Source organism: Gobio gobio (assembly GCF_949357685.1).
Source record: "Gobio gobio genome assembly, chromosome: 25".
Taxonomy (NCBI): Eukaryota; Metazoa; Chordata; class Actinopteri; order Cypriniformes; family Gobionidae; genus Gobio; species Gobio gobio.
Window position 1 is genome coordinate 20,218,168 of NC_137121.1, and position 144,179 is coordinate 20,362,346.

The 144,179-nt window shown below is 37.5% G+C and overlaps 9 protein-coding genes across 11 annotated transcripts in view; 4 read left to right on the forward strand and 5 right to left on the reverse strand.

Moving 5' to 3' along the window:
* The first annotated feature begins 239 nt into the window (after positions 1–239).
* Positions 240–14,415, forward strand: chrm2b (cholinergic receptor, muscarinic 2b). The gene is made up of 3 exons (XM_079809432.1): positions 240–353; positions 9,623–10,477; positions 13,112–14,415. The coding sequence occupies exons 2-3, from the start codon at positions 9,655–9,657 to the stop codon at positions 13,684–13,686; spliced, it is 1,398 nt and encodes a 465-aa protein (XP_079665558.1). The 5' UTR covers positions 240–353; positions 9,623–9,654; the 3' UTR covers positions 13,687–14,415.
* Positions 14,416–16,286: 1,871 nt separating this feature from the next.
* fbxl14a (F-box and leucine-rich repeat protein 14a) lies at positions 16,287–19,173 on the reverse strand. The gene has a single exon (XM_079809433.1). The coding sequence runs from the start codon at positions 18,069–18,071 to the stop codon at positions 16,836–16,838; it is 1,236 nt and encodes a 411-aa protein (XP_079665559.1). The 5' UTR covers positions 18,072–19,173; the 3' UTR covers positions 16,287–16,835.
* A 249-nt stretch (positions 19,174–19,422) lies between these two features.
* Positions 19,423–31,407, reverse strand: prr5a (proline rich 5a (renal)). The gene is made up of 10 exons (XM_079809375.1): positions 30,811–31,407; positions 28,254–28,434; positions 25,451–25,561; positions 25,286–25,366; positions 23,830–23,878; positions 23,682–23,739; positions 23,476–23,567; positions 23,251–23,391; positions 22,852–22,990; positions 19,423–21,350 (listed from the first exon to the last, which is right to left on the reverse strand). The coding sequence occupies exons 2-10, from the start codon at positions 28,412–28,414 to the stop codon at positions 20,812–20,814; spliced, it is 1,371 nt and encodes a 456-aa protein (XP_079665501.1). The 5' UTR covers positions 28,415–28,434; positions 30,811–31,407; the 3' UTR covers positions 19,423–20,811.
* Positions 31,408–39,826: 8,419 nt separating this feature from the next.
* On the forward strand, positions 39,827–44,764 carry rad52 (RAD52 homolog, DNA repair protein). 2 transcript variants are annotated; one of them, XM_079809373.1, is made up of 11 exons: positions 39,827–40,251; positions 40,398–40,499; positions 40,616–40,709; positions 40,807–40,874; positions 40,957–41,075; positions 42,239–42,314; positions 42,401–42,678; positions 42,764–42,942; positions 43,058–43,135; positions 43,978–44,205; positions 44,468–44,764. In XM_079809373.1, exons 1-11 carry the CDS (start codon positions 40,186–40,188, stop codon positions 44,527–44,529), a joined length of 1,350 nt encoding a protein of 449 aa, XP_079665499.1. In that variant the 5' UTR covers positions 39,827–40,185; the 3' UTR covers positions 44,530–44,764. The 2 variants fall into 2 exon arrangements, with proteins under 2 accessions (XP_079665499.1, XP_079665500.1); XM_079809374.1 differs by lacking the exon at positions 43,058–43,135 and having other exon boundaries at positions 44,468–44,665.
* On the reverse strand, positions 44,602–75,223 carry wnk1a (WNK lysine deficient protein kinase 1a). 2 transcript variants are annotated; one of them, XM_079809367.1, is made up of 24 exons: positions 74,476–75,223; positions 72,202–73,348; positions 61,421–61,593; positions 61,096–61,316; positions 59,543–59,700; positions 57,401–57,489; positions 54,715–54,934; positions 54,130–54,421; positions 53,782–53,912; positions 53,601–53,669; positions 53,377–53,481; positions 52,239–52,318; positions 52,006–52,150; positions 51,732–51,848; positions 51,202–51,315; positions 51,053–51,107; positions 50,827–50,967; positions 49,998–50,740; positions 49,616–49,717; positions 49,084–49,517; positions 48,610–48,809; positions 48,408–48,512; positions 48,160–48,314; positions 44,602–46,650 (listed from the first exon to the last, which is right to left on the reverse strand). In XM_079809367.1, the coding sequence occupies exons 2-24, from the start codon at positions 72,910–72,912 to the stop codon at positions 46,369–46,371; spliced, it is 4,842 nt and encodes a 1,613-aa protein (XP_079665493.1). In that variant the 5' UTR covers positions 72,913–73,348; positions 74,476–75,223; the 3' UTR covers positions 44,602–46,368. The 2 variants fall into 2 exon arrangements, with proteins under 2 accessions (XP_079665493.1, XP_079665494.1); XM_079809368.1 differs by having other exon boundaries at positions 53,377–53,457; positions 74,476–75,208.
* Positions 75,224–78,778: 3,555 nt separating this feature from the next.
* erc1a (ELKS/RAB6-interacting/CAST family member 1a) lies at positions 78,779–114,937 on the forward strand (the record flags this gene model as incomplete). Its single annotated transcript, XM_079809376.1, has 17 exons — positions 78,779–79,465; positions 82,906–83,283; positions 84,302–84,376; positions 85,765–85,920; positions 85,999–86,166; positions 86,246–86,413; positions 87,477–87,614; positions 87,807–87,947; positions 88,864–89,004; positions 90,399–90,592; positions 92,445–92,532; positions 92,664–92,795; positions 95,051–95,211; positions 99,138–99,285; positions 99,556–99,651; positions 112,692–112,858; positions 114,027–114,937. 16 exons carry the CDS (start codon positions 78,779–78,781, stop codon positions 112,743–112,745), a joined length of 2,925 nt encoding a protein of 974 aa, XP_079665502.1. The 3' UTR covers positions 112,746–112,858; positions 114,027–114,937.
* A 5,239-nt stretch (positions 114,938–120,176) lies between these two features.
* Positions 120,177–125,646, forward strand: fgl2b (fibrinogen-like 2b). The gene is made up of 2 exons (XM_079808698.1): positions 120,177–123,469; positions 124,455–125,646. The coding sequence occupies exons 1-2, from the start codon at positions 120,289–120,291 to the stop codon at positions 125,156–125,158; spliced, it is 3,885 nt and encodes a 1,294-aa protein (XP_079664824.1). The 5' UTR covers positions 120,177–120,288; the 3' UTR covers positions 125,159–125,646.
* A 233-nt stretch (positions 125,647–125,879) lies between these two features.
* tmem60 (transmembrane protein 60) lies at positions 125,880–128,076 on the reverse strand. Its single transcript, XM_079809377.1, has 2 exons — positions 127,972–128,076; positions 125,880–127,280 (listed from the first exon to the last, which is right to left on the reverse strand). Exon 2 carries the CDS (start codon positions 127,241–127,243, stop codon positions 126,839–126,841), a length of 405 nt encoding a protein of 134 aa, XP_079665503.1. The 5' UTR covers positions 127,244–127,280; positions 127,972–128,076; the 3' UTR covers positions 125,880–126,838.
* Positions 128,077–134,547: 6,471 nt separating this feature from the next.
* The window catches only part of immp2l (inner mitochondrial membrane peptidase subunit 2), a 112,252-nt gene continuing 102,620 nt past the window's right edge, over positions 134,548–144,179 (reverse strand). Inside the window, exons 4-6 of the mRNA XM_079809891.1 lie at positions 141,819–141,884; positions 141,005–141,107; positions 134,548–135,302 (exon numbers count right to left, since the gene is read on the reverse strand). Coding sequence (XP_079666017.1) covers positions 135,159–135,302; positions 141,005–141,107; positions 141,819–141,884 — 313 coding nt within the window. The 3' untranslated portion in view covers positions 134,548–135,158. The remainder of the gene's footprint in view (positions 135,303–141,004; positions 141,108–141,818; positions 141,885–144,179) is intronic.

The following is a 144,179-nucleotide window of genomic DNA, read 5'->3' on the forward strand; positions in this document are numbered from 1 at the left end:
ACACATATTCTAATTTGTAACCGTTTATATAAGTTTAAGTTCGGTTACATTTATGTTACATTAAGTTATGTAACATTTTCAGCTTTGATATTGTATTTTTATTGTATATTGTATTTTGAATTGAATCGACTGACACAGACAGACAGATAGCTCTACCAAGTTCCTTGTAGTTCTCTGGCTTCTCATGTAGGTGTGTTTAGAGCCTGCCCTCATTTAGTCAGTCACTGTCACAGTCAGTCACTGGCACAGAGAACAACAGACACACAGCTCACTCAGATGATCCTCACAGAAGACAGATGCTGCTGATAGGAGTTATGACTGGATGATGAAGGACATTTGACTGCAGAAATAAGGTATTAGATATTTTATTTTTTATAACTTACACAGGTTGGCTATGTTTAAGGAATTAATTTGTTCTCAAAAGTCACACAGTCATGTGTTTTAAATGTTATATTATTTACACAATTTATGAATGACAATACGTGTTGGTTTAATATTTTTGTTACCTTTTACATTTTTTGTATTTCATAATTGTTTATCTGTTTAAAAATGAAGTAAAAGTCTTTAATAGGCTGATTATATACTGTGTATATAATTTAGCATGCTGTTGGGGCATGTTGTCACAAAACAACATGTTGTTTTATTTGGAGAATAACTGAGAAAAGGCTGATATTTCACGAATTGTTGTGCATTTCATACTTGTTTTACTGTGTGACTTCCAATGTGACAAATTACCCCTATTTAAATTCACTATTGCGGAATGTCACAAAATGTGAGTTATGTGTTAAATGAACTGTAGTTTTTGCCTGAGCAATAATGGTGGAAATATTTGCATTTTTGTAGTCAAGACTTTCAGAAACAAACCCACCCTGAGTAAAATTCACTGGAGTAACAAGTGTGATAACTAGCCCCACACTATAAAACAAATATGTAAAGAATTTCAGAAGCAAAACACATATAAACTTACACACAATAACCGATCCGAGGAACAAATTTTATCACCGGTGCTAAGATTGCTGTTCTTTGTCATAGCGCTGAGATATTTCCCACATGGCTGTGCTGTATGGCCCTGGCTTTCTAACAAGAACTTGTGGCACAAGCTAGAAAGGTGAGAATGGGTGACTGAAGTCAGTACGATCGTAAGATAAATAAAGAATAAATATTTATGTTTTCACAGTTTAATACCTTCCATCTTGATAGTTTGCTCTGTCCTCTCTGTTTTTGTCAGCAACACCATATCACAGTGAGAAGTGAGCAAATGTCACAGCACATCAGTACTATTATTAGTCTCACTTAAAACAGCAGACAAATACCAAGTGCTTTGTTAATATGCTGATCCAAATTCACATTATTCATATTAGATTAGGTCATAATCTGATTTGTCCTTCAAAGAGGATATGGAACACACACCACCACACATCCCCAGCTTTACTCTTCATCCTAAGAGTGATGACCACCAGACCCCACAATATCTACTCTTAACAAACAGGATAATCGACCGAAGGCCATTCACTTTTGAGCACAGTAGTAAAAACAAAACCTCAGTCATTCAAAATCTATTCAAACTTAAAGCAGCACTAGGTCGTTTTTGCTCTCGGGGTCCCCCTACAATTGGGAAACAGTATTGTCCTCTACTACTGTCGTAAACTCTTGTCATCTTACATCAGTGGATGCATCGCACATGCATTTGTTGACATGACAACTATGATAGCCCTGAACACTGCATGAGGAGTTCACATGCAGGTGTTCTGCTTGCGTCGCGTGTGAAATGTCTTCATCCCAGGTACAGTGGCATATGTTTCAGCATGTCATATGAATATAATTTCATGGGTTTTATTTTTTTCAAACGCCAAATGATCGCGATGCTCACGTTTACAAGCCAGCGTCATTATAGTAGCCTAGTCTATTTGTTACCGTTTTACGGAATCTATGATAGGCTACTTCAATTCAATGTTTGAGTGGTAGGTAATAACCATACATCGTCAATATTATAATATCAAGCTACCATAGATGAATCTGCAAATTTGAAAAATCGTTTGCATTATAGCTTGAGGCAAGACAAATAAACAAATATCACAGACATGTTAGGTATCCTAAAATATGATTTTGTAAGTCTTATGTATTTACTTTTTTTTTTTTTATGTATTTGCCCCTCCTCCTTCAGCTCACGCCAACGAGCAAACGCTGGCCCAATGTTGATCCTCGTCCTGCCTTTAATCCGATCACTTTCTCGTTTCCTTTTTTTGCTTTCCTCCGACAAAACCTTTGCTTTCTTATTTTTCTGTGCTGCTTCGGCCACGACTATAACATCCGGCAAACAAACGATAGTTGGGCTCGGGCTCGCACGTCCGAATTTAAGGAAGTGGGGGTGGTGGTGGAAGTGACGTATATCCCGTAAAGCAGTCGAATTTTGTAGTTCTTTTTGTTCTCGGGTTACTACCCGAAACCCGAAGTTTAAAAGTACGATTAAAAACGATACAGACCCCGTCAGGCTATGGCAGACGTGTCATTCAACCTATTGTAAGTCGATGTATCATCACAAGAGTCTTGAAAATATATTATGACGGTTGAAAAGTTACCTAGTGCTGCTTTAATTAACAGAGTACATATTTGCCCAGTAGCTCACCTATATGAACCACATATACCATCTGTTTGCATTATATTAAATGACATAGCTCCGCCCAAGATGATTTCACAAAGAGTCACTTAATTAGCAGCAATTGGTAAGGCATGCAGATTTTAGCAACCTCATAAAAACACAATGACAACCAATCAGAACACCTAAGCAACTACCTATAGCGACCACCCAGAACAGCCACGAAACTGCATTGTAACAGACTAACCACCCAAAACACCTTAGCAACCACCTAGCAATGCCCTAGCCAGCAATCATCATGAACACTGGATGCACAACTGCACAGTAACACACTAGTGACCCAGAACACACTAGCAGCCAACTAGCAATGCCCTGACTATTTAGAACACCCAGGCAAAATCTTAGAATCCCCGTAGTGGCACTTCAGTAACCATAGTCACATGCTAAAAACTACCCAGAACACTAAAAGCACCAAAACAATTTAGACTACCCAGCAACTGTATTATAACATAACTCAGAACAACTTAGCAACCACATAGCAACACCCAAGCAACCTCATAGTGACATGCCAAAAACTAGGGTTGGGCATTGACCCAAATTTTACGATTTGATTCGAATTTAATTGGGACCTATCAGGTACATGGCACATTTCCTCATGGAAAAAAATATCTCTCAATGTTGTAAACTATCACATTTGGTACAGCACTATAATATTAAAGGTTAAAATTGACTGATTTGTAGGCAAATTGGATTTAAAATACACTTGAGGAACTTTTTATAATAATAACATAATGATGATTTTAATAACATAATTATGCTTCTCGTTTTTTAAATATAACATTTAAATGGCAGCTGTCACAAAACATGAAGGATTTATTCAAACACATTAAATATTGAACAGGGTAAGTAAAAATACAATGAATATGCAATATAGTACAGGGGTTTTCAAACTGGGGTCCGGGGACCTCCAGGGGTCCTCCAGAAAGTTCTAAGGGGTCCCCAGAAAATTTCAGAGAATAAAAAGACGAAACAAGCATTGATAAAGTCTACTAAATATTCTAACTGTTTAATTTCCGTTTCATGTTTCTCTCCTTTCTTGCAGTATATATTGCAGAATTGTATATGTTTGCTTTGTATCTTAAGTGAGTTTTTCTCACTATTGTCCACTTGATCTCGCTCACTGGGGCTGTAAGGCAGTACGTGAGCTGCTTACATACATTTATTGTGAAAGTTGCTTAAACAAATAATTTTTAATTGAAAATGTTCTTCTTCAGGTTTATATATCCAACATCAATAGCCACTTTAAGTTGGGAAACAATATGTTGTATTTATAATGTCACACTTACTATTTATCTGACAGTTTAAATGTTTTTTCGTACATAAAAATAGATGGATTTTAGGAAGGGGGTCCCTCATAAAGGTTCATCATATTTGGGGGTCCTTGGTATCATAAAGTTTGAAAAACCCTGATATAGTACATACTACAAAATCCTCCTCATGGACTACATTTTTTCTAGCTGTCAAATGGCTTTTCTGAGGTAAATTATGTGACATTGTTTAAAAGGTGTTTTATTGACCTCTTACCGCGGTTGAAACACTGATTGAGCAATTACATGAGACATTACACATTTCGGTAAGTTTACTGTATCTTTCAACATCTGCTCATTCATGTTCATCGTGTGCTGTAACCTAGTAAAGAGTAAGAGATCGGTCCACATGCCGCTTCGCTCTTGATCCGAGGTGGCAACAGCGATCGCCAAAGCGTCAAAACCGTATGAAATTGTTTGAATCTAGCAATAGAATTGAAAGAATTCGAAAGCTAAGATTTTGTTTCATATCAGATCACGAAATCACATTGAGATTTATTAGATGGGAGATGCAATAGGCCTAAGCTTTGTTAATTCAGCTGAAAACAGCATTGGTCGATTCTCGGGATTTAAGAATCGATATATCGGTTCTTCAAAATGGGAATGGATTAAAATCGAGAAATCTATATTTTTTACCCAGCCCTACCAAAAAACACCCAAAACACTCAGCAACCACGTAGTAACATGCTAAAACCACATAGAACGCACTAGCAACCCTCTAAAACACTTAAGCAACTACAAATGTTTTAATAGGGTGATTCTTCAATTGGGGGCTATTTTGCCATCTTACATTTTGATGAATGAAATTTGGTTGAATTTTGTTAGAATTATGTCAAGACAATGTTTACATGCTTTGATGTAAAGATATAATAATGGCCACGACTGAGCTTAAATATAATTTGAGTATTTTATATCTATTTGCCAACTGGCACTGCAAAACGTCATTACCATCACAACATCAAAAAGTATCATAATGTAAAGAATGTATCAAGGAGATAATTTAAACTCATTTATCTTGCAAACATTGTTAATCTTCAACAATACGTATAAAAAACTAAATGTTTCCATTCAGCGAATTACATATATTTTCTTGTTCTTACCATCAAAATGTGTTTTTCTGTGTTCATCAAAGCACACTTTTGTTTAATTTCGGGAAAATTATTTTTAGTTGTTTTTTCTTTGAATAGGTGGATGAGTATTTCATTAGGCTTTTCATGTAGCACCTGAAGATTGAACATAAAACAGTTTTAAATATATGTTTTCTGTAAATTAAGCAACGTGGCGGTAATGACATACTGTTCTGGTAATGACATAGTGTTTTGGTAATGACATAAATGAAAAGTGCACTGATACATAAAGCAAATTTAAAGGCTTAAATAATGACTTCTGTTGAGTGTTGTTGAAAGAAATGGACAGATGTGAGGAGATATATATATAAATATGACACAACCATCAACTTGAACATGTTTATTTCAATCATGAAGAAACCATACAATATGTTTTAGAGAATCAATTGTTACAATGGGATAAAACAGCATAAACATCCTTCATAAACTATGACTATTACCATTAGGTGAAATATTATATGTTTGGGTTGCATTGGGTTAAAACTAACAATGCATAATGAAACGTGTTTGCTTTCAAACACACTCAAAAAATTATTTTATGATGCTGTTCACTTTATTTAAGCAATTCATCTTGATTTAACACAATTATATCAGGTTTCTGGTTCAAATGTAATTGATTCATGTTAAACTGACTTAAAACCGTTACTCTTTGACATAACTTGATGTTTTCATTTTGAAATAACACGTTTCAATTAAGTAACCCAATCAAACAAGACTTTCACTTCCCATCATGCTTTGCAAAGGGGCTGAATTCGGAGAGTAAATGTTTAAATAAAGTGCTATTTGATGCCTTTTTAACAAGATGAGAAAATGGGGAGACTTTTTAATGCTTAATGTTTTGTTATGTTGGTATTTAAAATTTTTTGTTATGTTAGTGTTTTTGGAGGTTACCATTGTGGTGAAGTAGAGCATGTGCTTGGGATGAGGACCTGCTAATAACAATTAAAGCTATTTTAATAATAAAAACAACTACTTTGGGCATGCCATGGATGTAACAAAACCATCTTCTGGCTAGCCAATAAGACCTTGTAAAAGGTTTTGTAAATGTTGTAAAAAATAGTATTTGACTAAATAAAAAAAATCAATTAAACTGTATTACTTGATTTGGTTTGTTTTTAATATTCATTTTAGAATAATTAAATTGAGTAGTTTTGGACAAAATTAATAATGTTAAACTGATTTAACTAAATGGCATTGAATTAACCTTACGTAAAAAACTTACGTTTACTGAAATATACAATTTTAATTAAATTCAACATAACCCAATTACGTGGAACCTGTTGACATAAAAAAAATTAAGTAAAACCCACGTATCTTTTTTGAGTGCATGTATTTGAACATTCAAAATGTGAATTAGAGATGATAAAGGGAGATGGATGGGATGTGGAGAGAAAGAGATACTGGGCCCTAGTTTAAATGACAGGCATAGTGTAGTCACTCAATGAGCAAAGTGTCCTGAAGATCAACTCCAGCCTTTTTTCTATAATCTCTAGAGTCTAGACCTTTCAGTTGATTTCTTGGGAGCCATTCTGGTTAAAAAATAAGAAAAATTTGTTTTAGGAAGTAAGGCATCTCACTTAAGTTTCATTGTAAAATCACACTATTATGCTTCTTTAACTTAATTTATAAACACATCATATGATATAGATAGTGACACAGAATATGTCATTACCACCATCACTTGTCATTACCATCACAACAAGTTGTGTGTTGGTAATGACGTGATGCGGTAATGACATTTTTTTATTTTTTTCAGGAAAAAAGATGCTAGGTCATGGATTTGTTAACATCATTCAACAGCTAGTACAAAAAGAACTTTAAATACACATAAATCATGTGAATATAAATATATATTTATCAAAATATTGCTGCTACAGCATTTATGGTAATGACGCTGAATAAGTCTACTCCATGATCAGAAGGAATTCATGATTAAATTACTTACTTTTTCAGACATCAAATATCACTGTTCTTCCATGGCTGACATGTGCTCCCCTGCTAGTCTTCATTTCCATGGTTGCATCATAAACAAGTCTTACCCTCAAAAAAATCCTTGTTGTAATCATAGACTGTCGCGGTAATGACAGTATTGTTATGGACAATTCTAAATTGTTAAAAATATTCACAAATTGCACAGATATGAACCAGAATTATTCATCAAGTGCCTTTTTAAGTTACTGTTTAAACATATATTGTGATTTTTTAATGAACTGATAACATTTTATCACATTTTCAGAGCAGATAAGTTTTAAAGTCTGGGTTGGGGACAAGGCCTTAGTAGCCAAATATTAGTGATGAAAACATTTTTAAAAATGGAAATCAAACTGATTTTAGTGTATAACATTTTTTGGTGGTGCAATGAACATTATTTGAAATAACTAAACTATTTATTTTAAAATATAGTAATTTTAACATGAATGTATAACCTGGGGACATAAAAGTTCCCCTAATTGAAGAATCACCCAATAACACAATAGCTCCATTTTCTTCTAAAAAAAATTTTATCAGTTGTTCAAAATGCAGTTTTTGGTACTGATCCAACTGAAGCATTAAATAGCCTACAGTACATGCTGTCCTGCTAAAGGCAATAAGCTTATTGCTCCTAAGAGGGCTTCCTACAGTAAATAAGACCTGTGCTATCAGAGTCCTTCCTTCCATCTAGCTACATTAAGATATCTGAGATAATATCATGGTTAGTCATGTTGTCCCTGTAGTATTATCAAGCCCATCAATGTGATGCTGTTCTCCTTTGCCTTAATGGAAATCTGGCAGCATAAACAATACAAATGAACTCTCTGTTTGAGAATGATGTTTGGCAAACAGACTCCATCCACAAAGATACACACTAGTTATTTCTCCACATGCTACTAGATGGGATATCATGAACAATAAAGATAGGAGTGGTCTTTTGCATAAGGGTTTTGTGCATTTTAAAGAAATCATTGATATTCACTTAAAGGGTTAGTTTGCCCAAAAATAAAAACGATTCCATGATTTACTCAGCATCATCAAGCCATAGGTGTATGACTTTCTTCTTTCAGCCGAACACATTCAGAGTTATTATTAAAAAATATCCTGGCTCTTACTAGCTTTTTAATGGGAGTGAATAGTAAGCCCAAAAAAATGTATCCATCCATCATAAAAGCAATCCATACTTGTAATCCATACTTAATCCAACACATGGTGTTAATAAATGCCTTCTAAAGCGAAGTGATGCGTTTTTGTTAGAAAAATATCCATATTTATAACTTTATATGCTATAATCCCTGGCTTCCAGTAACGGCCGTCTGCGAGTTGAGTTCCAGTGGAAGAGTGACCTCTGACCTGACACATGACGTACTGACGAACGCGGAAGGGCAGAGAATAGAGCAAAACACTTGAACACTTTTCAAGAGAAATGTGGGAGGATCTTGAGATTTTTGCTCAACCTTATTTGTTTGAACCGCGAGAGACATCTTCTCTCACCTAAGCTTATGCTGCTCCTACATCATGCGTCAGGTCAGAGGTCACTCTTCCGCCGAAGCTAGACTTGTGTACGGCCATTAACAGAAGCTAGTGATTACTTTATAAAGTCATAAATATGGATATTTTTCTTTTAAAAAATGCTTTGCTTCACTTCAGAAGGCCTTTATTAACCCCCTGCTGTTACAAGTGGCTCAGGCAGGAAGGCGAGGACAGGAAAATACTTTACTCAAACGAAGTTTACTGGTGAAGATTTCTCAAAACAAGCAATACACAATGGAACAAACGCACTATACATAACTGTGACCAGACAAAGAGTGAGAGAACAAGAGGAACTTAAATACAAACACAGATGACTGATGACAGAGGACAGGTGATACAGGTAATGATTAACTAAACACAGCTGAACAGAACTAGACTAATAAGGGTAACCAATGAAACACAGGAGTGGCGGGAAAAAGAACAAAGAAACATGTGGCAAATGCAAAAACACAACAGAGACTAGACATGTGACATTACTCCCCACCTGGAGTCCTGGATGACCGTGGCAGGTATCTGGGCCCTGACTGGCTGGGAAGTCTCCAGGGTGGCCATGGGGGGTCAGGAGTCTCGGGTGGTCATGGCGGATCAGGAGTCTCGGTGGTGGGAAGGGCCTGTGGAATGGGGCGAGTTTGTGGGCTGGAGCAGCCTTGTGGAGACTTGGAGTGGGCTCGTGGAGACTTGGAGTGGGCTCGTGGAGACTTGGAGTGGGCTCGTGGAGACTTGGAGTGGGCTCGTGGAGACTTGGAGCGGGCTCGTGGAGACTTGGAGTGGGCTCGTGGAGACTTGGAGTGGCTCGTGGAGACTTGGAGCGGGCTTGTGGAACCTTGGAGCGGCAGGATCGCTCCAAAAGTCGATTAGCCACTCCTGATTGGAGCACCTGAATTCAATGATTTGGAGGGGTGTCCCAATACTTTTGGCAATATAGTGTATTTGCTTTCTGGCCCACTTAAAAACATTCAGAAAAGTGAAAGCACTTCAGTAAATATATGTAATGATATTCTTTTTTTTACCCTTTTTTCTACCCTTAGGTTCTGATGTGTATGTCCTGTGACAAGGAAAGATGGAGACTTCCAACTTAACTCTTTCTCCAAGCCCCAGCCATGCTAACAAGACAGACTTTTTCCAAGCCAGTCCATTCACAGCTGTCGAGATTGTTCTCATCATTCTCGGCCTGAGCACTTTAAGTCTGATCACAATTATTGGCAATGTGCTGGTCATGCTCTCTATCAAGGTCAACAGGAACCTCCAGACGGTCAACAACTACTTCCTGTTCAGTCTAGCATGTGCCGACCTGTTCATCGGTGTTTTCTCCATGAACCTCTACACCGTGTACATTGTGACTGGCCACTGGCCTTTAGGAGCTATGGTCTGTGACCTCTGGTTGGCTCTGGACTATGTGGTGAGTAACGCCTCTGTTATGAACCTCCTCATCATCAGCTTCGACCGATATTTCTGCGTCACCAAACCTCTCAGTTATCCGGTCAAACGGACCCACAAGATGGCAGGCATGATGATCGCCGGAGCTTGGATCCTGTCGTTCATTCTCTGGGCTCCAGCCATCCTGTTCTGGCAGTTCATCACGGGCAGCCGGACGGTTCCTGAAGGCGAGTGCTACATCCAGTTTTTCTCCAATGCTGTGGTCACCTTCGGCACCGCCATCGCTGCCTTCTACCTGCCTGTCATCACTATGACAGTGCTGTACTGGCAGATCTCCAAAGCCAGCCGCAGTCGTGTGCGAAGGAGAGACAATCGGAGAGCATCCAGAGTCAGTAATGATGGAGGCCAGACTGGACCCACAACTGAGAGTGATAAGGAGAGGAAGTCAATCCAAGGAGGAGAAGAAATGGTTCCACGTAGGCAGAGTGCCTCAGATGCCACTACAGGTTCGTATTACTTTTTTTCTTACATTGAACACAATGGGAGTTTTTTTTTTTTGGAAGAATGTTCAAACTGCTCTTTATACAAAGATGTACATATAGAGAACAGGGGCTCCAAAAAAGACAAAAGAGAAGAATAAAAATCTATACGAGGAGTTTCCAAACTTTTTGATGAAGTGTTATTATTGTTAAAGGGTAAGTTCACCCAAAACTAATCCATATTAATTGAACGGTTTAGTCCGAATTTTCTGAAGAGACACAATCGCTTTATATGATGAGCAGATTGAATTTAGGCTTATTAGGAAGTCAACATGTTTTTCCAAATAAATTAAACAGTTTTTTAAAATAACATTAACTTGAGTTAAAAAAAGAAAATGTCTACTTATTTTGAAAGTGTTTTAGATATATACACCTAAAAAAAACTGTATATATATACACTCACCTAAAGGATTATTAGGAACACCATACTAATACTGTGTTTGACCCCCTTTCACCTTCAGAACTGCCTTAATTCTACGTGGCATTGATTCAACAAGGTGCTGAAAGCATTCTTTAGAAATGTTGGCCCATATTGATAGGATAGCATCTTGCAGTTGATGGAGATTTGTGGGATGCACATCCAGGGCACGAAGCTCCCGTCCACCACATCCCAAAGATGCTCTATTGGGTTGAGATCTGGTGACTGTGGGGGCCATTTTAGTACAGTGAACTCATTGTCATGTTCAAGGTGACATGGTGCATTATCGTGCTGGAAGTAGCCATCAGAGGATGGGTACATGGTGGTCATAAAGGGATGGACATGGTCAGAAACAATGCTCAGGTAGGCCGTGGCATTTAAACGATTCCCAATTGGCACTAAGGGGCCTAAAGTGTGCCAAGAAAACATCCCCCACACCATTACACCACCACCACCAGCCTGCACAGTGGTAACAAGGCATGATGGATCCATGTTATCTTCTGTTTTACGCCAAATTCTAACTCTACCATCTGAATGTCTCAACAGAAATCGAGACTCATCAGACCAGGCAACATTTTTCCAGTCTTCAACTGTCCAATTTTGGTGAGCTTGTGCAAATTGTAGCCTCTTTTTCCTATTTGTAGTGGAGATGAGTGGTACCCGGTGGGGTCTTCTGCTGTTGTAGCCCATCCGCCTCAAGGTTGTGCGTGTTGTGGCTTCACAAATGCTTTGCTGCATACCTCGGTTGTAACAAGTGGTTATTTCAATCAAAATTGCTCTTCTATCAGCTTGAATCAGTTGGCCCATTCTCCTCTGACCTCTAGCATCAACAAGGCATTTTCGCCCACATGACTGCCGCATACTGGATGTTTTTCCCTTTTCACACCATTCTTTGTAAACCCTAGAAATGGTTGTGCGTGAAAATCCCATTGTGAAATACTCAGACAGGCCCGTCTGGCACCAACAACCATGTCACGCTCAAAATTGCTTAAATCACCTTTCTTTCCCATTCTGACATTCAGTTTGGAGTTCAGGAGATTGTCTTGACCAGGACCACACCCCTAAATGCATTGAAGCAACTGCCATCTGATTGGTTGATTAGATAATTGCATTAATGAGAAATTGAACAGGTGTTCCTAATAATCCTTTAGGTGAGTGTGTATATATATATATATATATATCACATACAGTACCTGTCAAAAGTTTGGAAACATTAATATTTTGTATGTTTTTGAAAGAAGTCTCATCTGCTCGCCGAGGCTGAATTTATTTAATCAAAAAAACAGTAATATTACAAAATATTATTACAAATTGAAATAACTATTTTACTATTTGAATATATTAAAAAATAGAATTTATTCCTGTGATGCAAAACTGAATTTTCAGCATCATTACTCCCGTCTTCAGTCACATGATCCTTCAGAAATCATTATAATATGATGATTTGCTGCTAAAGAAACATTTCTTAGAATTATCAATGTTGAAATCAGTTGTAATACTTAGTATTTTTGTAGAAATGGTGATTTTTCAGGATTCTTTAATGAATTGAAAGTTCAATGAACAGCATTTATTAAATAGAAATCTTTTGTAACATTATACATTTATTATGCATGCATGAATCAATACATACAACGATGTATAAATAAATATAATACATCCTTGATGAATAAAAGTATTAATTTCTCTCTTTTTTAATCTTACCACAAATGTTTGAACGTTATCGTTTCCACAAAAATGTTAAGCAGCTAAATCTATAATATAACAGTACTATTATATTGCAAATATTGTGTGTATAAGTATAATTGTGTGTGTGTATTTATGTTTTAACATTTGTATTGAGTATTCTCTAATATCTTGTGATATCTGACAGTAATAGTAAATGTGTTAAAAAATCAATTAATATCTAAACATTAACTTATTTCCTATTCTACCATTCTTCTGTTCACTCAAATGTTCAACATATATAAGTGCACTATTGTAAACCATAGCTTTGTGTGAGAAAGAGATTTCAATTGAATCTGCTGAGACATATTAACTACATTTATGGACTTTTTTGGATCTTGGCAGCAGACCATATTCAGTCGAACACAAGTATTGTCCCCCCCCCAGTTATCTGAACCATATATAGTTAAATCTTGTCATCATCAAAGATCTCACTGAAAATATATTGTACCCACCTGCAGGAGAAGAACGGGAGAGTGAGAATGACTCTATATCTGGAAGTGTGCTCGCTTCAAACCAGCGGGATGAGGAGGCCGTACCTATAAGCACAAACGGTGACATCAGAAGCCGTCAGACCCAATCAGCTCCGCTGGCCACAGGAAGTTGGGTCAGATTTACTTGCTTCAGAACAGCATCCCAAAAGGACCTGCAAAACACCTATAAACCCAACAGCGGAGGTCAGGACATGACCAACGGGAAGGAAAGGCTGAGTCTGGTGTCGCAGAAGATTCTCATGCCACGGTATCAGAAGAGGAAGAGTTTATCCTTGCGGGAGAAGAAGGTGACAAGGACCATTATGGCCATTCTGGTGGCGTTTGCAGCCACATGGACTCCCTACAATGTCATGGTACTCATCAACACTTTTTGCTCGGTCTGTATTCCAAACACAATGTGGATCTTTGGCTACTGGCTCTGCTACATAAACAGTACGGTTAACCCCGCTTGCTATGCCCTGTGCAATGTCACCTTCAAGAACACCTTCAAACGGCTGCTGACATGCAATTACAGGAATATTCATGCCAACAGAGAACAATAAGACAGTGGGCAAAGTTATATGCACTTATAAACAGTTTCACAGAGAATATCCAGAAGTCTGGTGATTTGGATCTATAGACCTCATTCACAGCAGCACCATCATTCATTTTGAACAGGAATGAAAGCGAGGCTGTGAGGGATAGACATTCATCTCTTCAGTGGGTTGTACTGTGTTTTTGTGCTAAAAATTTCAGTAGACAAAAAACTCCAGACAACACAATCTGTGGAAAATGATAAGTGATCTAGGAGCTTTGTACAGCTTTTTACAGCGGATGCCACTGAAAACATGGTGAATTTATTCCTCACAGCCTCGCTTTCATACCTGTCATGACGCTGCTCTGAATAAGGTCTATTCCTGGTTTTGAAGATACCAGGCCAGGCCAAGCTGTTGAAACATTCAAATGTTATTTCAGCAGCCAAATTATTAGAATAATACGGAAAAGAAGCGGTGAACAGTTTGTTTTATTTCTTGCGTTATCACGTTTTGCTCTTAAGTTTAAGTGATAAATTCAACTTTTGTAACATATAGCCTATATATAATAAGATATTTTACTTAAAAAAAAATATATATATATATATATAATCCTAAAGACAAAAAAAATGCTGCATTCATTAAAACAAACCGTTCAAAAGTTTATGAACCATTGATTCTTAATACTGTGTGTCGTTCCCTGGATGATCCACGGCTGTTTTTTTGTTTTGTGATGGTTGTTCTTGGGTCGCTTGTTTGTTCGGAGCAGTTAAACTGCACAATGTTCTTGAGAAAAATCCTCCAGGTCCTGCACATTCTTCAGTTTTCCAGCATCTTTGGCATATTTGAACCTTGTCCAGCAGAGACTGTATGATTTTGAGATCCATCTTTTCACACTGAGGACGATTGAGGGACTCAAACACAACTATTAAAAAAAGGTTGAAACATTCACTGATGCTCCAGAAGGAAACACAATGCATTAAGAGCTGGGGGTGAAAACTTTTGAACAGGAGGATGATGTCCAAATTTTCTTATTTTGTTTAAATATATATATTTTTCATTTAGCACTGCCCAACGGAAGCAACAGAAGATACTTGCATGTTTTCCGGTAGACAAATTAAGTACAATTGACTTTAATCTTCAAATTCAATAAGTTTTCACCCCCAGCTCTTAATGCATGATGTTTCCTTCCAGAGCATCAGTGAATGTTTCAACCTTTTTTAATAGTTGTGTTTGAGTCCCTCAATCGTCCTCAGTGTGAAAAGATGGATCTCGAAATCATTCAGTCTCTGCTGGACAAGGTTCAAATATGCAAAAGATGCTGGAAAACTGAAGAATGTGCAGGACCTGGAGGATTTTTCTGAAGAACGCTGGGCAGTTGAACTGCTCCGGACAAACAAGACTCAAGAACAACCATCACAAAACAAAAAAACAGCCGTGGATCATCCAGGGAACGACACACAGTATTAAAAATCAAGGGTCCATAAACTTTTGTACAGGTCATTTGAATAGATTCAGCTATTGTTTTGTCTTGTGGACTATATGTAAAAATCTCTATGTAAAATATCTTATTCAAGACAGAGCTAGATAAAAAAATAACATGCCTTTTGTATGATCTCTCTTATTTAGTTAAAATTATTCACATTTTCAGATTCTGCAAGGGGTTCACAAACTTTTTCTTGCAACTGCATGTGTATATATATGTAAATGATCACGAAAGAAATGTATCACGGTTTCCACAACAATATTATCAAAGCTGTTTTCAACATTGATAATAATAAATGTTTTTGAGCAGTAAATCACCATATTAGAATGATTTCTGAAGGATCATGTGACTGAAGACTGGAGTCATGATTTTTTTTTAAATATATTAAAAGACTTGCTTTAAATTGTATTAATATTTCATAATATTATGTTTTTTGTTTTAACCAGAGAACTCCATTGCAACGCACATGTTTGGTAAATCACGTGTAATTCTCTACATAATTATTTAGATTTCCCTGTCATTTAGCAGTTATGCTAATAATGGTGTTTCATCATTATATATAATGGTGTAACTTATGATTCACACATCTTTTGACTAGTAAATCTAACTTTTACAGCTATTTGTTATTACATAAAAAAAATGCTTTAAAAAAACATTTCATTTAAACTGCAATATATAGCTGATGCAATTCTAGATTTGTAACACTTTATTTTAAGGTGACGTAGTTGCACGTTACTTTACGTACTTAGTGATAACAATAAATTCTGCATAATTACAAGTAACTAACCCTAAGGTACGTACATATAATTAATAATATTACTCAGTACTTAAAATAAAGTGTAACAAGTTTTTTTTTCCTGATTGTGATCATTCTGTGCTTGCCATGTAGCCTATGTGATTATGTAAATATATTTATACAAGCATTTTTATTTGCAATTACATGTACATAAACACAGTCAATGATGTTATTTTATGTGTATACACATAGGCACGTTTTAGGTCTTCATTAATCAACGTGTGGTGGGAAAAAAGAAAAAAAAATAGTGGAATTATGGAAAGAAATAGAATGCAAAAAGAAAGTAATGATTTGGAGACCATAAGTACCGGTATATAAAAATTAATAACAGGAACACAATTTAGTTAAAAACTATTTTAGCTTTAATCATTTATCATAGGAAAATAAACAGACATCTTGTAGGTCTTTAACAAGCAAACTGGCCTTTTTCTTTTTTAAACAAAGTTTAAATTGCATATGTTCCATTTTACCAGGGAGGAATCACAAAACGAACAAGCAAGATTTCCGCCATTGTCCACAAACGGTCAACTTTTTTTTTTCTTCTCTCCCTCTCCAATTTACAGTATAATGCTGGTATTTCAGGATAAATACTTAAAGGCAGTGACAAAATGAGTTTGTCAGTGGAAATGAGAATAAAAGACATTTTTACCTCAATATGAAGCTCTAAAACAAAGTACAGAAAAACAAAGGCATTCAAGGGACCCATCATAATTCGGACTATACCATTAGGAAGGCTGTTCAGTGTTTTATTGCTGATTCAATTTGAACTACATCAAGCCCCTTTTCCAAACAGGCTTCGTAACAAAGTACATGATGGTGCGACTGTGCGTCTTAATAATATAATACACGTCTCTAGAAAAACAAGACATCACTGGCGACACTGAGGTAGCGTAAACGTTACGAGGCGTAGCAGGGCAGGATCTCAGAGGCGTCTCCTAAACCCTTGACCTCGGTCATTTGCCAAAGTCCCAAGTTCAGCACCTTAAGGCAGGGCAGCTGCGTGATTCTCTCGAGTCCCCTTTTGGTTATTTTGGTGCAGCCGTACAGGTCGATCCCGGTCAGCTGCGTCAGATGATCCGCGATGAGCTCGAGGCCCTTGTCCGTGATCCGGACGCACTGGCCGATGTTCAGAGTCTTGAGCTCGTGCATCTGCCGGACCATCCGGTTGATCCCGTCGTCGCTGATGTGGCACGAGCAGAGCGACAGAGATTTGAGCTGGTACAGGCCCTGCGCGATGTAAGCCAGGCTCTGGTCGCCCACTTTGTCGCAAAACGACACGTCCAGCCCGTACAGCCTCAGCGCGCCCATGGAGAGATGCATGATCCCCGTGTCGCTGATGTTATCGCACGAGCGCAGGTTAAGCGTCCAGAGTTGGGTCATGTGTGACAGGTGGATCATGCCGGCGTCGGATATCCCGCCGCAGAAGCTCAAGTTCAGGACTTTCAGCTTGTTCAGGCCCTTGGAAATGTGCTTGAGCGACAGATCGGTGAGTTTCTGACAGTCCTGCAGGGTGAGGTGCTCCAAACTCAGGCAGCCCTCCGCGGCGCTGCGCGTCATGCCGGCCAGGTGCCCGATGCCCACGTCCGAGACGTGCCGGCAGCTTCTCAAGTTCAGGCTTTTGAGGTTATGGAGGCCCCAAGCGATGAGCAACAAGCCCGTGTTGGTGATATTGCTACACCCGCCGAGATCCAACAGTTCGAGGTTCTTCAGATACTGCGCAATCCTGCCCAAACTGGAATCGGTGATCTGTTTGCAAAGGCTGAGGTTGAGGATCCTCAGTGACGGGATGTCCTGCACGAATGCATGACCGAGGCCGTTGTCCGTTAGGTTGTAGCATCCACTCAAGTTAAGGCTCTCGATGTTGGGCATGCCCTGAATAACATAGCTAAGGCTGCGCCTCAGGCTGAGGATCTGGACTTTCTTGATCCCTCTGGTTTGGAGGCTGGGGAAGAGCGATGGGTTTGCTCTTCTCAGATGGAGTTTGGCTTCCACTCCCCTCCAGACGGATTTGTGGTACGAGGCGTCTCTCCACGCCGTGCACACTTGCGCGACTCTGCCTTTACCTTTAACGTCCAGGTAGTTGAAAATCATCGCTAGGATCTCCGGGAAAAGGCTCGAGACGTGGATCTCCATTTCTAAGAGCAGCTCGTTAGCTTAGCGAAGTTAGTAACGTTAGTCTGGGATTCTGCCGGTGAGGACCGCATGTAAAAATCAAAAAGCCGGGAGAAATGTCCGAACGAAGTAAACGTACAACAAAAATAAAACACGAACGCGCTTAGTTGCATTTAAAACTTGGTGTGAGATTCATTCGCTTGGAATAACCAGCTTACGTCGGAGTAGACGCTGTATTTGCACCGCCAGGTCTTTGTAACGGCCGTTTCCAGATCGCGACGCATGTTTAGTAAACATAAATGTGAATCCATGAAAAAGCTCGCCGAGAAGACTTTGGAAAACGAAACGTTAATGGTTGGAGAAAACAAACGATTTCGCGTGAATACAAATCAGCCATTTGACGAAAACTATGGAGTCCGGTTTCCGGTAGCCTTTGTCTTCATCCTTTCAAAACGGGGAGGGTGACTGTTCGCCGGGCTATTTGTATGGTATGCAAAACGCCATATGTTTATGTTTAAAGTGTGCGAAATGTATAGCAAACGTAGTTACTTTTCTTTAAAAACATACGAAGCACTGCATTTGCTCAAATTAATTCAAATTGTGTTCATTTACAACAACAACAAACCCCCCTAATCGTGATGGAATGTCCGACTCGTTACCTCGAATCGGTTCCTTTGATCAGATTCAAAGAATCGGTTAGCAAAACTGATAGAAGCTTTACGTCAAGGCGCAAATACTAAAATGCACAAATTGTTGTCGACGTTTTACATTCATAAACATAAAAATTACATTTACATTTTTTATGTCGTAAAAGCAGACATAAATAAATTAGCTAATAAAAAACGATACAAAATAATTACGTCTTATAAAGGAAAAGGTTGTGGGATGTTTAGATAATAACATTTGAATAAATAAAATGTACAAACCAAATCTGTTTTGTGTGTTGATAAAACACAAAATTAGGTCCTCATATATCTGATATGTGGGCACTAAAGTGAGTCTAATCCTCGTTTTAGGCTACTCCAAATGCGTATAGCTCACTTTTTGGTTTTCTGCTTATTAGGATTTTAACGGGTCTTGGTTCAGTGAATTGTCGAGTTGTTGTTTCCGGAAATCGAATTCGTGATCTACTCGTTCAGATCGGTTTCATGAAGAATTTTAACTTATTTATTCAAAAGATTCGGTTCAAACGAATGATTCACTCATGAATCAAACCTGGCTTCCGGCTCAACGTCACCGGACGTAAACAAATATAAGCTCCAGTTATCTAGATTTTACGCTTATTTCCAATGCAAACCTGTTCATCAACATGAGCCTGACCAGTGTAAAACCCAGCTATACTCTTGTACTTTGAAACAGTAATAATAAACATGAAGTTTTAAAAGTATTTTACTACAAATTCAGTCATGTTGAGGTTGTCCACAGCAGCACACATGAAAGCTGATAACAAATTCAGTATGAAACAAAGCACAGACTTCAGAAATGACAGTGCAAGGTATTAAAGTACCACTGTAAACCTTTTAAATGTCTAAAAACGTTCCTCGTGTAAAAATCTATGCAAGATATGCTCAATTTCCTTCTATAAAACTACAGAGAAATTGATCAATTTATAACCTAAGTCAAAAAGCTTCCATAAATAAAAATAAGAGAAACAAAAATCACAACAAAAAACTCTTTACCTTATCACCATGCAATGGGGTTTTATGCATCCTTTCTGTTTTATATTCTGCAATATACATTTATATCCAATTATGCTTATTTAAACCATTCAATTAACTCTTAAATTCTAAAGAAATCAGACAATAGTCTTTTTAAATTAAGCAAATGCTTTATAAAATGACCTTTTAAAATAGCATATTATAGCCATTATAAATGCTCTATTTCAGTTTCATCTAACACCATATTATCAACTAGCTAGAAGGGAGTTTTTGTTAACACATTCAATTAGCAATCCCTGCTTGCTCTCTGGCAGCTCATTATCATCACATAAAAAAGCAACAAGCTTGAAAACGTACAATGTTCTGCACTGTATTGTCATTAGCAATAGTTATTCTCACAAATTAAGAGACTAATTTCATTTTATACCATTAAGAGTGCAAGTTAGATTGGCAATGATTTATAAGCACTAAATGTAGTTCTTTAAAGCCCTATGACAATAAATAGTGCATGAGATCAAGAGTGACAATAATGGAAGAGATTTCTACATTTAGTGATACTGTCGCCTCATAACACAATACGTTAAGTGAAGCTCACTTAAGGTGCAGTCACATTTTGCGAACTAAAAAGCTAAATTGCCTAATGTATGAAGCACAGCTCACACAGAAGTCACTTTCAAACCAAGCAGCTTTCTGTTGGTCAAATTTGTGAAATTCCCGTGAAAATCATGTGGATTCCGATTGAAACGACTGGATTTCGCTCACGAAAACTCGCCAAACAACAGTAAACGTGACTGTGCCTTTAAACATAAAATGCGTGTTAATTAAAATAGACACATTCCATGTCTATTGCCAATGAAAAACTATGTAGAAAAATTCAAAAAAATCATCCACAGGTTTAGAACATTATGAAAACAATTGCTTTAAATTGAGTCCTCTCCCATTTTTCCACAAAGCAGCCTTGGCTTTTGCACAAAGCTGGAATGAAACTGGAAATTCCAGTTTTAGAAATACATAACGTACGGAGCTACTTCACAAGTTCACAGAAAATAGTAGTAGTTTATAATCAATCGTTTGAAATGGATTCTTCACAGCAATTCATTCCATCAGCTGGTTTTCCTGCTTGTTCCGAAAGAATCGGAGCGGCAGTGGGAGAAGTCGATGAAGATTCCGTCAGGATCCGATTCCAGTGAGTCCAGCCCCTGCATTACAATTGTCTCCGGACTGGAGGAGCAGCTGGGGGGTGACGAAAGGCCTTTGTCCACCTCGGATGACGCCACCTGGGCGTCCGGGGCGTGCAGACACCCAGCGGAGGTGTGGATGAAGACAGGTGGAGAAATTAGAGCGGGCTGTCCTGTGGCCCCTCGCACCACACCGGACAGGGTGAGGTCGTGATCCAGTGAGAGTCTGGGGGTCGAGCTTGTCTCTATTCCCACAGACAGGGCCGAATAGCCCTGGTGCTCTATGCAGGAAGTGACATCGCATGCGGAGTGACGGCGGATGCCCACGCTGCCCACAGAGCTCACTTCGGAGTCGTACTCGGCCACGGGCGTCAGCATGGGGATGTTGTAACTCTTGGAGCGCACTACCGGGTTACTGGAGGGCAGGTCTGCAGACTTGGACCAGCAATACTGCAAACGCCTCTCTGGAAAGATTTTTAAGAAATGTTTTACTTTTTTTTACTGAAGTAGTACAGTTCTGACATACTTAAAACATATGATCATGGGTGGAGAACATAATTGCGAGATCTTTAAAGGGACAGTTCATCTATTTATTAAATGCATGTATAACGTTTTTTTTAAACACATTTATCAAATTTGATATTACTGTTCTATTATGCTTTTGCTGCAATTCATGAGATCAATACCATTCAATTTATTCTACTGACATTTTTAACATTAATGTCATGATCCCAGCTGTCTTGTGAGGACTTTTGTTATTTCCTGTGCCATGTTTTGTAGTTCTTTGTAGTTTTTCATGTTGATTAGTCTCCCCAGGTGCGTCTTGTTCATTTGTTAAGCTTGTTTGCCCCTGTGTATTTAAACCCCTGTTTCCTGTGTTCTTTGTCAGGTCTTGTCCTACATGGATGTACGTTTGGTGCGACTCATTCTGTTCTCTGTTTCTTGGTTCGCTGATCTCTGTGGTTTTGTTATGTTTATTTTGTTATTAAACTAATTTGCATTTGGATCCAGCTCTCCCTTTTGTTTTTGAGTTCACCCTGTGTTACAAGTAATACATTTAGAAAAATAAATTGAATACAATTTTGTGTTTATCTTTCCTCCTTTTTGACATACGTTATTTCTTGAGACATAATTAGTATATTTCTGTATTCTTTTTATGGAGTTTCTCCATGCCACTGCTACCCATGATATTTATTGTGAAAATAATTTATAAATAATTGAATTAAAAATATTTATCTTAGGTTTATACAATGAGCATTATTATATATATATATATATATATATATATATATATATATATATATATATATATATATATATATATATATATATATATATATATATATATATATTATATAATACAAATACAGTAAATATTTTCCAGATATTTTAAATGTAGCAACTTATCTCTTTATGATATCAAGCTTAATATTTTGAGCTTAATCTCACATAGTATAAATGAGTCGTAATAAATAATAAAAAAAAAAATTTAATCTTTAAATATAATGCTTTATCATCATTTTCTGTATTTCTATGGTAAAATATATATAATTCATTGTTTTCAACTTTGATAATAATACGACACACAATATTTTGAAGATTTTCTGTTAAATTACTGTATTTCTATTTCCCTCAGGAAGGCACATTGTACCTTGTTCATGTTAACTGAATAAACATGTCAAAAAATTGCAATAACATTTCACAATATTGCTTTTTATTTATTTATTTATTTTTACGGTATTTAGATTCCTTTAAAACACAGCCTTGCAAATAAATGCAGACTTGGTGAACATTAGAGACTTTCAAAAACATTAAAACTTCTTACTAAACCCAAACATTTGAACAGTTAAAACTAATAAAAGCAAAGTTCCTTTTTATTTGAACTATCCTGTTAAGTTCTTTACTTCAGAAAGAAACCAATATTAAACAGACTAAATGTTGGGTCTGAAATGTGCTCTCTCTCACCAATCGCACAGGAGCAGTGAGCGGCGCCACACTCATGTGAACACAGTCCCTGCGTGCCCAGGTACGGCGACACCACCTTCTGAATGAGAGACTCCAGCTTCAGGTATTCTTCACTCACACCTTTGGATTCATGAACCCCCTGTAAGACGTAAAGATGACATATTTAGGAGTTTCAACTGTATCCCTATTGAAATATGAATTACAGTCATTCTAGTTGAGACGCACAAGACTTATGATTAATGTCTCGCTCTATATGACACAATTGCTTACACCATCACAAATGACCTGTCTTGAAGTGACTAGGTTATCATTTCTGGGTGCAGCTCATGACGGTATGGCTGGATCTTTCACATTCTCTGAGAGGATTTTGAAAAGGGAATTCTTGCAGTTCATGCGTACCTGCAACACCAAAAGCATCTGGACGATGGAGGGAGGGACACGGGCTCGTGGTCTGGACAGAGCCTCCTCCAGCTTCACGTTAAGGGTGATGGTGTTTCGAAAGTGCAGCAGGGCCAGCTGACGCACCGATGGCTCCTTCCCCTAAACATTAACATGCATACAGATTCACACACCACCGCTGCATATGATTTCTGACAAGTTATTTTGAGCGTGACTGGACTGTACCTGGACGGGGTGGAAGATGGCTTGAAGCATAGTGAGAACATCACAAAAGAAAAAGTCCCATGTCTCAGCCAAAGAGTCCAATAACTTCTGACCTATTTTCAGCCAGACGAGAAACAGTTTGTATTGTTTGTGTACCAAGTGAAATGCTGTGTAATGTGGCAATTCTGTAAATTAAATGTATTTGTTGTTGAAATGGCATAGTATACCTTCATAAAATCGTATTTTGTCCCGTAAAATGACCATGCCTTTAGTTAAAAGTTGATTCTGATAATGAGGAAAAAGGGAATAAATTATATCCTTATGTATACATGGAACACATCTCTGGAAAAACAGAATTTTTAAACATTTTCTCACCTGGAGGTATTCAGTAAAGAACGAGCCCAGCTCTGTTTTCAATAGCTGCCTGATTAAAAAAATATAGAATTTCATAGAATTTTAAACTCATGAACAAATATTTCAGAAGAGAAATCATTCTTACATATAATGTATAGGAAAATAAAGCAATTTGACATAAATGACTGTCAAGAATATGTTCAAATATTTCACTCCAAAATGTAATGAAAAAGCTTTTTTTTTAATAATTTTTATAATATGTACAATTTTAGCAGCAAAATGTAGGCTAGTACACACTACTGTTCAAAAGTCTATGGGATTTTTTATTGCTTTTGAAAGAAGCCTCTTCTGCTCACCAAGGCTCCATTTATTTGATCAAAAATATAGTAAATATTGTGAACTATTATTAACATTTTAAATTACATTTGAAAAATATATTCAAATATTCAAAACAGTTATTTATTCCTGTGAGGACAAAGCTGAATATTCAGCATCATTACTCCAGTCTTCAGTGTCACATGATCCTTCAGAAATCTTTCTAATATGCTGATTTTCTGCTCAGAATTATGTTGAAAACAGCTGTGCAGTTTATTTTTATTCTTTGATTAATAGAAAGTTCAAGAGAACAGCATTTGTTTGAAATATAAATCTTTTGTAGCATTATAAATGTCTTTACTCTCACTTTTGATCAATATGTATCCTTGCTGAATAAAAGTATTCATTTATTTCTTTAAAGAAAATCTGACTGACCCCAAACGTTTTAATTATATTATTATATTATTATTATTATGTATTTTTGCATAAAAGTGCCTGTTTTTGTACATTATTACATTGTTATAGGCATAATTTAATGACAATTAAGCACATTTCCCTCAAATACTTATTAAAGAAAAGCGAAAAAAAAATTCTACTTTATTTACACAATTATGTATACATCAAGGTAGTACTATTATCATTACTATCTTTAACTTAGCATTTTTTATTACTGTTTTCTTCATTTTTTATCACTGTGTCCAGACAGAAGGATTCTCACACAAACAAGAATCACAAACAAACCTAATAGTAAAACAATGCAGATGCATTACAGTAATGAGAATCGTGATATATAGAATAGTATCACAAATTCAATGAAAAAAAAAGGTACAAAAATTAAGTTTAATTTTCTTGTAAAATCAAATTTCTTATTTTTTACTTTTGATTTTGGGAAATTAAATATGACGTGGGTATGGTTTCCTTAGTTGGGATGTTATTGCTTCACAATTTTTCTTGAAATAGTTGCATAACAGCGGACTGAGGCTCTGTGTCCTCTCACAACTGTTCTGTGCTGATAATGTGAAGCCTCAGATCACAGCTGCCAAGTGTACATTTTACACCCTGCTAACAGTTTCCATTATAATGAAATAAATAATTCACAAAAATGTTTAAAAATGAACAAAAATCTGCTGTTACAAAAACATACAATGTTGTTCTGCCTCACCTCACGCCTTCATTGAGCGTATAGAGTTCATTGTCTGCCAGTCCTTTCTTTTGGAATACAGCAATAACTGCGTTGTGAATGCTGCAATAAATCGCACAGACGTGCATTTATTCACTCAGTTCATGACACTTATGGACATACGCTGGGCACAAAATACGCACTAACCTGTTCCATGTGGCATTAGGGCCTGATCCTCTCTCCTCCAATGAAGCCTTTTCATTTTTCCCCAGCTGACTCAGATTTGGAGAACTCACCAACTTCAACCGGTACAGAGTCCTCATGGTTCAAACAGAGGAATAAAACACAGTACAGTTAGTCCAAAACAACAACAACAAGTGAGAGAAGGGGAGGAGCCAGAAAGATGCAGCAAGAGACATGGAAGGGGAGGAAACAACTGTTTTACTGTTGAGAAATCAATTTCCTTCCTCCTAACATTACATTCCTATCCTTTCCTCAGTTTTTCTCTCTCTCTGTCAAACACACATGCACACACACAACGATAAACCGATCTTGTTTAATAGTTATGCAACACAAAAAAATCTGCTCTTTCACACTCCCAGTACAAGGGAGTGACAGCCTGCTCCTCATGTGCAGTGTGAGGTTTTAAAATACCTCAAATCATGAGGCTTGTGGAATAGAGGGGCCTGATATTACTTTTCTATGCACTTTTATCAAGAGGATGATAAAAAATAGACTATATTTTGTAAATTATATATCTTATAGATAACATTTTATTTGTTTATATTATTATTTCTTTATAATAATATTGTCATATTATTCCTATATTTATATATGTATATTCAAAAATAAAAATAGGATAAAATGTCATATTATATATAATATAAGAATAAATACAAATATAGCTGCAAGAAGCAATTAAGGGGCCAAGCACAAAGAAGGCACAAAAAGTTATGGCAACATGGCTGGGAGCATCAGACTAACTGCAACAATGAGCAATTAAAGACATATTTTATGCAAAATGGCTGACAAATCATAAATACAATCACTAGTAAAATGATTTAATGGTTTATCACTTTTGACCAATAGGTGGCGCTATTACGAAATTAATGTGGTGTGGTCAGAGTAAGGTCATAATGACGCATACAAATGCCCTGTCCAAATACACACACCTGCGGTCTTTGCACTTGACCACTTGTCTACTTACATGACGTATTTCCTGTATTTGGTCCAAGTGTTCAAGTGGTGTGTATAGAACTTACCCGATGGGACACACTTATAGTGTCGCAAAAAATGCACAAAAGTGATAAAAAGCAGTTGCAAATGTACAAAATACACATTGCATACTTATCATTGCACCAATAAATGTGCAACACTTGTTTTACTACCAGATTATATGTAATATCTAATTAATTTAACTTACAGTGGAATGTTTTCCTCGACATCTCGCGATTTCGGGGCACGCAAGTTCCCGAACATAATGCATGATGGGATATGCTTAGCCTTGAATACCGGTAGTGTGGGTTTAGTGTGCAATAAGGGCACAGCACTTTGGCATTTTTAAGACATGGGACAGTGCACATATCCTCAAGTGGCCCAGACCGCAAGTGTGGGTATTTGGACAGGGCACATGTTTGGTGTCAATATGCCAAAGCATTGCAGAGATACAGCCTCAGAGTCGTTTTCGATCATGCCATCCACTTTGATGATGAGGTATACGAAAATGGTTTAGTCTATTGACACTAAATCTATAATTATTTGTCGACATGGGCTGAAGATTATCTGACTGGAAGTTGGTGAAAATCTGACAAGCGATCAAGGAGGACTTCTTTTAAATAAAAAAAGAAAATCAAAATGGCGGACAGATCTTGGCATGGTCTGAAGATGATCCGATTCCATTTTCATGGAAATCGGAGCAAACGGTCTAGGACCAGTTTCAATAAAATAGGCAAACCTAATCAAAAGCTATTAGCATTTATTTAAATTTTGTTTATTATTGACCACAAGGTTGCTGCCAAAAAACTTTTTGAGTATCTTCAGGGCATTGTGCCGAAGACACCAAGTTTTGTAACGATAGGTCAAAGCACTCGTAAAATATAGCATTTTACAAAAAAATTCAAAATGGCTGACGCCCAAAAATGGCCAACTCATGATCTTTGTTTAAACTGGTCAGACGTTACAAGCAAATACATACATTTTCCATATCTCCTGACCTCTAGGTGGCACAGTGGCGAAACACTGCACGTACCCTCAAGTCATGCTAGTGATTACAGATACCAAGTTTGGTATTAATACGCTAAAGCGTTGTGGAGATACAGCCTTCATTTGGGTGTACTCTATGTCAAATTCATTTGCACGTTATTCGAGAACTGTTTGACGAATCAACTTGAATTCTGAAGATCATCAGGTTAAATTTTTGTGAAAATTGGACAAACGGTATAGGAAGAATTCGAAAAAGTCGATTTTTTTTGAGAATTAAAACAAAATACAGGCTAATAAATAAATAATATAATAAATATAAATAATCACGCTTTCATAATATAAAAAGTTATATAATGTTTATTTTTTATTACATAATGTTTTTATATAAGAACACCAAAAAATTAAATTAAAAACTATTACTTTTCATAGCATGTAAATGATGTGGTGGTGACTGTACTCTATTGACTTTAGCCTGGAAAAATTTGATCCATTTCCCACTGGTCCTGACTGCACTCATTGAATTTACATTAATATCGGTCTGGTTCCTGGAACTGAGTAATCTATGTCATGTCTCATGAGGCATCATACTGGTGTTAAATAAATGTACACAAAATGGGTCCCTCCTCTGGTAGTAAATTGAGGAATGCCACACATTGTGAGAATTGTTTTGAATATGGCTCATTTACAGTATAAATTACAACAATCAAGTTACACAGGAAAACAGGACACCATAAACAAATAACAGGATATGAGTATGTATAGCAGGATGTGAGTGGGTTAATAGTTCCGTTCACAACATCAGTTGTACCTCCTGAATGGATGACTGCTCCCATCCATGTGAAGATGGTGTGGCAGAGCAAACAGGGCAGAGAAGCTGAATGTGGATGATCTAGGGGTGGGTCGATCAATGTGGGCTCCGCTCAAGTTCTCCAGCATTGTTATCGAAAGGCTGCCAGATCCTCCTTTCATTCAGAACATCTCTGGTCATTCTGATAGCACAAAAGGATGAAAAAAGAGATAAAAATGAGAGTGTGGCATTGTTGTGGTACTACTACTTACATTTTTAAAGGATTAGTTCACCCAAAAGTTCCAAACCTGTATGATTTATTTTCTACTGCAGAACACCAAATAATTGTAATTATAATATTAATTTATATTGTGTACTGGTCGCTCTTTTCTCAAGGACTTTGAATGAACCAAAACTTTCAAAAGGATGCAAAAAAAGTATAAATGTGTGCCATATTCTTCTTAATTACAGTAGCTTTGTGTAAACTGACATTCTTCCCCTTCAGTGAGCGGTTAACAACTGCATCTTGAGTCAAACTAGAGAATCAGATCAGTCAGAATCATGAAAAAAAAATTGTTAGTTCAATAGTGGTCATCACTATTTAAAGTTTATGAGAGAGCTAGATGTGCTTGATTCATTAAAGGCATAGTTCACCCAAAAATGAGAATTACCCCATGATTTACTCACCCTGAAGCCATCCTAGGTGTATATGACTTTCTTCTTTCAGACGAATACATTTGGAGTTATATATCAAGCTTTATAATGCCAGTGAATGGGGGGCGAGATTTTGAAGCCCTAAAAGGTGCATCCCTCCATCATAAAAGTACTCCAATCCACATGGCTCCAGGGCGTTAGTAAAGGCCTTCTGACGGCGTGAAGCGATGCGTTTGTGCAAGAAAAATATCCATAATTAACATTTTGTAAACTAAAATAACTAGCTTCTGACAGACAGCCGTACGCATCGATTTACAGGGTAACCCGTGACCTGACGTATTGACGAACACGGAAGCGAAGAAGGATATAGCAAAACAAAACACAGATCTCAAATTAGAAGTCTAAAACAAGCATTTTTAGCCCTATTTGTTTGAACCGTGAAAGGCATCAAAACTTACGCTACTCCTACATCCTGTCAAGGTTTACTCTTGTAGTGTAAGTCGACTTGCGTAGGCCATCTGGAAGCTAGTTATTTTAGTTTGAAAAGTATTTCTTAAAGAAACCAATCAGTTATTAACCCCCTGGGGTAGTATGGGTTACTTTTATAATGGATGGATGGACTTTTTTGGACTTCAAAATCAGGACCCCCATTCACTGCCATTATAAAGCTCGGAAGAGCGATGCTTTTTAATATAACTCCGATTGTGTTCGTCTGAAAGAAGAAAGTCATATACACCTAGGATGGCTTGAGGGTGAGTAAACCATGGGATAATTTAAATTTTTGTGTGAAATCTTTCTTTTGAATAGGATAGTTTTAATGAATCTGAATTTGTTCACGAATCGGACTAATCCGGTTCTCAGATTAATTTTGACACTCCGGTCTCCATTCATTGTAAAGGCAAAGAAAAGAGACAACAAACAGTCTTCAGAAATGTTTCATTTTGTGTTTTACAGAAGAAATAAAGTAATAACAATTGGAACGATATGGTGATATGTAAATAATTAAATAATTTTCCATTTTCGGTGAACTAGCCCTTTAAATTTCACAACTCCATGATGCAAGCATTTGGTAAACAGTGATTATAAGGTCGTTATAACCCATCTATAAAAGACAGAAACAGTAAAAACATCCTCTTTTTAACTATTATTCAGCCGAAGATTATCAAATATAAATTCGGCTGTTGTAAAAGTAAGGATCGTTGTGCTTGTTTACGTTATTCGTTCTCCATGTGTTCCTCAGCAACAGAATTCAGCCCGCGCCCCCTACCGGAACATCAGGGAAGCTTCGCATAAATTGAAAGAAAATAGGCTACTACAACAAAAGACTTGTCTTGCATCAGGCTGTCATCATTTGTTCATGCGGCCCTAAGAGCTTTTTACGAGCTCTTAAAAAAATACACACGCGTCTCAACAGCCTCGACCTAAATATGTGACTTTGCTTTATGTTCCACTTTCCCTGAAGCATCATGTTAGTTTCCCTTTGTTCACTGAACGTGCCAGGACACGAGCCACGATGTATTACAGGAGCAGGAGGAGTCCATTTCCCGTTCTAAAGTGCAGACAGGTAAAAGGGATGGTAAAACGACGACGTCTGGGTAAACCCGAGAAGGCTATTTGAGAGGAAGGGCATCACTTCCCATCTTGTACTGACAAAAACATCACTGTTAAAACTCGAAACGAATCAAACAGCTCAACTGACCGTGTTTCAGTGCATCAATTTCTATTGGTTACATATTCCATCCGTAGCTATAAGTTATTCATGGCTGGATTGACGCACTGGGTACTCAATGTACCTTTTGTTGATCGTGGCACTTTTGTTATTTACAAACAGCGCAACAATGCACCATTCATCCATGAGAAAACGCAATATAGCATAAAACACTCCACGCAAACAGTAGTGCATTGTAACAATGTTTCAACTCACCGTCATGTGCTCCGCGTGCAAAGTGAATAGAGAAAGAGCAGTCAGGGATATTTAAGTTACTTCAATGAGGACCAGAGCAATAAATATGACGGTCTACACTTCAATAGAAACTAATCCATAAATGCGGATGTGGGTTTCTGCGGGGTTAATGGATCATTCCTGTGGCATCACCAACACTTGCCCCTCCTATTCGCTTCCCGAGTTGCAGACTGTCTGACCAGACGGCAGTCCAGACTGTGGGCGCGTTCACGCCCGAGCTCGTGCGTACGCGCCACTGTGAGAAGGGTCAAGATATGCTTGAAAAGAAAACGGATATATGTTAGAATGTAAAGTATCTATATTAGAGTTGCTATGCTAATATTTAATCAACATCAATGAAGGGAGCGATATTTCCGTTTCGCTTTACGAGCTCAATTTAAGAGCTCTGCAGGAAGCCATATATAATAAAATCCATATTCAATCCCATCAGTCAGTGAGTGATGCTAACCGGTCCAGACTGCAATCTTTATTCGGATCCCTAATTTAGATTTAGATAATCCCTGCTGAGTTGACGCCAGGGAGACATGGATATAATTTAGCACACCAGCGGTGTATCTTAAAGAGGCGGAGCAGAATTCAAATACATTTAATTCAAATGTTGCTCGTTATTCGGCCATTGATAGGCTACATCATGTAGGCCAGACGGAAGGCTATTCGTCATAGGTTGCCTCTCTCTCTCTCTCTCTCTGTGTGTGTGTGTGTGTGTGTGTGTGTGTTTTAGAAACAATAAGACTTTTTTTCTATTCATTTATTATTACATTGTTTTGAATGAATAGCTTGAGCGAATGATTCAGTGCATTGCTCATTCAAGACGTGATGAAACAGAAGTAGCGACAGATCTTTTCTTTCGTATTTTGATGTACATCTGAGTGTAACAGATTACCCCCCCCCCCCAAAAAAAAACAGTTATTGATTGGATTTTGAGAAGTATGCGTTATGCTGCGTTCACACCATGCCGTAGGCCTAATTATCGTAAATAAAGCTCTGTATGCTTAGTTTCTAATCACTCTCACGGTACTTTGATGTTAACCACTAATCGGTCTGCACAGCGCCACTTCAAGTCGAACACATTAGGTCTCAGAAAATTAAGAGTTTACACGCTGAAACGACAAGTTCTACGAACACGTGAAGGCTTTTTACATTTCAGAATCATTACGCTAATTATGATGTGGCGTGAACGCGATGAATGAGAATTTGTAGGGGCGGTCAACTGTTACGTTTATGATGTATTTTCTTGTTTGTTACATTTAGAATGTTTTTTTTTTGTATTCTTTAAAGCTGCAGTAACTTATTTTGGTAAAAAAATTTCCAAAATCAATTTTAGCAAGTATATATCCAGCTAATGTTTAAAACTCTTTTCGTCATTACGTCACATCTGTATAAAGGAGTTCCGGCTAGTAGGCTATATCGGATGTGAGGATGATGCAGGTGGCGGATCATTTATAGCCTTTTCTCATAGCAGCTGGAATCATTTAAAGGGGCGCTTCAGCGCTGGAAAGATACATGTGTGTTTAAACTGTGTCATTTATGTAGTAGAAATGTGAAATTATTTTTTAATTTGGTGCCTTCTAGACTGAGAAAAGACAGAAAATGTATTTTTGTCTCATGTGGATGAAAGACAACAACTCCCAGAATGCAGTTGCTTCGCTGTCCTACAAGGCCACTCCCTACACCGCCCCCAACGTCGTTTTGATCTTCATAATAATACAATAATTTCGTCCAGTTAGAGAATAAACACTACAATTAAAAACTGAACGTGTCTTTTCAATAAAGTGTGAGTGAGCCGGACGAAAGTCACAGGACAAACGCAGCAAGAGTCAGATTTTTATTCAGCACAAGAGCAAAGTAAGATCTGAGCAGAGCTGAGGTAAGCGCGGCAGTCATTCTCAGCGCGTGTCCAGTCTGGCGCGTTTTCTGATCGCATATGGAAGCTAAACTTAGGAATCCATTGAAAAGTTGAAACACTCACTTTGCTCCGCACCGCTCCGTTATGAATGCCCGAGGCCGAGCCGAGTTCATTTACATTCTGTGAGTGAGATCCCTCCCCTGTGGGCCGGTTGAAAACATGTGGAACAGCTCCCTCTACTTAGCCTCTGGCCAAAAAATCCTCAGAGGATGCAAAATTACGATATTTGCGTCATCGGAGGATTTTTTCCAGAAATATAATGCATAATTCTCTCGTCTCAGGAGGATATGAGGGGGGAAAGTTCCATAATTAAAATATACTACGGGATTTCTACTGATACAAAGCTTAATGCTAAATCACTGAAGTGACCCTTTAATTTATCATTTTGATGGTGGACTGTAATCCAGAAAGGTCCAAACGACAATCATCAATGACAACTGGAGATTCACCCGTAGTCAAAAGAAAAAGTAATTTAAATCTACAGGTAACGCTAATACACAGTAAATACACGTAGTCACGCAATGCTGATGTTGTTAACAATTTGAGAACAAGGTATAACAATACTAATACTTAGCACGGTTTGATGTGATGTGAGCTAAGTGATCGTTAGATTTAATCACTGTTTGTAGCGCGGTTTATTGTAATGCCTTTTTCTCTCAGTTGATCAGAACAAAAGCGGCAGTCATGTTATTTACTTGCTCAGATTACATTTTGCAGAGGAAAATTCTTATTTTGGTCATACTTCCAAGTCGTAGAATCTGTGATTCTGAAGTACCGTATCCACACCGGTGCGGTGAATGAATGACAGCCACACAAACTCCTCAAATAACTGCAATTGCAGGTTTCAAACAGAGACGGCGACAAAGAGGCAAAACTTACAGACTGCAGCTTTAATATTTGTAACTTACATCTTGTCTACACCAGACACGAGCGGCACAACGCAACGTGACTAAAAACAATACAACTTATTATAAACAGTGATTCTGTCTACACGGGATGTGGCACGACGTGAGTGACAGTAAACTGATGCCTCGTTCTATTTATGACGTACTGACACAAAGGACACATGCTTTGAAACCAGCCCTTTCTTGCGTCCAGTGTACAAATACAATACAACAAGAAACATACACATTTAGAAATAAGATATAAAAGAAAAAAAGACACAGTTAGGTTTAGTCATAATAAAGATTTACAGATTATGAACATATTTACAGTACTGAGTTTACAAATATATTGCACTTTTAACTGTTTAGGAGGGAAACGGCCTGTGGGAAGAAGCTGTACCTAGATGTTCTAGTGCACAGTGACCTGAATCGCCGTCCAGACGACAACAGTTCAAACAGGTGGTGTCCAGGGTGAGTGGAGTCTGTGATGATTTTACCTTTCCTTGTGCTCACTGGACTGGAGGAGATACAGGTCCGGCCAGGGTGGGCAGGGGAACACCAATAATCCTCTCAGCAGTCCGGACTGTCCTTTGTAGTCTTCTTATTTCTGATTTGGTAGTTGTACCAAACCAGACAGTTATAGAAGTGCATAGAACAGACTCAATGATGACTGAGAACTGTGTCAGCAGCTCCTGTGGCGGGTTGAACCTCCTCAGCTGGTGAAGGAAGTACAACCTCTGCTGGGCCTTTTTCACAATGGAGTCTATGTGAGTGTCCCACTTCAGAGATGGTAATGCCCAGGAACCTGAATGACTCCACTGCTGCCACAGTGCTGCTCATGATGGTGAGTGGCGGGAGTGCTGGGCTGTTCCTTCTGAAGTCCACTATCATCTCCACTGTTTTGAGAATGTTCAGCTCCAGGTTGTTATGACTGCAACAGACAGCTGTTCGACCTCCTGTCTGTGTGCGGACTCGTCACCGCTGTGGATGAGGCAGACGACAGTGGTGTCTTCTGCAATCTTCAGGAGCTTAACAGAGGGGTCTTTTGAAGTGCAGGCATGCAGTTTCGAGAGAACACACAACCCTGAGGAGTACCAGTGCTGATAGTGAGGGTCCTGGATGTGCGGTTTCTCTCACTAGCTGCTGGGTCAAATGATCTGTTAATAATAATACAAATAATAATAAACAAAAAATGGCACAAATAATAATACAAACATTACATGGTATATTAAATAATAACAAATTTTTGGATATTTAACTCTTAAATATGTAGGGTAAATTCAAATGCGTGGCGTATAAGCTAGGCTAGCAGGCTAATCGGCTAGCTGTATGTTATGCTTGTACGTAAGCTAACTTAAACAACAGTAAGATATGCTTGATTTCACAGCTCGGTTGAAGATCCGATCACTCATGAGTCATGACACTGGTGAAGACCAAAAAATTGCAGGGTCGGGACTGATGATTGGAGATTGGAGAAGTCCTGTATCACCAGAGAGAAATCTGTTGTTTTCACCATAAGTTCCAGTTCACATTTTCATTAAACTAGATTTTTTTTTCTGTTCACAATAAATTCTATATCATAGATAGGGTGAATTTTCATTTCATGATGATTTTAAAAGATGCTAGACACAGAGTAATCAAAATCTCCATTGCTATTAATACAGTGGGCAGACTGGATTTTAAATAAATGCTTTTTTATAAATACATTTTCTGTGATTGTTTTTATTGTTGTTTATGTTCATATTTATTTTCATTTTGTGATGGTGAAGGCAGAAAACACCATAATCTTTTATCTGTGACAAACCGTGAAATTTAAAACACAAAAAGAGGATTTTTTTCCCTCTCTCAAAGGCCACAAAAGGAAGACAGGTGAGGACATATAGAGCAGCTCCTCCTCTTTTTAAAGGGGTGGTAAACCACGATTTCACTATTCTAACTTTAGCTAGCGTGTAATGTTGCTGCTTGAGCATAAACAACATCTGCAAAGTTACAACGTTCAAAGTTTAAAGCAAAGGGAGATATTTGCTTTTAAAGAAATCAGTTTCTAAGGACTACAGCAAACGGCCGCTAGGCGACTACACACATTCCTCCAGGGTTGGTGACATCACCAGGCTCAATATTTACATAAACCCCTCCTCCGAGAATATTAAATAAGGGGGGGGGGGGGGGGGTGATGCCATTTTGTATCGCGGCGCTGTTGTGGTATAGTTAGGCTGGAGTGTTGTTGCCGCGATGCCGAGGAAACGCTGTTATTTTCATCCGGATTGCAGGTCTGGGGTACTTGCTCTGTTCAGCCTTCCTTGGGACGGGGGGTGCGTTGCAGAGCGTTTAACATACAGCATGTTGCACGTGTGTATGAGACAGCGGGGAACAGGCGCGCGCGGGGCTCCCTGCAGCACATCTTACGGAGGAAAACATCCACCGTCTTCGCGATTTCAATGCCGGATTTGCACAACGTCAGCTGCATGAAAAAAACACTGCCGGTGCGTGGATGCACGACGCGCGCGCTGCACATTTCACGGAGGACAACTTCCACAAACTTCGCGAGTTCAATACAGGATATGCACCACGGCTTGTCCTGAAAGCTGGATTTACAAACAGAAGCTGTTTACGGGCCACAACCTGTAAGTCTGATTTATTTTTCATCGATGTGTTTTCCTGTAATAGGTTGTACATTGTAGCAAGGAAGTAAACAGATGACAGCGCTGTTCTGCAAACCAGTCTGTTAAATGCTCATTCATACTTAACGTTATCCGACGAACACCTAACGTTACAAACACTAACGTTAAAATCTCAACAGCGAACCTGGCATTAGTGTAAATGATTCTTTGATTAGAGCTTTTATGTATTGTTTATCTACAGGCATGCTAAACATGGTTCTGTGTGTGATTTGGCTAACTTACTAGTTAAAGCCAGTGCTTAGTGTTCGTTTTGGGTTAGTTCTTGCGACAGATATTTGGCTATAATCGTTCTAAAAATACAAAAGTTAAAGTGCCATTCAGTAGCGATTATAGATCCGCAGTCTTTACTCTTGAGGACTGAACAGGTTCTGCTCGATCATCTTCACTCAAATGTTCTGGGTCTGATTCGGGCTCAGATTGGTATGGTTTTATTGACGCCGTTGTTTCTAATACTGACCAAAGCACAGCCTCCGGTAAAGGTAAGGGGCGTGACGTTTCCGATAAACGTGCACTGCGGTTAGCGAATCACAACACACTGGGCCAGCTAACCAATCTGAGCCCATCGCGTATTTTTGAGGGACTGGCTTCATACAATCCGGAAAGCATCAGACCGTTTTACAAGGAGGGACAGAGCAGTGTAGAATAAAGGTCAAATATATGAAAAATAAGGCTTTTTTTTTTTTAAACGAAGCATGAACACATGTTGACAAACACAGTCAAGCCTTCAAAAGAATGTGTTTTACCACCCCTTTAAAATAGCCAATAGCATTTCGTTTTTATTAAGCGGCAACCTCCCGCTGTCTCTCTTGAAGCCAACACGACTGGCCGCTAAAGAGTGGCTCCAAAAGGGAGTCAAATCTGTATCGCCCCCCATGTTAAAATCATAGACTGTAAAAAAAATATGGACGTAGTGTCTGTGACGTCACCCATAGGATTCTGAAGAGCCGTTTTGAAGTGTAAAGTAGGGACGAGCTGGCCGTTGCCATCTTGTCAGCGCGTCAGCGCGCGTCACTCCCGGATAAAAGAAAATGGGCAAAGAGGCGGGACGTGGGTGGAGCTGAGGTGATGTGATGACTAACAGACAGCAGATATATACGACAATCCACCTGTCACTCAAAGTGACCACGCCCTTAATTATGCAGGACTTTAAAGCTTTATATAATGTAAACGAATAAGTTATAAAAAAATTCACCCCCCTCACAGTTGTCATGAAGGGCAAAATTAGCCGTATAGACCAAAACCACAATTTGTACCAGGCTGTAAACATGTGTTTTTCTGCTGTAAAGTTGGGCAGAAAAACATATGTTTACAGCCTGGTACAAATTGTGGTTTTGGTCTATACGGCTAATTTTGAATTTTAAATTATATTAAGCCTTAAAGTTCTGCATAATTAAGGCAGTCAGGCACCTCAGCTCAACCCACGTCCCTTCTCTGCCCATTTTTAGTTATCCGGGAGTGACGCGCGGTGACACGCTGCCAAGTTGGCGACGGCCAGCTCCGCCCACTTAAGCCTTCAAAAATGCTCTTCAGAAACCTACGGGTGATGTCACGGACACTATGCCCATATTTTTTTTTTTTACAGTCTATGTTTTATATCACAGCTCGGCTAGAGATGTTGAGCTCGTAAAAGCCGCAATTTCCTCGTAATCTCTAACCGTTTCTCCTTGTAATCTCCATACCGCTTTAAAATATAGGGCCTAGCATTCTGTGCAGAATTCAAATAGGTCCGATACGTTTTGTGGTCTGCGCCGACTCATATGATCCGCTCTGTAGGCTACTATTGTGTCTCTGGACCGGAGAAGACTGTGTGTGCAGCTGTGTGACACTAACATGAATCATTCGCCTAGATGGAAAGCATATTTACACTGTCTGAATCGTTCCCTATACCCTATAAGGTGCACTATGTGCCATTCATAGGGTTGCCACCCGTCCCGTAAAATACGGAATCGTCCCGTATTTACAAGCAAAATGACGCGTTCCGTATCAAACCAATACGGGACGCGATTTGTCCCGTATTTTACACAGGTCCACACATAGTTCAATAAACACATACGGATTTTGCAGTGTGGAGAATACTGATAGCAAATATAAAGAATCAATTTCACAATAAGTAGTACAGGAGCTCATTTGTGCGTGATTGCGGGCTTTGTTGCCATAGCGGCGGAGTCTCGAGAACATGCGCTGTGCCAGTGTGCCTGAAAACTTGCGCGGTTTTTTAAAAAACATGTCGAGCTCGCATCGCGTCCACCGTTTGAACGCAAGAGGATCTCCAGATATAGAACTGAATTAATATCAAAAAGGTATCAATGGGTCTGTCCAGTAACTCATGATGAACCTCAGGCCAACTGCACACTTTATGAGAAGCATTTCAGTGTCTCAGACTGACTGACTTTGGTGACAGATCGGTCTATGTGACACACACATCCGTGCTTCTAAAGGTAGGCCTATAGTTTTTTTTAATGGATAATATATTAATATAATATTCAAATACATTATCAGAGCTTGGCAGACAGAATTATTATTTTTTAGACAGGTTAATTAATAGATTATAGCCTAATAAATGTTATTATTAATTTATAATTTAGCTAGGCTATATCATACATAATAAATAATCCTGTCATATAAAGTTTATGACATTTAAAAAATATTTAGATAAAAATGGGACAAATAATTACACGATAATATAGTCATAATTTAAGTAAATTATTCAAAGAAAATAAACATTTTTAAAAAATTCAAAAAAGTGATTAGGCCTACTGGTTCAGAATGACGGCTTAAAGGGACAGTTCACCCAAAAATGAAAATTCTGTCATCATTTATTCACCCTCAAGTTGTTCCAAACATGTATACATTTCTTTGTTATGTTGAACACATAGGAAGATTACTGTGGAAGTCAATCGTGCCCCCAAAGCAGCCTGGTACAAACTTTCTTCAAAATATCTTCTTTTGTGTACAGCAGAACAAAGAAACTCATACAGGTTTGGACATCATGAGGCGTCATAAGTGCACCAAATAGGCTAAGAGTTCTTTAGAATTAAATAAAATAATCAAATGTAAAATAATATAGCATGCATGTGTTCTGTTGCAAGTTCACATACTTGATCTTATGTTTTCTTATGGTTTATTATTGAGCTGTCAAGTTGTTAAGGTTGAAATAATCATTTCATGACGTATTCTTTATTTCTGTCCTTTATGCAATTGTTTTTTAGGCTATTTTTTTCCGGGGGGGGGGGGGGGGGGGGGGGGTCGACGTGTCGTGAATGGGTGTCCCTTATTTTGCCACACTGAAGGTGGCAACCCTAGCCATTCACCATGTGAAATAAGTACATGTGTGAACAAGTGACCAATTCTAGGCAGCTTCAGTGTCTATTTATAATATAGGGGCAGGGCACTTTAAATTCTAGAGAGCTTTTAATTTTGGAACACATATTTTATAGATAACATTAAGGCTAAAATATTCATACTAAAAGCAAAAAAACCCTTAAATTTTGATTTCATGGGGACTCTAACTCGACTACATTCACTGGATTTCTCCACGTCTTTATGACGTGTTACGCACGGATGACTGGGCGGGGCGTAAACGTTGTGGCGCGGGAGTTTTCAAACGCTCAAACAAATAATGCTCGGCGTCTGGTTTTTATATTAGAATGTTCCCATAGAAACATTGACTCAACGCTTACAAGTAACATTTGTCGGCTCGTCGACAGAAAGTGGGGTAGCGCACTATGGGCGTACACTAGCGCGTAATGTTGGGTCAGACTTCCTGTTGTTACAGTTTAGCGACCTCCACTCACATTATACATATCCAACATCGTTTAAAAGAGAATATTGACGGCTTTTGAGACCAGGCGATCAGAGAACACACATGGATAACTGCAATGGAAGGCAAGAGGAGAGGAAACCTCATGAAACCAGCACGTGTTTTGGGCAGGTATGTGTTTTAGGGGACAGATTTGAACACTTTGTAATGGTCATTTTGACATTATGTGAAGAGCTACAGAAAACACTATTCATAATGTGTTATAATAATATCCCCGGAGTTTAGAATGCATTTGTAACTGTGCATGTTTGTTGTAGTATGCATACACTGCAGAGGAATACCAGGCAGTCCAGAATGCACTGCGGCAGAAACTGGGACCTGAATATATCAGCTCCAGACAGGCTGGAGGAGGACAAAAGGTGAGAATTTATGTGTTTCTTATACGCTTCTCAATATTTAGCCTTGCACATTTAATGTGTGGTTGATTATCTCTTGCTGTTTTCCAGATTATTTGACATTTGCTCTGTTTTTGCAGGTGTGCTATATCGAAGGTCACAGAGTTATAAGCCTGGCCAATGAAATGTTTGGGTATAATGGATGGTCACACTCAATATCTCAGCAAAATGTTGGTAAGGACACGGACATCCCGCCAGGGACAGATTCTCAGACATTCTATTTATTCTGAGCTTGTTTATGAAAGGGGATGTGGTCAATCTTGTGTTATAGACTTTGTGGACCTTATCAATGGGAAATTTTATGTTGGAGTCAGTGCCTTTGTGAAGGTCCAATTGAAGGTAAGCGTTCTGACGGGATGGACACACAGCATTGTGAGCGTCATACATGTACCATTCTGTTTCTTCAATGTCTTTTCCATAGGATGGCTCGTTCCATGAGGATGTAGGATATGGGGTGAGTGAAGGCCTCAAATCCAAAGCTCTGTCACTGGAGAAAGCAAGAAAAGAAGCCGTCACGGATGGACTGAAACGGGCACTCAAGTAATGATTTCTGTCAATTGGGGGGGGGCTATATTATAAATGTATCTCAAGTGACAGTAAAGGCCTTTATAATGTTACAAATGATTTCTGTTTCAAATAAATGCTGTTCTCTTGAACTTTATATTCCTCAAAGAATCCTGAAAAACGTCACAGTTTCTACAAAAATATGTTTTCAACATTGATAACAAGAAAATCAACATATTAGAACTATTTCCGAAGAATCATGTGACACTGAAGACCGTTATGATGCTGAAAATTAATCTTTGACATCACAAGAATAAATTAAAATGTAATATATAATATAAACTGTTGTTTGACATTTTGATAAAATATACTTATTTTTTCTTTATTTTTGATCAAATAAATGCTTAAGAAAACAAAGAAATATTACAGACACCAAATTTTTGAACAGTAATATATATTTCCTGCTATATTTTTATATAAACTCAGTTTCATGTCCATAAATGTATTTATTTCATAAGAAGCCATATAATAAGTTGGACAATATATAGTCAGCTGATTATCACAAAATAAATATCTTTTAATAGGTGATATAAAACCCCCTCCACTTCCCAACAGGCTTCTGATCTATGGAGGACGAGAAATTACTTAAGTATAAATACATAAATAAATAAATACGTAAATGCAGAAATAAATAAATGTATAAATACATAAATTAATTAATTAATAAATATATGAAGAAATAAATATAGAAATACATAAATAAATGTAGAAATACATAAATAAATGTAGAAAAATTATGGTATAACACAAATGATACAAAAATAGCACAATTACAAATTATACTTTTGACAAATGTATTTATTTATGTATTCATTCATTTATGCATATCTGCATTTATTTATTACAGAATTTAATTATTTCAGAATTTAATTATTTATTTATTCATTTATTTCTGCATTTATTTATTTATTTATTTATGTATTTCTATATTTATTTATTTATGTATTTATACATTTATTTATTTATTTCGGCATTTACGTATTTATTCATTTATTTATATTTAAGTCTTTTCCCGTCCTCCATACTGATCACCCTGTCAAGATGTAAAATTTTTATATAGTGTATAATGTTCCGGCTGACTGTACATTATACCTTATATAATATTAATTTAATTAATTTGATATTTATTTTACAACAAGGTGTTTTGGAAATGCGCTTGGGAACTGTATTCTGAATAAGGAATATCTCATAGCCATCAATAAAATACCAAAGCAGGTAAGAAGTAATCTTCTAAACATTTGGGCCAAATGTATTTTCTTAATTTTTGTCCCTGAAATACAGTGTCTTTCCTGTTATGGCAGCCACCTCCTCCTTTAGACCCGGACAAAACCAAACGCAGTGACGGCGAGCCGTCCGTGGAGAAGGCCAGGTTCGACAGCCTGGCCCGAGCCAACAGCAGGGAATTTATCAAACCGGCGGAAGCAGCCAACATCCCCTTTGAGCGAATAGGAAGTCGCCCTGTACGAGGAGGGCATGAGAGCGGCACTGGATCCAGGACTTCATTGACAAACACGGCAGCACATTCTGGCAACATGTCAGCTCACCAGGATTCTGAAAACAGGCCCAGCAACACCTCAAGGTGGATTTATTTGGTGCTAACTAACTTCGGCTACAACACTAGCCAGCTGCACTTGTGATAAATCTGCTTTTCTCCACGTTGTTAGGTCAGCAGCTGACATGGCTGACCTGTCCTCGTCTGATCCTCCACTGGACTCCAAGCAGCAGAGGAAGCTGAGACAGCAGCAGCTGCAGCAAAAGTTCAGACAGGACATGGAGGCGAAGAAGTTGCTACAGGAGCAGAAAAACCAGCCGTCAAACGCTTGCACGGTGCAGTCCAAGCAAGGTGTGATGGAAAATCTAAGGGTTCATGTTTAAGCCATGAGTATAAAACATTCAAGCCTTTGCCTGCAGGAGTGTCAGGTGTGTAGCGTTGTCCATCGGTGGGTTTATTGTTTTAGGACAGGCTGTAGGTCGTGTTAACCACAGTACACCAAACGGACACCTGGTGACAACTAAAAAGGAGGAGTATCTGGCTGGTAAGGGATATTTTTAAGAAACACGAGGTGCATTAGTAACATGATCACATGATTAAACAGTGGCTCGCGAATGCCCCCCTTTGGAGACGGCCCTGTGCCAGTGATAACATAACTTGAAATATTAAATATATTTAACAATGATTTTCAACATTTACAAATTATATTGACATTATAACAGTAGGAAATAAATAGATATACTTATAATTTGATTTAGCTTTAGTACAGTGACAATAAAAGAGTTATTTAATTTGCAAACAGCATTGACTATGTATATTAAAATATTTGGGGGTCCTTGGCATCACACAATTTTAAAACCCTGCTTTAAAGTAATATTAAACACGCAAAAAATTACTACCAGTCCTCCTTTGTGATTTGAAAAACATGGCCAGTATATCCAATAATTTTGCTCTTTTATTTATTTTTTTTACATTTCAAGATATTATGGGTTTTAAAATTACACAAGTATGAGTAAATGGCAGAATTTTCTTCTCACTAATCTGATTAAATGGACCCAAAAATGCAAATTCTGTCATTTACTCACACTCATGTTGTTCCAAACTTGTATGAACTTCTTTCTTCTGCTGAACACAAAAGAAGATATTTTGAGGAAAGTTGGTATCCAAATAGTTCATAGGCCCCATTGACTTGGAAAAAAAAAAAACTATGGAAGTCAATGGGGCCCATTAACTGTTTGGTTTCCCATATTCTTCAACATATCAAGTGTTCAGCAGAAGAAAGAAGTTCATACAGGTAAATGACCGTTTTCATTTTTGACTGAGGGTTTTAATACAGGAACAAGGTTAAGATTGTGAGGTAAAATATATAAAACTCTCACTTCTCAGATGACCCAGAATTATGGGACTTCACTCTGGATGGCATTGATATGCTCGACGATCCGGCAGCAGGCTCCACAGAACCTCCTCGTCCCACCACGCCGAGCCAGCACAAGATGATGACACGCAGCAAGACCCCGCAGAGAGCCCAGTACCTGAGACCACCAGCTCAACCTCAAGGCCAGGGAGGATCTGGCCAATTCAGATCCTCTGAGATGAGGACCACAGAAGGAGCAGGTACAATCTGACTCGTGTTCACTTCATAAATACATGCTCATTGACAATCTTTGTAATAAGGCAGGTATATACATGCCGAGTTCTGGTTTTGTCTCTCCACTCATGCAAACATCACACGTCCCCATTAATATAAATAGCCAGGGACTTGTGGCCCACAATTCTAGAACTAGCTTGTTGACTTCGCCTGTTCATTGTGAGAAAATTACTTTAGCTTCTTTTAATTATGGACCTGTGGTAATGATGTTGTAACTGTTTAATGAAGGTGGACAACAGAGCCCATACAGACACGGCCAGATGATGAAGAAACGAAGACTGGAGACATAATGAAAAAAAAAAAACAAAGACTGGAGACACAATGAATTTAACTATTTATTTTCTTTTAGAATTTTTGTTTTTAAATCTAGATGTTTTTTTACTAATTTGTGAATATGAAAACTTAATAAATGTTTGTCACGTGGTCTCTTTGACTGATACAACTCCTAATTTGTAATATAAATCCAAACATAAGCAGGACCATTTTAAGTTGATTTTTGGCAAATAAAAATCTGTGGAAAGGATCGAAACAATATTCCCAGATTATTTTACTATTTCTATTGGTAGCTGACGGCAGGGGATAGCTACAAAAATTCTGGGAAACGCCTTGAAAAAAAAAGAAAGAGCACAATGTAGTGGGAGGAGAAAAAGTCCAAAATGTTTTATTAAGCATTTGAATATATATACATTTTTTTTTGTACAAGACTGATACATAAAATCATAGATATTCACCAAAAGGACCCTGGATGAAACGAATTGACAGAAAACATCAGCAGCAGCAATTTTTGACCCCACAAATATAATGCGGTTTTCTATGGGAACAAGTGTGAGATGTGGATTGTGAAAACATTCAGAATTTCAGTTGTGTGACAGGAGTGTGACTGATCAGTGGTATTTCATCTAAATGTGGTTCTGGTCAATTACAGAGTATTTGGATCTGTGCAGTCAAGTATCAAAAGTAACAAATAACCCTCCCCACTCGGTTAAACCTTTAAACGGCGCATATTCTGCATTGCAGTAACATTTACCTTCTCTAGAGAAGTCAAGCAGATCGTTTCAGAGATGACGGGACATCACTTCTGCTAACGATTGGCACTCAATTTGTTGTATAGAAAAAAATGTTTTGGGGGAGTGATAAATATGCAGTGCTGTAGTTTAATACTGTACTTCTGCCGCTGCAGGCTTTTCTCAACAAAGTTGGTTTGCCCAAAATCAAGTATTTCTTTGACTACAGCACATTTGCATGGGCCATGGTGTGTGTATGACATTTTTAAAGAAGGGAAGACATAATCCTGTGGTTTAAGGCTAGCTTCTTTCAAAATGAAAGCAACATTGGACATTGGATGAAGAAATGTGCTTTCATTAATATGCATACAGGATGCTCACCCCCTCAAGAACCATCTATAATCCAAATTAAGCATTCTATCCACTTACATACAAAAAAAGGGTATGGGCAGGGAGTAGTGGTGACTGTTTATATAAGATACACAAAGTTCTTCATAAATGATATTTTAAAAAAAAGGTCACGAATGAACAATGCTATGAAATACGTGCAAGTATGAAGAGCTATAAAACCCTACTTTTACTTTCCTCAATTGCACATCCTCTTCCTTTCATTTCAAACACCAACAAAACAGAAGTCTGTCTCAAATGCAGTTTCTTCTCACAGTCCTACCTTCTTTATCCATCTTCCAACATTCTACACTCCTTTGTAGGATACGTACAGTTGGCGCCCATTGAGACTTGTGTTGGTGGTGTAGTCCATCCATTCGCTAACATGTCAGCATCTCTTCTGCAGATAAACTGCAACACCATCACTGTATCTCACTGCCAGTCTTTATTACAATAAGGACGGTATCCGTACTATAAGGCTATATATCTGATGTTTAAGACAACTTAACCCGGTTTGACCCTTTCTGCTTTTTTATTAAATGTACACATTCATCTCAGTCTTTGAAACAGCAGGTTAGGTCAAATTTGAATAACCCAAGTCACATTATATGGACCTAGAAGTCTTTCCAATGTAAACTGTCAGATAAAACATGTCCACCTAAAGGGACTATGCCCGATAATCTCAACCCCATGAGGCACAGCTTCTCTCTTCCTTGTACCAACCCTTCAACAGCGGTTTCAGCTCGCCTGAGTGGTGCGTAGATTGGTTGACCCGCAGCTGTTTCCAGATTGGGGAGCTCCTGAGGGAACGAGGAAGCCCTGTTGTAGTCCTGCAGGGGGAGTCGTGGATGACAGCGGGCCCACCTGAGGCCACTGAGGCATGCTGTAGGTGGGACCGGTGTAGCCAAACTGCTGATTGTTCACACACAGTGAACCCTTCCGTCCAGTTGTGGGGTTGGCCGGCATGTTACCAGCCATGGAACAAAGCTGGCCTGGTGCAGAATATTTTCGTGGCATCATCTGAGGAGGAAGACAGTTGACTTTGATAAGTACAAGTTTTTCATTATGAAACAAACAGTTTTCTTGATTGGTCACTCAAACCATGCTAAAATGCACAACATTATCAGTCACATGACTGGCACAGAGACCCAGAGGGCAAAACATCCATAGAACAGCAATTTTCCCATTGGTCTCGTAATATTTAGGTCACCTCTCAAAAGATGAAAAACAAAAATATGTGAACGAAATGCAGGTTTTAGGCACTTGAGATCCATATACAGCACCTGCTGCAGTATTTCAATCACTAAAAACGGTGGGATGTTCTGGGCTCATCTGCTTGCCTGTAAATAGTACACATCACCAATAAGGTGTATATTGAATTTGGTCTTTTAAGACCACCGTAGTACTACATTAGTAACTAGCACAAACCTGAAAAAATTACTGGTGGGCAATAAAGGCAAAGCCTTGTTCTGACCTCCAGGTGGACGTTCCTATTAGGGTATGTTATGTAAAAATTGTGTACTATTAAAGCCCAAAATATACTTCAGTTATGACATGGACGGGTAAATTTGTATCATTACCTTAATGAATGTATGAATGAATGATGATCATGAATGATTATCGTTTTCTTTTGTGTCAAATACTTACATTTAACCAAATACTTCAAATCAATCAGAATACTATATACTGTTACCAATCACATTTTATCAACAAAAAAATTATTTTACACCGCAAAGGTGGAACAGAAGCTCCATTTGAGTTTATTTACAGACTGTTTAATGCTGCTCAAATGTGGCATACATGTATTTACACAATTGCATAATGTAAATAGCCTATAAATTAAAAAAATAACTCATTACATGTTAGGGCTGCAATATGACAAAAAAAATTGTCTATTATGTTGATTTTGTAAAAATTATTAATGTTGATCAATAGAATGCATAAAAAGTCACTTCATATTCTGGCTACACAGACAAAACCATTTATGAATTAATTTAATCGCTTTTTACGCATTAGAAAATCAAGACTCTCTCGTATTATAACCACTTCTGTTATAATAATGGAAGCTGTGCACACTATAAAATGAATCTCTCTTACATCGTATGTGCACTTTGTTGTTTATGAAGAAAATTCATGAGTGTGCAGATTTCAGCATGCATACTGAATACACTCTGGAATTTTCACGGGTGATTTAAATGCCTCTGATTGGCCACTGCACTAATAAGCTAAACAGAAGTATGTGATTGGTTATAATGGTGTGTAAAAAGAAATCTGATGCAACATGAGCAGATCTAAATGCAATCATTTCATTTCATGACAGCTGTAATAGATTTATTTTGATTGTGTTAATTTTTCTTGAATTTGGGGGAAAATTTTTGTTCATTTTATAAAATGTTTGTCCCAAGCCAACGTTAATTTCTGACCCTGCTGGCTACGCATGTACTGTGCTATCATGTAAACATTCTCCAATAATCCATATCAAAACGAAATTTATGTCAGTAAAAAATATACTGAACAGAGTTAACGTACGCCATGTGCTTGTGCGTTCTTGGCATCCCTGGCCCAGTTATCGACCAACTGATGGAGGTCATCGGTGAATGTGCCCTTGCGTGGCAGACTAGTAGCTAGTGCTTGGTCCTGGTCATGGCTCTGTCCATTCTCTTCTCTTACTGGACTCGTGGTCCCTACAGGTTACAATCAACAGATTAGAACTTGAGCAGTTTGAGAAGAAAAAAAAAAAGATGAATTAATTTTCTAACTAAAATAGTGAGTCATACCTTGCAAATTAACCTTTGAGCTTGGTACCGTTCCAGAAGTTGAAATCTTCCCAGTGGCAGACTGACTGACTGATCTTTGACCACTTTGTAGAGCTTGCTTGTTCCCTGTACAAAACCAAACAACAGTTTTCAAGCCATTTTATCACAAGGCCTGAGCAGGATGTTACAGTTGGATGTAAACCACTAAGGCAAGCTCTGTTACCTTGTTGAAAAGAACCGGCTTGAGTGCCACTACCATTTCTTGACTTATTCCCCTTGCCCTTAGTGGGTTTCCGCCTTGCTGCCGCAATAGCCATGGTGGGAGGGACCACCACAGAGGGCGGCGTTTTGCCCAGACGTGTAAAGAGTTCCTCGATTTCTTTTTTCTGTTTATTTTGTAATGCCTGGATCTCAACCATATGTCTGCAAAAAGAAATGAAAGGTCACAAATTGATGAAGACAACAAATTGCTTTTTATTTTGATGAGGGTGAGGATAAATTGCTTTTATTCCTTCTTTTGTAATTTGCTTGGGATGAAATCCTCTGCTAAATGCATGTGTGCGTGCGTGTGCTTGTCTGTGTGTATATATATATATATATATATATTAAAAAAATAAAATAGAAATCACATGACACATGATTGTCTTTACAGAGTCAAACATGAACAATTAAAGTCACAATAAAAAGATCAATGTACCTCTCCCTGAGCTTGTTCATCTCTTGTTTAAGGCCCTCATCTTCTGGTTCAGAGTCATTGTCACTGCTGAGGTAATGATTGGTGATGGACATGTTAGAAGCAGTCATTTTAGACTCTTTAGCGGTGTCTGGTTCCTCAGAGGAGCTTATGGAGAAGGTCTTTCCTTCTGCTGGGGTCACTGAAAAGCGGCCCACTTTGATGTCAGTGCTGGAGGTAACCTGAAAGCGGCCAACTGTAGTGATGGATGAGACTGGTTCAGGGCTGACCCTGGGAGGGGTCTGAGATTTATGAACTGTGTTTTCAGGGCTAGAGAGAGATGATGAAGATGATGAGGAGGACGATGATGCTGTTGAAGAAGGGGTGATGGAGGAAGATGAGACTACGACTGTTGGATCTGGAGCACTGCCTGGGTCTTGATCACTGGCCACAGAAACCTGAAATGTAGACAGAGGATGTGAATGAACTTGCGGTTTAAATCTTTCAGGCAATAAAATAGGAACCCTAGTGCACACTGACAAGACTATAAGGCTACCTGAAATCGGCCAAGTTTGAAAGCTTTTTCAACTGGTGAAGTCACTGGCTCTTTCTCCTCAGTGCTTGTCTGTCCATCTGGTTGATTTACAGCTATGGAGGTCTTTAAAAGAGAATGTATAAAAAGTGTAATAATGCTACCACAATGTATTAATGGGTCAATGACAAATAAGAGTGTCTACAGTAAAGCAATAAAACAATTAAATAAAATGCAGTTTGAAATTAATGTGCCAAGGTTTTAGAAACGTAATCTTTGTATTCTCATTACTCTAAGCATGTCATTTAAGCAAGTAAAAAGTATTTTCCTTTCAATTTAAATAAGGAAACATGTCAGTGTATCATCCAAATACCAATATAAACGCTTAATTAGCAACTGTCCCCACCTGTGGCCTTTGTGGTGACAGATCTGCAGATGAAGTCTGGGCATGGCTTGTCGGTGTCCCAACGGAGGCAAATGCACCAGGTGCAAAGTTCCCACTGGAACTGAGAGATAAACTGGGAGGCGTCACACTGGAGACCAAGCCAGGGGTGTTTGTGCTGATAGTGTTGGGTGGGGAGGAGGTTGATGGCTCTCCAGATCCATCAGGTTGGGTGGAGGAGCTCTGGGAGGAGTCCTTGAAAAGGGAACGCAACTTCTGGTCTAAAGCGTGAATGTCTTCAATTCCAGGGGGCTTCCCCAGTACATCACCTTCACCATCTGCTGTCCCAGTTGGTTGCGTCACAGGGATAGCAGAGGGGCCGACTTGCACCTGCTGGGTGGTAGCTTGATCCAAGCTACTGCTCTCAGCCTGTTGACCCACAATATTTTGAGGAGTCTGGAAAGGGGTGGGAAGTGACAGCCGACGTGGTTCTGGTGATTCGGCTGGGGCTGGGGAGGGAGATGTCCTCCCTGTACTAGTTTGCTGAGTGGTAGATGGTGTAGGAGTGGTTACTTGAGTGCTGACCACTATCAGATTTGCAGTGGCTGGTGGTACAGGGCTCTGGTATAATGACTGAGAAGTAGGAGGAATACAGCTCTCTGGGGCAGGACCTACAGGTGTGGCTGGTACCACAGAAATCTGGGTTGAACCAGGGGTAATGTTGACTTGTTCCTGCTGAACACTGATGACTGATGTGGGATCAGATGCTGGAAATGAGAATGCATGGATACAATCAGTCTGAATGTTTGAAATATGTTTAAGCAATCTTTTTCTGCGGATGTGTAAATCAGACCTGGTGTGGAGTCTTCAAATGATGTGTTCGCAGAAGGAGGTCCAAACAAAGGTTCCCGAAGTCGTGCTTCCGGCACTGGACTAACTATGAAGCGCCGGCCTGCTGAATGTACAACCTGTGCTGCTACGCTAGGTGGCACACCTGTTAAATGTGAAATATGACAAATGATACAGGATGCAAGATGTGGGCAGATAAAATGTAAAAACTTCACTACTAAAGTACTTACCAGGCACACTGGATGTAGAAATTTCAGGTACTTGCTGGGCCAAATTATTGATCACCTGAAGTGACAAATGTTAAGGGGAGAATTTCATTTTATAGTCCTCAAATTATTGCTCAAATTTAGTCTTAAGATTTGAAAATCATAGTAGATACCGGAGTTTGGCTGTTTTTCAGAGCTTTTCCTTTCTGATCTGCCATCTGAATGACCTCTCGAACCTGATCTATGAAGAACTCCCGCTCGCTCTCCAAGATAAAATCACTTTTGACCTAATACAAAACAAAGAGAAGTTACACACAACTTGGGAAAACTATCCTAGTCCACTATTATATTCACTGTGCTTGTTTTCCAAGCAGATGGACATCTTTGACCGTTGTGCGGTCACAGGTCCTGGTGTCTCACGTATGAGTGCACAATTGTAAGATGCAGTGTCATGTTAAAATAAGTTTGAAAATATGCGTCTTGAGACACATGCGATAGGTTTTAGCCGTTGCGAAAAATTTTGTAAATTCTTGTATGATGCAAAATGTATGTAAACACAGGCAGTTACATATCACATGTCAAAATAAAAGTATATTGAATCAATAATACAAATTTTTTATTATTTTGAATGGAGGTCTACGCCAATTCCCAGGCCAATCCACTATACTGAAAAAGGGTGAAAGTAAGTGAGAGAAAAGTTTACCATAATTTCAGCAATTTCTACAGGATTATCTCCATCCAAATCAAACTTGAATGTGACCATCTTCCTGTTGTGGGTTTCCAGCTGACATTCAGCGACTCGGTCACCTATATTAGAAATCTACAAAAACAAACAGATCAATATTTCAATTAAATTAATTATATTATTAAATATACTTATTTTTTGTGCTCATAAATCACACATTTATTATAGTAAACACATAAATAGCAAATATATTATACCAATATTAAAAACAAATAATTTGAGCTTAACTTACATTCAGCACATTGAGCTTGCCCTTGGCTATCTTTTCGTGGCGTGAGCGGCTGCGTACAGAGCGGCGTTGGGCTCGTTTCATAGAGCGACCCTCATGCCTGCCCTCGTTGCCATCGCTCAGACCAGATGCGGCATCAGAGTGGCCACTGAAGGAACCAAAAACATAATTGGTTCAACTTCTCACTAATGGAAGGTCAATATTAATACACATGAATTATTAAAAAGATGTTTCACCTTTCCGTGGAGGCTGGAACCATAGATGTTTGAGGTTGTGTCTGCTCTACTGGCTGCGGTTGGGACACACTCAGTGGTGCCTGTGATAGAGAATCAAACTAGAATATCAGAATCCAAGTCACAATCACCCATAACACACAATCACATGGAGCAGATGATCTTCATCTAGACAAAAAGGCTTGTTGTAAATTGTTGGTTTGTGGTGACTCAAGCCTACAAGCTTTTGGGGGAGGAGCCTGTCTGCATAGACAACAATTTATTGACAGTAAATGGGACATACACTGGTGTTTCAAAAGTTTTGGGTCAGACATTTTTGTGAATACTTTTACTCAGCAAGAATTCATTAAATTGATCAAAAGTAATGAAATGTATAATGCTTCAAAAGATTTGTGTTTCAAATAGATGCTGTTCTTTTTAACTTTTTATTTAAGGAATCCTGAAAAAAAACTACAAATATTAAGCAGCGCAACTGTTTCCAACATAATAAGAAATTTTTTTGAGCACTAAATCAGCATATTAGAATGATTTCTGAAGGATCAAATGACACCGTTCTTATTTTTAATCAAATAAATGCAGCCTTGGTGAGCATAAGAGACTTAAAAACGTGAAAAATTAGCGACCCCAGACTTTTGAATGGTAGAGTTCACTAAATTACTGACATTAAAAGAACATTTATTTTTCACAATATTTCCTCAATTCACTGAAAACTGAGATTCAAGAAAATATATTTTTTCTTTGGCATTTTAAATAATTTGAGAAAATATTGTGTAAAAGTAGCATTATATCAGCCCTCAGCACTGTAGATATTGTAATCAGCACTAAAAACCCACTTCGGCAAACTGCTAATTCACACACCACAGTGTTAGGCACAGCTAGTACCTGACAGGCCTGATATAGAAAATAGAGTTGTTCAGCATTTGGAGGTGGTGAGAAAACAGGAGGGCTGAGTTGACATGCCCATATCTGACAAACATGTAAGAGCAGCCAGCATGCAAGAAAGAGATGGAGAAGTAAAGAACAGTAGTATTAATGCCACTGAGTAGGATGTTGTGCATAAAGCACAGAACATTCATCAAGCAACATGCAGGCCAATGGAAGATGTAAGATCAGCCACCAGAGGGCACTATTCATGCTATACCTGTAAGACTTGAGGGCCTTGCAGTGCCTGAGGAGCGCTGCCATCTTGAGGTGGCTGTTGGTACTGCAGGGGGACGGTAGGCTGAACAGCAGGGGGCAGAGAGGCCTGACAGAGGAGTTCATGTATACATTAAAAGGGCTTTTATAAGTCTGGTTTATGTTTAACAAACAACAGATACATAGAGCAAGATGTTTTGGTCATGTTATAGATCATGTGAAGTGTACCTGAGGTGTGGCCACAGTTCCAGCCTGGGGGATGGGGACTGGGGTCAAAGTACTGCTCAGCTGCTGCGACTGATGTGGGGAAGAAATTTAGCAAGTAAGACAAAAAAATAACAACCTTCAAAGAATACAGTGTTTTATTGAACACAACTAGCTCTGTTTGAATAGATAAGAAAAGGCTCACCATGCCCTGTGGATGGGTCATGGTGTGCTGTGGCTGCGGATCGGTCTGTATGGTGTTGAAAGATGTGCCTGGCTGGGCAGGGTGAGCCTCAGGGACAGTCACTAAACCTTGAGGGTCGACAAAACCTACAGCTGCAAAACATACATATATTTTACTATAGTATCTTTCATCACAAATGTCTGATGAATGTCCAAAACAATTTTGTGCTGTTTACTGTTTTGTATATTTCTTTTTCTTGTCATTACATACGGTGTAAAATGCTTTGGCAATGTTGCGTGTAAACACAATTATGTCAATAAAAGTTCTTTGAATTGAAAGTAGAGCAAATAACAGTTTTGCAACACTAACTGGAAGCAGAGGCTCCAGGCTGCTGCTGCTGCTGCAGTTGTTGGTGCTGGTCTGCTTCTGGCTCCTCAGACTCCATGATGACTGAGGCTGGAGCAGGAACAGGGAGCTTGGTTGTGGGGTTAGTATCTGGTCCAGGCTGTGATGGATCATTCTCTTGCTCCATCATCTTCTTTTCTTGTTTCTCTCTCACAAGTTTTCTCTGCTCTCTCTTACGGGAGATCAGGGACACTCTGTCCTTAATGGCCTTTGCGATGGTCTTGTGGTCACCCTCACAAACATACCCCGACTCGACCTGGAGGAAGAAAGCATAATTAAACTTCAAATGACAACAATTAGTCATTATTAAAAAAGGCGACCAGGGGGGATTTTATGTACTGAAAGTCTGTGGAACTACTATAAATATTGAAAATGACAACGATTAGTCATTATTAAAAAAGGCGACCACGGGGGATTTTATGTACTGAAAGTCTGTAGAATTACTATAAATATTGAAAATTACAATGAAGTCCACAAATTATCCATTTCAAGATTCAATAAAATAAGGTTTGAATCTTTAGTTGGTTAACAGAACAGAAATCCAAGTACCATTTCTTGGGCAACATCATCTGGGACGTCTTTACTTAAATCGAAGGAGAACTCGATGGCTTCATTCTCTTTGTATTTCCCTTTAAGTTTCTTGACATCCTCAATGCGCAGCAACAACTTTATGGCCACCAGCTGTCCATCATCCTCCTCAGCCAGTTCTACACGAACCCCAGTCTCCTCCTGGAAAAACGCATGACTTAGGAGGTCCTTGATGCAATACCTAAAAAAAAAGAAAATGGAGATGAATCAATTAAACACACAAAATCTCATTTAAAACTTAGAACCTGCACAAATAACATTAATAACGTATGTCCATACAGAACAAACCTATGAAATCTCAAAATAAATCATGTATCTTAGATTATATTACCTAATTAAACAGACTGGGTCACACATTCAAACGCTAGTTTAAAATACTCAAGTTTTATTAAATACATACACGTTTTACTCAATATATACATGTGTATTGAAATGTTGTTTATGTACCAATATAACAACGAGAAAGTATCAATATATTAATCAAAGAAAGAAAATGGATTATTGTGCATATCTAGTAAATCTGAATGTGTTAAATATTGTATATATGAAGTGTCTTAGTAATCCTGTGACGACACGACCCAGAGAGAAGCTACAAGAGTTTACATTGAATTAAATGCCAGATACAGCTTGTGTGACCAAAACATCAATAAATCATAAATAAAATTTCATGCATAAAGATCTAACTGAAATAATCAGTTTTGTTGGTTTACATGCAAATCAATAACAAAAACGGTGTTTACACAACTTTGTAAACAAACACTTTATTCCCCCTGTAGTGGCATCAAAACATATTTATTCTGATATAACTGATATTTCATTTGTTATGGGAGTGGCGATGCTAAATAAGAGATGTAAAAGTCCCAGAATATTCCAAAATGTCAGAGGGAAACTTGTACAAACTTTCCCCCTGTTGGCTGCATAAAATAAGAAAACAGGTTTATGCTTAATCTGTGACTTTACTCTGAAAACGAAAAAAAAGGTTAACACATTTCAAATGACCTCATGTATTGTCAGGTAATTAAGAATAATCGGGTTACGAATGTGCATGTAAACGCAAAGATACTAAAGACATTTTTAAATAATTAATCATGTGGTAATAACATAGACCTCAGTCAGAAGAGACACCATCCCCCGGTTTCACAGACCAGGGGCCTGTACCATGATGGTAGTTTAACAAACTCAGGGTTACAGGATTAGTTTTGAGTTGACAAAACCAAACTAATCTATTCAGGCTTCTGCAGAATATTACATGATTGAAAAATATTAAGAATTTAAACAAATTTACACAGCAAGAAGAAAAGAGCAGTCTATGAAAGAGGACAACTTAAAGAAAATATTCACTACGTCAGTGTAAGTAAAAGTTATGAAGTTTAGTTGATATATAGAGAATTGAACATTTAAGCATATATGTAGTAATTTTTTGAGCTTTATTTATTGATTTTAAAGCTTATTTGTATGACCTTTATATACGCTATTTATATTAATTTTAACAAAGTGTCTATTAATGATTGATTAACTAAAATTATACATGTGTAATTGATTAAGGGTATAATAATTACATAAATTATATCAAAATCATTCAAAATTATTTTTATAAATGAGCATTGTTAAAAGCCAGATGCTCTGTAGTGACCTTTAATTTGGAGTAGAAACAGGGGGCGTGACTTTATTGTCACTTTGCTCACAGCTGATTGGTCCAATTTCAGTTTGATCTCTTTTCCAGAACATAACCTGTCCTGGAGCAGGTTAGCCGTGGAACGCAAGTTACTATGGAGATGAACACAGCTAAAAGCCAAACCACTTTAATGGTACCTAAAACCCAGGTTTGGCACAAACTAAGCTTAAACATATCTGGTTAGCCAGCTAAACCAGCTTCATGGTATAGGCCCCAGGTTTAAGTTAGTCCCAGACTACAATGCATGCATGTTTGAGCTGTTTTAACTGAAAGCAACTTGCCATTGTTTTGTCTCAAGTTGCACACCAGTAATGCTTTTCTCTAAGGAATGATTAAAAAAGCTACTTAAATGCCCTAATTTAACTAAGGTCTAATCCTGGCTTAATCTTAGCCTTGTCTGTGAAACCAGGCCCATATTTCATACCACAAATGAAAATGAGGCTGCAAGAACAGCCTGTTCAATATAATACTGTAGAGCAACCAACAAAACACTGAAAATATACCTTGCCACAAATTTGCAGTTGTAAACTAGACTATAAGACAAGGCCTAAACAAACTTTTTGCAACACCTTCCAATGGACGGTGATTTAAAAAAATGTACCGGCCATAAATATTTTTATATTTAAAACTATTTTTGTAAAAAACGTTTAGATGCCAGCGAAAATTCTCTTTTCAGATACAGAACATTAATAAAGTAATCAAATGTAAAATAACACTGCATAATCTTCATTGTATAAATTTAACATAGATTTATCCTTATTATGCAATGCTTTATGATGATGCAGCACTGGCCCATTAACGGTCATGAGCGTAGTTCACGTTCATGTTGTTTTCACAACATTGCTTTATTAGAATTCATAAAAATGTTACCGGCCAACTGGCAATTGGCAGTGATTCATATACTCGCAAACAGCAATTTTAACTCGCATTTGGTGCTTGGCAAGTGTTAATGCTTTGTGAATGTCAGCCCACCTCTCATCTTTATTCTGACGTATGCAACCCTCAATGATCTCCTTCACTTCAGGAATAGCCACTTTGTCAAAACTGCCAGGCTTCACCCCCTGTAAACACGGCACAGGAAACAATCAAATTATACATATGTAGAGAGAGCTTTAAAAGGGGTCATGGTTTTCACATTTTTCAAATTTGTCATCTTTTGACATAAGAGGTCATTGTACTATAAAAATATCCTGTAAGTTTCAGCACTCAACTTCCTTGTTAGTCCAAAAACAGCTTTGAAACCAAGCTTAGAAAATGACTAGTTTTGAATTGTCACATTATTAAACAATAGTTTGACGAAAGACTCTGCAGAATAAAATAGAAGAATCTTTAGCCCCGCCCATCCACGCGTCATGTAGCAGTAAATACGAGACAGACGCAAACACGGGATTACTTTTGCAACAAAACGATATGAGATGCCTCTGAAGATTGCAAGAAGTGTCAAATTGTGGGAAAACAGTAAGAAACTGTTCATTTGTTTACTATTTTTCTGCGGATTTGTATTTAAACAAGTTAAACTCAGACTTTTCAGAGAGATAATAAAAGATGATGCAGTGACAAGTCGCCTATATCGGATCCGACCGTAATGTCACAACACACAAGTGTGACAACAGTGTTTTTACCATGCGTCTCTATTGCCTTGTCTGCTGCAGATCGTTTGATATGTACTGAGTATTTATACTGTAGCATCATAGTCAAATTGAAGAGTTGTGATTTGCTGTTTTTTCCTTTGCTTCGCCATTTATGGGGTTAATGCAATGGATTATTATTGGATACGGAAGTAATCATGTAGAGAATGCTACTTTTGTTATTGTTTTGATCTAAGCCATTCGCTGTAATCCTGAATAAAAGCTTCAGTGAGCGAGACTCACTGACTCAATCAGTAATTACATTACAACATGTTTCATTTTAATTAAAAACTGCAAACAACAATGCATATGTTTCTCACTTTATCGAAAAGAATGAGCTATGAACAGCCTATAAGAACGACAGTGTGACAAACAATGGTACATTCATTAATTTATAATTCTGTTTACAAGAAACACCATAAGTTATCACTTTTGAGGATTATAACTGTGGTAAATTGAAGTACTTTATGTGCCACAACCAAGACATATAAAGCATATGTAATGGGCATAAACGTTTCACATTTTTCAACATCTGCTGAAGTTTTTTAAACAACTCCAAACATTTAATAGAGACAGAGCGTATTTATGCCACGCCGCCACCGGGTGGGGGGTGGGGCAATCCAACGCTCTCCATTGACTTTGTATTGCATGAAGCAGCCTTCTTGTCATTTCTGACTTAAAACAAAAAACAGAACAATGTCTAAAAGCTGCTATGTGACCTGGTGTACAGCAAACAAGCTAAAAAAAACAACAACACAGAACTAGGTTATTATAAGCTGTTGACCCAAAAAAAAAGCGAGTGTTTAAGGAGACAAAAGTGGATACAGGCAATAAGACGTTTTATATATTATATTTCCATGTTGTTGATTACGTTCCCCTCCATCGGGCTCAGTTCTTAGTGTAATATAACATGCCGCGCTCTGTCTCAATTGCCTGTATCCACTTTTGGGTCTATAAAAGCTACTTTTTTGGGTCAACTACTTATAAAAAACTTCTGGGGTTTTTTAGATTGTTTGCCGTACACCTTGTCACGCATCAGCTTTTAGACATTGTTCAGTTTTTTGTTATAAATCAGAAATGGCATGGTTTTCAGATTATGACGCGTGTTGCTCTGTCTCTATAGCGAAGCCTTTGAAAATTATTTTAATTATTTATATATACATAAATATATAAAAGCAGTTCATAACGCCTTTAACTTGAGGCTGGATTTTCTCAAGGCTTCTACATTTGAGTCACTCAAACTAAAATTACTGCCTGGTACCATTTTGTTTCATATCATATTGGTTTTGTGAGAGGTCATGACTTCAGCATTTACTGGTAGAGGTAAAAAACCAACTTACCACTGTGTGAGAAAAAAGCAGAAAGGAAACACCCCCACAGAGGGCAAAAAAGGGATTTAAAAAAAAAAGACTAAAATAGTGCAGCAAACATTGGGGAGGATGAGTGTGCGGGGGCTCTCTCCTCCGCCAGTGAAGTGTGGACTTACGCTGGTGACTCTGCGATAGATCTGAGCTGCATTCTGACACTCGGAGTACGGGTACTCAGAAGTAGCCATCTCCAGCATACACATCCCAAAGGCATACACATCCACCGACTCGTCATACTTCTCCTCATACATCTCAGGCGCCATGAACTCAGGAGTACCTTAAATTAAAAGAATGGTTCAGAACTCTCTCAGTACCCTATTACACCCTCTCAGTGAAGAGGTGAGAGGAAGATGATGCTGTCGCTGAAGACCGCTCGGACACAGCCTGCGAGAAAAGAGAGAGGTAGAGGGAAGGAGAGCAAAAAGGGGATAGAAAGTAAAAATAAAAAAAAAAGAGGGGGAAACTGTCCTCAGTTAGACCGCAATGATAAGAAGCCCAAGTTTCTCCGTGTAAGACCTTCAAGGGCAGGAATGCCAAACTGGTGCACAGGACTCACTCAAAGGCCTGGACTGACCACATGACTCTAAACAAGGTAGCCTGAATTCAAGCATTCAATGTATTTGTAGTCGTTAGCCCAAACAGGATGTTAAAACAAGTCCATGGTCAGAGGGCCTTATGCTTTTAAATCACAAGACCAAACCGAAGCACTAGCTATGGAAAACGTAAACCTTTCAAAAACATCCTACCTTTGGGTTAACCTGTGAAAAGAAAAGGTTAAGCATTTCAAATGTTACACACTCCATAGCTTACTGAAAAGTGAAGTTCTGTGCACCAGGTGAACTAGTAACCAAGTTACCCATTGACAAAGTTCTCACACGGACAAACTTCCCATATTTATAATGGATTCAGTCTGATGTGTCACAATACTGGTGGACTTACCAGGCTCATTTCTGCGTACTTACTGTCTGTACTGCAGTACATTAAATAATCCTTAAAGTAGAATAAGGGGAGACCTGAAGTTAGAGCCTAAGGCTTCCAAAACAAAACAAAAACACAAAGATCTCAAAGCTAAAAGTATGAGGGAGATGAGCAGAGAGTTTAAGGCTTTGAGCTCCAGACACTGACACACTGAAAGAAAACAAGCATTTCCTTGTGGGGGGAAAAAATGAACAGATTCATTAGCATCATCATCATTAAATCATGACTGAAGAAACAGACCACAAATTTCCGAACCAGAGCAAAAGATCACTCACGGTACCTGCCAGCCCAGGGCTCAGCTCTAGCTCTAGTGTTATCCCATGATCAGATCAGGTTTCCCTGCAGACAAGTCACAAAATACTGCTCCACAACAACTTACTCTGTCTGAGGGTACCTGAAATTGTGGCAATAAAGACAGAAGACCAGGCAAAAACTATGTTTGAACTAAAGGAGGGTGTCAAGAGACAACTTCCATAAAGCAGGAGCCCTGGTTTGCTGCAGTTCGAGTGGTCGGGGAAACGGTGTGGTCTGCTTTCTCACCACTGTTATTAAAACGCGCTTTGAAAAGAAGCAGAGGAAGAAAAGAAACACGGAATGAAGGATTTGCTTTTCCCCCAACCACAAATCTGAGTCGGCCAATTCAAATGGATTTCGATTTGGAGGCGGTAACACAGTTGCAAATACTTAGCCGTACCTATGACACTCTTGGCAAAGGAGGCCCTCTTGAGGGTAGCCAAGCCCAAGTCTCCAATCTTGACTGATCCAGTAGGGCCGGTGATGAAGATGTTGTCACACTTGAGGTCCCGGTGGATGATGGGAGGCGACCTGGTATGGAGGAAGTGCAGCCCCTTCAGAATCTGCCGGCACCAGCTGCGCAGGACTTTGATCTTCATCTCCTTAAACCGTTTTAGATACCTGCAAAGGCAACAAAAACAAGTAAATCATAGAAGGTGAGCTCGGTTTAAACATGACAAACATGGTTTAAAAAAAATCTGACAGGAACAAATAAGAGCACTTACGTCTTGAGAGTCCCGGATGTCATGAGTTCAGTTACCAGTACAATACACTTCCTCCCTTTCAAGGATGACTCCCAGGAGTCATAGAAGCGTACTATGTTGGGATGCTGAAGACCCTTCAACATTCCAGCTTCCTCTTTAAAACGCTGCCGCTCTGACTTAGACAATTTGCGGTCCTGAAAAAGATTTTCATGTTTTACAATATTAATTGTCAGCAGAAAAGCGACAGCGATATTTCTGCAAAATTTCACTCAGCAAAAATTGTCCATTGTCACTGTCTAACAAATCACACTTTCACACTTTCAAACTAATCAGCATTGTGTTGGTCAATGTTGTGAATTTGCGTAAACAAATTTGATGTGAAATCTGCATAGGGAAATATTTCACTCTTACGTGAAATTCCAGATTCCAGATTGATTCATATTGAAAATATAGCTGCAAGCAGCCATTAAGGGGTCAAGCTCAAAGAAGGCATGACACTGAACAATTGACATATTGACATAAGACATATTCAGATTATTACAGGCAAAATGGCTGAAAAAAAAAAAATAAATAATTCACAAATAAAGGTCACAAGTAATATGATTTAATAGTTTATCACTTTTGATCGCACAGTGACGAAAATTATGTGGTGTGGTCAGCGTAAGGTAACATGACACATTCAAAGTTTGGTGTCAATATGCCAAAGTATTGCAGAGATACAGCCTCAGAGTCATTTTGGCATGATGCCATAGAATTTGTTGATGTGGTAAACAAAAACGGTTTCATCTATCAACACAAAATCCATAGCTTTTTACCAGCATGGTCAAAAGATGATACAATTAGATTTTGGTGAAGGAGGAGTTTGAAAAAGTAAGTTTTTAAAGAAAATCTAAATGGCAGACAGGAAGTTCAGCCGACTATGGCAAAATTGGTATCTATATTCTCGGCATGACCAAGCGACAACCTCTCGCAGTTTCTCTTGAAGCCAATACGGAAGTGCCTCAAACTGCAATTCATCGTCTGGCCGCTAGGGACCGGCTCCAGAAGGGAGCAGAATCTCATTGAGCTCCTTGTTAAAATGGCCAACTTTACAGCAGAAAAACACATGTTTACAGCCTGGTACAAATTGTGCTTTTGGTCTATACGGCTCAATTTGCCCTTCATGACAACTGTGAGGGGGGTGAATTTTTTTTATAACTCATTCGTTTACATTATATAAAGCCTTAAAGTTCTGCATAATTAAGGGCGTGGCCACTTTGAGTGACAGGTGGATAGCCATTTATCTGCTGTCTGTTAGTCATCGCGTCACTTAAGCTCCGCCCAGAAACGAGTTTCGTAACGATATATTAATGCTAACAATTAAAGTTATTCAGTCAAGAGCAGCGAGTGATTTTCTGTCTTTTCTTTGATTAACATGACAGACAGGAGCAGGTTTATTAGGCTGTGGTCACTTTAAGAGCTTATGCCCGGATCCAATATACTGTTACACAAAATTTGTTTCGCTCAACTATTTTTGCTCCAACTGACTGTATTTATCCGACTACTTGTCAAAACATTCATTTTGTATGCATTTGGCCGTTTAAGCACAATAAGCCACGAAAAAGAAGTCAATTTGGTACTCGCAAGCTTTTTGAGAGGTGGCTATATGAGTGATGCGCATGATTTTGGTGTGAGCGCGAAACCTGCGGGAATGAGTACAATTATGCGCAACACAAGCACTATTCAACCGGAGCTAATTAGATAAGTGATTGAGAGGTGGCGGGTGTGTGTCACTTCGCCACTGGAGAGAAGAAAGAGTAAGAGCACGCAGCTGATATCATAGTAAAGGAGTATTGGAACCATGTCGAAATATCAATATTTTTGATGACACTAATGTTTCTGTACGACTACAGTTAAAACAATGCACAGAATAAAAATGGCATTTCTTAGTTGACCTACATTTGGTGTGGTCAGCTGCCATCTCTGGAATGAGAAACATTTAGCCGTGAGTTTGTCATGCCTAGCAGGGAGAGCCATTCACCCTAAGCTGAGGTTAAAACTTCCATAACAGCTCACATGTATGCAAGTAACACAATTAGAGGTCTTTAGCACAACACCTTAATGGGGTGAAGCCCAGTAGAAACCAAATTCAGTGCCGATTGATGTGGGTTAGAGGAAAGGGGACTCCGCTTTTCACCCCACCCTATGACAGACCTACTTTCTCTCTCTTCCTCTTTGGCTATTCCAAACATGTGGTGCACTCTGTGGCCTGTAGGACAAGGCCAGCAAAGCGTGGGAGCGTTTCCCCAGAGGAGGGGCAGCCCGCACACTGAACTACACTATGAGGATAAATCTCCTGGCATGAATCCGGCTCACGTGTGAGGGCACATACCACTTCAAGTGGAGGTTAAGGAATTAGGATTAGTGAGAAGATCTGAAGCACAAACTTCAAGTGCTGTCAATCAATAAAATAACTAATTCAAATCACACATTTTTCTGTAATTGCGATTAACCACACCTAACATTAAAGTTTTTTATTTATTTTTATACTGCAATACTTTCACATTTAAATTCTACAAAATAATGTAATATATATATATATATATATATATATATATATATATATATATAAACATAAAAGACGTTATATTTTAAATAAGGCCAGCACTGATACTGATGTCTCTATTAGATTAGATATTTTTCTTAATTTTAGCCATCAATTATAGCCATTCAACATCACTTGAAATATCAAATTTAACATTTAATATGCTTTAAAAAAATATAACTTTTCATTTAAGTGATGTAATGTAAATGTCACTTTTAGCTGTGCCTTTAATATATCAGGGCTCAAAGCGAAGTTTTTTTCTGATTCAGTATTTTACCTAGCCTGCTAATATACACAAAAAAAGTTGTTTTTTTTACCAAGGTTACCTTGTAAACAGTGCTTTAAGATTTTCAGATAGGTCTAAAATGTAAATATACATAAATTGAATAATCAAACACCGCACATAAATTATAAATTGAATATAGATTAATCCTTATTAAAGCTACAAAAGCTTTTCAGTAAAGAGCAGTGAGTAATTATCTGTCTTTTGTTCTTTGATTAACATTAAATGACAGACTGCAGCTGGTTTATGAGTTCAACTGAAAAATAAATAGCATTCATTTTGACAAATTACCTGAAAATACATTTATAAATTAAGGAAACAAATGGGAAAAGAAATCTTTAAACCTAGTTTAAGGTTCCTGCAGAAGGCTAAATGGATTTACAGGGGTCCATTAAAACGATCAAATGCAGGGAGAACGGTAAATGGAGGAAACTGGGGTGAAACTCAAGCAGTCGCCTGAAAGCCAGTAATAAGCACTTGCAACAATGACTTTGTTACCTGGCTAAATAATTAAACTAGATTATTGTTATATTGAATTGGACTCTTAGAGGGAACTTCTGTAAAAAGAGAGGCATCTGACATCCATTTTCATTTTCTTTTTGTGTTGCAAAACACAATACAGATTGTTCAAATGTGTTCAGCATGCGAGAAAAGGAGAGAAACGTGGGAGGGGAATATCCCCGAGTTTAGCATAAGGCGCTAAAGACAGGTGGCCTTCTGGGGGAGATATACAGGCCCTTCCCTTTTCTGCAGCAGTGTGAACTTGCAGCTCGGAACACATACCGTTGTGTCGCACAAGACAGGCATGGAGATAAAAATAGGGACAGTGAGACATGAAATGCGAGAAAGTGATGTAAAGAGGCTGAAAGCTAGAGAGAGAGAGAGAGTCTTTTGTTTCAAATCAGTGTATGAGCTGGGCTACGCCTGAGGGGCATGAGCAGGAGAACAGCAGCTCACGTGGTGCTGCCTCGTCATCACACTGCAAAAGAAGAGGCAGCAGGGGGTGGAGAGCAGCAGCAGAGTCAAGTCTTGGCAGTCCAGCTCACCATACTTTACACAGCTTACAATTGCTCTGGTGGTTGAACTTGACCCACTTTTGATATCGCAACTCTATGTGGCACATCAATACATAAAAAGCTGCTCTCTTATGATAAGAATAAAACGAAGGATGTATCTAAATGTAAAAAATACTTTTTAGAAGTGGGTCACAACTTATGAGCCAATGATTTTTCGGACGGAGGTACTTTTGCTATGTAGTCTGCCAGCATCAGCACGCTCTCTGTGCAAGCACACCTCACCGCAATTACTCATGCTTTTATCACATCATAAACCAATAAAAATGGAATGAGTGCAAAGATGGCATTCATTGTGTAATTATGCCATAGCATGTTTCATGCTAGTTCATGTTTAAAAACAGTACATATACATATACATATATATATATATATATATATATATATATATATATATATATATATATATATATATATATATATATATATATATATATACATATACATATACATATACACATATATATATATATATATATATATATATAAAATTAGGATTAGACACACCTTAAAATATATACTACTATTCTACATATAATTACTAACTACACTCACCTAAAGGATTATTAGGAACACCTGTTCAATTTCTCATTAATGCAATTATCCAATCAACCAATCACATGGCAGTTGCTTCAATGCATTTAGGGGTGTGGTCTAGGGTTGGGCGATGTCTCCTAAATTGGCAGATGACGATGTTTACAGTAAAACATTGTGATGGACGATGATATCGTCTTTTTTTTTATTAATACAAATATATAATTTACTATATCTGTATTTTATTATCTCTTTACATAAATACTATTTTCTACTTAAAAACTATATCATTTCGTTATTTAACTAACCCAAATAATGACTCATCCGCGCTTGCACGTGAGGGAAAAAAGTAGCTTCCTTCCACTTAAGAAGAGTTGTGCTCTTTTTATTTTAATATATCTCTTTACATAAATACTATTTTCTACTTCAAAGCTATAATTTCATTACTAACCCAGTGTTTTGTATGTGAATGCTGTTTTACGTGAAGAACAAAGCTTTGTTTACAAAGGAAATAAATTTGCAGCCATGAATGGATTCATGCCGAATGAGAGCGGTAGGCTGAGCCCAATTTAAGATTTGTCAGCTTTTTTATGCTGTTTTGCGATTTCCGTGAATTTTAACAATAGGCCTAACGTTAGTCCATTTTATCCCACATGGACATCTCGTTTCTTTTCTCAAATCTTCACTCGCGTCGCACCCATTTTCGCAGGGAATTATAAACGTTTCTTCCTTTCGTTTTTTTATAATTAAGTCTATTATACCCATTCAAGTCCTTTACTGTGGGAAAGTAGAAAAACACTGTAGGACGAATAGGCTACCTTTTTATTTAATTTTATTTAACACTGTTTGTGCTTGTTATTAGACTTGGTAAGGCGCGTCAAGTTTATTTGAATAGCGCATTTCACACACAGGCCATTTTACTTTCGTTTTCTCTGGCAATGAATAATCAAACATAGCTTAAATGTCTTGACCCTGTGGAAGATAACATTTGCTCTTCAGAACCTTTACAACAAGTGTTGCTTTGCAACACACATGAAGATGAAGATATTTGAGAAGGTGTCCAGCTCGTGTTTCATCTCGCGCAGAGCGGTATATGACGCAACCTTGAGGGGAAATTACTTTTTCTTTTAACTAATATTACATTTTCTTATATTCTTTAGGTTACCATTATTTACTGATAATTGTTTAAATGTTTTACAGCCTGTGGTGTGTTGTTTCACTGACGGAAGTGCTGAAATAAACACGCATGCTTATGAAATGGATGTTTGAGCCTCGTTTATTATTTCAAAATGTAGGCTATATCTGGCATAGACTACAGTATTTAAAATAGAATATATGCATTAGTTATATTCTCAATTTAATTTACAGAGCAATCCCTGCTAAGTTTTTAGTTTAACTATAGAAGAGGATTTAGTGTGCGTTGCACTCACAACAAGACTCGCAATGGGGGGCCACGATGGTGGCGCTCCATCGTGATGTCAGTCAACCATCACGATGGACGATGATATCGTCCATCGGCACAACCCTAGTGTGGTCCTGGTCAAGCCAATCTCCTGAACTCCAAACTGAATGTCAGAATGGGAAAGAAAGGTGATTTAAGCAATTTTGAGCGTGGCATGGTTGTTGGTGCCAGACGGGCCGGTCTGAGTATTTCACAATCTGCTCAGTTACTGGGATTTTCACGCACAACCATTTCTAGGGTTTACAAAGAATGGTGTGAAACGGGAAACGGGAAAAACATCCAGTATGCGGCAGTCCTGTGGGCGAAAATACCTTGTTGATCCTAGAGGTCAGAGGAGAATGGGCCGACTGATTCAAGCATCGATAGAACAAAGATAGAAGAGCAACTTTGACTGAAATAACCACTCGTTACAACTGAGGTATGCAGCAAAGCATTTGTGAAGCCACAACACGCACAACCTTGAGGCGGATGGGCTACAACAGCAGAAGACCCCACCAGGTACCACTCATCTCCACTACAAATAGGAAAAAGAGGCTACAATATGCACAAGCTCACCAAAATTGGACAGTTGAAGACTGGAAAAATGTTGCCTGGTCTGATGAGTCTCGATTTCTGTTGAGACATTCTGATGGTAGAGTCAGAATTTGGCGTAAACAGAATGAGAACATGGATCCATCATGCCTTGTTACCACTGTGCAGGCTGGTGGTGGTGGTGTTATGGTGCGGGGGATGTTTTCTTGGCACACTTTAGGCCCCTTAGTGCCAATTGGGCATCGTTTAAAATGCCACGGCCTACCTGAGCATTGTTTCTGACCATGTCCATCCCTTTATGACCACCATGTACCCATCCTCTGATGGCTACTTCCAGCAGGATAATACACCATGTCACACAGCTCGAATCATTTCAAATTGGTTTCTTGAACATGACAATGAGTTCACTGTACTAAAACGGCCCCCACAGTCACCAGATCTCAACCCAATAGAGCATCTTTGGGATGTGGTGGAACGGGAGCTTCGTGCCCTGGATGTGCATCCCACAAATCTCCATCAACTGCAAGATGCTATCCTATCAATATGGGCCAACATTTCTAAAGAATGCTTTCAGCACCTTGTTGAATCAATGCCACGTAGAATTAAGGCAGTTCTGAAGGCGAAAGGGGGTCAAACACAGTATTAGTATGGTGTTCCTAATGTGTATATAACAGTTTGGGATGTTTTTGGAAGGAAATGAATGATCTTACTCGGCATGGATGCACTATAAAATGTTCAGTAACAACATTTAGAATTTTACAAATACTTTCTATTTCAAATGAACGATGTTCTTTTGAACTTTCTATTCATCAAACTCTGAAAAATATATATCATTGTTTCCACAAAACTATGATGCAGCATATCTGCTTTCAACAGGGCTTTAGACAAACAAACAAAAAAAATCAGTTAAGGAGCTAATGGCTAAGGGGAAAAAATAGCCACCATTTTTTTTGTGCCACAAAATAATAAACGTGTTCTAAATTTGTCATGTGTTGTCATGTCTGCCCTCCTTTTACAGCATCAGCATTTTCATCCATCTTGTGGATGTCCTGGAAACTGAGATTCACTTAAAGTAGAAACTGAATTGCTTCTCTAACTTGAGAACTACATAGTCACAAAGAATTTTTCTTTACACAGACCATAATAATGTCAGCATCACTTGGCCAATGAGCATAGTTTGGCCTCCTCCTAATGCATCCCATAAACACTAGTGTATGTTTTGCACACACCCAATCAATTTTTCTTCATTAGTAATATCTGAGAGGTAGATTTGGTGTAAGGCAGTTTTTCAACTGCAATTAGATGGGTGGTATTGAATTTCATTCAGAATTGTTAATGATTAGTTCGTGTCCACACATCTGACATGTATATCTGTTCTAGTTAATCCAAGTGGTGCACAAAATAGACACTGCCTGCACTTTTACAGTTCTTGGATGTTCATTTATTGACACGTCTCCGTCTTTTTCCATCTCTCATTCTGGCACAGCTGTCAGCGTTGTTGGTCATTAGAGATAAGGGCTTTGACATTACCGAATTACCGAACATTGACATAGACGAAAAGCTGATCCCTGCTGTCCCCGTGCGAATTTTGGCGCTCAAACTCAGTGAGGTTTTATTCCACTTTTATACGTCAACACAAAAAAAGATGTGATGGGCTACTCATCACAAATCATCCATGTAAAAAGGCCCACAAATTTTAATCATAACATGTAAATCTATATTGTCGCCAGTGGTGATCTCAGCAAAAATATCACTTGCAAATGAATACTGTTTTAGTCGCAGTCTGGAGCCCTGTTTCAACATTGATAATAATAATAAATGTTCCTTTAAAAGAATCAGTGTTGGTTCTTCAAAAATTGAGAACCGATTAAAATTGAGAAATCTATATTTTAAGTAATATTACCGTTTTCTTTAAACAAATCAAATAACTGCAGCCTTTGTGAGCACAAGAGACTAATTCAAAACTGCAAGATACAAATTGCAATTTCAAGAAATAAAATCACACTAAGATGTAAAGTTGCCTTTTTTTTTACTCTGACAAGAAACAGGCTCAAAGTACACTATAAACAAACACGAACTATGAATTACTGCATGTCACACAGCTTACAATACACACCTGGTGGTCTAAAATAACTCAATTAGGAAATGAGAATTTTCTATTCAAGGATGATACTACAATGCTGGGGCTCCGGCCAAAGATGACAACAGCTATAAAAACGCTGGCCAAATGCCAGATGGGATAAGTGTCAGGGGTGTGTATTGAGACGCTTCAGAGGTGAGACGCTCCAAAGGTGTGACAAAAGGAACTAGTAAAAGTGCCTTCCTTTATGTAGAGAGATTAGAACGCAAAATTAAACATGAACAATACCAATTGAGGACACATCACTTGGAAAAATGGAGGTGGAGCATTTAAGTTAAAATCAAACTAGTCATAAGATTATCATTACAAAGTGCTGTACCGGAAAGACCTCAAAGACAGGGCTGTAGGTTTTAAGAGAGTGAGATAATATTTAATCTAGGCCTAAATGAGCAGATCAGATAGTGATTTACCACCATCAGCGGAAAGATCAAGTGTCAAGTGTTGCACTTTGTTATCCTACCTGTCAAAAGCTGTGACATCCTTTATTTTACTCGCCAGACTTTAACATGGAATGCAAGAGCAATGCAATGAAAAAAATCTATATAAATATAAAAAATATAAATATATGAACAAATAATCAGACAATAGAACAAAGCTACAAATGAACTGGTGCTTTCAGGTTTTTCAGGTAGATCTAACAGTATTTAGATACCTATCAGTAGATTAGGTATGGAAATTGAATTAAGAAATCAAATGTAAAGTAACACTGCAAAGTCTTCACTATATAAATTAAAAATAGATGCATCCTTTTTAAAAATACAAAATGTATTAAATCAAGAGCAGGGAGTGCTTTTTCTGCAGCAAGTCTTTTTTGTTTGATTAACATTAAATAAGCATCAAGAATATTAGGCTGTCACTTCCAATAAACGAATACTGTTACACATGCGTTGTTTCTTGACTGTTTACATTCACTGAAGACATAACCGACTACGTTTACTAGGAGACATGTAACAAGACGGGCATTTTGACAAATTTGAGTGAAATTGTCCATTCAAGCTTTAATTAGTCAATTTATTGGCTATTTAAAGACATTTTAATCAATAGACCTAGTGTGACATTTGATCGCATATGTGAGCGATTTACTCGCATTGTAGAGGGTTGAGATAGATATATATATATTTTGTTTGTCATTTGATAATGTCATTCACAATACTTGAAGGGATTGTGGTTCTTTCCCTCACTAAAGCCTTGTCTTTTTGTCCTAATTTAAAAAAAAAAAAAATTTGTTTTGCTTTAAATAAATATGTTTTAATGTTGTTGTGATTCACTTCGTAGCTGGTTGGATTAGTTCATGGCTTATAACGCTTTAAAGGGATAGTTCATCCTAAAATAAAAATTGTGTCATCATTTACTCTCCCTCAACTTGTTCCAAACCTGTATGAGTTTCTTTCTTATGCTGAACACAAAAGTGATCAGCTTCGTCTGTAACCAGAAAGTTGATGGTTTAAAATATATCTTATATTTTAAACAGTTCAGCGGAAGAAAGAAACCCATACAGGTTTGGAACAACTTGAGTGACTAAATAAATACAACATTTTTATTTTAGGGTGGACCATCCCTTTAAAAGAAGACTGGGTTGGGGGCTAATGGACTCTATAGGCCAATTCACACTGACAGACGCAGACCAACGGTGAGCACCTCACTTCTAAGATGTTCTCATTCAGATTCAGCATGTTCAATCAGCAAAATCAAGCTCCGACAGACAGCAACAGACTCCGACAGGGGTAACACACTGATCCAACAAGCAGTGTCTGTCTGACGGTGCGGTGTGAATTGGCCTTAAAGGTGCAGTATTTGAGGATCTATTGACAGAAATGCAATATAATATACATAACTGTTTTCAGTGGTGTATAAAGACCTTACATAATGAACTTATGTTTTTATTACCTTAGAATAAGCCATCTCTATCTACATACACCGCAGGTCCCCTTACAGTGAAATTACATTTTGCACCATCATGTTTCTACGGTAGCCCTAAACGGACAAACTGCTCTACAGAGCACTAGCTACTCCCTGCCGTCTCAGACAACGACATTTTTGTCATGCGTTGGCCACCGTAGCTTCTCTACGGGCTTCGAAAGGGAGGGGTGAGCGGTAGATAGTTGCATTTCACAACCTCACCACTAGATGCCGCTAAAGAGTACACAGTGCACCTTTAAGGAAACAACAAATGTTTACAAATACAAGAATCATACCTGTAACTCGCACCATGCCACCTCCACCGTGGTTTCAGTATCCAGACCCTTGTAGACAGTCTTGAAAGAGCCACGTCCTATCTCAATGTCGAACTTTAAGAAACGGCCATCCGGCGAAGTCCCGACTGCATTTGTCTCAACTTCCTCAATCTCATCCTGTTCCTTCTTAGCCTCCCGTAACTCTGCCTCAGCTCGTGCTTTCTCTTTACTTTCTTCATCGTCCTCCTTCTCATCCTCTCGTTTTCCGTCAGCACTAACTCCAGAGTTCAGCTCCGCACCCAAACGTGGGGCTTCTGCAGAAAGAATCGGTCCAGCATTCGCAATCGACACTGGCTTAGACTCTACGGCCATCTCGACACTGGCGGCCGGTTTCTTTTCTGGTGCAACCAACACATTAGCTTGTGTGGCCACAGGAGCGGCTTTGGTTTCCAGGGCAGGAGGTTCACAAACAAGAGCATGGGAGTCCGTTGAGATGGTTAGGATTGCGTTCTTGCTGGGCAGCTCCAGCGCCGTGGCATTGGAGTCGTTGATGACACTGCGACGGAAAAAGCGATGCTCCGCCTTCAGCAGTTCCCGCTCCATTGTGTGGTGGCGACGCCGGACCTCGACACCTAGACGCTCACCCACCAGCGTGTCTGAGCTGGAGCCATTGACATTCTTCGAAGGGGGGGAAAGGAACTTAACCATCTTGTCGCTGAGATTTTCTGACATTTCTCCACCCAGTGGAGTAAAAAGTCGAGTAAAACTTTACATGCTATCCATGCATAGAAAAAGGTAGTATAAGTAGCCTATATGATAACGAGAAGAGGTTGCTTCAAATCAAGTGGAAACTCACCAAACCTCCCTCCTCTCAAAACAGCAGTTCAGATAAAGTCAATGCTCTTGCAAACTAAAGTGTTGGAGAGGAGCACAGGAAGTGCTTGGTGATAAAAGTAACGCAGGATCCATGCACAGATCAAATAACGTTGATGATAAAAAGGAGACCTCACAGCCAGCTCATCCATCCTGTGAAAAACTGTGGGGTGTATTCAATCCTCATAGGGGGTCTCCTTGGGGGGCAGGGCAATAGCCCACAGATAAATGTGATGATCACTTTCGACCCCAAGGTCGTACCAGGGCACAAAGTTTAAACCTTGCGTCCGATTCACTGAAAGAGACAAAATACATTTTAACCAAGGTGGTTAGCCAGAGTTAACAAATTTACACTCAAGTTATAGGTATGCTTGAACACAAGGCAATGGCTTTTACACAACCAGGAAGATATTAAACAGTTCAAATTAGGTTAATAAGACTTTAGCCTCGTTTCCTAAAAGCAAGGATGTTATTAACATGAAAATAGACCAGTCATACTGAAACTTTAAGATAAAGAGAGAGTAGGAGGAAGTAACTCTTTGATTTTTCACATTTAACCGTCAAGGCAAATTCTCTTTTTATTAATACGTTTCCCAACTAGCTAATTATAACATATATCCTATTTAAATGTAAACAACAAAGTTAACTTACATCTCCGCCTTTTTAGTGTGTATATTTAAAGCATTTTAAATAAATCCCTCAACACAGTGAACAAACAGTAACTATCTTCAGTCCAGTGAACATATGTTGCGGGATTAGTCAATTAGATTCCCCCTCACCATGTGTGAACACCAAACCGTCTACAGTTTCAAATACATTATAAAATAAACAGCAGTATTTATTTTACAAAAAGTAAAATAGACTACTGAAGAATGTAACGTTACTGGCCAATGTTTTTCCTCATGCGATGACTGTGAATGAGTGGTGACTCAAGACGTCAAGCCTCAAAATCACATTTATTTTAAATCACACGTCATTATGTCAGTTAATTATATTTATCATAAGACTCAACAAGAATTGGAATATAGCCCAAGAGTCGTGTGGACTAGTTTTATAATACTTTTATGGTGACTTGCGACATTTTTTAGGTTTAAAGAACCAGTCTCCATTCACAATCATTCACGAACAGAAAATTCTCTTCATTTCTCTTTCTTTAATACTCCACAACATAAATAAAGTCATACGGGGATGGACCGACATAACGGCGAGTAACGTTAAATTAATTAGTAAACTTTATAAATTGTTAGATTAACGAACGTTAACTTACCCCTTTAAGTGAGTCTATACTTGTAACGTTATCTGGTGTTGACCAAAAAGGAGCTAAAACCAATGTTAACTACAAGTAAATAAATAAATATAAGTCACGACCACGTTTAGTTTTACTAACAGCCGTTTGTCACCACATTTAAGACAAAAACTTACCATAATGTTAAGCGTCGTCGTCGTCATCTTCAGTTATCGGTGAATAACCAACGGCCAGCTCCAGGTTTAACCGGTAATTCCCCAAACGCGCGTGCTCAGTATTTGAAATAGCGTTTAACCGGCGGAAATGAAGTGAGAAACTAAATGTCTCTCGCTCAACGGATGTTTTTGCCAGTAAAAACGCGACAAAATAGCTAAACGTCGGTTACTGTGCCTCCGTCCTCAACCGTCTCGAGAAATACTGCGAAGTTCGAATGTCAAACACTACAACAACGTGCCGCTTCCGCTAATGGTTGCTCGCGAGACTGCAGAGCAGGTTCTCTTTGTTATTCCCTTTCAACTGACCTCGATTCATCTTCCTTGTACACGCATCCACTGCATGACGTCGCGCGTGCAAACGATGCAGTTCAAGTTGACGTTGCAATATTTACATCTACAGGATGCAAAACAATAATCGAAACCCCTTGAGACTAACGTTATATCCATTTATGCCGACACAAAACTTGGCTTTGGGTGCAGCACGAGCGAGCGCTTTGTGGCTCTATTGTTGACAGTTACAGATCCCACACAGATGTAGACGATTTGCACGCGCTGGATTCAAGGCTGCGCAATCTGCATGCCATCGATTCCCTACATTTTCCCCATCGCACAAATTCATTCTACATGAACAAACCGGTTCGTGAAAACAATAACCCGGACTCTGTCCACTCCCCCTGCTTGTCTTTATCCGAATAATCGAGACATCTCTACAGTTAGAAAACAGCGCCGCCTGCTGAAGCTTCAAGCGCATGTATTATACCAGGTTTTAAAGGAACAGTTCACTCAAAATGACAATTGTGTCAACATTAACTAAGTTGTTCCAAACCTGTATGAATTTCTTTCCTCTGCTAAACACACACACAAAATATATTTTTAAAGATATTTTTTCCTTTATTACTCCTAAAAGTGCATATTAGTACCTTAGAGTACAAATACGTACCTTATACTATGAACCTTTTTGTGGTAAAAAATGGGGTACAAAGATGTCCTGTTGACAAGCAGTTGTACCCCTAAAGGTACCATTTTGACACCCCTTTTCTCTGTGTGTTGGTAACATTTTTCAAAATATCTTCTTTTGTGTTCAGCAGAAGAAGGAAATTTATACAGGTTTGGAACAACTTGAGGGTGAGTAAATGATGACAGAATTTAATTTTTTGAGTGAACTATCCCTTTAAGGGGTCATTTGAAATTTGAAAAGGGGCAAACATTTGTCACTTTACCTTAATTAATGTAATTGCTAAAAAATTGTAATTGCATCTAAAGGACAGAGCGATTCACTCAGACACATACAGTAAGCCTAAAAACATACCAAACCAAACCTTATATCAAAGGTTCCAGAGATAAATCATATTCATATAGCTTGCTATAGAAAATAAAATAAAGAATCAACAATGTTACAATAAACAAAGTTACAGAAAATAAATAATGCATTTTTTATTTAAATGGAAGCAAAAGATTTTCATCAGTAATATGGTGTCTTAAGTTTTTAAAAAGCATTTTTATCATAACCCTATGAAGCCTGTTATATTTGATACATACATTTTAGCAATCCAAATAATCAATATGATAAAACATGCACAGAAATACCTTTTATACACAATCTTCTACATGCCTTCTGCTGTCTGATTGATTATCCATACATAATTTTTGTTTCAAATTTAAAAAATAAATAAATCAAATATGAAACAACAGGCTTTTGAAGAATGTTTATGGTATCTCCCAATCATCACTTGCATTTAAATTAAGACATTATGGTGTACAGTGATAATTTATATTTTTATGATTATTTTAATTTAAGCAGCTTGTAATTGATTTACATATCAGAAAGCCATCTTGCATTTTGGTCATATAAATAACAACATCTGCAAATGACATATTTTTGCTCTGTTTGGGCCTCTGGATAAAACTGGTGTTTTTTTCCTTCTTGAGTATAAGCTCCATATTCTCAGTATTTTATATAGGCTATGAGCGAGCCTAAAAAGCCTGATGCATTAAATATGATACAAAACATAAAATACATACACACACACACACATATATATATATTTACATATATATACTTTCTTTTTTAGATTTAGGCTACTTTTAATATTTTGTCTAAAGGTTCAATGAACTCTTCCAAAAAAATGTATTTACAATAATACACTTAGCACCGAATTTCACGGAAGAAAGAAAGTCAGGTTTGGTACAATATGGGGGTGAGTAAAGGATGACAGATTTGTCAATTTTGTGGGAACTGTCCCTTTAAGAGGGATCAAACCCCACCAACTGGTGATTATCTCTGTTCTCTCTATCTATAAACTGACTGGGAGGTGATAAAGGGTAGCTTAGACATGTACATGGCTTGAGGCAGGATGACTGTTCAGAGATGCAAATAAAGATAATATTATACACATAAAGGATAATATTAGGGTATAAACATACATTTATAATAATAAATAGTTGATATATTTACAAATAGGTCTGTAAATAAATATATATTAAATATAATATGTAAATATTTTATATATATTTATATAAAAACATTTTTTATAAATATAAAATGACCTTCGTAGCATGGCGTTGGCATTTCAGAGGCGAGTGTTGTGAGCGCGCAGCGTAGGCGTTACGTCACTGAAGTCCTCCAGCTCTGGGAAGATGCTGGTGTATGTCTGCAAATAATAAAATCATAAAGCAATACAAAGAAAAATAGGCCGCTTCCTCTCTACCACACATCTCTTGGACAGACGGTCGTTACATACCGGATGAAATAGACCAGCATTACAAGGTAAATTTATTTTTTTGGGGAGGAAAAAACCTATTGTGGTTTATAATAAAATAGTGAATGCTTGTATATGGTCACGGTTATTCAATATCTACATATATTGATATTCAAATAGCGCTTCTCATTTATTGTCGCATTTGCTGGACAGCTATTACTAACAAAAGAGGAAGCAAATGTGTTAAGCCATGCAATGGTGGAGAAGAAGGACATTGAGGGAGGATGCTCAGCATTGTGGCTGAACGATTGCAAGGCAGACTTTCACGGAACATTAGGTTTAGTATATCCGTAATCTAAATTGTATAAGAATTGTAGTCTGTGATTTTGCGCATTTGCAAGTCTCATTGACGTGGTGTGTGGAAATGCCGACGCTTCTGGTTGGTTTGTCAACGCTGTGAGGAGCTTTCACCTAAATAGAACAACATTATTGAATCGACAGCGATGGACATTGAATATGTGTTTAGAGTATAAATCATTAGCTGAGCATCCCATAATAATGTTGGTATAGCTGTTGACATTAAATGTTTCATAACCTTGGAGTGTGAACCTACATTAAAACCCCACCTTTCCTTCGATTCACTCCCTCTGTGTTTAAATGGGAGATTCGTTATTACATAGGCTAGCTAGTGAATTATTTTTGTAAATGAGAGTAATTTGTCCATGGCACGGTCCAGATTTCTATTAAGATACAATGATAATATGATATGAACAATAGTAAGGTTAACATAGAAATGGTGTTTGGGGGGGAAGCTTAACATCAGTGACTAAACATATAGCTTTTTAATCTCTGTTGTTTGTTGAAACTATTGTATAAAATGTAGCTGTATTTGCTGCCTGGGATGGATTTTTTGTACATTTTAGAGGGCATTTTTAAACATGCTGTCCATTTAGAATATTTGAAGTCTCAATATGAACAGTTATAGCTATAATTATTACCCACTAAAGCAAATCAGTAGCTGTAAATAATGCACAAGATATCATAAAAACACTATATTGGATTATCCACCTTTCTGTGGTTTACCATACTGGTAGATTTCGACTAGTTTTAGTGATTTTAATCAAAAACCACTGCAAAACTAGCCTCTGAGACAGAGAATACAGATGTCTGCCAGCTACAGGTCACTTTGGGGTTGGGTTTTGTAGGCATTAAGCCCATCCCAATATAGGCCTAGAATAAAATGTATGGAAATAAATCAAACTCTAGATACAATTCAAAAATGTCCCCACATTTTAAATGTCTGGGTCATTTTTTGCCCCAATTTGATTGTTTTTTGGTAGAGATATATAATATAATGATATACTATTATTATATGTGTTTTGAGGGTTTTGCCTTTTTATTTCATTTAACAGGCCAGCATAGTTGCTCCATTTGAAAAAAGAAGACCGGACTTTGCTTGACAGATCACATTCCTTCTACATGAGATGAAGATGACCTGGCCTGCCTATTAGCACATTTCCTCACACACATTTTTTTTGGTGGGCAAATTTACCAAATTAACCAAAATGTACGGAAGTTCACGCTCGGTGAGCAAAATGGACAGTAATCACAGTGGGGGTAGAAACAACCAGGGCAACTCGGGTCGCTCGCCACGACTGCCTCGGTCACCCCGCATGGGCCACCGTCGGACCAACAGCATGGGGGGCAGCGGCGGAGGCCCGGGTGGCTCTGGAGGCAAGACATTGTCTATGGAGAATATTCAATCTCTCAATGCCGCCTATGCCACGTCAGGGCCGATGTACATGAGTGACAACGAGGTCGCAATCGGCACCTCCTCTGACCTCCCTAAGAGTGGAGTAGCTACGGGACGCTTTGGAGGCAGCATTCCCTATGGGGTCCGGGGAACGGTTACAGGCAGCACACCTGACATGGCCATGGTGCCGGCAGTGTCGACCGACTCTATGGGCTTTGGAGGGGAGATCCATGCAGCTTCAACCGTTCCTCACTCCCTACGTCAGGCGAGGGACAACACCATCATGGAGCTCCAAGCCCAGCTCAAGGAGGTGCTGAGGGAGAACGAGCTCCTTCGGAAGGATATCGAGGTGAAGGAGAGCAAGCTCAGCTCCTCCATGAGCTCCATCAAAAGCTTCTGGAGCCCAGAGCTGAAGAAGGAACGTGCGCTGCGCAAAGACGAGGCCTCCAAAATAGTAGTGTGGAAGGAGCAGTATCGCGCAGTGCAAGATGAGACACAGGTGAGTACATCTGGCAGGATATGCTTGTTTTTTAATAAGTGATCATTTATTGCTCATCGGAGAGTTGTTTCGTGGATTAAAGCATGTGCTTAAAGGAATCTAGATTTAAATTAATATCCTAGATCAGTACTAAAAGGCACTATCTATAAAAGTACTTCTATCTAGAAATAGATTTACACTGATACATTTTGGATAAGTGCCTCACATTTTGCATACTTTCATAAGAAGTGCAAGTACTGTGTTCACACTGAAAAGCAGCGAGGCGCAGTGTATAAGTACATGGATGATGTACTTCATCAACAAAAAAAGGGCAGAATTTGTAGCATTGGCTACAAATTTTTCAGGCTAGAAGAGCCCATGCTAAGCACGAGTCTCAGGTTTCTATGGGAACCGGAGCTTCTTAAGGCAGCTGCAGTGACAAAATGGATCATTACACAGCGATTGGCTCTTTTACTTAAAAGGCGGGATGTATTCTATCATATTGCGCGTTTCAGTTTCTCCCATTCATAACTAAAAGGAGTGAACCGTCTTTCTATATCTATAGTCTTTGCTACCATACTCTTCTTATGGCAGAAATGGTAATAGTAATAAGCTAGTATGCTTTTCCGAATTCAACAAAAGAGTGGAACTTTAATGTGGATGCTTTATAGCTTTAATATTTGCTGAAATAAGTTTGAGTTGAAGCACTAAAATTGCTAAAATGGAAAATAAATAAATAAATAAAGCGGGATAGAAATATAAAAAACTAAAAACTAATAAGAAGACAAAAGCACTTAAAAAATGTATGAAACTTAAACTGAGTTTATGCTAATAAATACTAATATATATACACACACACACACACACACACACACACACACACACACACACACACACACACACACACACACACACACACACACACACACACACACACACACACACACACACACACACACACACACACACACACACACAGGTAAATAATACTAAAATAGCTGTATAAACTAAAATAATTACAATATTTGGGATACAACTTATTTGCACATATATATATAGTCACTATACCCATACTATTATAGTATAGTACATATAGTATGCATGTTTTAGTATGCACAGAATACCACCTATATTTACAAAAATATGCATTTTGCAGAGCACACTGTGCTTGTTAGTGTAATATCTGTAATATCAGACAGGCTTTTTCATCTTTTTGACTCATTATTCAAGATTATTATTGTTTTTTTAACCAAAAAACATGCAAAATTTGGAGATTTTTATTTGAACAGGACATCACTAGCTTAATGTTTAAAATATTCATCTTCATAATGCGTATTGTCATGCATGCTATTTTTACAATAGAAAGCAGTATACTATGTACTGATCAGTATTCAGTAATCAGTGCAATTGTTTTCCATTCCAAACCCTGCCCTGAAATGCAGGTGTCAGGTAGAACTGACAAACTAGTTAAGACCAGCAAACCATCTTGGGTGTAACTATTTATAGACACATTTTCGATGCATCAACGCATTTTCATAGATTTATAGGAGTGAGAATTGCGTGATTAAAGATCCAGCTCGTCTTCAAACGTGAAGGAAAAGTCTACCTCCGCTGTGAAGTGACGCTAATGGCCAATCCTGAAATGGACATCCTGGTCCTGCTGTGTGCGGCTCACTGCACTGCCTGAAATCCTGCAAGCCACAATATGCTCGATGAGCAATACATCTGAGCTAATTAAGAATGAAAACTCTGTTTTCAGATATTCAGTGGTCCTTTTAAAAGTAAGATACTAAGATGGGTTTTGATAGCAGTGACAGTGGCATAGTCCTTCATCTGTGTTGCATTTGAAACACTCCCTTTATTTGAATGATTAGCTTCAAACCATGATTCACTGCAACATGGCTGTCATGACAGATTCCCAGACGATGGGGCGTACAGCACTAAGCTAATGACAGCTTGGTTATTCACTAGCATAATCAGCATTATCACGCTCCTCACACCATTCGCTCGAGATTGAAATTAACACACGAATCATCAGAGAGCTCGGACTCTTAGTATGTGTTATTCGGTGATTTTTGACAAGTAGTTTTGTGCCTGTTGGGCTTAATGAGATCGTACCATCAATTATGGCAAAGTTGTGTATGTGTGTATGATTAAGAAATTGTATAATTACTGTTGTTTGGTCGCCTTTTGGCTGCCATCAAGTTTGCTACATAGTTGCGTGGATGAATTTGGAGTAAAGATGAGTGTGTGATGACAAATTTAGCACACATTCATTTTTTTCTTGCCACCTTTAAAACTAGTGCATGGTGGATTGTAGATAGATGTAGGTAGATCACCACCAAATGAAAATGGACACACTTGTTGCAACTTGTGTAACACAAAAGTAATGTTTAAAGAATTGTATTGGTTGCTGTTTAGATGGTCAGTGAATTTTAAGCTTCAAAATATGGTAACAGTTTACAAAAAGGTTTCATTTGTTAACTTTAGTTAATGCATAACTAACATTAAGCAATACGTTTGTTACTGTATTTATTTATCTTTGTTAATATAAATTAATAATTTTAAGCTGTTTAAGCTGTTATTCACTGAAAACCCACTCTAGAGCTCATTGATAAATTAATTAATCTTTTTTTAGTCAGATCTTTTCAATTAATCTCTTGATCCAGTTCACAGTACCAGTTTTAATGATTTGTTCAGAAATAAGACTGACCCGGTTCTTGAGTTCAACGACTACAATTTTCAATTTTAGAATATTTAGAATTGTATATTTACAGTTTTCATTTTAATTTGAGTAATTTTGTTATGTGCTTTTTGATGAAAAACATTTTTTTTTGCTTTATTTTATTTATTTAGTTTTAGTGTTTCAACTTACACATATTTATTTAAGTTAGTTGGCAAGGCAAATACCTTAATATTTAATTTAATATTTGTATTTTTATTATATTTCAGCTGTATTTCAATCACCAAAAACAATGATTATATTTTAGTTAACAATAACAACACTGATACAACACTGAACATATATTTTTATGATGCCTTCAATCCTGAAAGCCTCAGTCTCTATTAATTGTAATTGCATGGAAAAGAACAGAATGTTACAGGCAGGACTAAAACCTGCATCATCCACATGAGCACCAGAGTGCAACATGTTACGTAGTTACAAATGAGATGCTTACATCACAACTGTTCTCAGTAATTACTCATGTTACTTCTTATATGAAAGATGATACTATAGATTGAACGGCATTCACTGATGAATGAAGAAATGTTTTTTGTGGGATGCTTTTATAAATAATAGGATAATAGCTGATAAACTAGGACATGCAACCGATAACCTTGATTTCTTGGCTGTTAAGTCTCTCTTATATCAGTTCCAAAATCTACCAACAGCTAATGTCTCTAAACATTCAAATATATTTGATTGATTTGTGAGTAAATGATTCTCTTGTCCATCACAGCACCTGCAGACAACTGTGCAGGCGCTGCAGGCTGAGCTGCGTATCCAGCGTGACTTGAATCAGCTTCTCCAGCCACCTGGGGAGCCGCTGGCCTGTGAGCCCAGCGAGGAGCAGGAAAGGCAGGCACGAGAGCTGTTCTTGCTCCGCCGCACCTTGGAGGAGATGGAGGTTCGCATGGAGACCCAGCGGCAGACGCTAGTTGCTCGCGATGACTCTGTCAAAAAGCTCCTGGAGATGTTGCACAGCAAGGGACCCTCGGCTAAAGCCAATGAAGAGGACCATGAGCGCACACGTCGCCTCGCAGATGCAGAGATGCATGCACACCACCTGGAGAACCTTCTAGAACAGCGTGATAAAGAGCTAGTGGCTTTGAGAGAGGTTTGTGATAACTGGAGTTAAAAATACAAATGGCAAAATATGAAATTTATTAAATATAAAATATATATATATATTATTATTATTTTATTTATAATTTCAAATTTTTTAAATTTTAATTTAATTTCCAAAAATGTACTGTTTAGCTGTTATTAAATTATTTGTCCCATTACAAACAAAAAAATCCTTAAAATTAACATATTTTCTATTTTCTATATTTATACAGAAATTTTATTTGTCTGCATTTGTCAAGTTTAACCCTATTACCCAAGTAATTGTAAGAAAAATTATCAAACATAAATTTCTTTAATTTATATATATATATAAATAAAAACTATTTGGTCCTAAACGTGATAAATTGAATTAAATATAGGCTAATTTTCCAACCCTGTTACTTGCAACCAGTACTCAGTGTAGTTATGTTTTTTTTATTTTAGAAAATAAGTTTCTTTAATTTTGATATTTGTATGTGTATATTATATATTGTATTGTTATACAATAATTTGGAACAAATTTTTGGTTATTTTTAAACTGTAATTTGGGTACCAGGTTTGCAAAAATGACAATCCTCATATAAAATGAATAGCAAATAAAACAGCTAATACAATATTTAGTATGACCTCCTGCGGTTGATGACCAACATTTTCTGAAGGTTAAGCACATCCTTTCACTGAACGTGCTTAAAAAAGAAATAAAATATTTTTGGAAAGTGCCACATACAATCAACTGCAGTGAATTAAAGCAGAAAGTCTATTCTCTCTTCATGCACCATTATACAACACTCAGTCACATAATGACGGCATCTATTCTCCTCAAAGCACAAAAAAGGAGGGTACTTAATTGAACTAGATAGCAGGAGAGCCTATTTGTACTTATAATAGAGTACAGCTCCTGCAATGTGATGGAGAATTCAGCCAAAACTAAACAGTGCTGTTCTCCCTCAAGGTATGACGACATATCTGAGAGCTCTATTTCTGGCACTGGTGTGAAGGAAGTGCCAACCATGTGTCTTTAATTGCAGGAGCTGCATCGTCGCCTCGAGGGGACGCCAGAGACTACGAAAACCAAAGCTCTTCAGACTGTAATTGAGATGAAGGTAACACTTTAGCTCCTATTTTAATTAATGTGTTAATCGGTTTACCTATGATGACAGGATGATTTAATGCACATCTGTGCATTAAAAGCACATACATATTGATGTAAAATATCAAACAATTATTTTGTTTAATGAAAATACATGATAGTTTACATTTCAATTAAAAGCAATTAGCTTTAACTTAATTAAATTAACTTTAGAGTGCTTTTTTGACACACTTAAGTACATCTTTATATGTAATTTCATAATTACAAATATAGGTTAAGTGAATGTATTGACAAATAGTAATTTCTATTGAAACGTTTATGTCATGTATTGAAATATATTTGTAATTACACATTTGTAACGATGTAGTTGCAATTAAATACATTTGAAATATACTGATTTTAAATTATATGTTGCATAACAATACAGTTAAAATTATAATCAAGTAATTTACATATCCTTTACTACACTCTAAAAAAAAAGTTCTATATGGCACCAAAATGGTTCTTGGCTCGTAATCATAGGGGAACCTTTTTTAGTGCTATATCGCACCAATTTAGGTGCTTCAGTGGTTCTTCAGCGGATCTTCAGAGGTTCTTCACTGGTTCTTTGACTAAGGTGCTATATAGCACCTCTGAAAAACTGCTGAAGAACCACTGAAGCACCTAAATTGGTGCGATATAGCACTAAAAAAGGTTCCCCTATGATTACGAGCCAAGAACCATTTTGGTGCCATATAGAACCTTTTTTTTTTTAGAGTGTATGTGAGTCAACACTTCAAAGTAAGTGTACTTCTTTAAAGCATGGCAAAAATGTATTAAAACATTATTTAAATGGTTTAAATATACTTTACATACTTAATACTTTTAATTTGACATTATTACAAAGTGCACTTTTTAACAGTGTACTTAAGTTGGTTAAGAAACACATACTCTTAAGTACACTTAAGTGGCCTTTTATTTCAATAATGTTATATTATCTGCAAATGCAGTTTTTAAAAAACATACTTTTAGGATTTGAAGTCCACTACAAGTGCACATTCAATTCAATTCTTTTTTCATAAGAGTAGTAAAGCAAAAAATGACAATTCTGTCATTATTTACTCATACCCTCAGACCGAAGAGTCCCGGGACATGAACAGTGTTCCGAATATTACATGATCTCTCTTTGTCACACACATGACTCGAAAACACACCGGTGTGATTTTCTTTCTTTTGTCTATGATGTTAGGCAGGATGTATGTTTCATATAATGGAAGTAAACTCTGACCAAAAATGGCACAGCAGAAAAGTAGCATTAAAATAAACCATGCAACTTGTGTAGTATATTCCAAGTTGCATATTGAAATTTGGCACATTGTGATTGCTTGACATTATTGACATCAAACCTATGATGTGTCTCAGGATTCTCAGATCGGTTCTCTAGAGCGGGGTCTCAGAGAGCTGGAGGACCAGGTCATGATGCTTCGATCCAGTAGCATGCTCAGCTGTGAAGAACGGCAAGAGGAGGCCAAGCAGATGGAGGTCTACCGCAACCACACCAAGTTCATGAAGAACAAGGTACTGCATGGTTTGCTTTAAAAGAACAGGATTAGTCTCACATATGAATAACAAATGTCGAATAATTATTTGATTTAGATGGACCAAGTTAAGCAAGACCTTTCCAGGAAGGACACCCAGCTCCTCGGCTTGCAGACCAAGCTGGAAACCCTGACTAACCAGTTCTCTGACAGCAAACAGCATATTGAAGTGCTCAAAGAGTCTCTGACTGCCAAAGAACAACGTGCGGCTATTCTACAGACAGAGGTGGTAGAGCACACCAGTGGTTAGTCTTCACTCATCAAACCGTCAGGTTCTCTGACCACTGCGCACAACTGTTTTGCAGGTGGATGCTCTGAGGTTGCGTCTGGAGGAGAAGGAGACCACGTTAAACAAAAAGAGTAAGCAAATCCAGGAAATGTCTGAAGAAAAGAGCACACTCAACGGAGAAATCCATGATCTGAAGGACATGCTGGATGTCAAGGAGCGTAAAGTCAACGTCCTTCAGAAAAAAGTGAGGGCTTGATTCAACAATGCAAATAGTCTTTATTTTACTTTTCATTACAGGAAACCGTTGATAACAATGAACAAAATGTTCTCTTATTACACGTGTCACCCATCCACTATGCTTATAAATACAGAAGTTACAAAATTCGGACATGCCATACATAAAAATACAAAAATACAACAACCTAAAAATACAATTAATACTGTTTTAATACTGTTAAACTGATTATTAAGTGCATATATATATATATATATATATAGTAAAAAATAAATAAACACAACAACAATAATATATAAAATAATAATAATAAAAAAAGTTGAAATAAAAGTAAATTAAAAATTAAAAGAAAAACGATAACAAAATAAACAACAATACTACTACTAAAAATAATAATAAAACACAAAGAAAAAGGTATTAATTCATAAAAAAATACAAATGATGGTTATTCTAACTTATTCTGTCTCCTAGGCTAATATTCTTGTTCCCTACATAACTTTAATAAAGAACAAAAATAAGAAAGACAACAAAAACAATCCTGAGTAAAATGACTTCCAAAATACAATGATTTAACAATAATTTCCACCAAAAAAGCAGTTATTACTACTGTAAAAGCATAGTAAATTTATACAGGCTTTATTATAACAACAATAACTGTATTCATAGTATTTTAGCATAAAAATAAATTATAGATTACCATTGTAGATTTTTATATGGGCACATCATACCTTTTTTTAAACACTAAAATACTTTTTTAACTACCGGTAAATCAAAATAAATTTTATGTCAAAAATCAATTTTGTGTCAAAATGATCCAGGTCTAAAAATATGTATCGTACATGTAGGTAAATTGCTGCAGTATACATACTTTGACCATGAATTACTTAATGAAATATTTTTCCCAAATAGCTGTGGGGTAAAGTGTGTCAGATGCTTTGGGGTAAGCTGTGCCAGTTGCTCAACTAATAGCTTTTCCTTCAAATGCAGGAAATACTATTAAAAATACTCTTGGAAAATGTTGAAAATTCACTACATTAAAAATGTGGATCCATATAAAACTCCTGTGTTTCAGATTGAAAACCTGCAGGAGCAGCTGAGGGATAAAGAGAAGCAGATGAGCAGCCTTAGAGAGAGGGTGAAGTCTCTACAGACAGACACCTCGAATACAGACACAGCCCTCACTACACTGGAGGACTCACTGGCTGAGAAGGTGAGGATCACCTCCAGAGGACGCTATAACACACCACCACACTACAGGACAAATCGTTGGTGCACTTCCAAATGGCATCGGCATGGTCGTAATCTGGAGTCGGAACATCTGTGCTTACTTATAAACATTTCATGTTCGTTGTATATGCTGTCTTTTTGGCACTACTGTGTTAATGTGTCCACTTTTAAACAGGAACGTATTATTGAGCGTCTGAAGGAGCAACGTGACCGTGAGGAGCGAGAGAAATCAGAGGAGCTGGACAGCAGTAAAAAAGAGCTGAGGGAGTTAAAGGAGAAAGTCAGCATGCTGCAGGGAGATCTGTCAGACCGAGAGGTTAGAGATCAACAAACAGTCCTGAAAGAAATGCCATTAAAAGCACATTACATGATGATTATTTTTTTTTTGCTGAAGAATAACATGCACCTCTTAATTGGGTACAGAACACTACACAAAACAACATGTTTTTATCTTTTGTCCTGTAAAAATATTTTACATTAAATTTACTTGAGGGCCAAATTGCTCAAGATATTAAAACTTGTGTTCATAGGATATATTTAATTAAGTTTATTTTTCTTACCCCACTGGCAAATAGATTTGAACATAAATCTAACAAGATACAGTTTATGTACTTACAGGTTTATGCTTAAAATTAGAAAATATTATTGGCCAATGAGGTTGAGAGAAAGACACTTAATTCAATGCAATTTTGCTCTCAAATAAAAAATAAAAGTCAGATTTCTGAAACATCTTGTCACAATTTTGCATCTCTATGTTGTAGTGTGATTTTTAGATTTATATTTTGTATTACTATTTTGAATTAGCTTTTATTTTTAGATTTTCTTTTTAATTTTAGTTTACATTTTTTTAATTGTTATGTGCTTTCGTCAATTATATTAGTTTTCTTTCAATATTACTAATTAGGTTTATTTTTATTTCAGTTTTAGTTTTTATTTCTATCCAGTAAGTAATTTTATTCTATTCTAATATTTTATTCAAATATTTGTTTAGTTTAAGTTTTTCATGTTATTTATTTCAGTGGATTTTTCTAATATGTGTAATGAAATTAATCAGAGATTTTAAAAAGAGAAATCTGCGGATAAGCAAGGTTGTGAACCTCGAAACATACTTACAAGCATATATCCTATGTGACAGGTTGGTTAAGTGCCTATCATGCCATGAGCTTCTAAAGGTACATGTATACTAAAAGTGTTGTATAGCGTGTATACCTCAATGCTAAGTTTGGTTTCAGACTTCTCTGCTGGATCTCAAAGAGCATGCATCGTCGCTGGCCTCATCTGGCCTGAAGAAAGACTCCAAACTGAAAAGCCTAGAGATCGCCCTTGAGCAGAGGAGGGAGGAATGCACTAAGCTTGAGAACCAACTGAAGAAGGTGAGCGAGAGCATCCTAATTTGCTGGATCCCAATATTGTAGAATAAAAAAATATATTGGAAACGATTTTTTTCCCCCACCAAAACAGATATAATCATTTAAAGGGATTCAAACCCAAAATTTTAATTATTTTGTTTGTCGTTCTAAACTTACTTTCTCGTGTGGAAAGAAGATATTTTGAATAATGTTGTTAACCAAACATTTTCAGTTCTCATTATTGACATGTTGCTAAAGGGTTAGTTCACCCAAAAATGAAAATTCTGTCATTAATTACTTACCCTCATGTCGTTCGACACCCGTAAGACCTCCGTTCATCTTCGGAACAGAAATGAAGATATTTTAGTTGAAATCTGATGGCTCTGAAAGGCCTCCATTGGCACAATGTACTTTACACTCTCAAGACCCTTAAAAGGTACTAAAGACGTCGTTACAAAGTCCATCTCACTACAGTGGTTCTAAAATAACTTTATGAATCGGCGAGAATAGTTTTTGTGCGCAAAAAAACCCTAAATAACGACTTACATAGTGATGACGATTTCAAAACAAGGCATCATGAAGCTTCGAAGCGTTATGAATCAGTGAGCCAAATCATGATTCGGATCGCGTGTCAAACCGCCAAACTGCTGAAATTTGGCGATTCAAACCGCTGAATCGACTCGCTGATTCATAACGCTTCGAAGCTTCATGATGCCTTGTTTTGAAATCGTCATCACTATGTAAGTCGTTATTTAGGGGTTTTTTGCGCACAAAAACTATTCTCGCCGATTCATAAAGTTATTTTAGAACCACTGTAGTGAGATGGACTTTGTAACGACGTCTTTAGTACCTTTTAAGGGTCTTGAGAGTGAACTGTGCCATTGTGCCAATGGAGGCCTTTCAGAGCCATCAGATTTCAACTAAAATATCTTCATTTATGTTCCGAAGATGAACGGAGGTCTTACAGGTGTCGAACGACATGAGGGTAAGTAATTAATGACAGAATTTTCATTTTTGGGTGAACTAACCCTTTAACAATGACTAGGGTATATAGAAGGTTATCAACAACTTCAAAATATATTTAGTTTTCTGCAAAAGAAATAAAGGTATTCAGTTTTGGAATGACATGAGGGTGACAGGATTTTCATTTTCGGGTGAACTATCCCTTTTAATCTGTTTATTCAAAAGATTATATATTTAAATGAAATATATGCTTAAATGAAATGTCATCCAGCCATCTACAATTTATAAAAAAACGGTAAAGGTCACGGAAATACTTACAACACAGTGCATAGTACACGTATGTGAATTGAAATGTAGCCATTGTAAACTACAAAGGCAAAACAAATGGGAGAGTAAGCATGGACTTATATGTTTGTGAAAGTTGTGGGTGTGTTTATATCACGGTCATCTATTAGGTCCAGAGTGCCGCAGCCAATGCACAGGCCAATGCAGAGATATCCGAGCGGATTTCTTCACTCGAGGCTGATGTGGCCAGACACAGAGAGGACTCCGCCAAAGCCCAGGCTGAAGTCGATCGTCTATTGGACATCCTGCGTCAGATGGAGAACGAGAAGAATGACAAGGACAGAAAAATCAGTGAGCTGGAGAGGTCAGTCTATTTCCCTGCTAACACCTCTTTTTTTAAATGTGATTATCTGTTGCATTGGTGTAGCAGTCAAAACATGTTACGTCTTTATTCATTTTTGCTGCCGTGTTTAAGCATCGCCGTCAAAACGTTTTCAGTGTCTGCGTTTGACGAGGCTGATGTTTTGACTGGGCTTCTTTCCCCCCCTTTGAGTTTTGTGTTAAAGCACTGATCAAGTATTTTTTTCTCACGCTAAGCGGCCTTTGAACTTCTGCTTTTTGTCTCCCTCTTTTTCACTTTTTCACCTGGAAATGTGTACCTAGTGTGGCTTCCAGGTTAGTAGATACATGTGTACTTCCACACACATAAAAGTCCTCAAGAATAAAAGTTTAAACCTGTTAAAGTCCTCATGACATAAATACTTTTGTAGCTTTTAGTAAACTGCTAGTTTAACTTTTTACATTTTTTAATTTAAAAAGAGCAGACATACAAATTTAAAATTTACAGATCGTTTTTTTTTTCTAGAGATGCACCAATCTTAAATTTTTGGCCGATCATTATTTTCATGTTAAATTCAATACTATTTTGTCTAAATAAATTAAAGATAAAACACCAAAAACTATTTTAAATGCTACAATTAAATTTAGGAATCCCAACATTATAACTTTGTGTGAAAAAGTTATTCATTTTGAAATTTACTAAATATTACATTTAACAGTGCTAATAAATTAAAGATTTAAAGTTTAACTTAATCTAAATATAAAATTAAGGAAAATGAGCATGACAAATTAAATATATGATCATTAACTCTTTCCCTGACAGCAGGTTTTAAAAAATAAAAAAGTTGCCAGCCACCATCAGCGTTTTTGACCATTTTCAGTAATAATTTCATGGCCCCCAGAATATTTTGTTGTATGAATATCTGAACATGCAATATATCAAAAGAAAATAATCTGCTTTAAAAAAATATATATATATTTTTTTTATCAACACTTGAATGTGGGTAAGTTTCATTAAAAAAGCAAAAATTTGAGCAAAAAAGGCTGAGAAAATCATGTTTTTGTCAAAGACTACATCCAGATCGGATTCAAAATGATAATCAGAACATAGATGGAGTAAATCGAGTCTATCAGCACCCCTAATGCCCGTACAGTCCCATAGCTCGTCCTGGGTCGACATTTCATACAGTAACATTAGGCAGTTTTGATTTATATGCTGTTTAATGTTGGTGATCACGTTATTTTACATATGCATATGATATTGCTTGTTTCTGCATCTTCTTCACATGTGTTTTAGGAGATTCTGTACTCTTTCAGAAGATGTGTAATAGCGCCCCCTAGCGTATAACGTTAAAAAAATGGAAAGGCAGAAAATTCCATAAATGACAGGGAAACGTGTTCCCAGAAATGACGAACATTTCCATCAATGGCGGGCAAAGACTTAAATATCAGATACATTTTTAAAAACGTCTGATAACCGATATGTTACTGATATATTGTGTATCCCTAATTTCCAATCGCATGATCTCTAAAATGAACTAGAATGTAGCAAATCATAGTTCATAGATGACATAAATAAACCCTTTTGCCCATTTTCTAATAAAGTGATGAGCCCTTCAATATGTCCCATGGAAAGTTGCCTTCATCAAGCGATTTCATAGGGTTTTAAGTTAATTGCTCCCCCATATAAGCACTGTTTTAGCTTTATGAATAGCACAAGGAAGTTATTATACATTGGTGATATTTATTGGTAAACAATAAACTAGTTAGATTAGTTAATGTTATACACCTCTCAGCCCCCTCCACCCCAAAACTCTTCATTTGACTATTAAACCCCAGAGAGTCCCTTTCACAACCACTTCATGTTTATGTTTCAGGCAAATGAAAGAGCAGAGTAAGAAGTCCTCTGGCAAACACAAGGAGCCACCAGGGAAGGGCAGAAATGTCAATGATGGCCCACAGCAGGTGAGACATACAGAGGGATAGTTATGACGGATTTGTCATAAGCTCCTCTGTTTTGACAGATCACTGTATATTTCTAACATTGTCAAACTATGCTGGTGTGCTTATGATGAGCTGAACCCTGTCTACCCCAGGAGTCCCTGCGGCAGAAGGCAGAGCGCATCGAGGAGCTGGAGGAGGCTCTCAGAGAGAGCGTTCAAATCACTGCCGAGAGGGAGATGGTTCTCGCACAGGAGGAGGCCGCACGAACCCACCAGGAGAAACAGGTCAACACTAACTAGCAAAATGTTCAGAATTGACTAGTAAATGTGTTATGGGAATAACTAGCAGACTATTTCTTTAAAAACTATTTTCAACTTGATATGCCGTCTTAAAAATGCTCTTGACACAAGATGCTCAAAATAGCAGTGAGTCGTGATGCAGTTATCAAAGACGTCTATCTGCATGACTGTGTATGTGGAGATGGTGCTTTTAAGGGATGAATATAAAGACATAACTTCTCTGAGAGTGTTTGTTTAACTATAAAAACTGTCTAAAGCTAAAGCACAACATTCTGCTTGCACAGTGTGTGTGGATATGATAACCTGAATATATGAGGAAGTCAGCTTTAATTAAAGTGTGATTTCTAGACCTAGAAACGGCATGTCAATTAATAAAATCTTTCAACTTCATGGGCATTTTATAATGTATACACATTTTTCAAGTTATGCCAAGCTCTAAAATAAGAAAACCAAAAAAAGAAGTCCAAGCAGCATTTTGTTGGTCAAAATGGCAAATTCGCATGATCTCAGATCTCTAAATTGTAATGTAGAAACCAAGCGGCAAGCTCCCGCAGTTTCTCTTGAAGCCAATACGGAAGTGCCTTAAACTGCAATTCATCGTCTGGCCGCTAGGGACAGGCTCCAGAAGGGAGCAGAATCTCATTGAGCCCCATGTTAAAATGGCCAACTTTACAGCAGAATAAAACATGTTTACAGCCTGGTACAAATTGTGGTTTTGGTCTGTATGGCTAATTTTGCCCTTCATGACAACTGTGAGGGGGGTGAATTTTTTTATAACTCATTCATTTACATTATATAAAGCATTAAAGTTCTGCATAATTAAGGGCATGGCCACTTTGATTGACAGGTGGATAGCCATTTATCTGCTGTTAGGCTGCGTTCACACTGCAGGCTGAAACGACCCAATTCCGATTTTTTTGCCCTTATGCGACCTGTATCTGATCTTTTCATGACAGTCTGAACGACACAGATCCGATCTTTTCAAATGCGACCCAGGCCACTTGGGTATGTGGTCCAAATCCGATACATATCCGATCTTTTGAAATGCGTCTTCAGTCTGAACTGCCAGGTCACATGTATCCGACCCGCACGTCGTTGATACGCGACAAACGTCATCATTGTAACTCCCGTTCCTTACTCCAGTCCAGTGGTGGCGGTAATACACAAGAAATAGTTGCTAACCGCCAATAAAAGAAGAAGTACGCACCTGTTGCTAGCCAATACACTCCAACTCCAACGCGTTTCTGCACTGTTATGGGCCGCCGCAGACGTGTCTCTTCCCGTGACAAAGTTAGTTGAAGGCGCTCGCAAACATAATTGAAGGTGGATCTGGTCATTCTGAAGTTACTGACGAATTCGGTATCAGTAAAGCCACTCACATCAGTATCCCACCACTCCTGGCTGCGACTCCGCACACACACGTTTCTCTGTACCGACGTTGCTACCACTGCTCCACAAAACGCCATGGCCAAAAACCTTGCTCTCCTCCTCTTTTTTAATTTTCTTCTTAACATGAGAAGGTTGTAATGGTGCTGGCTCCGTTGCGAAAATAACTTTAATAAAGCTAAACGAACTCCAATGCTGACACCCATATTTGGCTACTTCCGTAAACAACAAGTGACGTTGTTGACCGTTGAGTACTCTTCTGCGCATGCGGGTCACTTCTGGGTCATTTCACGTTCACACAGGAGATCACAAAAGGTCGCATTTAATTGGAAATGTGAACGGCCTTGCAAAAAAATCGCATTTTTTCAAAAAATCGGAATTGAGCATTAAGCCCTGCAGTGTGAACACAGCCTTAGTCATCGCGTCACTTAAGCTCCGCCCGCGTCCCGCCTTTTTGGCCATTTTCTATTATCCGGGAGTGATGCGCTGCCAAGATGGCAATGGCCACAGCTCGACCGTACTTTACGCTTCAGAACAGCTCATCAGAATCCTATGGGTGACGTCACAGACACTACGTCCATATTTTTTTACAGTCTATGGTAGAAACATGCATTTTCTGTAAATCTGCTTTGAAATGAGATGTATTGTGAAAGCACTATTGAAATACGAATCTCTTGCATGTAGAAATCTTTCGCACCATTTCCAATTGCATGGATTCCTATAGAAATTACTGGATTTTGCGCGCAAAAATTTCCCAAACAATGCTTACAGCAGGACTGCATCTTTAGTCAGTCTGTGAAGTACAAAATAAACAATAATGAAAGCGAGTTACCTTTTGTCTATTTCCTAAAAAGATGGAAGAGTTGCTTGGAGCGATGGAGAAGGTTAAGCTGGAGCTTGAGTCCATGAAGGCCAAGATGTCGTCCACCCAACAGTCTCTGGCTGAGAAAGAAGCTCATCTGACCACACTGAGGGCAGAGAGGAGGCGACATCTGGAGGAAGTGCTGGAGATGAAGTACGCAACCAACTTTCTTTTTACATCTTACCATAACGGTGCTTGCAAAGAGTTTGAAAACTTCTGTAAAGACTGAAAGAACGAAGAGGGTTTGCGAATATTTCGTGAAATTGGAGCACTCATTTTTCACAGGGAACCTGCAGGTCATATTCTATTACGTAGGTTACACATCCAAAACAAAGTGTTCCTTAATATCTTTATCTTGTTTTATACACCAGTACATCAAGACAGTGACTAAACGACCAACTTTGCTTTGGCCTTCATAGCAGCATGAAAAACAAAAGTGCTATTCAGATTTTTTTATAAATGATATACAGAAAGCGGGCAACACGACAATATTAGAACACTTTCATCCTATTATAATGAATGAAGCTGTCACTGCTAGTTTACATAGTTTAATGTATCTGAGCGGAGTGTGAGCTCTCAGAGTTCTTCCATTATTATCATCAATAAAGCGGACTACAATGCAGTATAAATCTCTTATTTACACTGTATCTAGTTTTGATGCACTCCTAGAAGTAAAGGTTCCAAAAAGGGGATTTTCACAGTTCCTCAAAGAAAGGACATAATATCTAATGAATTATTTAATTAATTAATCTCTTTTAAACTATAAAGAACCATTTATGCAATGGAAAGGTTCCATGGATGTTAAAGGTTCTTCATGGGACCATCAATGACAATAAAGAACCTTTATTTTTAAGAGTGTATTGGATGTTAGGCCATCTACAATAAAAAATAGTGGTCTATTGATTTGATACAGTGGGATTTGACCTATCGGTTATCAAAATGATTATTAAGCAATCATAATCTTCATTATTCACTAATTGTCATGCATCAAAATGTACAATATAACATGCAGGAACAGCAACAAACAGCTTATTTTAAATATTTAAAGAATATTGCATCTTCATCTGCTATTCATGCAGGAGACACATTTGCTATGTGTTATGCACATGGACTTAAGATGATCTAAATTGTTTTTCCAGATTAGATGTTTAAGTCATTAAATAACCGTCACTTTGGCAAGCTGTAGTGTAAATCAATTAATACAGAGTAAACCGAGATAAACATCATGACAGAAAAATAGGCTGTAAAACTTTAAGTGAGTATATGTTTTTCGTACCATGTATTTGTGCAGATCATAAAATGCAGAGGATGATTCATTCTGCACGTGGCTTGTTCTGTGTGCTATTTCTGTCTCCATACTTCAGCCGTGCTCCTGGGAATAAACAAGCTATTTCTGTCATTGAGACAATTACGCGCAGTCATTTCGACAAAATCCATATTCCACAGAGATGTTGTGTACTTGTGAAAGCACACCTCCTTTAGCCTGCTCTTGAGTTTTGTAAGACGCCTGGTCATTGTCAATGAGGTCAGCTGCTTTGAAGAGGATTTCCACAGTACTTCCGTAAAGTGCTTTTTGACATTAGGCTTTGACTTCTAATCATTTCAAGCCAGGGTTATAATAAAAAAGGCTCCTAATTTTGTTTTGAATGTCTCCTACAACAGGTTTACATGCATCAAAGGTCAAAAAACGGTTTCATTTTCTCATAACATACATTGAACATCGCCACAATGTTCAATGATTCTCAAACGACTCTAAATCCCTCCTTTCCGCGAGCCTACCCTGCACTGATTGGCCCGATCACCCAGTCAGTTGTGATTGGTGTACCGCTTACAGAGCTTGTTGAAAGCTAAACTCCCATTACCATAACTGTATTTCAACTCCGGAGGCTTCCTCCGTCCCCAGCAATTGTACACACTGTAAAGACAGTTATGATGACGTCAATTTTACCAATCAATCTGAGAGTGAAGTCCATCGCAAGGACGACTTGAGCAGGATGTTTCTCATGGTGCGTTCACACCGGACGTGATTTGCGCGAGTGATTTACATGTTAAGTCAATGCAGAGACGCGAAATGGCATTCTGCGGGAAACGTTGAAAAAGTTGAAAAATCTGAACTTTGGGGGATATTCGCGCCGCGTTAACCAATTGGACCTTTGGACGCATTCTCTCCTCGCTCAGTTGATAAACTACGCTGAGATGAGGATGTATGTTGGCTCACGGAGTAATTTCACGATTTAAGTCATCATACAGTAACCAGCAACAACCCCCTATCATAAAGCGCGCGTGCCTCTCACTCTAGGCTGGTCGCGACCATAGACAGTAAAAGAAATGGACACAGCGACCGGGGGCTGGATTACCCCCTTGGTACACTGTACCATACACGCTATGTACACGCTATGGTACATTTCTGTACACTGTTGCCTCTGGCTTGGCGTGCTCAGTCGGGGACACTACATTTTTCAACTAGATATCGAAATAAATCTAATTATTAAACTAAATTAACCATATAAACTAAATTACTGCTCTAATTACTAATCTAAAGCCCACCCTGTCACTGTATGATAATTGAAATGAACTGATGACATTTTTTCTCCAGAATGGCTAGACAGCTGAATAAAATTATGCTGCATTATTTTCCTGTTTAACACTGTAAAGCTGCTTTGAAGCAATCTGTATTGTTAAAAGCGCTATATAAATAAAGTTGACTTGACTTGACTATGGTGGATATGACGGGAGTCACACGCGTGATGCAGGGAGACAGGACTTATTATTCGCCTTGGCCAATCACATTGACAGGACAAAAATAAACATAATGTAGCGACTGCAGGTTTAGGGAAAATAGCGCAGTAAAAGTACAGATACAGCACTTAAAATGTACTCAAGTAAAAGTAAAAGTACACTGTTTTTAAACCACTTAATAAAGTACAATTCCTGAGAAAAACTACTCAATTACAGTAACGAGAGTATTTGTAATTCGTTACTTTACACCACTGGCGGGCGGACAACATACAACATAGCGCGGGCATTAGGCAAATCGTTGCGGTTCGATGAAAAAAAAAGTATATGTCCATTTTGCCGATTTTGAGATTTTTCGACGGATTGAATGTCCAGGTTCATTTCCGTATACAGTATGCTTCACATATCTAAATGGCCAATGAAAAGTCGTGAAATCATGTCATCTGATTTTCACGTGTATCCATTTGGTGTCAAAGCTGTCAATCACGCCGCGTATCTCCCGCCCTGTGGAAGCATCTCGCCGGTCTCGTGAAGTTGCATCTTCATTTTCACTTTTCTTTTCTGCAATACATTGCCAAATAAACATAGCCTGGTGAGACAATGACTTTCCTTCAGCGAGGTAAACGTTTTCCCCGACGCCAGACGTACGTCTAGAAGTGACAAAATTACGGTAGGACTGTACAAAGTATCTGTCTAGCATTACCATGTCAGTGTATTGATTCATTGTCCCTTCATAGTTTGCAAGAGACATTTAATAAATTTATAATTAATATTTAATAAACTGAGCGTATTCCTCTGTCAATATGAAACGCGACTTGGCCATTCTAATTCATGACCGGAAGAACGCGTATCGACCAACGTTAATGTAAAATATGCACGTATGTCCATTTAAACTCAATTTTGGTCAAACGTGGATTATATCATTACACTGGCAAGAATATGGTTACATGTAAAGATGCCGTACCAAGTATGACAACGCTACATTCAACTGCTTTTGAAATACGGTGGTTTTTTCACTTCCTGAAAAGTAACCGTTTTGGACATACGTGAGTTTCATTTTCGCGACGAAATGTATTTTCTAGTGACGTAGAATCGTAACGCAGTGGGATTCGAATTACAGACAACTTGTATAGGCGGTTCAGAGTCGATTCTTTCTTTTGGGAGACAATAACTTTATTTATTGTGCACTTTCGACTTTACCGAATGTTTACATTCACAAACAGCTACATTACACACTGCATGAAAGGGAATATTCGGAATACCCTAATAGGGGCACTTTAAGTTGAATATGTTTTAATAGCGTGCAATTCATAATAATAACTTTAAACAATTGTAATTCACAGACAGGAGGCTCTGCTGGCAGCCATAAGTGAGAAAGATGCTAATATAGCCTTGCTGGAGCTGTCTTCATCCAAAAAAAAGAAGACGCAAGAGGAAGTGGCTCAGCTGCGGAGGGAGAAGGATCGTTTGGTGCAGCAACTCAAACAGCAGGTACGGACTGCGTCACAATGCTCCGAGCGTATCCGTTTGTCCTCAAGGTCAAGTTGTTTGTTTGCTTTAAATCAATGATCATAGAGTCGCTGGAGAAGTTGAAAGGCCTAGACAAAATACATCTTTGTTTTGACTGGTGAATGCAAACAACGTCTACTGATGTGCTTGTTTTAATTGATCTCTTCTTGACCCCCTAACCTTTCGCTTTCATCCGTTTCTACCCCCCTTTCTTTCCTTACATCTGTGCCTCCTCTTTTCTCCTAGACACAGAACCGCATGAAGCTCATGGCGAATAATTACGACGATGGCTACTTGAAAACGCCACCCGACCAAACCAACCACAAACCTCCAAAATCACCCGATCAGGTCACAATCCGGTCCTCTGCAAACATCAGAAAAGTGTTAAAGGGACAGGTCACCCCAAAATGAAAATCCTGTCATCATTTACTCACCTTCATGATATTCATTTTTGGGTGAACTGTTCTTTTAAAATGGTTTACTACTGTCATCAGCTTTTTTTTTCTTTTTCTCTTCAGTGGGAATTCAATATGGCTGAATATGAAATAATTGTACCATTGCTGTATTTTGCTTATCTCATATTCATAGGAGCTTAATCTTAACAGCAAGCCAAAGAAAGACAAATTGGAGGTGTGGTCAGTTTCATACTTGTTAGTAAAATATTAATATTAGAAACTGAGTTGGAAACGGATGCCCCATTGTCCATTTCCATTGCAGTCCCGTTATCGTGATTGAAATGGAGCTGCCCTCATCTCCAACGCAGACGCTATCATTTCCTTTTTACTGCCTTCATATTGATCATAACTTCTCAACCCTATGGATTTGTATTCTTATTCATGACTGTAGAAATCGCCCCTAAGCGCAGATCCAGGATCAGTTTCCCTTAACCCTCGCAATATAATATTTACCATCAAAGACATTGAAAGCTGATCCTGCGTCTGCGCTTACGGGTCGCTTCTACTTGGATATATTCGCATACTAACCTGATCTTTTTTCCCATGCTGCACTTGGCTAAAACCCTGCCATCTCTTAACCAATAGGATGATGAGGAGGGCATTTGGGCATAGCCTCACTGGCAGCCATTTTGTTTTAGAAGGGTGAGCATTTCTTTGATGGACATGTAAAAGCCAATCTCAGCTGCCCTGTTCCTCCCCATGTGACATCAAACCCTGCCTGTCTCGCTGTGCCTGTTTGAGATTGTTGACCATGTCATAGCTGTGCAAACGGGCTTCTGAAATGTTTTATTAGCAAATATTTTGAGCACTTTTTAAATATTTGTTTTGATATAAAACTTGCATATATATATAACTTATTTATAATTGCACTGCTATGAAATGGTCTACAAATCTCATTTCCTCTGGTTTTGTTTTTTCCCCTCTCTTTTTCAAGCCTGTTATCTCTATGTATGGTTTTGTGGTTAAACATAATCCCAGATGGCGCATTCTAGACTATAAAGTTTCCACACTCTCTCTGCTCTCACCAGATTCAATTCCTCCTCCTCCAAAAAAACCACAAGAACTTTTATAAGTTAATCATGCTGATAAGCACTTTTTAATAATCACGGTTACAAAATCAATTAAATGAAACTAATACAAAAAATAAAATGTGTAAGAAAAATGTCCAGTACAAAATATAACTAAATCATTTTTTGAGGCCACATTGAGAATCTGTGATTCAAAATCTAATTTTTAATCTGGAATCAAACAAAGTTTATGTATTTGGTGTACTAAATATTCAGAAATTCTGAAATGTTTACACTGCCATTTCAAAAGTGACAGTAAAGACTTTTATAATGTCTTTTAGAATTTCTATTTCTGAAAGATCATGTGACACTGAAGACTGGAGTAATGATGCTGAAAATTCAGCTTTGCATCACAGGAATAAATAGAAAAATGATTTTAAATTGTAATAATATTTCACAATATTAATGTTTTATTGTATTTTTGATTAAATAAATGCATTTTTTTATAATTCATTGCAATTTTTTCTGTAAAAAATTAAAAATTATAGTATATTTTTAAAATGTACACTGTAACACTGTCTCCAATTGAAAAATTTCTAGTGACCGATCAAATTTAATTTCTGTGAATTGATGCAATTTAATTCACTTTAATTTAATAATTGATCAGTCACTAGAACATTTTCAATTGGAGACCTGAATTTTTTTTTTTACAGTGTATAATATATTTAGGGCCCAAGCCCTGAAAGGGCGCAGAGCCCTATTGTTCTTCCTCAGATTATTCTTTGTTTTTTTTTTTTTTTTTTTTATTTTTTTTTTCGACTTCTCGGGTACTTTTGGGGCACTTAACATGCTCGAAAACTCTTGAAACTTCGCACAGGCGTCGGAATGCGCGGCCATCAGAGCCGGGCTGAAGCTGGTACCCGGGCGTGGCAGGGGGGCTCGACAGCGCCCCCTTAAGTGGGGTCTGAAAACTTGGTCCATATATCAAACACACTTGCACGTACATGTATGAAACTTGGTACACATTTAGACCTCATCGGGCCGAACAACTTTCGTGCTCATAGTTATGTGTCAGCCCAACAGGAAGTGAGCTATTATGGGTTGTTCGGAAAACGCATGCTCTGGAATTTAATATACTCCTCCGAGGCCATTGTTTCGATCATTGCCAAACTCGGTCAGCATTAAGTGAACATATCCAGGATGCTAAATTGCGAGCGGATTTTTGATATCTCGAAAAGTCTGGCCGTGGCGATGCAACGAATTTATGGCGAGAAAAGGGAAACAGGAAGTGTGTTTTAACTTGTGCAAACATTGACTGGTTTGGATGAAACTTCAGCTGTGTGTTCGCTGTAAGAGGCCGATCACATGGATATGACTTTTGTGAGTCAAAGTTATAGCGCCACCAACTGGCAGCAGGAAGTGTGTCACTTTCAAAAATGCTTTGAATCACCATCTTATTTTCACCAGATTTATTTCAAACTTCATCAGTATAATGTGAAAACATGACAGATAGAGACGTATGAAATGGATTCCTGAAATTTCAAATACTGTTGCCATGGCAACGTGTCAAAGTTTAATAATCTTTTGGCTGTTCTGAGGCTCTTAGCATGCTTGAAATTGCTTGAAACTGCTTGAAACTCAACACACACATCAGAGATGTCAGTCAGTACACATGGGCAAAGCCTCAGAAACGGGCGGGGATGAGGGGCTCTCTAGCGCCACCTTTTGACAAAAGTGAAGGGCTTCGTTTCATCTACAATCACCAAACTCAGTATATATATTGACCTCATCGAGCCGGACAACTTTCGAATTTACAGTCATTAGCTCCGACCAACAGGAAGTCAGATATTTTTGTTTGAAGGTGAATGTTTGGTTAAATCGGGGTCTGAGTTTTTACGTTCTCCTCGTAGGCGATTTATTCAATCTCCACCAAACTCGGTCAACATGAAACAAAGATACTGAAGATGCTAAAATGTGAACGGATATTGGATATCTCAAATGGTGTTTCCATGGCAAGGGATTAAATAAGGACAAAAAAGGGGAACAGAAATTCTCTGTGTCTGCTGCTCTCCCCTCAATGAACACAAGATGGCAGCATTGTATTAGTTTTGAAGCAGGATAAAAAAAAACTTGTTTCTCTCTCTCTCTCTCTCTCTCTCTCTTGTTTGTGATTTATGAGGAAACAAATTTGTATAATGACATGGGTATTAAACTGGTATTACGTGTATGTGTGTGTGTTTAAAAACATACTAAAACAATGTTTTATTAAAATGTAACCAAATAGCTTTAAAATAATCATACTATTTTTCAGATCAATATATTTATTTTATTTAATATATTTCTTCTGAATATTTATTCTCTGTCTGCCCTCCCCTCACTAAAAGGTAGCAGTGTTGTTATTTTTGAAACTCTCTCTCTCCGTGTGTGTGTGTGTGTGTGTGTGTGTGTGTGTGTGTGTGTGTGTGTGTGTGTGTGTGTGTGTGTGTGTGTGTGTGTGTGTGTGTGTGTGTGTGTGTGTGTGTGTGTGTGTGTGCTTGTTTATGTGATTTATTAGGGACGAAAATTTGTATAATGACATGGGTATTACACTGTTATTACAACGTAGTGGTTAATGAGGACATTTCATGTGTCCACATAATAAAAATATCTTTAAAAACATACTAAATAATGTATTATTAAAATGTAACCAAGTAGCTTTAAAAATATACTACAAATTACAATGAAAACATGGTTTATGAGAATATTTCCTGTGTCCCATAAATGAAATAGCTTTAAGGGGTGTGTGTGTGTGTGTGTGTGTGTGTGTGTGTGTGTGTGTGTGTGTGTGTGTGTGTGTGTGTGTGGGCATGTTTTTGTGAAATATCAGGACACAAATGTGTATAATGACATGGGTATGACATAGGTATTACAAAAAGAGGGTGAAATATGAGGACGTTCCCCATGTCCTCACTTTTCAAAATGCTTATAAATCACACAGAACAAGTTTTTTTCACAGAAAGTGAACTGCACAGTCTCCTGTGAGGGCTAGGTTTAGGGGCAGGGGCAGTGTGTGTGTGTGTGTGTGTGTGTGTGTGTGTGTGTGTGTGTGTGTGTGTGTGTGTGTGTGTGTGTGTGTGTGATGGGTAGGTTTAGGGGCAGGGGCAGTGTAAGGGGATAGAAAATACGGTTTGTACGGTATAAAAACCATTACGCCTATGGAATGTCCTCACATTTCACAAAAACAAACGTGTGTGTGTGTGTGTGTGTGTGTGTGTGTGTGTGTGTGTGTGTGTGTGTGTGTGGGGGCATGTTTTTGTTAAATATCAGGACACAAATGTGTATAATGACATGGGTATGACATGGGTATTACAAAAAGAGGGTGAAATATGAGGACGTTCCCCATGTCCTCACTTTTCAAAATGCTTATAAATCACAGAATGAGGTTTTTTTTCACAGAAAGTGAACTGCACAGTCTCCTGTGATGGGTAGGTTTAGGGGCAGTGTAAGGGGATAGAAAATACGGTTTGTACGGTATAAAAACCATTACGCCTATGGAATGTCCTCACATTTCACAAAAACAAACGTGTGTGTGTGTGTGTGTGTGTGTGTCCACCAACTGGCAGCAGGAAGTGTGTCACTTTCAAAAATGCTAAATCACTGTCTTGTTTTCACCCGATTTACTTCAAACTTCATCAGTATAATGACAAAACATGGCAGATGTAGACATACGAATGGATTCCTGATATTTTACATACTGTTGCCATGGCAGTGTGTCAAAGTTTAATCATCTTTTGGCTGTTTTTGAGGCTCTTAGCATGCTTGAAATTGCTTGAAACTCAACACACACATCAGAGATGTCAGTCAGTGGAAATGGGCAAAGCCTCAGAAATGGGTGTGTTGGAGGGGTGTTTATTACAACATAATCATGGTTTATGAAGACATTTCATGTGTCCCCGTAAATCAAAATAGCTTTAAAAGCATACTAAACAATGTTTTAATAAAAATGTAAAAATGCAGAATGTTTTCTGTGATGGTAGGTTTAGGGGTAGTGTGTGTGTGTGTGTGTGTGCGATATGTAGGCTTAGGGGTAGTGTAGGGGGATAGAATTTACAGTTTGTACAGTATAAAAACCATTAAGTCTATGGAATGCCCTCCGCCTGTCTTTCCCCTTCCCCCTCTCTATCACTCTCTCTGTGTGTGTGTGTGTGTGTGTGTGTGGAGGGGGGGGGGGGGGCTCTCTCTCACCCTGTATGTGTGTGTGCCTTTCTCTCAGTCCTTCCCCTCCCCCTCACTCTCACTCTATCATTGTGTGTGTGTGTGTGTGTGTGTGTGTGTGTGTGTGTGTGTGTGTGTGTGTGTGTGTGTGTGTGTGTGTGTGTGTGTGTGTGTGTGTGTGTGTGTGTGTGTGTGTGTGTGTGTGTGTGTGTGTGTGTGTGACTTTCTCTATTTATTTTTTATATTGGACCACACATATTGATTTCAAATATATTCAACATATTTTTTTCAGAGAGTGAAATAAAAAAAACTTTCTCCCACCATTTAGATTTTATTTCTTTTTGTTGTTAAAATCTTGTGAACCTGGTTCAATGTGCAGATTGCCTCTCTCTCAGTCCTTCCCCTCCCCCCTCACTCTCAGGCTCACCCTGGGTGTGTGTGTGTTTGATTGTGTGCGCGCACGTGTGTGTGTGTGTGGTGTGTGTGTGTGTGTGTGTGTGGGGGGGGGTGTCTCTCTCACCCTGTGAGTTTGTGTGTGTGCCTTTCTCTCTCGGAATGATAATTTACCCCTTTCGTATCATAGACTATCACAAAAAACTATCACTTTAGTGTGAATAAGTTAAAAAGAACTACAAACACCTTGAATTAAATACTGGCCTTCTGGACTTACAAAATTTTGAGCAGGAAAATATAACTTTTATTTATTTTATCCTATGACATTAAAATTAATCTAGATTTAAATTACATCATGGGTGTGGCTTGTGGTGATAGTGGCACCAGCTGCTGCAGTAAATGTGGCATATTCGAGCGATTTAAAAAAATTATCCTGTTTAAATGCATATTGCCTGCCGTGCACAGTTAAGCTGATGCCACCGGCGTGGCGGTGCCACCGGCTTGGGCCCGTCATCGCTGCTCGCAGCTTTAATTTATATTGTAATGCATCATTTAATAGTGAATCTCCAAATTAATGTAGAAACAACATAACGATAGTACATTTAAATATTTAGTATTAAAAATACTTTTTATGAAGTACTATGAATGAAGGCCAGTTTCACCGATACTAATACTGCAATCGATGTCTTTATTACATTTAGTTTTTCTAAATTTCTGGAGGTGAAATTAATAAAAGATATTGTTTTTGCTGTTTTTGACCCGTTATCCATAATAAATAAGGTTATGACACCAGTGAAATTTCACAATTCTCGATTCAAATTTTTATACCACACCAAAAACTAGCCTACCTAGTTTACAATTTATTCTAAGACAACTAAACAGTCAGTAATAAGAACAAATTAACAAATTACAAGCAATAGTACTGTTGGGGTAACAGCTTAGGACCCAGGACCAGTAGTGAAAAATGAAGACCAGGAGTCAGGAGTCAGATTAATTAAAGAAAATTTTACTGAAGAATAGTTTGCAGTTTCATCAGCAGAAGCCAGCTCAAGAGGAGTTTGTAGGCCGCGCTCCCTCTAACAGTCTCCCCGCCTCCGTCTAACGTACATACAATTTTCTGAACAGTTATACTGTTTTCAAGGTCTAGACACGTCATTACTGCCATGTGGAATGATTCTGATTGGTTCTAACAACATGCAACGTAAGCAACTTTCCACACGTAGACAGATAGCAGCATATATCTCTAAAAATGCGTAGACTTGATGTCGCCCAGGCCCAGATTAGTCTCCAGTGACCTCGGAGGTCACAGAAAAGCGTCTATAGGTCTGGCATCGCCTGCAGGAAGGCCCATATCCAATACTGGATCTGCACAAATCATACAACGCACACACACAATACTCCAGAGAATACCAGTTTCCATCAAGGTCGGAACATCTTAACTAACTATCAACAAAGCACTTCTCCAAAACATGCTGATACTACATTTAGTACAGAAGTGACTTTATTCTATTCTATAAAGAAAGAAAAGTATATCAGAGAGGTACATTTCTGTTACATTTTGAGTCCCCAAAAGAGTCACATAGCTGTAACATAGATGACCCCGGGGGTCGCTTTAGGAAGACATACAGTTAACACATGCTGAGCTCTTCTCACTTCAAACACCAAGGACATTTGCCTGTCAGCACGTCTTGACACAGACATCAGAGCTGGATTCAAAAGCACAGAGCAACTAAAACACTACAATATCCAAAATCACTCCTTGAATATAGAGAACTGATTTATCAAATGTAGGAAATGGTTATAACTTGATTATCATTCATTCTTATTTTAATATTGATTAAATATTTAATATTTAATATCATTCTTGAAGGATATGTGTCTGATGAAGAGACAAGTGATGTTTGGCTTGACCCTTGACCCTTCATTCCCCCCTTTTAGACCATATGTGGGGGTCCCATACCGCCACGTCTGGTCTACAAGTGAGGTCACTACGGAAGGTCAAGTGGTGACGCATGTTTCCCTTTAGGGTCACAATTGTCTCTTCACCTCATCACGGACATGCTGGCCACTAAAAAGACCAGTCCCCGTTTTGAGGCTCTTTTACCCCTTCCACTCACAAACAAGGCCCCAATGTTCTTCTTTTCTCAAAACTCCTGATCAACATACTGATAACGTGCTTTCTCTCATTGAGAGGGGAACAGACAATATAGTACAATAGTATTCATACAATTCTTTAGGGTTTCAGTAAAAGGAAATATGAAATAAAATAAAATAAAATAAAATGAAAGACAAATCCATATTTAATCTCTGGAAACCGGGCTAAATGAGCAATCTCTTTTGCTGCATTCCCATCAAGTTAGAGGTGTGTGATGCCTCTAAAATCTGAACACATGACTGAAATTTGCAAGGTTAAAGTGACCAGAATGATCTCAACTGACCCTTGAATGCCAATGTTTCCTGGCTCTAAATGTATGCGGCATTTGGTGAGCGGTATAGAGGGGCCAATATTAGGGCAGGGGTTGCTGTGTCCAGTCTTGACCTTGGCCCCCACGGAACACAGCTTCCCCTCCCTACAGTGATGCTGCTGGCCTCACAGACATCTGCCTCACCGCTCATACACACCTCACATAAAAACACCCCCCTTTTTGGAGGTGCCCCAATGGCGGTGACCCCCATTGGCTTAGGTTGTCCTCCGCTGGCCAAAAGAAGAGCTTACCTGTCATTGGGGAATCACCTCATGCTCATTGGTCATCGCTTAAGATCTTTGACCCTCAACAGGATCCGATATTCTCTGGAGCCTTTTGGAAAGTGCATTCAAGAGTCAGCAGAGCCCCGGGTCTGCTTTCAAATGAGTAAAAACATGGAGACAGGTTAATAATAGTTCCTGATCACACAGTTTTCCTGATACCAATGTTCTCGTGAGACATCACACACGCCTAAGACGGACCCTCAGTCACCACTCAGAGAGCAAATACAAACTTTAGAAAATATTAAGGAAGAAACAAAATCATACCTAGGGAGGATCATTCAATTCATGATAAAGATAAATATTGACTAAGTCTTTGATTATTAATTTAATTAAGATATATATACAATTATATTGGAGAGGCAGTGGATTCTAGAACCCACCCTTTAAGTTTCTCCTGAGGCCAATGTTGGGGTATTAATGGTGTACCAATTTAGGCTGCTTCCTAATTTCCAATGCCCCTCTTGTCAAATTATAATTTTGAAAAACAGAAAAGCTCTTTTTCCTTCAAGAATTTAATTGGGAAAATGTGCCTTTATCATTGGCCTGATTGATTACCAACAAGCACATCCTCATCCTTACAGAGACATACTAAATTAACACCCCATGTCATCATTATCACCAGGATATATCACTCAGAAATAGGGATAGTAGTGACTTTTTTTTTACCCATCATAGCCCACATAAATTTTAACCATAAATGAACATAACCATAAAAAATAAAAATAGTTAATGTTAAAACCTTTTCATCAAAATGACTTAATTATCAATTCGTATTCCATTCAATAAGCTTGTTGACTCATCTTTATCTTGTTGACATTATGCTTAATCATACTAAATACCAAATTATTAATCACCATGTTATTAGTACAACATTCAAAATCATTCATCAGGGTTTTCTTTAAAGTACCATTTTCTAATTTTCTTTTATTCTCAATGTCTTGTTCATTAAAACTCTTCAGGTGTAAGCTCCAAATGACCAAAATATTAAACCTCTTAATTCATGTCACTTGGTAGTGATACTTCATCAAATCCTCACTAGCCTTATCTTGCCACTTACACCCAAACGTGTCATAACTTTACAAAGAACTTACAGATTTCATAATTTCCCATATTACTTTAAATTTGGACTATAAGTCATCATCAATTTCTTTAAAGCTGTTTTTCCATTTAACTTTACGGGTGTTCCTAAATTCTATTTCAACATTAATCTTTGGGCTATTTCTCATTATTCTTCTATCAATCTGCAGATGCCACACAATATGATCATTATTGTTTCTTATCTCTACTGCTCTGCAGAAACCAAAATATTATATTCCTCTTATCTCAATCCCAGTCACACAGAAAGACTTAAAGTCACTTGCTTCTTTAACATTAATTGTGGTTCTCTATATAAATCAAAGTATCATAAAAAATTAAAATAAAGTAAAAATAAAACTTTTCATTTTTAGAAGTTATCTCTTTGGTCGCCCTCCGGCCTTTCAGAATTTTGAGGGAGTCTCTGGATAATTTAGATAGTGACTTCAGCCAATTTGTCACTTTGTCTCTGCCGTCAAGTCTATAACATTTACGCCTACCATTTTTAATCAATTGACATTATTAAATGTAAGCCCTCAGTTGAATTTAGACAATGGTTTTAACCCATGATGGACGGCAATCTTTAACTTTACAATTCCACTTGAGCTAATCCAGAGAGTAATTCAAATCAACATCATAAATGACAAAAGTCGTCATAACAGACAGAGCTGGATAACAATCCATTTAAAGCTCGTCCCGTGTTCTGGATCGTCTTTTCACCAGATTCCTTCAAAATTATCAGTTTCTCTAAAGGTTGTCGTTTACCTTAACCCATCTGTAATGGTCAAAAACTCATTCCAAAGGTTAATGACACCCCATCAGGACAGAACAGTTCTAGGAACACATACAACACTTACAAAACATAAAGAGCAGTCACACCCACACACACATAAAACATTAATTGCTCATTCTCAAATTTTACTTTTAGTGTTTACTTAAATTATTATTTAAACTCAGCTTTTGCATCTGCTCATTATTAATTTGTCTCTACAAAAGTCAGCTGGATTGTTTTGGTTCTGATATAATTTCTTTTGTTTTGTTTCAGCTTTAGCAGGGCGATAACAAATTGCACCATCCCTGCTACCACAAGCAGTCTCTCTCTCTCTCTCTCTCTCTCTCTCTCTCTCTCTCTCTCTCTCTCTCTCTCTCTCTCTCTCTCTCTCTATAACCTTTTTAACAGTCTTCTAAGACTTTAGCTTCAATGTTAAATTCATTCTCATACCCTTTTAAACACTGTTTTCCCTAAAACATGTCTTATTATTTTCAAGTGATGCCATGTGCTTTTACTCATCAATATCTTCTATCATCTGTGGCACAGGCTCAGGTATCAGCCTTGAGTTTGAAATAGAGAGAGACTTCTATGCATTCAGTACTGGTACTGCATTTTCATAAACTTTTAACTTGTCACTCTAACACAGCATAAGACTTGGCTAGAGATTGCATTTATCTTCCAATAAACATCAGACATTATCCTTTTAACTCTATCTTTTGCCAGAAATTACGTTTTCAAATGATCATAATTTTATATTTGTCTTTTGCCCATACAATAAATTTAAACTTCAAACATCTAAATTGAGTCTGAGTTACTCTTCCAATTTTAGCCCCAGCACCAGAAATGACATGGTGGGGCAGATTCAGAGAAGCGAATTGTTTTATTACAGCTCTGCATGAGCTTATCTCTTGAAACCAAAACATCAGCTTCTAGGGTTTTTAGCTTTTAACACCCATTCTCCTACGGTGTTTTTACCAACATCCAGTCAAATAAACTTTATCAGAATTTTACACGAATCATTTTAACATTTTTATCATTTAAACCCTCTATGTCTCTAATTATATAGTTACGTCGTTATTCTTTTAACCATAATTTATTTTAAAATGATCATAGATCTTTCCTTTTAAAAGGAATTTCTTAAGACTTCAATTTATTGAACTTATTACTTATTTCCTTATTTTCAATCTGTGCACCTCTGTTTAAAATCCCTCCGTGTCCGTGACTATATCTGCTTTTTCCTTTTTCTTTTCAAAAACAACTTCAAGTCCTTTTACTCAGACTACACAGACCAAATCCTACATAATTTTCAGTGATTTCTGCCTATTTATCTCATAAACAGTTAGGAATTAAAAATTTTCCAGTCTTTTAGCTTTTAGCCAGTCAAGTTTCTGATTAACTTTTCAAATTAGAATTAAAACCTTTGCTGCCCATTTACTTGATAATTCTTTCAAATTTCTTTGACGTCAGGGCTTCAGAGCAGCGCTGCTTACAGCGTTTGCTGTCTTTCGTCTCAAAATCTTTATCTGGACTGATCATGTCACTCAAATTTTTAGCCATCATTTTAGTCAAAGTTCATACTCACCTGAAATTATACCAGCAGAGATGGAGGCGGCGATCTTTAACCAACACAGCTGTGGCTTCTGCGTGATGAAACTGCAAAGTACACTTATACGAAAAAGTCACTTACTGGTCCATGCCAATTTGGGTCATACCTTACATTTTACTCGGGATCGTTCCTGATGCATCCCTGGCAAACAACCCTGAATCTATTTTTATTTTGTTTAACTAATAACTTAATCCCTAACTGTCTATTGTCCTAAATCCACAAATCATACAACGCACACACACAATACTCCAGAGAATACCAGTTTCCATCAAGGTCACATCCCATTTTCTCCAAACTCTTTACATTCCTTTGAGACGTTTTAACTGACGAGGATACCTGCCAAAAACAGCATTTGGACATCATTTTGTGTGTTTTTGTCCGTTCAAGCACAATAAGACATAAAAGAGAACTCAAATCTGTCTGTGAAGCGGATTTCTGTGTGCGTTTCGGGTGTTGTGCATGTCCAGTTTTTAGCTGACGCACGTTAACCAACTGTTAACTGATAAGATTAGAATGCTGAATTATTAAATGTAATTCAATTAGAATGGAAGAGTGCTTTTGAACAGCACTGTGTTTGCGTGTTTTAATTCTTTATTTTGCATTAATAATAATACAATTTATTTCCAAACCTTGCAGGCATTATTAAATACATCAATTTGAGATGGTCTGCAGAAGATTACTGCACATGCCAGTTTGCTGTCAGTTTACAGAAACAACTAAATTAATGAGGACAGCTTATCAGTATTTAACTAAAGCAATGTTCACTGGAAGTCAGGTATGACCCAGAATGAGGGACGATATCAACAAAAGCTAAAATCACATTAAGAGACAGCATAATTACATGCCTTTGGGCAAGAGCCCACCCAAGCAAGAACAAAAAACCGGTCACAATAATATAATGAAATCAAACTCAATGAAATCTTAGGGTTTTGGGGTAATGTCTTGTCTCGTCATGTCTAAAAAGCATGTGTTTGCATGCCAAAATATGTCTTTTCAAAGCACCGTGCTGATAGAAATGATGTGCTTGCATTGAACAATATCAGCCCCAGCAAGCTCAAGTTTGCAGATGCATGAGAACAGACTGTCTGTTTCCCGTAATCCTTTGTTCTGTGGTAGTGACAGTCTCTCTGCTCTGTAGACAAGATCTGGGCGGAGAGCTACAGTGCACAGGAGCTCTACACTGGCCACCTGATTATCCTGTACAACCACCCCAAAACCCTTTACTTACAGAATCAACTCAGCCCACATCTCATCACACCAGTTACCCAGGACCCACCGTCAGTGACGACACACACATTTTCACAGGTAACACTCAGTGAAATAATGTATTTTTTTATGCATCTTGTAATTGATCATTTATGTTGTCGAAAATTTGCAACGTAAATCTGAAAGTAATATAATTTCATTGTTATATCAGACCTTCTTAAGCCGCTTTTACACTGTCGGGCCGAACGGTTCCAGTTATATTTCCACTGGTATGGCACGGCAAGATTACAAACCGTTCTCGGGCCGGAATTCTCAGCACGGTTGGCTAATGGTCGAATGAGTGTAGTGATGTCACCACTCAGGATTGTTGACTTGCCTGTTGCCTGGCTGACAGTTTCTCTGTAGCTGGCCAAGCGTGATTTGAGAACAGTAAACAAGTTAATAATAAAATTAAAAGAAATGTGGTTGCATTACCAAATCAACGACTGACGCACTGGTATTACATTCCAAAGAGTGGGCGTTATCAGCCAAACAGAGTAAAATAAAACCATATCCGTACCGACTGGGCCGGATCAGCACGGAATGGAACAGTTAAGCAATGAGAACGGTTTGGCCAAACGTTGGAAAGGCGGCTCTAGTACTTTTGAAATTTTCTAGGTGTCAACAAGTCAATCAAAAAATGTTATGGCTTGTAACTATGGACAGCCTATTTCCAACAAATAAAAACATGCTTTCATAGATCTTATTTATGGCATAAAAAGTTGATATACCAAGTCAAAATTATGACAAAAACTATTGACAAAAGGACTAAAAATGTGAAATTGGCAAAAAAAAACATGAAGTTGAAATTGAGATAAAGATATAATTATGACAAAAATGTCCATTCATAATGATTTTAAAAAAAAAATAATTTACAAAAACTATTATTTTTATATGGTGGAAAGAAATTGGCTTCTGGTGTGATGGAGAACTTTTTAAAAAGTGTTAATTTAATACAGATTAATTATAAAAAACAAAACAAAAATGGACACTTAATCAAGCCCCTGACCTGCGCACAAAATCCATTATAAGAATTTATTATAAATATTAAAATCTTATTTTAATATGTTTATTTTGTACGTCTTTGTATTTTGATATTACAAATACCAGGCAGATTATTTGCAATTAACAAATGCTAAAATTCAAATGTTTCAAATGAAAAAACTTTACAGGTATCAAAACATGTTTTGCACATGATCTGATTCACGTAATTCTTTCTGGGTTTTAGTGGGAGCCTGGGATGGTGAGTCAGTGTGGAGCTTCAGTTAGGATCCTTGGACCCTGCTCTGGCCCTCCAGAACCTAACTGGCCATGATCGAACCCTCCAGCTTCCTCCACTGTCTCTCTGCCCTCACCTCTCACCTGAACTAAACCGGAGCCCTCAAAGAGTCTGTAACAGTCTGTAGTCTTAATACTGGTGCAGCATTGAAAATATGCAGTGTTAGTCGAGTCGTGAATGCAATTTTAATTTCGTTCTCTTGATATGTCATCATGGTTGAGTAAAAAACTGATTTAGAATGTTAACCTGATCAATGGGTGGTGCTATATAAACATAACTGAATGCCAAACTGTTGTTAAAACAATTAAAAAAGTGTTATGCTAATTTAACTGCACTCAGTATTAAGACTACTGGACCTATTCTGCGTTTAGGTAGCGTCTTGCACTGGTTATACTTCAATGGATGACCCTTCCTCTTTACCGAAAACCTATAGGACACCTTCAAGAGCATGATGTAAACATTTATAGATAGTGATGTCTATTTGTCAAACCTGACGGCAAGTCAGTGGAAAAAAATCAGGTTCTAGATGTCCTTTAATTCCAATTAACAGCTGCTACATGGAATAGACAAAGTATATGAAAACAGTTTGCAGTGCTCATGAAGGAGTCATCGAGGGGTGTGCGCAAGAAATTACGGTTCTCACTTACTGAGACTATAGTTGTTTTCTAGCAGCTCTTAGAGAGGACATTGTAGGCTCCCAAGTATCTCCATATCATATCCTGATAACCAGTTTCTGAGAGCTCATTGCTGGTTCTATGTACTCTCATAAACATGGATATCATTGTGTGTCTCTCTCTCTCTCTCAAAGTGGATTTTTTATGTTGCATTTGTGGCCTATTGTCTTCGTGAATTAAAATTACAATAAAAAAAATGGATAGTCCACAAAAAAAGACGAAACAATTAAAATGAAAACAAGAGATGATCAAATAAGACACGGGTATGGGTGTTCTGAATTTGTATAAATGTGTATGTATATAAATATGTATTATCAGTGTTTTCACTCTCTGAAGTTTTCTTTTACTGCTTGTGTTGGGATTTTTCTGTGCATTCTGGACCAATGAAATTTCACAGTGAGCGTCGTGGCTACAGCAACTTTTAGTTTTCTAACGTTTGAAAAAATCTGGGTCTGGTTTACAAACGCTTTAAATGCTTTATTTTGAGATTTTATGCTATTTTTTGCAGCTGTTACGCAGCAGTGGCCAATTTTATCCTTTCTATCTGAAATAGATAGAGAAATTAAAATTATGTGTATGTTCTACTCTGTACGTGTGACACAATCTATACTCGTTGTCCCACGGCGAAAAAATCATCGATTGGCAGAGTAACTTAACATCTGTTTTGAATCGCAGCCGATTTAACATGGACTACATGTCACGTTTTATTCATTTGCAGCTTAAAAAACTTGACTACACTAAATTATTTCCACCCACCCTGTCATCTTAATGCTACAGAAGTAGTTCACCCCAAAATTAAGATTCTGTACACTTTAAAAAGTGATCAGTTGACTTGTGTAATTGAAAAAATTAAGTTGAAGCGGAATTGTCAAGTTCACATAACTTAAATTACGCATGAATTTTACTACTAAATCATTTTAAGGCAATGGGTTTCCTCACTTTTTTTTTTAAGTTAAAGGATTTGTTCACTTAAAAATGAAAATTTCCTGATAATGTTTTTCATTTGCAACCAACGGGTTGAAGGTCCAAATCAATGCAGTTTCAAAGGGTTTCGAAGGGCTTCAGAGGCTCTGCACGATCCCACCCGAGGAATAGGGTCTTATCTAGCCGAACCATCGGTCATTTTCTAAAAAAAATAAACATTTATATACTTTTTATTCTCAAATGCGTGACTTTGGTGTTCTGCTTTTGCGTGATGCCATCACGTCGGAAAGGTCACGCACAGGACGTACGTACGTAGAAGTACCAACCAGGTGTTAAAAGGAATGGGCCAAGACTAAATCAAACGCCCTTTACAAAAATAAAGGTTAAACAAAGATGTCGGACAATTTTAAGTTGGAGGAGAACAGGAGATGGTTTTTCGCCACTGGGTCGGTACTTACACCTACCTTTCCGACGTGATGACGTCATACGCCGTGAAGAACAACAACACCGAAGTCGCGGTGTAATTTGAGGTTAAAAAGTATATAAATGTTCTTTTTTTTTGTTGAAAATGACCAATGGTTTCGCTAGATAAGACCCTATTCCTTGGGTGGGATCGTGCAGAGCCTCTGAAGCCCTTTGAAACTGCATTGATTTGGACCTTCAACCCGTTGGTTGCAATTGAAAACCATTATGTGGAGAAAAATCCTGGAATGTTTTCCTCAAAAAACCTAATTTCTTTTTGACTGAACAAAGAAAGACATGAACATCTTGGATGGGATGGGGGTGAGTAAATTATTAGGAAATTTTCATTTTGAAGTGAACTAATCCTTTAACCCTCTGGTGCTCTTCGGTCATTACTGACCGGAAAACGTTCTGTTTTGAAATTTTAAAAATCACTGCTTCATCGGAATGATATGAAACTTGGTGACTTTTCTAGCTTTAGGTATGTAAACACACACAACAAATTGGGGTCATGATTCGAGCATGCTAATTGGTCGTAAAAAAAAAAGTAGCGTTCATTGTCTTCGGTCATAAATGACCGACCATAGGAAATGAATGGGGAATCGGCAAAAACACAAAAATTCTCTGAATATTCATCAGAATGATATGAAACTTGGTGTCTTTTCTAGCATTAGGTATGTAAACACACAAAAAAAATTGAGGGCATGATTCGAGCATGCTAAGTGGTCATAAAAAAAATACTCCCACTTGTGCTCTTCGATCAAAAATGACAACCATAGAAAATGAATGGGAAATCTGCAAAAACACAAATTCACAGAAAAAAAATCTATATTTCTAACAACAACAAAAAAATCTAAAACTTTATAATAAATAGTCTTTGAGATTTTTTTAAATATATATTCAAATCCATCAACAAAAAAAAAATTCATTAAATGTGTTCAAAAGAGAACTAGGGAATTCTCAAGCCTCTCCATAGAGACCTCTATTGATTACACCCATGGTTGCATGATTTCTTAAATAATTCCAAAAGAGGGCGCTAATCTGCCTTCAAAATTTTTTTTTTTGAAGGCCTAGTTTCTATTTTAACCTGAAATACTGCAATAATTAAAAATAAAATTAAAAAAAAAAAATGTGTATAATTTTCAATGGCAAAAATAGACCATAATTATTGCATAAATATTAAAAAATACCATAAAATCATCTCAAAATACAAAATTAAAAAAGAAAAAATATTATTGAAGAAAAATAATTTGCATCGGTTTTACTGGGGTGGAGGAAGTTTAATTTTTAGGTGTCCGGTCACTTATGACCGGGAAGACAACCAATGCAACCACTAAACGAAGAGCACCAGAGGGTTAAGTCAACAGATCACTTTTTAAAGTGTAATTATTTAAACTTTTTGTGAGAATAAGTTTAATCCTTTGTGATCTCTCATACTGCAAGCCTGACACCATCCCAAACTTTGATTTGTCATATTTATTATATTACAATTATTGTAATTTCAGACTTTTGTGCAGATTGAAAGGTTGAAACCCTGCACTAATTTACAATAAAACGCTTTAATTTGATTCCAAGATATTCATCACTGAGAAACAAAAGCCTGAAGTCAAGACGTCGCATTGCATGCAACAATGAGAGGAATCCTTACAAACATTAGCCAACGGTTTAATGAAGTCAAGGCTTTTGTAGTGCAAACAATCGGTCTTGACGTTATCTGTTGTTGATGCACTGTAACCATCAACTCCAGATGTCCCTTCTCCAGTTTGAAAATCTGGATAAAAGCGGCCAAATCAGCATTGGGTTTCCCACGGAATTTGCTCATTAGTGTTATATAACTGTTAGAAAAAGAGTCTGAGTGCACTTGTCTGTTGTTTTTTTTAATATTACAATTACATAACCGCTACTACATCATGCAAATGTGTCAGAGTAGCAGTCACTAATGTGGCACTCGGACCCAACCGGCAGGTCAAATGTTTGTGTGAGATGGTTTATGGAAAAATCTCAATGTTTACACAGACGCCGATGGGCTGAACCATCCCAGAAGGACTTCAAACTGTGACATCATAAAGGGCACCAAACAATAACAGTCCTGCCTATAAATGGTAAGGCTTTTCTGATTAGTGGTAATAAAACTGGGATTTGGCTCGTAATACATCCACCGCTCAGCGCTATAAAAAAAATACTTTAAAGACGATCAATTCTGTTTGGACACAGGTTGACAGTGTAAACATTGGTGAGGGAATTTGTCTTTTTTTATGAAAGTAGACTTGGGCTCAACGTTTTCCACTCTTGCCTAAGTTCTGGACTACTATGGCTCCATTGTTTATATTGTTACAACATTTCTCGTAATTATATTTTTAGTTTGATGTGGTTTCACCACATCTCTTTAACATCAACATTTGAGTCGCAATTACTAAGGACGCGTGTCAATACATGTGCTCTTTCGGATGGGTTTCTGTAATTTAACTAACTGGAAATGTCCATTGTCTGGATGTGGGCATTACCAAACTGCTTTGAAGGCAACTTAGTCTGATCGGTGGCCATCTTGGTAACACCCCTGGGCAGCTGTTTATTGTCATGCAATCCACCTGAATGGGGAAAGACCAATATCTAAGAACATGTGTGTAAAAATTACATTTAAATAACATATTTTAAATAAGGAATAATGTCTGACAAAGATAACATGCATTATTACATACAAACCATAAGACTTCTCAGAGGATGTCTGAAAAACAGTACTTTTTTGTTTCATAATTGTTAGAGGTTTTGTGAGAAAAATACAGGCTTGTTCAATTCAGACTGGTTTAAACGAAAGAATGAAAGAAACAAACATACCTAGGAAAATAGTCCCATCTGAGTACCTTTAGGCACTCTTTAGAACTACAATGCAGCTCTGAAGCTTCTGTGGCTTGGGAACACATGTCTATGTGTGTGGGGCGTGCTTTATTAGCAGGATGTTGAGACGCTGCTGCCATCATATTTCTCACACATATGCATATCTGCACATGTGAGAAAGGAAATGACATATGCAGAGAATGCATTATGTTCTAGATTAAAGACTGATCGTAACTGTGATGGTTTAAATTAAATGTCAGGGTCAGCCAACACAAATGACTTTGACAAATCACATTCTGCTGCTCAGTTCTGATGCGTTTAAAAAGCTTAAATAATTTTATTTTAACCCAGTTCCTTATTATAATTTTAAGAGATGGAGAAAAAAAGTGCAACCCAAACCTAAACCCCTAACCCAACAATGACTGTAATAACACTAAATTAATATAAATATATAATCTAAAGCTCTATTTGCATGATCTAAGTTGTATGAATTGATCTGAATTGTATGCATGATCTAATACTTGTATGAATTATTACCACTTGTCAAGAAAAGTAGTGCAAGAAATATTATAGATACCAGTTGAAAACAAAATATGCATGAAACAGAGATCGTTTGCTGTTTAAATACAATGGCAATTAAAACATCACAAAAAAGTAAATCAAGTACTTTTATCTGGTTTTGCCATTAAAATCTGAAAATAATTAAACCAAGATACATTTTTTGCGAAGCAACATTGCTAGATATTATTTATGCTGTATCTTTAATACAAGTGCATTTTGTCTTATGACATTAGCATATATTATTGTTTTTAAACTTGTTTATACTTATAAAAAACACAATACACTTTATTCAAGATACATTCTGTGAGTAAGCAAGTATAATGCAGTGTTAAATATATCCGATTAATTTTTTAGACATTTCAACACTTTTTGCATTAAAATACATTTCTTCATAGACACCATTATATATATTGGCTTCTTATCACTCATTATGTTATCATGGGTGAATAATTCATCTAAAAAAATCTCAAGTTTTTATTTGTATGTAAACAGTAATTTCAATAATCATTAACTTTTTAATGAGCAACAATGACAGTATTGAGATAAATATTATTGATAAATTGAGTATATTCTGTGCTGACCGTTCTGCAAAGAGGGTGTTACTTTGTGACTCTCTTTGTTGAGTCTACACAGAGCATCGCCCCTCTCTAAACTTTCAGACTTCTATAAAGGGAGGTGGTCCTCCGGTCCCTGCTGTTTCTTCTCTCTCACTCTCTTCGACACATTGATCAGACCTGCTCACCATACAGGACACAATGTGGCTCGCTGTGTTTTACATATGGGGAAGCCTGTTAGCATTTTCTGTGTGTGACATCTGCCCAGATACCTCAGAGGACGCTGCTTCATGGGTAAAGCTGAAGCCCCTGGAGCACTGCGGGGACGAGGAGAACTTGTGCTCTTATCGGCTCACCCTCCCTCCTCTCTCCATCCAGCTTCCCAGGTCTTTTAGGGAGCTGGAAACAATGGCCAAAGAGCTGCAGAACCTAAAGGAAATGGTGAACCAGCTGAGGAGGGACTGCCAAGAATGCAAGGACAGGCATAGTATTGAAAGGGGTGAATGGAAGGACCACAGCGAAGAAGAGGAAAAAAGAAAAAGTCTAAGGCATAACATCAGCATCAAGGAGACACAAAGTCATGGTGGAGAACAAGTTGTCCGGATCTTCACTTCAACCCTACCGCAAAGAGACACATCAGAAGGTGAAGGAACTGTCAAGAGTACCGTGAAGAGGCTCAATCATCCCATTCTGGAAAGTCAGAGATCAAACATTGATCAGAGGATTGATCTAAACCCAAGCACCACAGATCAGAGGTCTGAGATGAGCAGGGATGTAAAAATATTTAACCCCTCACTTGATGAGACACCAGAGGACATATCTGAGGTCAAACTGGTGGTCTCGCCTACACCTGAGGAAAGGGAACTCAAGTCTAAGCGAAGCGAATTAGTAGAACCTAGAAAAAAGGACAATGTACAATTCGCAACCCATGGGAAACTGCAGCCAAACAATCTAAGGGATGGACGTGTAAAGAACATCACTAGCATCCTGGCGATGAGAAGAAGAGTGCAGAATGTGCCTGATGCGAACAGGTTAGGCAGCATTTCAAGGGATGCTAACACCAAGGCAATGGATTTAAGCACATCAGCTGGGAACAGAAGGGTTGTAAAGTTTCCTGGAGCAGGTGGACCATTGAGGCCAAAGGGATCCTACATAAACAGTAGAGTTGCCAAGGTTAACAATGAAGACAGACTGAAGAACCCTGCTTTGGTGAGGAAGACTAATCCACAAACTAGGGACATGACGGTCAAGACTGAGCCAGATGAGGCTGGATTTTCCCCAGCGAGAAGTGGTGGTATGAGGGAAAAGGAAACAAGTTCTCACATAGCAAACACAAAACCTGGGGCAATCAGTGGACCGATCCCGTCAACAGATGACCAAAACAAACAAGACATCAGTAGGGTTTCTGGTCCCACAACAGATGATGGACATGGGCTGAAAAATGCAAGCCAAGTCACTATACTTAGGGAGGACAATTTGAGAAAGTTAACCAATACTGAGATTACAAAACTTCCAACAAAGCAGAGTAAAGAAAACCAAGGAGATGTGAGTCACAAAGCAACAAATAAGTCATTCTCCAGCATTATGAATCAAGCTGAACAGCCAAACATATTTAAAGAGGAAAAGAAGCATGCGGGACCGATTGAAAGTCTGGTTGTTATTAGTAGCGAGGCAGAGACTAGCTCCAAAGTGGATAGAGAGGACTTGCCTTTCCGAGGCAGACAGGTGGAAAATGAAAAATATCTAAACCCATATGGAGAAACTAATAATGGACAAATTGATTCCACAGTTTTGGATAAAGCTGACAGCACTTTTAATGAAAGGACAGTTAATCCACTGTCACCAGATCTTAAAGATAAGATACAGCCAGGAACTTTCACTGAAGGGCCAAAGGAGGAAATTGGTATTAACTCACTGGGTGAAGGCACTGTGAAAAAGGACATCCCGAGGCACAGCAAAACCATTTTGTTGGAAAAAGATCAAGTGAAGCCTAACCTTGTCCCAACTGTAAAGAGTAAATTGATAGACAGTACAGCGAGTTTGACCAGTACGGTTCAATCACCTGTGGTAGGCCAGGGGACGAGTAGAATTTTAATAACTCCACTCAAAGCTAAAGTTGAAGAGGAACATTCAAAGTATAACAAGGACATCAGCAAGATACCGGAAGTAAGTCAAGACAACATAAGACAACATAAGACAAACCTCCTAAGAAACTCAGAGATACATCCAACAACTGTGATTCCTCCTAGAGGCCCCAAACTAAGACGACCTAATATTATAACCAAAATGTCAGCAAACAGGACTGTTGGAGTACCTTTGAGGTTGTCCATCCCAGTTAGAAGCAGCAATATGGGCAGGAATAATGGCACTGGAATTATAAAACAAAGTTATATAAGGAAGAAGCCAATCTCTGAGACAAACATAAACAGAGGTCTCAAGACAAAGGTAAGCACAGTGACTCAATTCTTCAGGCCCACTGGTGCAACATCTACTGTAGAAAAAGAACAAAAAGAAGAAATCAAACACATCCCACAGGTGACGAGGTCAAACGTATTGGATAAACATCGGTTAAATAACAACAGTACAGTGTCTCAAAATGCAGGTGATGTACAAGATTTGGAAAAGGTTCAAGAAGATAAGTACCAAATTGGAGACAACAGTGAGACTGTGTTGATATCAAACATTGGGAACGCAGAGGATTCTAAAACACAAAGTGGAGCAACAAATTCACATATTGGTGGGAAAGAAAGCAAGACATTTAACTTGGGAACTGCGGATACTAGCAGTCAACCCCCATTTGAAGTGGACAAGACCAGCAGTGGGAAGAAAAGGCCAACTGCATCCACCTTAAAGAAAGAGTTATCTAAGAAACAAGGAACAACTCAATTCACAACCTCGCCAATCTCTTTTACGGACACAGACCATGGCGATGGTACAAAAAACATTCGTACAATTACAAACACGCATGTCGAAATGGCTAAAAATGTCAGTCGGGAAACACCCATAAGCTTTGAAAATATCGGAACAACAAGAGAACTGGAACTTATTCAACTCAATAAAGACCGAGTGGAAGGAAACCCTGGGGAGATAGTATCCAACCCAAACAGTGCAGACACGGCCCAAGGTTATAGTGAAGGGAGTTACACAATTCCAGTTGTTTTGGAAACGCTTACAAATGTTGAAGAAATTAAGGGCTCAAAGCTTTTCTCACTCAGCCCAGAGGACACAGCCGAGGGATTTAAATCACATGCAGTCAGTGGTGAGGTAACAGAGAGAGAGAAAGTTGAGAACAAGATCAACAGCACCTGTCTAAGTGATTGTAAGACTACGTCAACCCAACAGTCTACAACCCAGACCAGGCCTCCATTGGACTATGGAAGAGGTAAGGAATTATTATACCCAACCCATTCGCACTACGAAAACACTCCAGAGTGTTTAGAGTATGGCAGAAGTGCATGTTTATCTGACACAAAACTTACAGTATAGTGGAATAAGTCACTATGACACTTTGTACAGGACTACACTCAAGGTTTCAGGAGAGCGCAAACACATCTCTAAAAATAACTACAGGTAAAAGCAACCCAGATAATCATTTTCTGGAAATAATATAATATGAAAGTATCCTCTAACACAGGCACTTTATCTTGATAGTGTGATAGGATTCCAAAATTCTCCACAGCAAAGATAAGAGGTTTATAGATCATCATCTGAGTAGCAGATGTTGTGGTTTTTGTGAAGAGGACCAGCTGTAGGCGTCTTCTTTTGTCTGATGTATCAGGATGTGGTGTCTTTGTTGAGCTTGAGGAAGGGCTCAAAGTCAAAGACTTTTCAGCAATGCATAATTAATGGATGTAGACTAAGTTCCGTACCATCCTGTGCATAAATTAGCAAAATTTGGCCTCGTTGCCCTTCTTGAAACTATGAATAAATATATCCAGGTGGCCCACATTTTTATGTATTATATTTAACAGTTGCGCATCTCTTAAATTAAACATTAAGTGTTTGCCAAGCGCAGCTTTGTTGTTGGGGTCTAACAAGAAAGACGGAGAGAAAACAATTTCAGTGTATCTTGCTCTGTTTCCGTTTAAAAATTCATATGATCCAGATTTTCAGCTTGAATGTTTATTTTTTTTCAATTTCTATCCAATTGAATCTATTTGCATTGCGCTTTACACAATAAATATGCCTTCAAAGCAGCTTTACAAATAAAAATGCCTTACAGGCTCCTCTAGTTCTCTAGATGACAATGGCAAGGAAGATGTTTAAGTAAATGTAAGCAAGCGGATTTAGGTTGTTTACACATTGTAATAGCATTTTTATCAACAGAGGGTGGGTGAGGTAACCTAAATCTTTTTTATTGCCTACAGAAAAAGGACCTGCACAAGACTGCGCTGATTATACTACAAAATCACGAAGGAATGGTGTATACAGAGTAACGCCGCGGCCGAAAAACAGCATGTTCCCTGTTTTCTGTGACATGGAGTCCTCTGGTGGAGGCTGGACATTGATTCAGCATCGCTTCGACGGCAGCACAAGTTTCAATCGCACCTGGGACGAGTACAAGAACGGATTTGGCAAACTAATAGGGGAGTTTTGGCTTGGCAATGACAAGATTCACTTGCTGACAAAGGCAAAAAACATGTCATTGCGAATAGAAATCGAAGACTTTGAGGGTGTCAGAGAATATGCCCATTATGAACACTTCTATGTGGCCAATGAAAGCCAACAATACCGCCTGTCCATCGGTGGCTACTCCGGTACAGCCGGTAATGCCATGCAGTTTAGTAAGGAATACAATCACGACCAGAAGCTTTTCACCACACCGGACAGAGACAATGACCATTATCCCTCCGGAAACTGCGGGGCCTATTACAGCTCAGGCTGGTGGTTCGATGCATGCATGTCTGCAAACTTAAATGGGATATATTATCAATCAAAGTACAAAGGGGTACGTAATGGGATATTTTGGGGTATGTGGCACAATATTACAATGGAGTATTACCCAACCAATGAGAGACACGCTTTTAAGACTGTTAGAATGATGATAAGACCTAAAAACTATGCAAACTAATATTTACCCCCTAAAAAAACCTACCAATTAAATTAAATTAAGCTATCTTTTGAATTTGTACGACAGAAGTGCTTGAAGTAAATTGCTACTCGTGTTACTGATGTATTAACAGTAAATTGTAACGTCGGAACTGAATAAACAATGACAATGTTTCTGTATCTATGTTGTTTTTTGAACTGTACACATATGCATTAGTATACACAACTGAGCTCTTGTGTTGCTTTAAAAATACTGTATTGCATAAAACCATAATATTTACAGATTCAGCTATTTTGTATATTTTGTTTTTTTTTTGGGCCAATCCATGATTGTTTACATGGATATATTATGCACAATTTATTGTCAGTTTTTTTTAAAAAGAAAATCTTTTAATTTTACCAGCTAAATAAAAGCATTTGTACATTTTCATAGTACCAAGTGTTATTTTTAGGGCTGTCAAAAGATTAATCGCGATTAATCGCATCCAAAATAAAAGTTTGTGTTTACATAATATATGTGTGTGTACTCTGTTAATTATTATTTATATATAAATACACACACACAAGCATGTATATATTTAATAAAAAAATATAATTTTTATATATAAAACATTTATATATATATATTATATAAATGTATATACAGTATATACATGCAAATATTTCTTAAATATATACATGAATGTGTGTGTATTTATTTATAAATAATAATTAACAGAGTACACACACATATATTATGTAAACACAAACTTTTATTTTGGATGCGATTAATCGCGATTAATCTTTTGACAGCCCTAGTTATTTTCAAACATAGGAATTGTTTTTATGTAAATTGTAAAACCCCCGTACATACAATTCTTTCAAATAAGAGAAACTTTCAATTTCAGTTAAAAATTAGGATCTTAATTACTTAAAATTAGCTAATTAATAAATTACAAAAATATCAATAATAAAGCAAGTAATAACACAAATTTCCAATCTCAAGAATAATTGGGTTTCAGCTGAATTTTAACACCTCTGCATGATCCTGTAAACCTCTGTAAATATAACCATGCACTTATGGACTGAACATAGTTGTCATAAAGAAAATAAATGTATAATTTTTTAAAGGATGTTGTTATCACTTTTTATTATTTCCACACTCTGTACAAGAGAAAATTTAATTTCTTAAACATGTATTATGCAAGTTCTGCAATGCAAACATAAGTGTATGATAAAGAAAGACAAATTTATAAATTATACACCATTAGAACATATGTCTTTTCCATTAACAAACCATATTATGATACAGTACTGGTTGAAAAAACAGTGTGTATGCAGCACTTCAACTGTAATTTTTTTTTCCTTTCAAATGTCCATTATGGTATGCCGCTAATGATCTCAGTGTTTCACTAAAATGCAATAAATATTCTGAGCAACATTCACAATCAGTCATTTCTGTCACCTGAGTGGAAACTCACCGAGCCAAAATTCGTAAACCTCCCTGCATCATTGTGAACACGAAACACAGGCTATTCAGCTTCACCCTTGAGCCTGAAAGAAACAAGCAATTCCTGATAAAGAGCTTTAAATAGCTGTACATTCTTATTGTCCGTTATATATTCTCTTCCTTATGAATAACATCTACTTTCAAGATGATTTTATTCCTGAAGAATACAGTAAAGACTTCTCTGCTGGCTTTCAAAGAGTACCGTTCATATGTTCAGTCTCTTCTGAAGTGAAAAACATTGTAGCCCAGCTCCACCATGGCCCCGATGAGCAGCGCCCAGAGAGGGATGCAAACCGAGCTCACCAAGATGTCCATTAGTCGCTCTAATTTGGCACAGAGAGTCAGACAAAATGCCAGTTTAAGCAGCATGGCCACCAGGTACCACACACGCTTCTTCAAGTTCTCCGTCCCGTTGCGAGGGTCGAACCCTGGCTTGCAGCGGCCAGCCATTTTGACAATGATCATGAGGAGGAGAATAAGATCAAAGGTCCAGACAGGAAGGAAGATGAGGAACCAGCTCCAGTTGATCTTCTCGTCTAACTTGAGGACCAGCATGATGAGAAAGATAAGTGTGAAGATCCATGTCAGGAGGACTCTTTGAGCAAGGGACATGTTCATTTGAAACGCTGGCCTAAAGGCACAGCAATAGGCTGATCTGGAAGAGAAAAAAAAAAACGAGTTCAATTTAACGTTACATGCCAAACATTCAGTTAGTTCATCTTGTGGAGTTGCATCTTTCGAGATCAAGTTGGGACATTTAAAATGGATAACAATGTAAAGCTATATTAAAAATAATGATAATTAATATAATTATTCATTAATATATGATTAAATATTAAAACTAATATGCACTTGTTTTTTTTTTCAATCGTCAATAGATGTTACGCTGATAATTTAAGATAGATGTATTAACGTAAATTGCATTTTATGTATTTATTAAGCATTTTCAGCCATATTTGAAAAAAAGGCTATGAGTAGGTTTAATATTAGTGTAACCAAACATCATTCATGATCATAAATACTGCAATGGCCAGTGGTCAACGATTTATTCAAATGTTAAACTGTTTTAGTTACAGTTAGTGTCCCCAAGTTGATTTAACTGCCCACCAGGCTGTAACTTACTTGACATGTAAGACACACAGATGTGCTGTCTCTCTAATAAACGAAAATTTGTTTTATATCATTTATATTTTATCTTAACTGTCCCATACTGACACATTCTCAAAATAAAGGAGCTGTTCATTACTAGCACAAAACTAGCATAGACAGACCGGACTGCTTTTTTTTCTTCCATTGTATGAGGGTTAACCCACGAAAAGAAAAAAACGCATTGGAAAAAAACTTACCAGTAATGAAGACAACCCGGCTGGCCTTTTGGTCAGAAAGATTATTAAAGCCAATATCCTTTTCCCCACTGCTACAGATCATCCGTTTTCAAAACAACTTCTCTTGAAGGACTAAGTTGAAGTGTGGGCAGCGCCACCTACCGGACTGGAGGAAGCGCATCACACAGCCCACATAGTTCACCCGAAAATGAAAACCGTGTCATCATTTATTCAACCTCAAGTTGTTCCAAACCTTTATGGATTTATTTCTTCTGCTGAACACAAAAGAGAATATTTTGAAGAATATTGGTAACCAAACAGTTTACAGGCTCCATTGACTAAAAATACATCTGGTTACCGACATTCTTCAAAATATCCTCTTTTGTGTTCAGCAGAAGAAAGAAATTCATACAGGTTTGTAAATGATTACAGATTTTTCATGTAATTGTATAGCGTTTTTCACAAGACATACTGTGCGACATACAAACTCTTTTTTGAGCTTCAAACTCAGTGGACCCCGTCACTGCCATTACAAAGCTTGGAAGAGCAATGATATTTATTAATATAACTCTGATTGTGTTCATCAGAAAGAAGAATGTCATATACACCTAGGATGGCTTGAGGGTGAGTAAATCATGGGGTCAATTTAATTTTAAAGTGAATACTCCTTTAAATTGATGTATTTTTTGTAATAATTGTTCCAAAATCTTGACCACCCATGCTGGTATATGTCCAGCTGGAAGCTTCTTGTTGGTCAAAGATTGTCTACCAGCTTTCTCCTTTTTTTAAACTTATTTACCTTTTGAAAAAGAAAACACAGCACTGAACTGGAAAATGATTAAAAAAACACTTGAATGGTCGAATTGTAAGAATGTTACTAAAAACACCCTTGATGTCTTTATTCAGCCTCAAGATGGCACTGCTTCACTATTTTGAGTTGTTAAACAGATTCTGCTGGTAGCAAACTGCTCCTAAATCTACCCTTGAAAGAATATACATGAATCATTATCTCAATAAAATATAGGAACTGCACTTTGCTTTGAAGTCACCATGAAATAAAAAAAATGGACAATTCTTGTTTTTTTTATATTAAATATTGCAGTATTTATTATAAATGATTTAGCTGTGCACATAATTTTTTTAATAATGTGCCCTCATAATCTTTAATCAAAATAACTTCCCCCTTCCTCTTCTCTTCTCTGATGTGTTTACTGGCGTGAGGGCGGGACAACCTGTCACTCACATGAGATCGACCAATAGCAAACCACAACCATCCAATCAATTCCCTATGGACAAATCAATTCCCGCCCCACATTTTTTTCTTGTTCGAGAAGCGTTTCACTCAGAAATACGTCACAATAATAGGGGATAAAAGACTATAATAGGGGATAAAAGACTATAACAACAACTGTTTCATGCCAACTATAAATTCAAACCCCTGTAAATGAACCATTTCTCCTTGCTCTTTAATTGCTGTGCTATGAAAGAACAGAAGGTTCTCGTCCCCAGGGTGAAAGAAAACTTTTCAGATTTCTCTCAGGTTGATGTCACACCTGAGATAACCATCAAAAACGACTAATTTCCAATATATTATTACAATCACCTATTTTTAAAAATACCCTTTAGGGTCCAGACAAGAAGGTGCAAGGTGCGCACTGATAGCATACAAAAAGCCACATGCATGCTGAATCAGTTAATGAGCTTATTACCCTTTGCAAATGTCCTGTTGTGGCTGCCATTACTGGGGCCTTAAGGGGATGTCAGCACAAAAGCCAAGTAATAATACAGCGGCTTCTTTGCTCTGTGTTGCTTATCGGTGAAACCACACAACTGCAAGCTGCCTTGAGGCCCTGAGCTGAGGACAGTGTTTTAATTGGGTCAGTCTGAATCTACAGCCTGTTGCCATCACATAAGTGTATAGAGAGATGGAAAAAGCAACCCTCTGCCTTTTTAGGGGGATGCAAAAGGTGTTTCAGCTACACACACACGTCTGGAACACGTCCGCTACTTCATTATGAAGATTTACCGTATTAAACCAATTGTCAATGCCTCATTACCATGATTAGTCAATGTAACGACTATAGTTCCTAAGTGTCAAAGTAATTTTTTGCTATGAAAATTAGAAAATGAAGTAATATTGGAATTAATCTACATGACTTATGATGTTGTACTCGAAATCCTGTTCACTGCTATGGATTACTACGCTGACAGGCGTAATTCTGATTTTATAAGTATTCATTTTTTTCAGCAATATTGTGAAATATTATTACCATTTAAAATAAGATGTTTCTCCAGTATTCGGTGTCACAGATATCATTTTATTATGCTGAATTGGTGCTCAGTTATTATAGGCCCTCAATTATTAATCATGTTTTTTTTGCTACTTAATATTTTTGTAAAAACTGTGATATACTACAGTTCAAAAGTCTTTGAATTTTCTATTCATCATAAAATCTTGTAAAATATGTATCATGATTTCCACCAAAAGATAAAGCAGCAAAAACATTTTTTTTAACACTGATGATAATAACCATGTTGGATAAAGTAGTAATGCATTACAAAATTGTGTTACTCCCTAAAAAGTAACTAATTGCACTACTTAGTTACTTTTTTATGGAAAGTAATGCATTACATTACTTTTGCATTTTTTTTTCTTTTTTTTTTTTCATTCATATGGTTAAATTGATTCATTGAAGGCATTCAGATATTTTATTGTAAATTTAAAAAGTAATGTGTTACTTTACTAAAAAAGTAATCTGATTACATAACTTGCGTTATTTGTAATGCGTTTCTCCAACACTAATAACTGATAATAACTAAGCACCAAATCAGCATATTAGAATGATTTCTGAAGGATCATGTGACACTGAAGAGTAATGGAGTAATGATGCTGAAAATGTAGCTTTGACATAACAGAAATAAATTAGATTTTAAAATATATTAAAATAGAAAACAGTTATATAAATGTGCAGCCTTGGTGAGCATGAGACTTTTCCAAAAACAAAAAATCTTAAAAATGTCAAACTTTTGACTGATAGTTTATATAGTCTTTTCTGGTATTTCTAATAAGAAATGTTATCGTTTTAAAATGACACATCATCATATCTTGGCTCTGAGGGTCGAGAAAAGCGCATTCCTTATCTTGCCTTTGCATAATTTGTCTGTGGAATCTGGTACAACTTTATGCATTGACTTTGGATATAAATATATTTAACTAAAGTAAAGATAGAGTCCTTTATATTCCAGTGCCAAGCACAGCTGCATAGTAAATATTAAAAAAAATCCCTATAGTATTGCCTCACGCATATAACTGAGCTTTGAGAACTTTTAATCTATTTTTGAGTGTATTTTAGTAACAAAGTAAACATTTAATGAATCCAGTTTGGCATTCTAACCTGAACATATGGCATGAACAAAATTCATGGGTCTATGAAAAGGAAATTTAAAGGGACAGTTCACCCAAAAATAACAATTCTTAATTTACTCACCCTCATGTTTTATTTCTTCCATGGAACACAAAAAAATAGATTTTTTTCCCCAAAATGCCCTGTTCTCAGGGTTGCCAACTTTCACGCATTTGGCGTGACACTCACGCTTTCAGGCTCAGTCTCACGCTCTCACGCTGCCCAACTTAATCTCACGCCAAACTGCCAAACCTGCTTTTGATATTAAACAAAGTCTAAGCTTTTAGATTTGTTTAAGATTTAATGCGAAATTCAAACAATAAATAGCGTTTTGGCGCTAATATGGCATAACAGTTAAAGCCAGAGTGTTGAAAAACGGAGATGCGACATGCTCTCTCATCTCACGGGTGCGCGCGCGGTCACGTGCTCCACGGAGCTCTCAATACTTCTAGCGCTGTGTCAATGCATTTGAATGGCTTGATACACAACATCTCCACTTCAGGTGTTTGCAGCAAGTTTTGGTAAACAGTACAGCATAGTGTGCATTGATTATTACGTCAACCATACAGGATCGTTTTATTATAGAGAGTGATGAGATGCAACATTGTTAACATTAATGTTAATGTTTTTCCTGTATTTAGCCCTCATACACTCATACACATTGATGGTCAAATGTGACCATACACCTTAACTATTTTTCAATTGAATAAATGTTCTATATTTTAGTTAAAAAATATTAATTGAATATTTTGAGATATTTTGGTACTAAATACTATCTGTGCAATAATTATGGTCCTGACCACTTAAAATATTTTTCTTCTAATATTTTTCTTATTTATATAACAATTAGTATTAAGGTTGAATTATAGAATTCTTATTCAAAGAGGCAAATTAGAGTCATTTTGTGGCTTGAAAAATAATAATTTCCATTTGTAATGCCATTACCCACTGGTGCCTTTATGGCTCTTTAATCAATATACATGTATCTAATCTAGTTGCTCAAAAAAGTATTGCAGTTTTGCATTTTAATAAATATTTTGATATGATCAAACACTAGATTTCTTTAAATGGGAAATTTTAAAATGTTAATAACGTACATATCCTTATTTCCTTATATGTACAGCAGGCTATGAATTGATACCGAAATCGATATACGATACAATCTTATATGTACAGCAGGCTATGAATTGATACTGAAATCGATATACGATATAATCTTATATGTACAGCAGGCTATGAATTGATACTGAAATCGATATAATCGTACGGTAATTGGTTAAGTAACCCCCCCCCCCCCCCCCCCCACCCAAAAGAAAAGAAAATCTCACTCCAACCTGATCTCAAAAGTTGGCAACCCTGTGTTCTTTTCCACAAAATAAAAGTGAATAGGAACTAAGGCTGTCCCAGTACTCATCCACTTTTATTGTAATAAAATGTCAATCTTAATTTTTCGCAGTGCACCTGAAATTTCCCACTTCTGACCTCAAAGAGTCTCAAAGAGACTCTAAATTCTCCCGCCTCCTCTTGAAAACATCTAATGGAAAGTTGCTGTGGTCGGCATAATCTTGGAATTGACGTTGGATGATCTCTCTGGGTTGTCATTTTCAAGCAGGATGTGGAAGAATTCCAAATTCCGAGTTATCTGGAATGCAGCATAAGCGCATTTAAAACAAAAAAAAACCCCAAATGATGTGTACTAAATGTGAGTATCCACAGTCCGAAACAGCTTCATGCGAAAGGTACACAATTCAGCTTGCATTTACATCAACACGTGAGAGCGCACATCTCTTTGACTTTGTAAGGTAAATTCAATCTGGGGCTTCAATTTCCTCTTGTGGGTATGTAATGCGGTTGTCATGTTCAATGAGAAATTGCTTCCCCTCTGAAGAGCTTTGTGGGCACTGAACAAATGGGTTGCTATGACATGCTCGTTCGCCGTGTCCTTCTAGAGAAGATTAAAAGCTTGATATTGAAATCATGGTTCGTCACCAATGCTAGACATCTTATTTACTCCAAATGGGCAAGGAATGCGGCATGTCAGACGTGAAAAACACGTTTCTGCCGTGTGTGCGCACACACCGTTTCAAATCAAGGATCCTCAAGCCCCGCTTGGCTGCGGCTCCATTATCTACGGTTCCGGCAGTATCCTAAGATTTGTGCCTATTCCCCAGCGTACTTTAGCCCTAGGGCTGTCTGTGTTGATTTATGTTTGACAGCCATTGAACTCATCACAGCCTTGTGCGAATATCCGTATTGACCTGTGGCCACTCACATTAAATCCTATCGAGTTTAGTCTTGCATGATGTTCGACCTCCTCGAGGAAGGCTGTCTTAGAGCAATAGGAAAATTCATAGCTATAGCATTTAAGTGCAAATCTATCTTAGGCAGCACAAGATCAATACAAAAATGCAGCCATTTGTGCTTTTACATTAGATCTGTGCATATGAAAATACTTCATCCACAGCACAGAACAGGTGGATATAGCAGATATGACACAAGTAGAGGCTTAATTTGACTTAGTAAATGTATTGCCATAAAATGGATTTTGCAAATAGCTGCCATAAAGACTATAACCAAACCAAGATTTTATGAGTTTACGTTTAAAAGCATTTTTTAAACTTGTTTAACATTTTATATATATGTGTGCTGAACAAACAAGTGCAATCCATGGAGGCCCCACCTTGCAACTATCAGGACTTAAAGGATCTGCTGATAACATATTTGTGTCAGATACCACAGCACACCTTCAGGCGTTTAGTGGAGTCCATGCCTTGACGGGTCAGGGCTGTTTTGGCAGCAAAAGGGGGACCAACACAATATATATATATATATATATATACCATATATATATATACCATATATACCATACATATACACACACATACATATATATATATATATATATATATATATATATATATATATATATATATATATATATATATATATATATATATATATATATATATATATATATATATATATATATATATATATATATATATATATATATATATATATATATATATATACTGTATAATGTATTATATATGTATTATATATTTATACTAAATGCTACTTTTCTCGAATAATTTTTCTTATGGGGTTTTAAAATAGTAATTTTCAGTTAATCAGTAAAATTAGGTCTGTTTTGTGCATCTAAATATCCATACATATACATACACTACCGTTCAAATCTGAAGATTTGTTTTGAAAGAAATTAATACTTTTATTCAGCAAGAATGTATTTAACTGATCAAAAGTGACAGTAAAGATAGTTTACACACAAAAAAATGAAGTAGCAGTTTTCAGCATTGATAATAAGAAATGTGATTTCTGAAGGATCATGTTATACTGACGACTGGAGTAATGATCTTTTTATTTTTTAAGAATTAATTTGACAATTCTTCAAAAATAAATAAGTTGCTGATAGTACTGGAGTTCTGTCTGTGATACTGATTAATCATCTGTGTTAACAAGTATATATATTTGTATAACGTTGACATTTCGAAATAAATCATTTGGCAAATGATTGTATGACAATGTTTTTATTACTAAAAACTAAGTGTATAATAGAATTTGCATTTATCTGTGTGTCATTTGATCATCACCCTGGCACAGACCTGATAAAACGGTCAAGAATATGTACAACTGACAATATCTGCATAAACTGGGGCTAAACACTAGATAGTCTTTCTTGGGCTCTGATTTGACCCACATGGTCTCAACAAGAACATTTCTATAGTCCACAGCACATGACTTTACATTTACTGTACATGAGGGTTGACATGGTTGTCCTTCGTTTCAGTCATCACTACTGTCCTCTGCTGCTCCGTCCCAGTTTAACAGTGGTCTTCGCTCTGAGGGGACAGACGGCTCAATCCGCTGCCACCGATTGGGCGGCCAGATGATGTGAGACGCCCGGCCGTGGACAAGGCCGAGAGAAACCTGTGGAGATCAGAATCATCAAGCTAAACTATCACCAAAAGCTCTATAAAAATCACACAAAATGGTTGATTTCTTGAGGAGAAAGTAGCTTTTGATAGGCTACCGTTTTACAAACACCAACTGGAACAAGAATTAGATGCTCTTCTCATCTAGTGAATACAAAGCAATATATCTCTAGCTAGAAGAGAACAGGACCTCATTGCTTTTTATAGCCAGAAGGACATGGGAGACATTCCAACAAGCTCCCAAAAACTTTGATTTGGAGGGTATTGTAAATACCTGCGAGGTGTGGAGGGACTTGAAGGGGTGATAATGTACTCACCTGCAGGGGATGATACAGACCTCACAAATCTTTGGGTTTAACAGCATGACGAGACCACAATATAAGTTTAAAATACAGAGAAACTCTGAGAAGAATCTGAGTTATTTTAGTATTATTGATTTACTATTATAGTGTTTGTTAATATTTAGAATTAGATTTTAATTCTAGGTAAAGTTTTAGTCATTTGTTGAATGGGTTTTTTGGTCATTTCTTTACTTAATTTTTTTAACCAGTTAATTGTCACCGCCGTTTTGAACATAGGCCGTTTACATCTGGTATTACCCCTTAAATGCATGAATGTTTCGCCAATCATTATTACATATTCGGGTCTTTAGCGACCCAGATCTATATTTAACACAGATGGATCTCTACTTGTCGCGATAATATAAATCTCTCCTGACATTACAGTAACAATTTCAGAAGAATAAAATAAAGCATATTTTGTTACCTTTTGGAGCTTGGAAGGGTTCAGTTTGAGCAGATGTTTTTTATACCATCATTACTGTTCTCGTCAGAGCTCATTTCCCAGTACATTCAGCATCTGGCTTATATTCACAATCTCAAACATATTCTCAAAACTATCATTTTCAACATCTTCAGACTCAATATTTTGATCGCTGACAGCTTCTTCACCAGATCCATCAAGTGACAGTGACACTAATATTTGTTTGCGTTCAGCATTTGATCGCTGAGCCATTTCAAGTGTTGCTGATGATACTTCCTATTCTTTTGTTTTTTGCCTGCGGTAAATATGAGTGTAACGTCACTTCATCATTGTGTAGCAGACATTGCCACCTTGTGGAATAAAGGTGAATTGCACTTATTCATTCATCAAAGATTCAATTATTGTTATGTGGAAAAAAATTATTTACATTGTTGCACACCTCGGGTCATCAGCAACCCTATATATATGTATATATATATATATACACACATACAGGTGCTGGTCATAGAACTAGAATATCATCAAAAAGTTGATTTATTTCACTAATTCCATTCAAAAAGTGAAACTTGTATATCATATTCATTCATTACACACAGAGTGATATATTTCAAATGTTTATTTCTTTTCATTTTGATGATTATAACTGACAACTAAGGAAAATCCCAAATTCATTATCTCAGAAAATTTGAATATTGTGAAAAGGTTCAATATTGAAGACACCTAGAGCTACACTCTAATCAGCTAATTAACTCAAAACACCTGCAAAGGCCATTAAATGGTCTCTCAGTCTAGTTCGGTAGGCTACACAATCATGGGGAAGACTGTCATTGCAAAAGAGGCTGGCTGTTCACAGAGCTCTGTGTCCAAGCACATTCATAGAGAGGCAAAGATGTGGTAGGAAGGAAAAGATGTGGTAGAAAAAAGTGTACAAGCAATAGGGATAACCGCACCCTGGAGAGGATTGTGGAACAAAAGTGGACTGCAGCTGGAGTCAGTGCTTCAAGAACCCCTACGCACAGACGTATGCAAGACATGGGTTTCAGCTGTCGCATTCCTTGTGTCAAGCCACTCTTGAACAATAGACAGCGTCAGAAACGTCTCGCCTGTGCTAAAGACAAAAAGGATGGGACTGCTGCTGAGTGGTCCAAAGTTATGTTCTCTGATGAAAGTAAATTTTGCATTTCCTTTGGAAATCAGGGTCCCAGAGTCTGAAGGAAGAGAGGAGAGGTACACAATCCACGTTGCTTGAGGTCCAGTGTAAAGTTTCCACAGTCAGTGATGGTTTGGGGTGCCATGTCATCTGCTGGTGTTGGTCCACTGTGTTTTCTGAGGTCCAAGGTCAATGCAGCCGTATACCAGGAAGTTTTAGAGCACTTCATGCTTCCTGCTGCTGACCACCTTTATGGAGATGCAGATTTCATTTTCCAACAGGACTTGGCACCTGTACACAGTGCCAAAGCAACTAGTACCTGGTTTAAGGACCATGGTATCCCTGTTCTTAATTGGCCAGCAAACTCGCCTGACCTTAACCCCATAGAAAATCTATGGGGTATTGTGAAGAGGAAGATGCGATACGCCAGACCCAACAATGCAGAAGAGCTGAAGGCCACTATCAGAGCAACCTGGGCTCTCATAACACCTGAGCAGTGCCACAGACTGATCGAATCCATGCCACGCCGCATTGCTGCAGTAATTCAGGCAAAAGGAGCCCCAACAAGTATTGAGTGTTGCACATGCTCATACTTTTCAGTTGGCCAAGATTTCTAAAAATCCTTTCTTTGTATTTGTCTTAAGTAATATTCAAATTTTATGAGGTACTGAATTTGGGATTTTCCTTAGTTGTCAGTTATAATCATCAAAATAAAAAAAACAAAAAAACCTTTGAAATATATCAGTCTGTGTGTAATGAATGAATATAATATACAAGTTTCACTTTCTGAATGGAATTAGTGGAATAAATCAACTTTTTGATGATATTCTAATTATATGACCAGCACCTATATATATATATATATATATTTTTTTTTTTTTTTTTTTTTAAACAGGCATTCTTATATAATTTTTTTCCTGTTATATTGTTTATAATGAAAAGATTGAGGAATACTAAGAAGGTTGATGTCTTACTTGTGAATGAATAAGGAGGAGGGTGAATGATGTCCCGAGTCACTAAAGACGTTTAAGGGTTAAGATACGTTTTGGTCGATTGGATCACAAGTGGACGACGCTAAACACAGGTGTAAACGGTGTCTAAAACCTTTTGAACTTGTCCACTTTCAACCACTTCCAGAGGTAGTCGAAAACACATTAGAATGGATTGCTTTCAGTGTAGATGCTTATATGGTTGAATGCGTTCAAATACCTACAAAATACCACCTACTCTTATTTTAGCACTTCCACTTAAAATGCATAAAAAAGAGGAATGTTTTAAGAAATATATATATATTTTTTAAATGGTGTTAGTTAACAATAATAACCCTGATCCAGTCTTAAAGTGAAATTTCACCCCAAAATGTTCTACTTTCTTTCTTCTGTGGAACACAAAAGAAACAATGAAGGTCAATGGGGTCCATAACAATACTGTAGAGTCCTACAGTGCTATAAGGGTGAGTAAATGATGAAAGAATTTTAATTTATGGCTGAACTTACGCTTTAATTCCAGAAATTGGATATCTGAGTCCAATCCGTGTGACATTTTGCAGTGTTTTGTGGACAAAATAAACACAGTCTCGGACAGTCAGGATTTTGTGACCTGACTTTCAATCAGTGCTTTGTGAAACGCTGAAGTCTTGTCAGTATTACAGAATAAAAATATTTCAAGCTACAACATTAGAAGCCTACGCAGCAATAAAGATCAATCTAAATTCTCAGAAAGATTTAAATGTTGCCTTGAAAAAGGCATTAAGTGAAAAAAGACACGGTTTTTCCTTCACACACACATAAACACACACATCTTGCTGCATAATACATCAAGTCAAGGTAACGGTGCAGTCTGTACTGACAAAAGTGAAAGCAATTGCCTGAAACATCCAACAGGAATATTTGCTTAGTGATATACGACTTGATGGTTTTTCTCCAAATATATCTCCCACCCCTCCCTTTCATGTTCCGGCCTGGTCTTTGGGGAGAACCAAAAGCGTTTTGGGTAATGGATGTGAAATAATAATAAAAGAGACCTAGGAAGTATGTGGTTCAGTGAGAAACATATTTGCTTTCTGACAAGAAGCATCATTAAAAATCCGCCTGAGGACAAACACTCGAGAAACCTCAACGAGTACAAAACCATCAAATCTGAAGGTACGCAACAAAATCATGCTGAGTCAGGGACTTAACAGACAGGACAGTTTGTTTTTCTTTCTCAGTCCAAGTAACATTTGAAACATTTCAAGGACGAATCTGAGCAGCAGATCTTGACGTACTGTGAATGACTGTTGTGAGATGTCATAATCTGAGTTGAGATGGGAGAAGGAATCACTGCTCTGTTTAATAATGTATCTGAGGAGCCGTGCAGCAAAGAAGCATCTACAAAGAACCAATAATACCTCAATCTCTATACATTACAGGCGGGGGTATTCGAGCACATCAAGGCTGTTAACAAAGTGCCCAGAAAGTGGCAATCTTTGTCTTTTTTGTTGAATTTTTTATAACCACATCTATTTGTGGCTAAATCTGCCTGCGGTGGTGGCTTCCAGAAAAAAATCCTTTGAAACTGCAGCCTGAAAGACAGTTTTCATCGGTCACACAAATGTAAAACATCTAAGGAGGTGCAGGAGAAAATGACTACCTGAATACTTGTTTCGAATGTTTTATTTTAAAATTGAAAGTTCATATTCATATCAAATTGATTTCTATTTAGCGTCTTTGCCTGCCAACAATTAAATAGCTTTTTATGTACGTTATTTAGTCAAAAATGTGGAGCTTTTTAAAGTTTTATTATGACCACCAAGGCTGCATTTATTTGATCAAAAATAGTGAAAATGTGATATTATTAATATGAAATATTACTATTAAAATAACTGTTTTCTTTCTAAATATGTTTTCAAATGTAATTCAGTAAATACGCCAGTCTTCAGTGTCACATGATCCTTCAGAAATCATTCTAATATGATGATTTGCTGCACAAGAAACTTTTCTTATTATTATTATCAATGTTGAAAATAGATGTGCTGCTTAATATTTTTGTGGAAGCTGTGATACATTTCTTTTTTTAGGATTCTTTGATTAATAAAAAGTTCAAAAGAACAAGATTTATTTGACACAAAACTATTGCAACATTATAAATATCTTTATTGTCACTTTTGATCAAATTAAAGCATCCTTGCTTAAAAAAAGTATTAATTTATTTAAGAACATTTATGCAAAATTTCTGAATGGCATGTATATATAGAGAAATATAAATAAATAAAATAAAAAAAATATTATATATATATATATATATATATATAAATAATTAATAATATTATTTATCCACAAGGTTGTTTACACCGCGCTCTCTCGTCTCGTTTTGGTGTGTACATATTTTTAATCACATTAAGAATCCAGTTATGATTCACGCTCGAAATGTAATATATTTTGTTATTTTGTAGGAGAAGAGAACCCAAATGTTTCGGTTCTCAGGCCTTCTTCAGCGTGTGACGTCACCTGATATCTCCACCCACTATTTATACAATTCATTCTTTGTTAACATTACAATAAATTAACAGGTTTAATTAATAATTTACTCACCCTCAAGCCATCCTATATGTGTATATGCCTTTTTTCTTTTAGCCAAACACAATCAGAATTATATTAAATAATATCCTGGCTCTTCCAAGCTTTATAATGGGAGTGAATGGTACATTGTGCATCATTCATTCGTAAGATATACTGTAACTTGTTTCCCTCCTTCAATGTTGACAATGAGATTTTGTTCTAAGCAAGCACCAATTAATTGATTACCGGTCCAAATGTGTTGCTGTCGAAACTGTGGCCGTGATGATCCCCCTCGATCCACAGATGTCCATCTGGAACTCTTACATAACGGTTTTTATATCCCAGCGTTCTGTTGAAGGAAAAAATGATGCGTTAACACACTAATGGATTCTGATTGCTCTTAATGCAGGAAAACACCAGGCTATTTTTCAGTTTTCGTTGTTAATGTTACAGTTGACCAGCTACATGTAGCCACCAATCCTGCATTTGGCTCTTGGCTCGCTCTTTAAATCTAAGATCAATAATTAATGTTCGCACAGCTGCTGCAGTCTTTGTTTTATATTTAAGATGACTTTCTAACATAGCAATAGCTCATATCCATTGCAGGCAGTGTTGTGGAGGAGATTTTAGGATTTTTAATGGTAGTTTTTCTACCTTACCCATCATAAAACTAAATTAAATTTGTCTTCATATGAATCATCTTAAAATCAAACTCTCGGAGTCACCAGGCCCGTGGATTTCCTCGAACGAATCCCAAGATCACCTTGAGATGTAATGTTGTTGGCCATAAATGGTTTGATGAGACATTAATGTTTAATGATACTTACGGCTAAATGGCGCATTTGTGCGATACAAGCATTTAAAGAGGACCAAGCCTCAATTGGCGTGTTTAATAAGCTCAAACGGATCCTTCTAGCAGTTTGTCTGCTGCTACAAAGGCCTGTTAGTCTGTGTAAACACTTTTCAGGCAACATTTTAGTGGCAATATTCTGCCATTTCAACCCAAGAATCAATCATGATGCCATCTAGGCCACATCAACAACTTTTCAAACAAACTTACTTGATGAAGTCACCCTCGATCCCAATGACCCGCTTGATGATCTTCTGCTGAGGGTTCTTCGGGCTCCTACAGAAGGAGTGAACAGATATGAGATGGTATGTCTGGCTACAGCATTTGCATACTGATGACAGAACTGCTTTTGGTTTATTTGAGGATGCTGCTGAGCTCAGTGGATTATGGGGCATTAAGGACAGTTTTCGGAGACCAGATGGGTCTTATCTGCTGGAGTAAGTCAAGAAAAGACTCTATGAAATGTCAAAACTCTCGATTTTTCGGGGCACAATATTATAAGCTCTATTTCACTTGATTCAGTTAGTATAATCAATTGAGACAATGTCTAAAGAGTTAAATGTAGGCAAAGAAGAGGACAAAAAGAAAAATACGTATTGGTTCTTTTAAAATTCTTGAATGTTATGCATTTACTCTTGGGGGTTACTATGAAGTTTGGCTGTGTTTTTTGTAACAGAAGCCCATTTTCAGCCTAGCAACTTTGTTTCTCATAATTGTGACTTTACATAACATAATGTGACTTTATATGTAGCAAATTTAGCTTTCATAATTGCAATTTTAAATCTCATAGCGTGAATTTATAACTCGCATAGTTTCTACTAGCAAATTTCCATAAAATTGTACTTATATCTCCAATTATGTGGGATTATTGAATAAGGATTTCACAAAAACAAGATTGCTAAAACTATTAAAAATAGTTTTTATTAATTGAACTAAATCTGAAATATAGATTTTAGATGGAAATGAGAAAATAAAGCTAAATAATAAAAAGAAAAATGTCAAAAGTTAACAAAATTTACTACAATAGTACATAAATAATACTAAAATAACATGTTCTAAACCATATTATATTGTAAATCTATGATATTAGACATTATATATAATCATAAAACATTGCAGTCAAATAAAATTCCTTTTCCATGACTCTCTGAAGTTATAATTATTTCAATTATTTCAAGTTCCCTAACTTCCTGGTTTTCTGATCCCACACAGCTTCACATATGTTGAGGTCAGGTCTCTTGTAGTGTTTGAAATATTTGTCCCATCAAATTTTGACCTGATCCCTCACATCATTACCCACGGTGACCCTGACTGTGACCGAGCCGAAACCTGCAAACTTCTCATCTCGCCCACTTCTGAAACCTTCTGCCACTGCTTGTCACTCCACGCTTCATGGAATTTCGTGTACGATAATCTTTTCTGCTTGTTGCCTTTCCGCAAGAACGCTTTCTCAGCTGCAACACACCCAGTAAGACTTCTTATAAGATGACTTCTCACGGTTGAAGAGTGTACTTTGGTGCCAAACGTCTCTCAAATGCTGAGCAAGCACTTCAGTGAGAAATTGCCTACTTTCTTTGTGACAGTTCGAACACCATGTCTTAAAAATCTAGGCAACTAAAAACCAAACCTGTTACTAGATATCAGGAAGACATTTTGGGTTATCTTTTATTGAATAAAGTTTATTTGTGTTTACTCTAATGCTAGTCACTAAGAAATCACAAGGGACAATTCTTGTTTTTATATGGAATATTGCAGTATTTATTCTAAATGTTTAATCCGTGCACATCATTATGTTTCGTTAAATTCATGTTCACTCATAATCTTTCATCAAAATAGCTTCCCTTCCTTCTTGCAGCATAATCTCTTCTCTGACGTGTTTACTGGCGTGAGGGCGGGACAACCTGTCACTCACATGAGATCGACCAATAGCACACCACACCCATCCAATCAATTCCCTATGGACAAAATCAAGTCCCTCCCTACATTTTTTTCTTGTACAATAGGGAAAAAAAAGGCTATCGCAGCTTCTGCTTAATGCCGACTTTATCTACATAGGTAAAGTTTTTTTGTTGACCTACAGTAGTGGGGTCTCAAAAAAAGACTACTCTTTATGCCGTAACTTTTCTCTTCTAAAATGTATGTATTTATTTAAATTTAAAGGGGACCCATTTTGCCCCTTTTTAAAGGATGTAATATAAGTATCAGGTGTCCCCAGAATGTGCCTGAAGTTTCAGCTCAAAATTAGCCTGGATGCCAGTCGAATTTAGCCCCGCCCACAACATTTGAGTTCGGGAAATTCGGTCTGGACTTGATCTGTTGTGGAGCAACCATGCTCGCACAGGAGCTGTTCGGACCAATCAAATTGTCAGGGCGGGCTTTAGACGATGATGGACAGATGATAAACAGTAACGTAATCATCCACGTCACCAAAGAGCGCTTGGGTTGAATTCATTTTAATCCTAAACTGAGAACTTGTTCGTATATGCATTCTCCGTTACTATTTCTCTCAAAAATGATGATTGTGTTGGAAAGTACTCCGTGTATCCTTAAATTCTTTTACAACACTGGTAA

Coding starts and splice junctions, on each gene's coding strand:
- chrm2b (XM_079809432.1), top strand. CDS start 9,655: ATGGAGACTTCCAACTTAACTCTTTCTCCAAGCCCCAGCCATGCTAAC. Junction 10,478..13,111: donor TGCCTCAGATGCCACTACAG/GTTCGTATTACT, acceptor ACCCACCTGCAG/GAGAAGAACGGGAGAGTGAG.
- fbxl14a (XM_079809433.1), bottom strand. CDS start 18,071: ATGGAGATCCACGTCTCGAGCCTTTTCCCGGAGATCCTAGCGATGATT.
- prr5a (XM_079809375.1), bottom strand. CDS start 28,414: ATGAAAGGAGGATCTGGCAGCCTTTCGATAACAATGCTGGAGAACTTG. Junction 25,367..25,450: donor CCTAATGCCACATGGAACAG/GTTAGTGCGTAT, acceptor GATTTATTGCAG/CATTCACAACGCAGTTATTG. Junction 23,392..23,475: donor CCATCTTCCACCCCGTCCAG/GTACAGTCCAGT, acceptor GTTAATGTTTAG/GGGAAGGAGCCATCGGTGCG.
- rad52 (XM_079809373.1), top strand. CDS start 40,186: ATGGATAACTGCAATGGAAGGCAAGAGGAGAGGAAACCTCATGAAACC. Junction 40,710..40,806: donor AATATCTCAGCAAAATGTTG/GTAAGGACACGG, acceptor CTTGTGTTATAG/ACTTTGTGGACCTTATCAAT. Junction 42,679..42,763: donor AGGCCCAGCAACACCTCAAG/GTGGATTTATTT, acceptor CCACGTTGTTAG/GTCAGCAGCTGACATGGCTG.
- wnk1a (XM_079809367.1), bottom strand. CDS start 72,912: ATGTCAGAAAATCTCAGCGACAAGATGGTTAAGTTCCTTTCCCCCCCT. Junction 54,935..57,400: donor CGTCAGAATAAAGATGAGAG/GTGGGCTGACAT, acceptor CTTTTTTTTTAG/GTATTGCATCAAGGACCTCC. Junction 51,108..51,201: donor TGAAAAACAGCCAAACTCCG/GTATCTACTATG, acceptor TTGTCACTTCAG/GTGATCAATAATTTGGCCCA.
- fgl2b (XM_079808698.1), top strand. CDS start 120,289: ATGTGGCTCGCTGTGTTTTACATATGGGGAAGCCTGTTAGCATTTTCT. Junction 123,470..124,454: donor TCCATTGGACTATGGAAGAG/GTAAGGAATTAT, acceptor TATTGCCTACAG/AAAAAGGACCTGCACAAGAC.
- tmem60 (XM_079809377.1), bottom strand. CDS start 127,243: ATGAACATGTCCCTTGCTCAAAGAGTCCTCCTGACATGGATCTTCACA.